Genomic DNA, 143,692 nt, shown 5'->3' on the forward strand with positions numbered 1-143,692 from the left:
AAGTAAATGAGTTGGGCAAGAAGAAAAGGCCATCACTGCTAACTTTATGCTGGATTTGAACTGTATTTAAATATCACAGTATTAAAAATAATGAATACTGATCTACCAAAATTAAAATGTAACTATTAAGTTGAGACACATGAAATTCTTGTTTGGGGGGCTGGGGTTGTAGCTCAGTGGTAGGGTGCTTGCCTAGCACATGTGTGTGAGGCACTGGGTTCAGCACAACATAAAAATATATGAATAAAATAAAGGAACTGTGCCCATCCACAACTGAAAATATATTTAAAAGAAAACAAAAAGAAATTCTTGTTTTTGTATATTAGGGAATGGAAGAGTGTGTGTGTGTGTGTGTGTGTGTGTGTGTGTGTGTGTGTGTCAAAAAAGAAGTGCATGGGGGTTTGGGATTGTGGCTCAGTGGTACAGCGCTTGCTTAGCATGTGTGAGGCACTGGGTTCAATCCTCAGCACCACATAAAAAATAAATAAAATAAATGTACTGGGTCAATCTACAACTAAAAATTTTTTTTTTAAATAAAAAAAGAGCATGCTAAGAAAATTCTTAAAACTAAAAATTCAAGAAGCAGCCAGGGACATAGCTCAGTGAGAGCTTTTGCCTAGCATGTGTTAGGCCTTGGGTTCAATTCACAGTACAACAATCAATATTTTTTAAAAAAAATCAGGAAACAGTAAAATAAGTATTGTTACTTTTAAATACATGGAAATAAATATCAATATACTAGGCTAAAGAGGTAAATAAAAAGGAGTGGTTTATGGGAAAAGGAAAAAATTCTGTTTTTTCTAAAAAAAGATAGTAAATCTGCTCAATTATTTGACTCTTTTATACTACTATATATATTATGTAAGACCTATAGTAAACACTAGATGATATATACATTAAATTAGAAAAGAAGAAGAAGAGGAAGAAGAATGGAGGAGGAGAAAAGACAAGGTTCAGGGCAGAGAGTCAGATATATACCACAGGTATTTTAATGTCTCAGGAGGGTACTTTCTGGATATAAGAAAACTTTCTCTGTCATATTATTGTTAGAGACAGGCGTTCTCCAACAGTGCTCTTCCACAAATGAGATAACAACAAAACCTGAGTGAGTTTCATTGTTCAACATTTTCTCTTTTAAGTTAGATATGGAGAATAAGACCTCAGTTCTCTTAACTTGTTCTTTGGTTAACATAATATAAACATCCTTTTCTGAATAATGTTTACTTTTTCAAACTGGTAACAACATTAATAATTCCAGAGGCTTTTAAAACTTTATTTTATAGAGATTCATTTTTAATGATTAAATTTTTTTTAAAAGGTAAGAAATATAAGATACAAACGAATAGAGTGAAACATAAAAATGTTTCTGTAAAACAAAACCACATATAGTCTAACCTAAGAAACTTGGAACAGGAAGGATAGGAAGGATGGATGTGTATATATGATAGCAATAAGAAAAGAATGTACTAAGATTAAAACTATACAGTTCTAAAAATTGGTTATTTCAGATACTTCACCCTAAAACTCAAAAGACTTGTTTTTGGTAGTGCTGGGGATTGAACCCAGACTTCTCTAGCATTAGCCCTCCCTACCCCACACCCAATCCAACTCTGAATCTTGAAAAGAATATAACCTTGAATCCTTCTGCATATCATTTATGAAATGATACCACTCTCACTATACTTATTTATAATTGTAGAAATAATATCTATTAAAGATTCTCCTACACACTAAGAATTTACAGGCAAATCTCAAATATCAAGATAATGACATGACAGACAATCTTTCTTATGTTCTCATCAGTCTTTGGAAGAAATGATAGGCCAACAGGTTTATAATCCAAATGCAGAACTATTAATTGACATGAACAGCATTTATTTTGTCAGTATCTTTCCAAAACAAGCCAAATGCCCTGAGCGTGAATAAAACATGTAGTAAAAATCTGACAATGAATTCTTTTCCAACTTTTTAAAAGGGATGAGTCACTCCAGACCTTTAATATAATTTTATTTTCTTTAAACAGTATTTAGCATGCCAAGACTTTCTAAACCACTACAAAGGCAAAATCCCTGACTATAAGGTATATGCATGCTTTCCTTTATTAAGTGCTACTGTGAACCAATTAAGTAAGTATTATTCCTGACCTTGCAGTATGAAAGAAATAAGAAGATGTAATAAACAATGGGGAGAGGAGAGGAGAAAACCCTTCTTAGTGGGATTAAGTCAGAAATTTGGAACAGGAAGGATAGGAAGGATGTATGTATTTCTCTAGGAAATAAGAGAGGCTCTTTCAGAAGAGGGATTATAATCTGAGTAGTCTTTGTAGCTCTCTCTACATCCTAGCAAAGAAACTAGCAATACCCAGACTATGCCTAAAGACTGAACTATGCCAATCTTAGCACCCAAAGAAGCAAGAAAGTCCAAATAATCTTTGGATTTAGCTATTCTGGATGCTGCACACAATAAAGGTCACAACCTCCCCTCTGAGGACAGCAGCTCCTCACCTGTTGTTGTACTGGTACCTGCTGTACCACTTGCGTAGGCACTGCTGCTTGACTAGCCACAGATGTCTGTAAAGTCACTGTCAAACCTGTGTCTGACCCAGTCTCTGATGTCTGCATGATGGTCTCTGAAATACATGAAAATAGAAGTAAAATTTAAAATGTTCACCTTGCATGCTGAGCTTCATTTCATTTGTTCTTAATATCCTATTGGGAGACTTAGAACTCTCAAAATACCTCCCAACCCAATATACTGCCATGACAACTCATGCATGTTTATAGTTTTTCTGACCACTTTTTAACTAAATGCAGAAAATTACTAATCCACATTTTCATTGAAAAAAATCCTCACTACCTCTTAACCTGAGATAATAAACACTGAACATCATTGAAAGCTACCATGCTAGACTTTGTTATAAATTATTTCAATCTCTTTTTTATTTATATATGACAGCAGAATGCATTACAATTCTTATTACACATATAGAGCACAATTTTTCATATTTCTGGTTGTATACAAAGTATATTCACACCATACATCATGTAGTTTGTATAATAATTTCCATCACATTCTACCATCATTTCTAAACCCATGCCCTCTCCCTTCCCCTCCAACCCCTTTGCCCTATCTAGAATTCATCTATTCCTCCCATGCTCCCTCTCCCTATCCCACTATGTATCAACCACCTTATATCAAAGAAAACATTCGGCATTTGGTTTTTTGGGGATTGGCTAACTTCACTTAGCATTATCTTCTCTACATTTACCTTCAAATGCCATGATTTTATTCTCTTTTATTGCTGAGTAATATTCTGTTTTTTATATATATAACAGAATATTACTCAGCAATAAAAGAGAATATATATATATATATATAACAGATATATATATGCACCACATTTTTAATCCATTCATCTATTGAAGGGCATCTAGGTTGGTTCCACAGATTCAAAATTATTTCAAAATTCTCTTAACTCTCAGAACACAAGACCTAACTGGTTATAAAATATGTCACAAACTATACTTTCTAAACACTTTCCTAGGTTATGTATGTAGAATAAGTAATTTCCAAAGTCCTTTCCAACTTAAAAACTTACAATTTGGTAATCTAAAAAAAGTTTACATCCAAAATCAACTGATATACACAAAACTAGCCAAAGGATCAAGTTCACTAATTTTCTCAGGCTTCCTAGCCTTGACACGTCACCCTTTTCACTACTTACACATTCAATAAAATAAACACAAATTTCCTTACTACTGAGCAGGGACCAAAATTCTAATTTTCTTTCCTGTGGTGGGAGGGACAGTATTTAATTGGTAGCCTAAGAATATTGTATCATAACTTAAATCTATAAAAAGTAGAGTGAGCATTAATTTTCCCTAAAAAAATGTTTTTAAAAAATCTGAGTATTTAGTTCTCTCAAGGAGAAAATTAACCCCTCTTTTGTCATAGCGTGACCTCTTCCAATTCTTTTTCCCCAAACCTTCTATCATCTCATTAAATTTTATAAATAAACCTCTGAGGACATCAAATATACTTTGCTTATTTTATAAAAGAAGAAACTAACACAGAGATTGTTATGCAATTATAATAGACTTCCCCACTGAGACACAATGATTTATAACCTACCAATAGGCAAGCTTGTATAACTCTGTTTACATTAATTGATTGAACATTTTACTTTCTGCTTCTTTTATCATGCATAATATACATGCCAGATTAAATAGTTTAATAGTTTGACCTAATCAATTACTTATCAAACAAGACTATATAACTAGGCTAGGTTTAAAGTAGGTCGTATCCATCTCATTTTTATTGGGGTTTTTCATCCTGAAATAATTTGATCTTTTGAAAAGCAAAGTCTATAAAGCATGATTCCACTACACTCAACAGTACTGTTTTTTAACACTTAAGAATGTAACAGGTTTTACTTAGCATAGAAAATAAAGACCTGTAATTTAATTTTCAAGTGCAACAGAGGATTTCCTTCCTTTCTCCTTAGCAATAAAAGACAAAGATGCTAGTTCCAATTCCTATCAAATTAACCAAAATCAGACTCACTTAATAATAAAAATAAATCACACCTAAAATGTGTCCATATTCAAGAAAAAATTATTTATAAGAGCATTAAAAACCTGGCTCAACATAAGATTACAGGAATGTTATTTCACAATTGAAAATAACTGTTTTAAAAATACAGATCAAGGAGTTTAACATTAGTGTGCTTTTACACAAGGTTAGATCCAAAACAACTAAAAATAAAAATCCTGCAACAAAAAATAATTTTTAAACTACTGAGTCAGCATCAGGATTCTTCAATAAATGTTAGAAAACAATAATAGCATACATATTGATCACTGCAATTAATGTCTCCATTAATTAAAATTAGACAACTAAAATGAGCAGTGTTTTTTGGGGAAATAATATTGTTGACATTTACTTTTTTTTTTCATTATTTAGAGAATACTTTATTAGTTTCTGTAATCAAACCCACGTAGATAAGACCTTACATATTTAATACAGTGTGTAAGTTACCCCTGTACAAATGGAAAAAAATTAAGTTTAACATTTCTAGACCAATATGGCTGTTAATTTCTGTACAATGCCAACTCAACACGGTAAACTGGGATACTTTTCCAAAGTTGACAGCACAGCTAAACTTTCCAAAAATTCAAATTATCTATATGTGTGTGTGTGTGTGTGTGTGTGTGTATATATATATATATTTATATTTATATAAAAAGACCAATAATAGCAGTATGTTCTGCATCAGCAGCAGCAACAGCGTTTCCAGGTTCTGCAGTCATATGAACAGAATCATAGACACACCCAGCACACTCCATTTAAAAAAGGGGGGAAAGTAAAAAAAACAAAAACAAAACAAAACCCGAGAAAACAGCAAAGTTCTGTTACTGTTGTGATACCTGGCACCATTTTTTTTTATTAGCTTCTCAATCATCAGCTGAAAAGAAAACATTCTAGTGTAACATCATTAAAAACAGCTCTGATAAAGCAAGGTCACTACCACGTATCATAAAGCAGGTACGAGAGGTTTAACATTCGCAGCGTGACATTTACTTTCCTGGACATAAAATTAGTATCAATGTATACATTTCTGAATATTCTGGGGTAAATCATCAAAAAAAAAATTAAGATTATTCCAACTCTTAAAAAATGATGGATATTAAACAACTTTCAAAGAACATAAAATGTAAAATAATGGAACATATTTGAAAATATATATATGTATGTATACAGATTTAGATATGAATAGATATAGATCTGGATATACTAAGCAGTTAAATAACCACATTATAAATTTAACCTTCTGAAATTTTGACAAAACTTTATTGAGATGATTATTTTACAAAACACAATGACTTGGCTTCCCTTCCCACCACACGCTACCAGTAAAATGAAACTGGGGAAGCTATAAACTGTATTCAAATACCAAGCCTACATTATTTAAAACACTCTGTGAAACATTTATTAACTGTTAAAACACAGGCCTTTGTCAAATCAATAAACTAAGTAAATGAGGGATGTAAAAAGAAAATTCATGATTTTCTATATTAAAAAAGTCCTGCCTCTTAATATTTAAGCTTGATGTCATAATCCTCATGACTGTATACAATAAATCTTTTGTACCAAATTCATCTGCAGAAAAATGATGGAATGATAATAGTGCAGAGTGTTCTGTAGTCATCTTTCTGTGATAACTGATGACAGTGATTATTGTTAAAGATGATTAAGCAGCACACTGGAAACATATACAGGTTGCCTGGGTAACTTTTTTCACTTTCAAACAAAGGTTTTCTCTTACCTAATTCTTCCCATGACTCAGAATAGATTATGAAAAACTAAGAAAAATCAAATTAAATTACTGTACCAGTTTTTATCTTAAAGAGTTAATTGCTTAAACATTAAAATAATCCATTAACACTGACGCCAAATGGTTAAAATGATGTAAAAATTATTTTATTTGTTTTCATTTCTGATTATCAAGAGCAGTTGTCATCAGGATGAGGTGCCATTCCAGCTTTTCCTCTCACTCACATTCACGAATAGGCAAATCAGTCTTAACCTAGATAACACCATGCTAAAAAATGTCAATGTCCAAAAAAGAAAAAGAAATCCAAACAATCATGTATGACAGGCAGTTGATTTTCCATTAGTAGTAGGGTGCTTATATAGCACAGATCTTAATAGCTTTTTTCATGGCAAGACACTCTTTATTTTCTTAGGAAAATATCAAAATTATGTGTCCCACAAGGGTAATGCTTTTCAAGACTAGAATCTGCCCTAAGGTTCTGACATTTTAGGTGGCTCCCTGCCACCAAGGACTGAGGGTTCAATTCCTTAGCACACCATAACCTCTTCCTGGTTTGAGAAAGTCATATAAGCATTATGAAATTGATATGGAGGCAGGGAATATTTGAATTTCAGGTAGCTAGAAGCAAGTTAGATCAAAATAATGAATGAAGAATTGAAAAAAAATTAGAAGATGGTTGATTATCAGATTTGAAAACACTGGATCAATTTATCAGGGGGCGGGAAATAGAGCACATCCAACAGTCTTTGTTATGTTTAATCTTCACTACTTCAGAAAAAAACAAGCGTTATAAACTTATTTCCAAGATCACTTGAAGTTTCAATTTTATTTAGATTTTTTTATGTTTATTTTTGTTTCACAGTGTTGACTAACAAATTATTAGTTTTAATGAGAGTGAGCCACTGTGATTGAAGACACTACAGGCTGATTGAAACAAAAATTTGCTACTGAAACTTATAAAACTACATAAGTATGAAAGAACGTTAAGTTTTACATGTGAGTTAGAGTAAAGCAAAAGCTTTCTGTAGATAAGATAGATTTAAGGATGTAAGTGACCCAAGAGTGTAAATGTCTTGGTACAAGCAAAAATTCCAGGCAGTGTATGTCAGATTTTCAAGGCAGTGGAATTGGTGGGGTGTAAGTCAAGGGATCCAAACAGTAAAAAGGGACTCATGTAAAACATCTTGGTTACACATGAAACAAACAGGAATGCTCCCTGAGATAATGAAGGCATGATATGAGGAAAGAGTCGAGTGGGAAATGGAACAACAGACCTGAGCAGAGGGATCTGCTGGCTGGTGGGCAGGTGGAGGAGGGGCACAACCTCCTCAAGTCTTCTCTCCCACCCTCAGAATCCTTTCCCTTTGTGACTCTTCAATGGTGTGTGATGCAAGCCTGGAGATATAGAGAAGCCCAGGCACCCTCAGAACTCATTTGCCTTAGGCAACCGAGCAATTCAGAGGATGAAGAATGTTTTCTCTTTGCTGAATAGCCATACTGAACCATGGTTGATCTTGGTTCAATTCTTTGGGATATTGATCCCAAAAGTACCATTTTGGGTGGGTTGGTGTTGCTTTTTCTATACCTGTCCTTTCAGGTATTGAAACGATTTTCACCAACACTCGAGAAAAATAAAGCCATCCAGAAGAAGGTAAGGAAGCAGAGTGAACTCCCAAGGGAGTTTCTTGATTTTGTCAAATGTGAAATGTTTTGTGAAATGTCAAATGTGATATGTTATTTCCATTCTCACATTACTAAATGTTTGCTTGGCTCAAAGAAGATGTGACTTGGGAAGTCTGAGGACAAGATAGAACTTCACTCTTTAGGGAAAGAAGTCAGAGGTTCAGGAAGGACTAAGGTTTCCATCTGAAGCTCACAAACTATCTTTTGGGGTGTGATGGAGGGTTCCAGATTGGTTTGGATAGAGAGTGTGGCTTCTCTGAAGGGGACGGGTTTCTTCTGACTAGATTCTGAGTCTCATTCCCATGTCAGATGTGCTTCACCCAGCCTTCATATTGGGCTGATCAGAACAGCAGTGCTGACCTCAGAGTACAGTCTGTAGCCTGAGCTCTGCCCCAGGACACAGGGTTCCCTGGGGGAGCCCAGACGTGACTGTTGGCCTCAGATTCTATGCCCTCCTTCCGCAGAGGGTTTAAGACCATCAAATGTGGAATCTCACAGACAAAAATGTCCTTTGAAATTATCAAAGAAGTAAAAAATTGAAAATATTTCATTGCCCTTCAAGATTAATAAAAGGAAGGAATACAATTTCTACTAATTAAAAATGAAGAGTTGTCCAATTCTTGCCTAATGAATGTCTAAGCTTGTTAACAAAAGGAGTAAAAGAAATGAGCCCCAGCCCCTCATTCTTTTCTTTTTGTTTTCAGCGTCAGGGAACAAAGAGAAGGAGAAATGGAGTATCTAAAGGTAAGGTTCTGCCTGTTCAACCTGAGCTCTATAAGGGTGAACTTTCCTATCTCCCTACAGCTCCATGATCTTGGAGGATGTCAGTTTCTAGGTGCAGTCTCTCTCAGGAAACAGGGTCTCAGAGGAGAGGCTCAGGAGAAGGCAGTGAGACCTGAGAGATTCCTCAGAGTCCCTGCCCTGCCCACCCTTCCTTGGGTGTGAATGAAGTAGTGATGGACCTGGGCCTTGGACATTTACTGCCAAGTAGGGGCCCTGTGAGATGTCCAAAGACCCCTGATTGTCTTGGAGTCAGAATTTCTGTCTGGTGACATGGTGTAAACTACTTTAATTCTTGGCTGATTAGATTCATCCTGAGTTAGCTACTGATCCTTGTGCTTCAGGTGGTGGTTTTGAGCAGCATGTAGGATGGTACAGGTGAAAGTACTTTCTAAATGGAACCACATATACCTGTGAACCTTCTTACTATTATCCCTGACACTTATGACCTTATCTGCAGATTTTTAGGGCTTTCTGACTTTAATATCCTGTTTCCTGTAAAAACTCCTGAATGATAACCTGTGTTTTTACCTTTACTATATATAACCAACTGTCCTGGTTTTCCAGGTCGGAGAACTTGCCGGAGAGAAGTAGAGGAGTGGAGGAAGCTGCTTTCTAGTGTGAAAAGGTGATTAGTCATTTCCCTTTACTGATTCCTTTCCTAGCATGCTTTATTCAGTCCCCCAGGCATTCTTCGAAACATGCCCTAATCACAGGAGGGATAGCCATAGCCATGGGTACGTGAATAAAGAACTTGGGAGGGGAGGGTATTGTGAGGTCATAGATGTGTGGAATGTAGAGCAGGTAGCGGGCTCCCCACCACCCATAGAACTGCAGATCTTGCTTCCCTTGTACTGGTTCTGGTTACAGCTTTGGCTTTCTTTCTCTTACAGTCCCATGAGCCAGAATAATGATTTCCTCCACTTTCTGCAACTGTTATGTAAATGCCCGCTCTGTGGGGTGTATAACAGAACAGGAGCTAAGGTCAGTCAACTGATCTGTAAGGCGTTCTTGGAAAATGCTCTTAATTCTGTGTCCCGTGTGTCTTCCGTGACGTCTGTGAGAGAGTCATCAGTTTTTCGGTCCGCTGTTGTCTCTGCAATCCCTCTGGGAGCTTCAGTTTCAACTCCTTTAACTGAGCCAACTCTATTTCCTTCCTCTATTCGTTCACCTGACCAAATTACCCCTTTAATGGACCTACCTGGACCCTCATTACTGGGTGACTCTCTGCCACCAGAGCCTTCTCCCTTGAGTTCAAAATTGCCAGTGGATCATATCCCACCTCAACCATCTGTTCCAACTCCTCCCCCACCTGTTCCAACCCTTCCCCCACCAACTGACAGTCAAGAAGCAAAACCTGTTCTCCAACCAGAAGCCCCTTTGTCTCTGGTGGATAGCCCTGATGGGTTGTCTACTAATGTCCCAACAACCACATGCACTGACAGTGCAAGCCTTCCAGTGTCAGAGTTCTCTGGAAACCAGTCTCATGCTGAAAACTTGTCTCCATCTAAATTGGAGCACTCTGATGATGACAAAAACCTCCTCGACCTCCATCCTCCTGAGGCCTCTTTTGAGAGTGATACTACAGCCATCCTTGTAGAGCACGGAAACCTCTCATTTCTATGCCCTGATGTCTTGGCCCTTCTGGAGAGACATATAAAAAAGAAGGGTGATTTCCTGATGCAGAACAAAAAGAAAAAGGAAAAAAAATCTTTTCCAAAAGAACTTAAGCCAGACGACCAATTGAATTCTTCAGGGAAAAGGTTAGAGTCAGTTGCTGAGCAACAGGACTCACCTGTCTCCCTTCCTTTACAGAGCAGTGAAGGCAAATCAGAGGGATTGCAGGTAGACCACCAGTCCTCAGATCCTAAGACCTTTGAGGATAACTTACCTAAAAAATGTACCCAATTCTTCTATGGTCTCCCATCTTTGCATAGTGAGTCCTTGAAATCTATAGTTCCCGTCTCAGGTGACTGTTCAACCTATGTCTGCTTCAATTCAATGCCCACTTTCTTTGAAGCCCCTGAATCTCTAGTTCTACCCCCTCCCCCAACTCTGTCCTTGCCTGAGATCCAATCTCAACCCTTGACCCAAGCACTGTGCCAATCTCCTGTCCCACCTGAGGACCAGCTTCAGTGCCAATCTCCTGTCCCACCCCAGGACCAGCTTCAATTCTCGGTCCCTACCTTGTCACCACCCATTTCATCTCAGGTTAGTGATGGTGGAGTGAGGATTCATAGATTCCAGGATGAGGTACACTCTCTCATGCCATCCAAAATTCATGATAATGATCTGGACTCTGACTTTAAGACAAACCTAAAAAACGAATTGAATAGTCTTTTTGGAAAAAAATCAAAGATCTCAGAGGAGAGCTCAGTTCAGAAACAACTGACAGAAGCCCTAGAAATACATTTGAGCAAGAAATTTGAGGAAATCCATGTGTGTCAGATGCCTGGCACCGTGAATAGATCATTGCATTCTATGGAGCCAGTATTGATTAGTCCTGAGAAATCCCTTAGCCAAACGAAACACAGAGATTTGGTACCACTGGTGTGTAAGGACAAGGGCCTCAATACCTCCCAGGATATATCCTTCCTTGGTTCCAACAAACAAAAGATCTTGGAAGACCATATTAAACTGTTCCATAAGAGGATGATGTGTGGGCTTCCTCAAAAGGTCCAGGAATCCATAGACATCTTCAAAATGAAAGGAACCCCATCCTGGTCCTCAGTTAGCTCCAACATTTCCTCCTCATCCAGTCTTACTTCTGGCAAGTATTCCAAAATTGGGGTCTCCAAGCCCCTTAAAGAAAGCATTAGTACTTTTCACGTAAACAAGGTGGGAACAATAATTTCAGGCCCTACTCTAGATCATCCTCTTTCTGCCACTTCACCTGTGAGCAAGGAAAATAAGAGGGCCCTAACACATTCACCCTCTCACACCAAGCCTGAGCTTACAGAGAATGTCAAGGCAATTGAGGGTGACAGACGGGCTTCGTTGCCCTTCCCACACAGTGACAAAGATAAAGACAGTCAGAAACAGACTGTAATAGCCAATAAATGCAGCCCAAAGTTGCCCACAAAGCAGGCTGGGGCCAGACCCAAATCATGGAATAAGGGAGTGAGTCCCAGCAATAGTATAGAAAATATCCAGAGAAAAATGATTAAGAATTTAAAATATTTTCCCATGTCTAACAAGTCCAGGGAGATATTCAAGGCAAAGGAGCTCTGTGCTATTCGATCACAGTCTACGAACAGCCTGACGACCACAGAGTCAGAAAGCTCCTCAGTGACAGATATGAATATGAGTAAAGTTGAATCAACTCTAACCATTGAAGGGCCCCCAGAAGGAATATCAGTTCTCAAAGATTCCGAATCATTAGATCTTAAAAATCAGTTGCTTAATGAGTTGAAGATGAAAATTGAGAGCAGGGAGCGGGGCCTGGCTCCAGCCTTTTCTACTGAGTTGTCTCTGGCCTTAGATAAGTTGACTTCCAAGACCCTGGCTTCCAAGACCTTAGCTTCCAAAACCTTGACTTGCAAGACCTTGACTTCCAAGACCTTGACTTCCTTCACTCATTTTCATAGTGCCTCTAGTGGGGACATGGCAGCTCCCCAGGTGCTACAAGCCCAATGTGACAACAGAGGGATCAACATAGAGCAGGGGCAAGAACACTGGATCCCTACACATGTCTTATGCAAGTGTCAGGACAAGAATGTACCATTAGCATCAAAAAGGGTGTGCCCTCTGGTACCCCAAACAGGCAAGTTTTGTGGAGGGGATGCAGGGTTGGTGACACGCCAACCTAGAGGGAAGCTCCCCCACCCTCAAGACAGAACACTAAAGGAGGCACTTGGGAGCAAGTCCTCCTCAGCCCCATCACTGAAGGGACAGCCTTCTAAAAGCCAGTTCAAACACTTTTTTCAAAGGCTTTATCTTGGTATAAAAGGCAAAGGGCAAGAAGGTTCTCTGGAAAAGGGCAGCTCTTCATCATCTGTGCAAGGCAGAAACCCAGCTAAGAAGAGAGCTGCCTTTACTGGGAATACTGAAGCTCAGAAAATCATGACAGACATTGGGATCCTAGAGGAGAAACTAGCAGGTCGGCATGGAGTAGAGGCCACTGCCCCGCAAAAGCCTCTTTCCACCCCCATGAGGCCTGGGAAAATTCAGCACAAGACTGGATTGCCGATTCAGGCAGAACCCATCCAGAAACATGACTTCAATGTCAATACTCCCTGTGCTAAGGTGCCAAGTGCCAAATCTTGCAGCCAAGAAGTTGGCTTTGCTGGTCAGTGGTATCGTATAGGGAATAATAAATGGGTCATGGACAGGGGCAGACAGCCCCAGAAAAGTGTACAGTACAGGACAAGATAATATGTCAGAAGCATCACCCATCCATGCCGCACAAGGAACCCTTGCCCCATCTGAATACTACATGCAAATATAGAGTTGGTCAGGTGGCTCCAGCTGCTGCTCCTTTTGCTAAAGGCACTGTGTTGGGAGAGTTGTCCCTATTGTTCAAACAGAAAATGCTTCTCCAGAATTTTCAGAAAGAAAATTTTCTTCCCCCCAAATAATTTATCCCTTTTTGAGAATACTGATTTTCCCCAATAAATTTTCTAACAATATGGTGTCTTTTCTTGTGTTGGGGGTTTGGGTTTTTGGCAACCTACTCCTTGTGTTTAGGGAAGGGGAGAAAGTAGTTCAGCTTTTATTGATTGCCTCTCTGGACTTCTAAAAAGGGGACCAAATCTCCTGGACCTCTCATTAAGGAAGGGATATCATGTTTTCAAAAAACACCTTTCCTCTTCCTGCTGAAACCTGAGGAGGTGGCACTGCTTCCTACCCCTTAGCTTAACCTTAATGGCATTATATATGGCATCCCACACCTTCCCCCTGCAGTGAGGAAAATAGGTCTTCTATATCTAAAGAGAGAGTCAAGGGGCTAGGTGTTTTGGCACAGCGGTAAAGCGCTCACCTCTAGGCGCTGGGTTTGATCCTCAGCACCACATAAAAATAAAGGTGTTGTGTCCAATTACAATGAGGACAGGGAGAGAGAGAAGGACAGGAACAATTTTGAGAATGGTTAATAGAGTGGCTTAGTCATTTTTTACAAACATGTCAGTTATCAGGAGTTCATACAGGAGGGTGAAACTTGCTTGAGAATGTTTAGGGGGTACTGCTGCAGTGGATTCTGGGTGATTGGGGTAGGGTTTAGGAGCAGGGTAGGTGCTGCTTAAGAAGTTTTTATAAGGCATTATCTTATAAATAACCATACTTTGAATTTGCCATTGTGGTTCCTTAAATGGTTCCTTACTGGAAAATCACTTAAGAGTTTCCCCTTGCTGGTTACTTTTTCATGCTGCCTGGACTTGGTATTTTTGCAAAGCAAAAGGTTAGCCAGTTGTTGTTGATAGGAATTTTAACCAGGCAGTTACCTTACTCTCAGGTAAGAATAAAGATGCTTTAAAGAAAGAGGAGGCTGGGGTTGTGGTTCAGTGGCAGAGTGCTTGCCTCGCATGTGTGAAGCACTGGATTTAATTCTCAGCACCATCAACTAAAAAATTTTTAAAAAGAGAGAAAGTAACACCAAAACAAAACAAAAAAATGAGGGGAAAAATGACCTTTCTGGTGGAAGAAAGGATTATGCTTCATCACCTCCACATTGTGAACAACTACTCTTTCCCAGTGTGATCCTGCCAGCACTTCCCTGAGGCTCATCAGGTGATACAGTGGTTACTGATGTCATACTGGCAGAAGTGTACATGAGGTTGTGTGGCTGTTGTCAAACATGGCATACCTCTTTTCAGGTGGGACTAAGGGGGTAACCTTGGTGTCAACATGCAAGATCTTGCCCTTAGTGTGTACAGTTCACTTTCCAGGATGCAGACGTCATTTTTTACTTTCATGGGCTTCTTAGAGACATGGTCGATCTCCCTCCATCACCTGCAGCTCACAGTCCAGAGTTGAGTCCTGGACCATGCACCAGAGTCACAGATATTTGAGGGTTTATCACAGACCTGCATAAAATGCTCCTTTTAACCAAGATTCAGCACACATTTATTGTTAAAATAGGGGTCTGTTGGGAAGGCAACTGCACTTGCACAGATTGGGACTCAAAAATGGGTTGAGTTTCCCAGAGGCTTTTTTTTTTTAATTAGTGCATTTTAATTATACAAAATAATGGGTTTCATTGTCTCAGAGTACTCTTGAATTGTTTTTTTTTTTCCCCAGAGACATTTATGAATACTGGATGTAAAAATAGAAATGAAAAAGATATATGTACCAAAGCCCCTGCATTCTACCATACTTCTTTTACTCCAGAGTTATGCCATTGATTTGCAGTATCTAAAGCTTAGTGTTTCAGACAGTAGACTCTGCAGAGGCTCTGGGAAGAAAAAAAAGTGGCAGGGGTTCCATGGGCAAAGGACTTGCAGGGGTAAGGAATCAGTCACCAACATCCATCTGGAAAGACCTACCAATAATTTACCTCTTAGTTCCTTTTAACCCATATTAGGGTCCTTCTATTCCAGTTCACTTACAGCCATGTCCAGGAACACCTCTGCCACTGGAGTAATATAGCCTGACTTTCTTCCCTCTGATCTCACCCTCTATCCTTCCATTATAGGCCCTCAATTTGTCAGCTTTCCAACTCCCAGTCTTTATTTTTTGCACTTACTCATTTATCTACTAATTTATTTCTTCCCTCTTCAAGGTAGGCCTCAAGATCTCTCAGGCAACCTGCATTTAGCACTGCTCCAAATGGGCCTAATTCAACCCCATTTAATCCTTACTCTCTGGCCAAACCCTTTCTCTCTACCTTTTCCAGGAATGTCTTCCTATAAGTGACTGATTGCTGTTGGATTTAAATCTTATAAATCTACTAGAACCACCCTAAATTCATGATACACACTAGCACTAAATAGAGATAATTCACTCATTCATTCCCCCAAGTTATTATTCTATGCTTAGTTTCAGTTAACAATCCTTATGGAGCTTAGGTCACTGATTCCTTATCCACTCTTCTATACTACTCACATTTTTTTCAAACCTTCTGCACTTTCTTCAAAATGAGGCCATCTCCACTTAGCAGATGTATTGGACTCATAAACCACAAAGGAACTGAAGCCATTCATATGGGATCTTGGCATGAAAAACACTTCACTATCAATTCCTCTTTTCCTCCTTTTTTCCTGTTATATAGAATGTTTTCCTTCCAAGGTCCCAACCTCAAAGGAATTACACTCCCAGAATGTCTTTACTGAGAGCTCAAATCTAGTTTTGACAGATTGTCCCAACCTTGTCAACCATTCTTTTTGGTCTTTCCCTCTCCTTATGAGGCAGTCAACATTTTCTCTTTTAAAAAGATTATTACAAAAATGTTTAAACATATAGGGATGGATTAAACAATAAAACTCCCCATGCACCCTATACTCAACTTTCATAATTATCATTTGACATGTGCGGTGTCCCCCATCTTTTATATTAAGATTAAAAGTCCATCTCTCAGGTGATATGCTATGTAGGCTGTGTCAATCATATTCCCATGATATTTATCATACAAGAAACACATGCAGAACACAGGTATATAGCATTGGCGATTAAAAACAGTGAGCATAATTTGACAATCTGTTCTGCTCTGCCTTTTAACACTGAGGAGTCATTCAATTCCTTCCCCAACTTCATTCAAGAAGTAACCTTACAAAATTCAGTGCACAGAATGTGGACAGAAGATGGCCGCTGCGTACAGGGGTTGCTGAAGTGCTGAGTGTGGTGCTCAAAGCAGCGGCTTTAATAGAGATTTCGCACAGTCTGTTAAAGCTCCTTTCACCGTTAATCTGTAGTGGACCACTTTGCCAAGGAGCAGGAAGAACAAAGAAATCGAAAAAGAGACGCTTGGCTGCTCAGAGCCGCGGGCGCTTTGCTCCCATCTGCTTCCTCTTTCCCTTCGCTCCGGGCAGAGAAGCTGAATGTGTAATCAGCAGTGGATTGTAAGTACCCGAGGCAAAGAAAGCTCAGTGCGCCCTGCCTTTTTTTTTTTTTTTTGAATATTTTTTATACAGGGAGAGTTTGTGGATTGGGATTGTTGGCGGGGCTGTGGTTTCTGTGCCGAAAATCCACTCCGCGGGAGCCGCCATTTGCTTTCTGCTTGCTGTCTTGATGGCTCTGTATACACTGTCCAGCAGCCGCACCTTGAGGTTGGAGCTGGGCTGCGTGCCGAGCCCTGTCCTCCGAAGGCTGGACTGCAGCCTCGAGCATCTCAGTGGCCTGTTCGCCGCTGCACCTTCGGGCGGAGCCTGCTCTGGGGTCGTTCTGCACCTCCCTGCCAGGGGACCCGTGCTCCGGAGGAGGGGGACGGAGAGCCGCGGCGGCAGCCGCTTGGGCCCCTGGGGCCTGGCACCGGGCTGAAGAGCTGCGGAGGCCAGGGCGGCTCTGCTACGGTCGCAGACAAGCGTGACGCTCGTCAGCGCGGCCCAGAGACGGAGGCCACGGCGGCAGGGTTTCATTTCTAGAAATCTGGACTGGAAACAGAAGCAGCAGTTTGTATAATCCCAAGAACTTGCTTATACCAGGAAGCTATAAGGGCAACATGAATATTACTGAGGAGATGTAACATGGTGGCAGGCGCAGAGAGATCAAGTCTCTGACATCTTCAACTGCGCGGGCATAGGGAGCCGTAAACTGTCTAAATGCTGTTTGCTCAGGATCACTAGGCAATGCTGAGCTGACGTGGATCTGGGGTGTACAGGCTGGGCCCCTCAGAACACACACACAGAGCCCGAATCGGAGGCAATTAAGCTCCGGTTCGCCTGCTTCGTGTGACTCAGCACTAACGATCCCGCTGAAATAATTGGCCGGCCCTTAGGAACTTACAGAGGTAAAAGCCAACCGAGCCTTCATAGGCAGTGGCCACAGGACTGAAAGGGGGTTTGGGAGAGACAGTCAGGACCCACCCGTTGCATTGGTCATCCGGCAAAGGGAACAAACGGTCACCATTTGCATGGGATATCACCATGGCAGAGAAATGGCGTCACGGGCGGAGGAGATAACTGCATTGAAACCAGCGCAACAGGTGTGTAATCCCCTACCATCTCTCTCCACACAGCGGGGAAACCTTAAGGGCCACTCCCAGCTCTCCTGTGAACGCAATAACCAGACCCAGGGAATCAGGAGTGGCGCGGGACTCGCGGCGCGGAACTCCCGGCTACCGCTCCCACCAGTGCTGACAACTGAGGTCTCTTGCACCAGCTACCGGGGGCGTGGCTACAGGAGGGCAAGCAAATTCGCTAGGGGATCTCAGCCCCAAGCACTATAAACTTAGGGTCTGAGGGAGGCAAACAGGGAGAGTGAGCCCAGGTGTTCATGAAAACAGGGCTCCCAGGAGCAGCAGACCTGGCGTGTAGCCAGTATTGTGGTGAGCGCCACAGGTGAGCATGGCCTGGCTTGAGGAAACACAAGACAAGGCCCTAGACACTCAGGATTGGAGACCCGCCCAGTCTAGGAGAAAGAGCTGCTGCACAGTGAATGGTTCCCACCTATTGAGAGCAGAAGCTTGGCCCAGTGGGCACAGCTCCACCTACTGGAAGAGAAGTTAATAGAACTCTAGGACTGCATTTATTATTATTATTATTAACATTTTTTTTTCTTTTTCTTTGTTTTTTTTCCTTCTTTTTCTTTCATTTTCAATTTTTATTTGTTGTTGTTCTTTAATTTTTTTTTCAATGTTTCTATTTTTTTAATTTTTTTTATTTTATTATTATTATTTTTTTAATTTTAATTTTCATTTTTTATTATCACTATTATTTTTGTTAAAATTTTTTTTCGTCTTTTCTTTCTTTCTTTATTATCTAATCTTTGTTATTCTTGTTTCTTTTGTCTTTTCATTTCTTTTCAATCTTCTTATTCCCCCTTCCTTGAATTCTACCTGCCTACTCTCATTCTCTTTAGTGACTTCTTCCCTTCCCTTCTAATATCTTTCCTCTCAAGCATCAAAAAAATCTATAAGAGTAAACAGTAACTCAGCAGTCAAACAGAACAAGAAGTAACATGAGCAGCATAAAAAAGCAAGGAAGAAAAGGAGTACAAACAATGCAGGACAGCCTAAATATTCAGGAGGACCTAGAGTCAGCAGAAAAATGGTCATATAAAGAACTCAAGGAATACCTTAGACAGATGGAATGGAACCTTAAAGAAGATACGAGACAGCAAATCCAAACAGTGAAAGAACACTTTGAAAATGAATTACATAGACAGATAAAAGAAGAAGTTAAGCATCTTTATCAGGAGATTGAGATTATAAAAAAAAAAAAAAACAATAATTCTAGAAATGAAGGAAATGATAAACCAAATTAAAAACTCAATTGAGAGTATCACCAACAGAGTGGAGCAAGTAGAAGCCAGAACGTCAGATAATGAAGACAAAATATATCATCTTGAAAAGAGCCTAGCCAACTCAGAAAGGCTGGTTAAAAACCACGAGAAAAACATCCAAGAGATATGGGATAACATAAAGAAACCAAACCTACGAGTCATCGGGATAGAAGAAGGTACAGAGATTCAAACCAAGGGAATGAGTAACCTGCTGAAAGAAATAATTACAGAAAACTTTCCAGAAATAAAAAAGGAAACGGATATACAAATTGTAGATGCATACAGGACACCGAGCACACAAAATCACAGTAGACCAACGCCAAGACACATTGTTATGAAGATATTCAATATACAGAACAAAGAGAAAATATTAAGAGCTACAAGAGAAAGGAGGCAGATTACATTCAGGGGTAAACCAATAAGGTTAACAACGGATTTTTCATCACAGACGCTGAAAGCGAGAAGATCCTGGAACAACGTATTTCAAACACTGAAAGACAATGGATGCCAACCAAGAATTCTGTATCCAGCAAAATTAAGCTTCAGGTACGACAACGAAATGAAAATCTTTCATGGTAAACAAAAGCTAAAAGAATTTGCAGCCAGAAAACCAGCATTGCAAAGCATCTTGAGCAAAACACTACACGAGGAAGAAATGAAAAACAATAACCAAAACCATCAGTGGGAAGTGCCTCTATAAAGACAGAGGGCAGGGGGAAAGCTAACCATGGAGAAACAAACTAAATTAAATTAAAAAAAAGAAGATAAATAATCAAACATGGCTGGAAGTACAAACCATATATCAATAGTAACTCTAAACGTTAATGGCTTAAACTCTCCAATAAAGCGACATAGGCTGGTAACTATTTCTTAAGTCATATTTCTTAAGTCATATGATTTGCCCAGACTGAGTCAGGAGGATACTCACAATTTGAACAGACCAATATCAATGGATGAAATAGAAGAAGAAATCAAAAGACTACCAACCAAGAAAATCCCAGGACCAGATGGGTATACAGCGGAGTTTTACAAAACCTTTAAAGAAGAATTAATACCAATACTTTTCAAGTTATTTCAGGAAATAGAAAAAGAGGGAGCTCTGCCAAATTCATTCTATGAGGCCAACATCACCCTGATTCCGAAACCAGACAAAGACACCTCAAAGAAAGAAAACTACAGACCAATATCTCTGATGAACCTAGATGCAAAAATCCTCAATAAAATTCTGGCGAATCGGATACAAAGGCACATCAAAAAAATTGTGCACCATGATCAAGTAGGATTCATCCCTGGGATGCAAGGATGGTTCAATATACAGAAATCAATAAATGTTATTCACCACATTAATAGACTTAAAGATAAGAACCATATGATCATCTTGATAGATGTGGAAAAAGCATTTGACAAAGTACAGCATCCCTTTATGTTCAAAACATTAGATAAAACTAGGGATAACAGGAACTTACCTCGACATTGTAAAAGCTATCTATGCTAAGCCTCAGGCTAGCATCATTCTGAATGGAGAAAAATTGAAGGCATTCCCTCTAAAATATGGAACAAGACAGGGATGCCCTCTATCACCACTTCTGTTCAACATAGTTCTCGAAACACTGGCCAGAGCAATTAGAGAGACGAAAGAAATTAAAGGCATAAAAATAGGAAAAGAAGAACTTAAATTATCACTATTTGCAGATGATATGATTCTATATCTAGCAGACCCAAAAGGCTCTACAAAGAAACTATTAGAGCTAATAAATGAATTCAGCAAAGTGGCAGGATATAAAATCAACACGCATAAATCAAAGGCATTTCTGTTTATCAGTGACAAAACTTCTGAAACGGAAATGAGGAAAAACACCCCATTCACAATATCTTCAAAAAAAATAAAATACTTGGGAATCAACCTAACAAAAGAGGTGAAAGACTTATACAATGAAAACTACAGAACCCTAAAGAGAGAAATAGAAGAAGATCTTAGAAGATGGAAAAATATACCCTGTTCATGGATAGGCAGAACTAACATCATCAAAATGGCGATATTACCAAAAGTTCTCTATAGGTTTAATGCAATGCCAATCAAAATCCCAACGGCATTTCTTGTAGAAATAGAGAAAGCAATCATGAAATTCATATGGAAAAATAAAAGACCCAGAATAGCAAAAACAATGCTAAGCAGGAAGTGTGAATCAGGCGGTATAGCAATACCAGACTTCAAACTATACTACAGAGCAATAGTAACAAAAACAGCATGGTACTGGTACCAAAACAGGCGGGTGGACCAGTGGTACAGAATAGAGGACACAGAGACTAATCCACAAAGCTACAACTATCTTATATTTGATAAAGGGGCTAAAAGCATGCAATGGAGGAAGAATAGCATCTTCAACAAATGGTGCTGGGAAAACTGGAAATCCATATGCAACAAAATGAAACTGAATCCCCTCCTCTCGCCATGCACAAAAGTTAACTCAAAGTGGATCAAGGAGCTTGACATCAAATCAGAGACACGCCGTCTGATAGAAGAAAAAGTTGGCTACGATCCACATTCGGTGGGGTCGGGCTCCAAATTCCTTAATAGGACACCCATAGCACAAAAGTTAATAACTAGAATCAAGAAATGGGACTTACTTAAACTGAAAAGTTTTTTCTCAGCAAGAGAAACAATAAGAGAGGTAAATAGGGAGCCTACATCATGGGAACAAATTTTTATTCCTCACACTTCAGATAGAGCCCTAATATCCAGAGTATACAAAGCACTCAAAAAATTAGACAATAAGATAACAAATAACCCAATCAACAAATGGGCCAAGGACCTGAATAGACACTTCTCAGAGGAGGACATACAATCAATCAACAAGTACATGAAAAAATGCTCACCATCTCTAGCTGTCAGAGAAATGCAAATCAAAACCACCCTAAGATACCATCTCACTCCAGTAAGATTGGCAGCCATTATGAAGTCAAACAACCAGTGCTGGCGAGGATGTGGGGAAAAGGGTACTCTTGTACATTGCTGGTGGGACTGCAAACTGGTGCGGCCAATTTGGAAAGCAGTATGGAGATTCCTGGGAAAGCTGGGAATGGAACCACCATTTGACCCAGCTAGTCCCCTTCTCGGACTATTCCCTGAAGACCTTAAAAGAGCGTACTACAGGGAGGCTGCCACATTGATGTTCATAGCAGCACAATTCACAATTGCTAGACTGTGGAACCAACCCAGATGCCCTTCAATAGATGAATGGATAAAACAAATGTGGCATTTATACACCATGGAGTATTACGCAGCACTGAAAAATGACAAAATCATGGAATTTCCAGGGAAATGGATGGCACTAGAGCAGATTATGCTTAGTGAAGCTAGCCAATCCCTAAAAAACAAATACCAAATGTCTTCTTTGATATAATGAGAGCAATTAAGAACAGAGCAGGGAGGAAGAGCAGGAAGAAAGGATTAACATTAAACAGATACTTGAGGTGGGAGGGAAAGGGAGAGAAAAGGGAAACTGCATGGTAATGGAGGGAGACACTCATTGTTATACAAAATTACATATAAGAGGTTGTGAGGGGAATGGGAAAATAAACAAGGAGAGAAATGAATTACAGTAGATGGGGTAGGGTGAGAAGATGGGAGGGGAGGGGAGGGGGGATAGTAGAGGATAGGAAAGGTAGCAGAATACAACAGTTACTAATAGGGCATTATGTAAAAATGTGGATGTGTAACCAATGTGATTCTGCAATCTGTATTTGCGGTAAAAATGGGAGTTCATAACCCACTTGAATCTAATGTATGAAATATGATATGTCAAGAGCTTTGGAATGTTTGGAGCAACCAATAAAAAAATAAGTAAAATAATAATAACAATAATAATAAAGAGTAGACAGAGACAAGGTGCAGAGTCAGGGAAGGTGGTAGAGTGGCTCTTTGTCCAAGTGGTCACGTTGATTTATAATAATAGGTCACATTAGGTCATTAGTACCAATAACCACATTATTGTTTAGAGTAGCAGTAAGGTTGCTTATTCTGCAGTTACATTTCATAGTTACAATGTGCAATGCTAAGAGCTTTGTGCAGTTCTCAAGAAGGTCCATTGTCTGAAGTTAAGGTTAGGCGGGCAGCTCCAAGGCACTGGAGCTTGGTGAAACACTGTATCAAGTAAGCAAGTTCCTGTGTTCCTAGGAGTTTTGTGCCTAAGATTAAGGCCCAAGCTGATAAGACTCTATAATGGAGGGCATTACCATAGCAACCAGGCATCCTATGCCTTTGCACAGAAACTTTCCCAGGCACCAAGCATGCCACAGCCATGAAGTCATCCAGGACCCCAGTCCCAAACACAGAACCCCTACAGGAACCAGTAAAAAGTATACACAGACTTATACAAGCTTAAGGAGTTTTTGTTTGTTTGTCTTGGGGGGGGAAAAAACAGGGAATGATAGAAAGAACCTAAATATTCACAAGGAATGGGAAGCGTGTCAATCACATTTTACCTTCATCTCCCAAATGCAGCAAAGAATGTGGAAATTTATGGCACACCCATACTACATTACATATAACCTACAAGAATATTCATGGATACATGTCTCATCAAATCAGGAACATCTTTTAATGTGTGTTTCACTTTTAATATGATAAAAGACTTGAGATGATAGAAGTTCAAACCAACAGGCAAACTTACTTAAGAAAAAAGAAGAAAACCAAAAACAGAGAAGAAGATTGGAAGGAAAGAGTTATCAAAAAATGTCCTGAATGGAACATGAGTTCATATATTCAAAAAGATTCTTCTCATGACCAGGCCCAACAAGATGAAACAGACTTCCTCAAAGTATTTCTTCATGTGGAATACAGAGAAAATGCTAGAAGCATGGGCAGAGACTTGGGACCGAAATCACTGGCACTACTGGAAGTGCTAGGACTTCTCAATAGCAGCTCAATCAATGAAACAGCTTTTGCTATTTTGAGGGAAAGCAATTTCCAGCCAAGATTTCCATGCCAAAGCAAAAAACATTCAAAAATAACGGTGAAATGCTGACATTTTCAGACTTGAGAAATTTCTTGCTTTCATTATATTTTCTGTCTGTTTTTTCTCTTTGAGATAAGGTTCTCCCTATGTTCTTCAAAATCCAGGGCTCAAGCAATCTTCTCACCTCAGCCTAATGAGGAGTGGGAAACTGCTGTCTGGTGGGTGGCTTCAAAAGTTCTTTGAAATGTCTCACCCTTCCACTGGGAAAGACAAGTGGAAGTGCTGAGATAAGCTGTGCATGGGGGCACACGTCGAAAATCTCAGCAGCTCAGGAGACTGAGGCAGAAGCATTGTGAGTTCAAAGCCAGCCTCAGCAACAGGGATGCGCTAAGTAACTCAGTGAGATCTTGTCTCTAAATAAAATACAAAATAGGGCTGGGATGTGGCTTAGTGGTCAAGTGCCCTAAATTCAATCCCTGGAAACAACAACAACAACAACAAATTAGTGCTGAGATAGTAAATCATACGAGGGATATCATATTGTAGGAATCTGGATCCAACTTGGGTTTCTTGCAGGATTAGAGCACTTTGAAGAAGTTTTACTAATAACTGTTGAAAACACAAGTCTTGAAACTAAAAGATGCCTCAATGTATGGCTCTCTGTAATCTACTTCCATGGAGGTATGTGGTTATACTTCAGAAAGTGGGTGAAGCTTGGGACGATGAAAACATTCCAGAGGATTTAAATTCTGAGATGCCTCTCTTCTCTTCTCCTGGGAAATAATACTTGAGGAGAAACTATTTAGATGGAAGATTAAGGTTTTTTTTTTTTCTCTCTCTCCAAGGAGATGCAGAACACAGTGTGAATGTATATATGAGTCAAATGAATCAAATTTCCATATACAGCACAGACATATGAATGAGATGACATGGGTCTGCCTCTCATCACTTCATCCCAGGAAAGGCAAGAGTTGTGACAAGGGGAACAGGTATGGCTACTGTCATTAGTAAGATGAATACATCCCTGTTCCCAGAAACCTCAAGCATGCTTTCAGGATAAAAGAAATAAGTGTAGATATCAAAAGCCTTACTGCCTGCATTGTGATGTCTCTGGATGTATTGAAATGCAAATGGCTGGAGTTAGGGCCTGAGAGCTTGGCAGTGGGTAGGTACATGGAGCTAAATGTAGGAACCACAGCAGGGAAAGAAAGTTTCCAAGAACAGAAATGTCAGATTTTGTAACAGCAAGTGCAATTCATATACTCAGAATCATATAAACACCAGATTTACACATCTCCCTGGTTTTTGTTTGTATGTTTATTTGATTTTGATGCTGGGGATTGAACCAAGGGTCACATAACCACTAAGTCACTTTCCCACCCTTTTTATGTTTTTTACTTTGAGACAGGGTCTTAATAAGTTTTGATGTTGGCCTTGAACTTGTGATCCTCCTCCTTCACACTTTCATCACTGAGATTATAGGCACACCTGGCTGCCCCAGATTATGAAAAGATATATTATTATTTTTCCTTTTTTCTATTTTCATTGTTTATACTTCATATAATTTTGTACTTGTAATTTGATCTCTGTCTTTCAGGGGGAAGGTCTTCACTTTGTATGAGTTTAACAATCCCCAAAGTACTCCTGCCATTAAAAGAACAATGAACACCTGATGAAAAGACTGATGAAAAGGATAGACTAATGAAAAGCAGAAAGCTTAAAATTGTCTGCTGCTCAAAGAGAAAAAGAGATAACCTGTGGCACAAAATGGACAGAATTGAAATACAGGAAGTCAGCAGTTGATCCTATTTAGATAAATATTTTATTTTGGGGGTGAGGTGTAACTCTGTGGTAGACACTTGTTTTATTGTGCACTGGGTTCTGCTAGCAGAGCTGCAAAAGAAGGAAAGCAAGAAAGAAACAGAAAAAGGGAGGGAAAGAAGAGAAAAGAAAAATACACAAACAAAAATATATACATATATACGAAAACAATATATATATATTATAAAAAATAAATTTTTCTGTGGTTGTCAAAATGAATCAAACAGTGATAGAGTGGGGTGAAAACTGTCTATTCGAGGTCTTAGAGAAAAAATTCACTGTTTAAATCAAACTCCTACTTTTCCAGCACTATTCAATATCCCATAAACAAATGAGGGGGAGGGTCACAGACTTCCTTATGCTTGATGTGTAATTTTAAGATGCTCAAACAGACAAGAAGCACATGAAAAATATGCTCAAGGTAATTGTACATTAGTTGATGGTACGAAGCCACACACTTTATATTGGTTAACCGTTAATCTCATAAATGTCATATGAACTTATAAAGGAAGAAAAACATTTTTAACAAAATAATACAGAGTGATTTAGGCATAAGAAGAAGTATTGACACACAACAGAACTTAAATAAACCTTGAAAGCATCATCTAAGTCTTTCTCTCTCCCTCTCCCTCTCTTCTTCTATCTCCTTTACCTCCAGTAAGTTAAAAAAAAAAAAAAAAGAATGATCGACAAAATATGTATGCTATTTTTATATTTATCATGAGTGAATGTGCAATTTTCTCTTTCAGTAAGCAACTTTTGGGATGTGTGTTCCTGGAAATCTTTCACATGTCAAGCATAAGGAAGAATCTTGAAGTGAGAGAAAGACAACAACTACAAGGCGGGCAGTGGATTCTAGTGCATTTCTACTAGAAGACATAAAGTTTCAGAGGTGGAATCCCAAAACTACAACTCTCCTTCCTCTAACTTCCTCTGGATCAGGATCGCAGAGCAGAATTTCTCTGGAAAGGAAGATTCCTTTGCATTCTTGGCATCTTGTGGTTGTAGGGCACATTTAGTGAAGCTCCATCTGTGTCCCCAAGACTCATTATTCCACTCTTGTTGTCCTTCCTTATTGGGGAATTCCATTTTTGGCAGAAAGGAAGTTTTCCTGTTTTACTCAATGAAGCCGAATCTAGTGGGCAGAGGTAGGAGAAGAATGCTGCCCTGAAGTCTGAGCTGGTGTTCCCCCAGACTTGCTCTTAGCATCACAATAAATAGTTCTGGAGTCTGCCTCAGAAGAGAGATCGTTCTTGACTATGCAGCCAGGGACTGGCTTTTCCTCCAGTTGGCTTATCTTGACACCTTTAAACTCAGTAAGGACAATAAAGAATGATGTGAGGGCTTCCATAGTTTGGAAATTTTGCGGGGTCTATTTTTTTCCTTCTTTCAAAATGGGCTTTCTCCTCAGAATCAGTAGTTAGCAAATACTAGCATTTTTTTTTTTTTTAATGTCAGATGAGATAAAACCCTTTTTTTTTTTTTTTTTTTTTTCCGGTACTGGGAATTGAACTCAAGTCTCTCAACCCAATGGAGCTGAAATTCTGTGAGAGTTTGGCGTTGTTTCTAGGCCACCACCCCAAGAGGTACTTAAAGCAAGTTAGAGCACTGAAGCATGGTCGACAAACTACCTGGGTGTGTATGTGAGTATGACTATATTTACTCCTTGGTCATAAGAAAATGGCTCAGAGCTACAGTGTTTGCTGTGTGGTAGGGGCTATTTGCTTGTTCTTTGCAGGCGGGCTGCGGCATTCATCTGGATTACAGTAAGCAGAAATGTGCACAGAACTTGTCTACCTGTATTCTTTCATAAAGTACTTTAACAAAAAAGATAGGATATCTTCTTTAGAAACCATGGGTCAAATGGCCCCCTACATGTCTTTCACTGTGGATGGAGATACACACACACACACACACACACACACCCCAGGGATTTGGAATTGTACCTTTAACCTCTGAGCCTCATCTCCAGATCTTTTATGTTTTATTTTGACACAGAGTCTTGTTAAGTTGTTGAGACTGGATTTGAACTTGCTATCCTCTTGCTTCAGCCTCTTGATTACAGGTGGATTACAGTATGTGCTTGCACTCCTGGCTTGCTCTTGACTTTGAACTCTGCTCTCTGATCCATAATTAACAACCATTCCTCCGAGCTTAATGCTCTTCAGGCACTATTACAGACCCCTGGGATATACCCCATATGAAATTGTTGCAAAAGTCAACAGTCACAAGAATCTTCCCTCTCTTGATGGAGTATATTGTTCACTGTTTAAAATCTGGAGGTGAGGATTAGGGGAAAACAGGTAGGAGAAAAGGAGGTGGGACAGCGCATTAGGAACCAGTTTTAAAGAAGGTGAAAAGCAAAATCCTATTCTAAGAGATCAGAAAGAGATAAGGGACTGAACCCCTAGAGATGTTAGATGGTTTATATGCCCAAAAGGTCTGTTGGGCTGCTGTGAAGGGGGAGATTTTTTACAAATTTATACAAGCACTCCTGAGAGATATACCTGCTACATTCCTTAACTTTTGCAGAACTGAAAGAACTCCAGTAAAAGAAGACCAGGCTGCCACACTTTGGAGGTCTCCTTTACTCTTGATGCTTCCTGGGCCCAGGGCACATGGGATGACCAAACCTGTAGAGTTAAGTAAAAGAAAAGTTAAATTATAATTCATTATGTTGCATAAGTACTTAAATGTATCTAACTGTAAGTTGTTTTAAAGAAGGTAAAGAAGGCTGCTTTTTGCCTTCTGTTTTTTTCTTATTGATTTGACAGTACAACCTGTAGAGGCCATCAAGAGGAGGAAGTGTTAGAAGAGGACTTCTACCCACCCAGAAATACATGTTTCAGAAAAAGCAAGGGTCTGACAAGAAAGAGGTATGTAGTGCCTGTCTTTGGTAGTGCCTATATTTGTCTGCGAGAAAGTGAAGACTGATTGAAGCCGTTAAGACTTGGCCTTCTGAGACAGAGAAGAAACCAGAGTAGAGAAGAAGAAACTTCATCAGAACAAGGTGCAGAAAATGGCCAGGCGCTGTGGTGCATACCTCCCAGAGGCTCTGGAGTCTGAGATAGAAGGATCGAGAGTTTAAAAACCAGCCTTGGCAACAGCAGGGCACCAAGCAACTCAGCGATACCCTGTCTACAAATAAAATACAAAATAGGGCTGGCTCAGTATAATAAAATTTATATTCATCAAATGGTACCATTAAAAATACAAAATGAAATGACAGATTGGGAGAAACAAATCACCTCACATTAGCAAAACCCTTTTTTTTTTTTTGGTACTGGGAATTGAACTCAACGCACTCGACCCTTGAGCCACATCCTCAGCCCTATTTTGTGTTTTATTTAGAGGTTGCCCCTGAGCCTGATTCCCTGATTTCTGATTTAAAAAAAAAAAAAAAAGATGCAAAAAGTGCCAGAGGTTTCTAACAGGCATAAATGTGAAATGTTCTGTATAGCCAGACAGTAGACAGCTCTGAGTGTCTCTATAGGAGTCATTTAGTAACTAACTTGAGGGGATATTTGGTCTTTTCCTGAATTCCTAGGAATCAAAATCTTCATTCCTTGTCCTGGTTTGTTTGTTTTTTGGGGGGTACAATCTAGAAATGTTTCTTGTCTAGATTTCTGGACATGTGACCTGTTTTTATCTATTTCTGCACAAATGTTACCTCTGCTAAAGTTCTATGGCTCTCTGACCTTTTAGGGGTAGGCAGGTTGTTGTTTCTTAAGCTGTCAGATGTGTGAGTAAGGTACCGTTTTTAAGGATACTTTCTAGGAATGTCCTATTCAGCCTTGTGGCCTACATGCACTGCCTTCCCTATGATAGTTATGGAAAGGTCTGGTTAATAATGGTGAATCTTTTCAAGGGGAAAAAAGTATTAAAGAAGTACTCTGTACAAGAGGGGTCCCATACCTGGTGTTTCAGGATGGCTGCTGGTCCCATCTTCTACCCAGGGCCTTTCATCATGATGAACAACACAGTGTGGATTGTTTAGGGCCTGGTAAGTTTACTGACTTTTTCAAATTTGACATGTGTAAGTTTTTTCGTCTTTTATCCTATTTTTTTCCCATCTACTCTCATTTTTCTTTCTTCCTGTTGCTCATTTCTTTTTTTAAATGCAAAACAGTATTTTTATTAAAAATCAGGAAAATATTGTAATAAAGTTTGTATTCATCAAATGGTACCATTAAAGATACAAAATGAAGTGACAGATTGGGGGAAACTAATTACCTCATATATAGCAAAACACTTTTTTTTTTTTTTTTTGGTACTGGAGATTGAACTCAGGGCATTCAACCTTGAGCCACATTCCCAGCCCTATTTTGTGTTTTATTTAGAGGCAGGGTTGCTTAGCGCCTTATCATTGCTGAGGCTGGCTTTGAACTCACCGTCATCCTGCCTCAGCCTCCCGAGCCACTAGGATGACAAATCCATGCCTGGCTCAAAACACTTTTTATAGAAAGGAACATATAGGGAGCCCCAATAAGAAAGAAGGCAAGAGAATGGAAATAATACTGAACAAAACATACATATTTCATCAACAAGTATAAAAATCACCATCTTTGGAAATAAGAGAAATTTTAAAAAATCACATCTCAGAGACAAAATAAAAAAATGTCAATGAAGATATGGAACAAATGTATTTTCAAGAGCTAAAGATGAGGTGTGAATCATTAACGATGTATGAAAACTGGCTATTAAAAATATATTATATTGGCCAGGGTTTTGGCTCAGAAATAGAGTGCTTGCCCACCATGGTGAGGCACTGGGTTTGATCCCTGGCACCACATAAAAAGCAAAACAAAACTGAAATAAAGGTATTATATCCATATACAACTTTAAAAATAAAATAAAAATGAAAGGTACACGCTAAAAAGAAAAAAACATTTTAAAATAAACACACACACGTATATAGATAGATAATTCCCCACCACAAGCACTGACTGTACACATGAACCATGATGATACAAAAGGATATAACTTTCTCAAAATCTAGTGTATTAGATGTTAGCATACTTTAGTTTTTTCTGTTTGTTTGTTTTGTTTTTTGGTACCAGGGATTGAACTCAGGGACCCTCGACCACTGAGCCCCACCCCAGCCCTGTTTTGTATTTTATTTAGAGAGAGAAGCTCAGTGAGTTGCTTAGCACCTTCCTGTTGCTGAGGCTGCCTTGAACTTGAGATCCTCCCACCTCAGCCTCCAGAGCTGCTGGGATTACAGGCAGGCATTACCATGCCTGGACCATAGTTGACTTTTGTTGATCTCCTGGGGATTGAATTCAGGGTCACTAAACCATTGAACCACATCCCCACTCCTTCCTTGTATTTTTAGAGACAGGGTCTCACTGAGTTGGTTAGGGCCTCACTAAATTGCTGAGGCTGGCTTTGAACTTGCCTCGGCCTCCTGAGCAACTGGAATTACAGGCTTGCAGCACCATATTTGGCTAGCATACTTAAAAAAATGTTCTTTTAGGTATATATGATAGTAGAGTGTATTTTGACATATTATACATACATGGAGTATAACTTATTAGGATCCCATTTTTGTGATTGTACATGTTATGGAGTTTCACTGGTTGTGTATTCATATATGAACATAGAAAAGTTATGACCAATTCATTTTATGTCTTTCCTATTCCTATCCCCTCTTTCCTTCCCTTATTTGTCTAACACAATGAACTTCTATTTTTTCTTCCTTCCCCCTTATTTTGTGTCAATATCTACATATCAAAGAAGACATTGGGTCCTTGGTTTTTAGAGATTGACTTAGCATGGTAGTCTCTAGTTCCATCCATTTATTGGCAAGTGACATAACTTTATTCTTCTTTATGGCTGAATAATGTTCCGTTATGTATCTATACCACATTTTCTTAGTCCATTCATCTGTTGAAGGGCATCTAGGTTGGTTCCATAGTTTAACTAGATTTTCCCAAAATCTAAAATATTTGGAAATCTTAAATGAGCTGCTATAAACATTGATGTGGTTGTGTCACTGTAGTATGCTGATTTTAAATCCTTTGGGTATAAACTGAGCAGTGGGATGACTGAGTCCATTAAAAGTTTCCATAGGAATCTATGTAGGCTTTGCACCAATTTTCATTCCCACCACAATGAACCTTTTCCCCCACATCCTTGCCAGCATTTATTTTCACTGGTATTCTTGGTAATTGCCATTTGGACTCAAGTAAGTTGGTATCTCAGTGTTTTAATTTGCATTTCCATAATTGCAAGAGATGTTGAACATTTTTTTTTCATGTATTTCTTGGCCATTTGTATTTCTTCTGTGAAGTGCCTCTTCAGTTCTTTTGACCATTTGCTAACTGGGTTGTTTGTTTTTGTGGTCTTAGTTTTTTGAGTTCTTTGTAGATCCTGGAGATAAATGCTGTATCTGAAGAGCAGATGGCTAAGATTTTCTCCTGTTCTGAAGGCTCTCTTTTTACTGTTTCTTTTGCTGTGAAGAAGCTTTTTAGTTTGACACTATCCCAATTATTAATTTTGGTTTTACTTCTTTCACTTTACAAGTCTTATTGGTGGGGGGTCAGTTCCTAAGCCAACATTATACAGAAGTGAGCCTACATTTTTTTCTGGTAAGCACAGGATCTCTGGTCTAATAAGCAGGTTCTTAATCCATTTTGAGTTTTGCACAGGGTGCAAGATGGGGGTTTAATTTCATTCTACTGCCTAAGGATTTCCAGTTTTCCCAGCTCCATTTATTAAAGAGGCTGTCTTTTTAAAAAATATATGTTTATGGCTCCTTTGTCTAGCATGAGATAACTGATATTTGTTAGTATGATTCTATACCTTCTATTCTGTTCTGTTGGCCTGTTTGGGGGCCAGTACCATGTTGGTTTGCTACTATAGCTCTGTAGTTCTGATATTCTGATGCCTCCTGCTTCACTTTTCCTGATGAGGATTGCTTTAGCTGTTCTGGGCCTCCATCCAAATGAATTTCATGACTGCTGTTTCTATTTCTATGAAGAAATAGAAATTGCAATTTCAATAGGAATTACATGAAATCTGTATAGTCCTTTTGGTAGTATGGACATTTTGACAATATCGATTCTGTATATCCAAGAGCCTAAGAGGTCTTTCTATCTTCTAAGGTCTTCTTCAATATTTTCCTTTAGTGTTCTCTGGTTTTCATGGTTTTGTTAGATTGATTTGCAAGGGTTTTTGTTTGTTTGTTTGTTTTTGTTGGTTTGTTTTTGAGGCTATTTTGAATGGGATAGTTTCCCTAATTTCTCTTTCAGCTAATACATCATTGATATATAGTACTCATTTTTAATTTTGTCTGCATCTGTATCTTCATTAGAGACACCAAACACGTTAGCCTCTTCTAGTAAAGGTAAGAGGTTGCCAGATGGTCTTCTGGGTTCTTGATGATGAGTAGTGAGTGATGTTGCCACTCTTTGGACTGCATCTGTCAGCCCCTTGTGCATATGAACCTCGGCTATAGTTTAGCTATGTAAAACTTTGTATGACACCTAGAGGTGTCCAAATAACCTTAAACTAGCATGTTAGAAAGATTTTCATATAGATTTCTCTCTCCTTCATGTACCCCAAGTTTTTCTGATCAGTGTATACCCAGCATTTGCCCTCACGTCAGAGATGCTAAGGAAAAAACATATTTTACCCAGTTTTCCACATCTAAGGTTGACTTTAGTCTGAGCCCGACATTTCTACCACTGAAATACTTCCCCAGCCCTATTTATTTAAGAAAATCTCAATCTCAATCTCTCTCTCTCTCTCTCTCTCTCTCTCTCTCTCTCTCCTGGAATTGCTTCACCACTGAACAACAAACTCAGCTGCATCCCCAAAATAATTTTTCAGTTTGAGTCAGGGTCACCCTCAGTTTCCCAGCTGTCCTTAAACTCACCATTCTTCTGTTTCAGGTTTCTGGGTCATTGCAATTACAGAGCTGCACTAAAACCTCCAGTAAATCATTTTTTTTAGACTTCTTTATCCTATAAGTCCTTCACTGTTTATATTTTAAAAGAACCCAGGCTAGTTGTCTTATTCAGTGCTCCCAGATTGGGATTATCTGTTCAATTGTCATTTTTTTTTTAACCATCAGTATTGTTCCTGCATTGCCTATGTACCTGGTATTCATTGTTGAACTGGAAAACTTAGGGCACCCATATCCTGGTTGTCAAAGCTAAGTCTCCCCATTAAGCAAAACATTGAAAGGAAGAAATATTAAAGCTCATGGGATTGTGGCTGTGACATCTAAACCTATTGGTTGACTTTAGTCTGAGCCCGACATTTCAGTGCATAGAATAGCTGAGAAAATCATCTTTTCAAGAAGAAAATTCCATAGAGAAAAGGAAGCAAGGATGAGGCAAAACTTAAGAGACTAAAATGTTTCTCTTTTTCTCATACTTGAAGCTCTTGATATTTTTAATTACTTAATTTATCCTCATACCTTTCACAAAAGAATCTCAAAAGTGCAAAGTCAATATTCCAGTACTAAAAAAACAACTGGCTGAAATGAGGGATATCTTTGCAATTCTTTTTTTTTTAATCACTAAAATAGAACAAAGTGCTAAAGGACTCGTACCAAAATTTTACCCTCTAAACTAAATTTTTAAAATGCGTAGCTTCATGTCCTTTAGCAAAAACATGTTGCTGTGCCTATTTGTGCATCAGTATATATTTTTTTCCTCCTTCCAACAACCTTGGAATACTGATGTTGTATTTTTACTTCCATGAGATATAAGTTAAATTATTGAGTTCTTCAATTTAATGTAAACATTGGTGGTTATACTGTTTTCTTTTTCTTTTATGGCAGGGATTGTCTTCCAGTCTATTTTCTCTGCCCAAACTCAATGTGGCCACTCCTGCTCTGTTGTATTTTATCTGCTTGATTATTCAATTCTCATTTCTTTGAGGAAGAATGGCAGAGCAAGGCTTAGAACTGACCATTTTCACATTTTTTTCACAGCTTACAGACAAAATATATCATCAGAACCATCTCATTCACAGAAGGCAAAAATAGCTCACATCCATGTCTATGTTCATGTTACAAGTCTAGCATGTTAGAAAATATTTTTGTATGGATTTCTCTCTCCTTCGTGTACCCCAAGTTTTTCTGACCAGTGTATACCCAGCACACAAAAAAAGAGTAAGAGAAAAAAAGAAAGAGGAAGCAGGGAAGAGAGAGGAAGGAAGGAAATAAAGTAATCAACATGCATAACTGTTCTGTCTATGCAGAAAAATCTGCATTCCCAGTTTAACCTTACTCTTCTTATTCTTGTAACTTTGGTTTTGTTTTTTTCTTGTTTTACTTATTGTGACATGAGCAGTGAACAGAACAAGCTGGAATGCTGGCCACCCACAACATAATCTCTGGTATAGAAAATAAATTAATTTTAAAAATCAACTAAAATAAACAAGGCTGTGTCCATGAAGAAGCAAAATATATTATCAAGTTAGACAGCAAAGAGTCCCATTAGATAATGCCATGCTTGAAGAACTGAATGGTGATGTTTGGGGTGTGGAACAGCAGAATCAAAAGTTGGCCAATGTTGTGCATCAAAGTTGTGTGTATGTTAGTTTACTTTGGGTTTTCATAACAAAGACCATGAAATGGATGTCTCAAAAGATAAAAATATGTTATATTTAGTTCTGTAGATCAAAAGTCCAAAATTGAGGTGTTGGCAGTGCCTCTTTCTGAATGTGTAGAGAAGGATCTGTTATAAGAGGCTTTCTTCTAGCCTTGGTATTTCCTTGGCTTGTGGCAATATAACTCCAGTCTTCACAAAGTGTTCTGTTTGTATGTCAGGAACATTTTCCTTTTTCCCAATCCCTCTCTCCTATCCTTCCTTCCTTTACTTATTCAATTACTTATCTAGAGCCTCATGCTTTCTAGGCAAGTACTCAACCAGTGAGCTGCATCTTCCACCCTTTTTATATTTTTTTTTAAATTTTGAGATGGGGTCTTCTAAATGACGGGCCAACATTTTCCTTGATTTTCAGTGGTCCTGCCTCAGCCTTCTGCATGGCTAGGATTAGAGGTGTCTACCCCCATGCACCCTCCTTTATTTTCAATCACTTTTTATTGTTTACTTTTTTACATTTTTTTAATTCTTAAATGAAATACTTGCTTCCATCTATTTTATTATCTTTATTTAATAAAGTATATAATGACACTTTAGCACTACTGTCTTGATCCACATTTTGTTGGAAGCCTGGAAATGTTTTTGTATCTTTGTGCAAATGTCAGCATAGTAAAAAGAGCAAATAATAGCATTTTAATATTAAGGAAGTGATTTGCACTTCATGTATACCTGAAAATGGGTTTGAGGCAATGCTTTGTTCCAACAGGCATTTGTAATACCTTCATTTCAATCTTCAATAGCTTCTGATGTCAAAGAAAAAAATCAACCAGGTATTACATATCTACTGTAAGTGTACAACACTCAAAGAATTAAGGTGTCTATGTAATGTAACTACATAAGTGTGTGTTCTGAATACTGTTATATAGATCTCATAATATATAGGAAAATATGAAGAGAGAGTCTAAAGGAATGGAAAGTTAATAAACAGAAAAAGGAAAGTAATAAATAGACTACACAGCAATAAGAAGAAAGCACTGCTATTCACTGAGTAACATGAAAGTACCGCTAGTGTTTTAGATGAAGGGAAACTAAATCCAAAGGAGACTCTCATTCATGTGATATTAGGAACATAAAAACTTAACTTGAAGCTCAGAGGACAGAATAGTATTAAATTGGGTTTAGGATGAGTAACTGAGAGTGGCCCCTTAGAATAACTATGAACATATTTTCAATCTTGATTTTTGAAGCGTGGTTTAAGTTCATGCATTAAAAAACTTCCAGTATGTACATGTAAGTTGCGTGCATTTCCAAGAATAAATTTTGCTGTCATTTAAAACAAAACTAGTCTTTAGTGAAGTCAGAAATAGAGTGGCCTCTTTCGGGATCAAGTGCATGGACAGTGACTTATGATTAATAATGAGCATACAGGAAGTTTCTGATTTTGTTATTTTTTCCTGTGTCCTTGGAGTCATGGTCACAAATTTGTCTTAACTGGATCTGTGTTTTAGAAGAAATAAAATTGGACAACTCTCACAGAATTGTTGAAAGACTTGAGATGTAGCCTTCTGACATACCTGGAATAATGCTGGGTTAAGGAGTAGGAGAAACTAGGTACAAAAACTGCTTATGCAGATAGCTTAGGAGCTGGGCCCAGGCAGTGGGTGTTTGGGCTCAAACATAGGCATTCTGTAGCTAATGCAGTGGCAGCTTGTCTAAGCAGATGCATCCTTCTAGCATCTGACTGAACAAAGTATCAGTATATCCAGCCACTAGGTGGCCACCTCCTTGAGCCAGCTCCAGCTGCTTCCCGAGCAGGCATGCCAGGAAAATCTGAACTTTGGCCCTTCTGCTCATTAAGGCCTATTACCATACATACTCACACATATCCTACAATTAGATGCTAAAGAAGCTGAGCAGAGTTCATTACTACCTTCCAATTCCAGAGAATTTCATCTGGATTCAATCCCTGCTTGTGGACATAAACTCCCTTAAACAATAGAAATCACTGCTCACCTCTTTGTGGGACAGCTCAGCTCTCAAATATACTCACACTCCCTTTGTGTTTGCTTTTGCATTAAACCTCTTCTGCTATTGAAGCCTCATTTGTCCTGAAATTCCTACAGTGATTGTCAAGAGCATGGAGGGTTTGTGCAGAAATCTGTGCTCCAAGAGATCTCCTTGGATCCATGACTGGCATCAGTGCCAAAACAGTAATATAAAACTAATCAGGGTTAGGGGTGTAGCTCAGTGGTAGAGCATTTCCTGACATGTGTGAGGCCCTAGATTCGATCCTCAGCATCACATTTAAATAAATAAAATAAAAGATCCATTGACAACTAAAGAATATATATTAAAAAAAGAGGAGGTTTTTTTTTTTTTTAATCAAATAAAAAATCTGTCAGTACTCTTAACTCTCACTGATGACACTCTCAAGATCTTAAAATTGAGGAACATTTTAGTCATTTCTGTGCCAAAAGTGCCTTTCCCTTATCACCGCACCTGTGAAGCACCAAGTATAAGTACAAATGACAGAGACCAAAGGAACAAATTATTCAAAAACCTGATGTGACTCACTTTCAGGACAGAAAATGGTGATGGGCTAAAAAGCAAGGGTCTGGAATTATAGGATTCATTTAGGATAGGACAGGGGAGAGCTTCTGGGGTTCATTGTATTGGGGTCAGCTGACCTATTAGAGTGAGTGGTCACCAGCTAGTCAGGTATGAGTTCCTTTTGTGTTCTCCCTATTTTCCCTTCTGGCTTCTCTCTGGCCTGAGGCCTGGGCTTTTAAATGACAAAAGCTTCAATTCTATCCCAGAGAAAACGGGTGGAAGAACAGCTAAAGATGGGAAAAGTCCCGGGTCCTATTTGCTATATCCTTAACCATGAATGCTTTATACAGTGCATTTCTGATGTTACACTCATACTTGGAAGTCTCATCTAATGGTCTAACTGCAAGGATTAACATAACATGTTTTGCTCCATATTTTAATGGAGAATTAACATCCAGGCTCTCATTGCTATTTAGGTAGTATAGTAGGGACACATGACATTGTAATTTGTCCAAAAATTCCAATGATCAGTACATATATGTGACATTTAACTTGATACTTCTCCTTAAGAATCTCCATTCATAAAGGGAGACTGACCATTTTAAAATTTTATACTTTTATGATCAATTATATTCTAGAATAATAGTTTGGCAAAGAAATAGAACAGTGTTAGATAAACAATTTACATGAATTTTTTAACAACTGTTATACTTTTCTTTTCTTTTTTGAATATTGGGTATTGAAGCCAGGATGCTTAATGAGTGAACTGTATCCCCATTCCTTTTCATTTTTGGTTTTGAGATAGAGTCTTGCTAAGTTTCTTACGGCCTCCCTAAAGCTGATGAAGCTGGCCTCAAATTTATACTCCTGCCTCAGACTCCCAAATTGCTGGGATAACAGGTGTAGATTACTATGCCTGGCCTACTGTAGTATTCTTTAGTCTTACTCAGGAGTTCTAAGGAATGAAGTGCTATTAAAACTACTTTTAGTTATCAGAACATCTTACCATTAAGCAGTTCTTGTGACAACACCAGGCTTTGTATTTTCTTGTACTTTGGTAATATGTAGAAAGTAGTTTTCTAGCTTATTCAATGTGCAATTATCTAATCATGTGGCAACGACTTTCTCAACATTAATATTTCTGCTGAATAAACCTCATAACTTCATGTCTTTAGTTCTGTTTATCTTTAGAATCCAGTACTAATCTCTTGATCTATTCTTTTTAACATATAAGCATATTTACATATATTTCAATGTCAAAGAAAAAACAAACTTCACTAAAAATTAGAAAGCTGGTTACTTACAAATTGTTCTTGCAATGAGTTACTAGTATTTGAAAGTTAAGAAAACAGCCACAAAAAAGTATATACATTCTTCGTTAATAATAGAAAAATAAGTGACATAATACTGAGGTTCACTTGGAATGTCTTTATTATAACAAGTGCCATTATTTATGAGATAGATGTTTTTAACACTGACCCATTTATTCACCTCAGCACACAAAAGAAAATGTGATATAAGTAATATTATTTTATGAAATGCTAACATGGTTGTTAATTTAAAGGTAAATTATCAAAATCACATTATTACATCAGGTCTTGTGTTGAAAATCATGTTGCATTTTTCTTAGTTGTATGAGGTGTATACGTATTGAGGTTTTTTTTCTTAGTTTTGCCTGTGAATGTTCACTTTTCTGCTTGTATTTAAACACTATCATGGATTGATTGCATTTGCATTTTGGTCAAGATTCACTTAGTTGTAATCAAGTAAGTATGTTTTGAAGTTTTCTGTTTCTACTCACGGTGTCTATCTTTCTGTTTTGTTATTCAGTTGCTGCTGTTGTCTATATCTTGCTGAAATTTCCTTATAAATTGCATCAAGCAAGTATATCAAGCCTAATTAGAAGCAATTATCTTTGTAATATGTTGAGTATGTCAGTCAGCAAACATGGCAGGTATCTGTTTTAGAGTATGTCTTGTACATACTTTGACAGATTTAAAATCATTGTTAAATGACTATAAATAGCATTTTTTTATTTTAGTAGTCACATTATTTATAGAAGTTCAAATTATTTATCTTTTGATCCTGTATCCTGTGAACTTGTAAGAACTCACTTTTTTATTTTGTGAGCTTCTTGAGATTCTTTAGAATTTTATGTGTAGGCAATCTTGTCATTTTTAATATAGAAACCATTTTATTTTCCTTTTCTGATCTCTATGCATTTCATATGTGCTTCTTAGCATAGTGCCCTGACTAGAATTTAGAATTATGGTCGTTGTTGGAGAACAGTGGTAACGTTGAAATTGTTGCCTTGTATTAAAATATTCAGTATCTTATATTTTAGCTTGTAAGTTTTTTTCTTTTTATAGCTATTTATTAAGTTAAGGAAGATCACTTCTTTTTTGTATTTTATTAAAGAGTTTGTAATCATTTTATAAACGAATGTTGCATGTTGTCAAACTTTTTCTGCACTGGCTGATTTTTTTTTTCTCTAACCCATTAACATGGCATATTATTTTGATTTTTAAACACTGAACCATTTGCATGGCTGAAATCTTATTGACCATGGTAAATATGTATCTTAATTCTATTTGTAATATTTTCTTTAGAGTTTTTGCATCTTCAGTAATGATGGATTTTGGACAGTAGTTATTTTTGTACTCTTTGTGAAGTTCCGCTGCACCTGTTTAGGATCACATCAGTCAGTATTACCTAAACTTTTCATTATAGTCTAAAATTTCAACATATAACAAAGATAAAATTTCTTAAGTACTTCCACTGAAACTTAATTTTTATGCTTTATACTTTTTCATTTCATGCTTCCTCTTAACTACTCATTTTAACCCTTCCACGAAGGCAGTTTTAAAATCTTTGCCAGATGAAATTTATATCTGGCATTTCTGTGAGGGCACTAATGATTTTTTTTTCATTCAGGTTGAAAGTTTTTATTTCTTGGAAAAATGAGTGACTTTCATTTGAAATTTAGATATTTGGGATATTATTACAAGACTCTGGGCCTTATTGTAACCTTCTTTTGCTAGTTTTGTCTGTTATTGCTCTGCAAAGGGAAAAGACTATGTTGCCAGGTGGAGAGCAAAATTCCAGGTTTGCTTCTTGTCTTCATAGACATCTGAAAGAGGAATCCTCATCATTGATGAAAGAGTAGGCAAGCTCCAACTCTTTATTAGGCCACACCTGCATAGGATTGGGGTACTTTATTACTGCCTGGTGCAACAGAATTTGCCACTTGGCCTTTGTTGGCTTGGGTAAGATGCATCCATATTTCTTTGTCTTTCAGGTATTCTGCTCAAGTAAAGTATTTTATAAAAGTGTGGTTTCAGTAAACTACCCATTTCCTGTTTCTAAAAATAGAGAAAATAGACTTTAGGGAGCATTTTTCTATGTTTGTTTACATTTTTTGTTTGTAGCTTCTTCAGAACTAAGTCTGAAGTACAAAAATCCCCTTCATCATTCAGCAGGATTTAATTTCTTTCTTTCATTGGTTTATCTCATCACTGCACCTTTCAGAGTCTTCTGTTTTATATTAACCTAAAGATTTTAGTTGTACATATGAGGGAAGCAGGAAAAAAATACATTTATACCAGAAATCTGCAGTATTCCTTTTTGGCCAGAATACCGGAATTATGTTTTGCTTTTAAAGAATGCCTAAGAAGGTTCAGTGTCCTTCTTCAGATTCTCAGAGACAGCAAAGATATTTTGGAGGGCTCCACTGCTTTGTGACCAATTATGTTAAAACTGTCATGTGATACACCCTTGGAGTATATAAAGAAATTGGGGAGATGGGGACAGATGTCCAAGGCAGGCTGACTTCTCTACTTTTTGTATTTGTTGATTCTCTATTTCCTTCTTTCCTCCCATTCTCCCTTTATTTTGTAGTTAACTCTATAATATTTTTCCCATATCCTAAGTTAATTTATGCTCTCATGATTCTTTTTTTTTCCTTTCTTGTCCTCAGGTTTATTAATTACCCAGCTTAATCTAACTTCTTTCTTTTATTTCTTTTTCTTTTTTAAATTTGGTTCTGGGCATTAAACCCAGGTTTTTATTTGTGCTAAATACATGCTCTCTCAAAAGTTATCCACCAGTCTCCTTCTCATTTATTTTTAAGACAGACTTTTTTGTGAAACATTTATTTGTGTATAATATTTAGTAGCATTTATACAATTGCACTTTGTAAGTAGGGAGTGCTCATAATGATAATAAATTGCATATGGGTTTAGGGAGACCATTGAAATTGTATCAGAATAAGAAATCAGGATTCCCTCTGTAGGTCATTGATTTCAAGCTTCCTCTGCTTACTTTCAATTGAAAATATTTTGAAATTACTGGTTGTGGGTTCCAGCCTGAAATCTCTGTTGTCTGTATCTCCTAGCCATCTGGAAGGCTGAATCACGGCCTATCCTGTGACACTGGGATGTGTGTAAGTGCATATTATATAGTATAGATTATCTGCTGTAAATGCTGCTTTTTTTGCTGTCATTCATTTTAGCACAACAATTGGGAAGCTCTGCTATATGTAAGGGAAGAAGGGGTAAGCAAACTGCAGGATCTCTTAGGGAAGTCTTGCCAGTCAAACCAGAAGATAGAAAATACATTTTAGAAGAGGCAGGAAAATAATCAGTATATTTTGGTTTGGGAAGAGGAAAGACTGATAATATTGCCAAAAGTTTTACTCCATGTATTATTTGCATAATATTCAGATGACTAGAAATTAAAATTAGACCATAGTAGTTAGTGCTTGAAGTAATAATCAGTGACACTAATTTCACTAATTTAAAAACCACTACATCTTTGGTGAACATACATTAAACTTTGTTGTGAAGAGTGAACACCAAAATATGGTAGCTTGAATATACTGTGAGATGATTGTTTTGGGGAAAACCATATATATATATATATATATATACCATATATATATATAGATGCCCTGCATCTAATAGGCCCAAATCTTCAAAATGTTGGCTTAGAAACTGACTTCTTAAGACTCCTAGATGCAAATCAAAACTATAAAATTTCAATGTACACTATTTAGAATGGTAAGCATTAAGAATACAAATTATAAAAATTGCTGGTGAGGATGTGGGGGAAAATGTACTTTCCTACATTGTTTTTGGGACTGTAAGTTGTTATGATCACTTTGGAAAGCAATAATTGATATTCCTCAAAATACTAGAATTTGAATTACCATATGGCCCAGTCTTCTTACTCATTGGTATTTATTCCAAAAACTAAAGGGTGTATACCATAGTCATATAGGCACATCAATATTTATAGTGGTACACTTCATAATCACCAAGTTATAGAACAGCTGCCCATTAACAGTTAAATGAATAAAGAAAATGTAATGTACATTATATAATATGTATATTCTTCATAGAATTAAAAAAAAAGCAATATGAAATTCATTTGGAAAAATAAAAGACCCAGAAGACAAAGCAATCATTAAAAGACAACATAGTCCTGGAAATATGCATATAAATAATATATTTGTATATAAATAATATATAAATATGTATATGCTATATACACATACTGTTATTTTACTAGCTAAAAATTATGTTACGTGCTGGTAAATGGATGGGACATGAAACAGCATGTTAAAGCTGGTCTCAGAAATTCAAAGAATGAAAGTATTCTCTGATATGAAAGGGGAAAAGGGTAATTTAATTTTAATTAAAAGCGGGGGGAAATCTCAAGAATTGAGGGAATGCAAGTAGAGAAGAGAAAGGGAACAGAGGACAGAGGAGTTATAAAGGAAGTATTGGGAAACAAAATGTTCCAAATTATGCTATGTCCATATGCAATTATATCACAATAAATCCTACATTTACATAAAATTGGAATAATAATAATATAAGGGAGATCAGTAAAGAACAGCAGCACATCTGGTGGAGGAAAGGGGAGATTACGGGAATAAGTACTAGGGAATATGATTGATCAGTTTATGTTATTTGTATGTACAAATATGGCATAATGGTTGGAATAAGAAAGAAAGACAGTAGAATAAAACAAACTTAGCTTTCCTATTTCCTATATTCATATATAAATACATGACCAGTATAACTCCACATCATGTACAACCAGAAGAATGAGATCCCAATTAGAATTAATCACACTTTGTGTATATATGTCATAATACACTCAACTGTCATATACATCTAAAAAGAACAGCAAAAACAGATGGAGCTAAAAAGAGATAACATAAAACTTCCATAAATTATAAAAGCATATACAAATATAAAATTATATAAAGGTTAAAGATCCCAAAGACATATTCAATTTCTCAAAGTAAAATATAGACAAATTCCAGGAAGCAAGGAAAGAAATAACACAGAGCATCTTCCAACCCAAGAACAGACTTTGCATGAGAATTCTTATAGGTAAAGAGAAAGGAACATGAGTTTTTAATAATACTGAAAAACATACAAATTAAGGATACTATTACCTAAAATAAGCCAATCCCTCAAAACCAAAGGTTGAATATTCTCTCTAATATGTGGATGCTAATACACAACAAGGGGTTGGGGAGGAAAGAATAGAAGGTTAGTAGATTAGACAAAGGAACATAAAGGAAAGGGAAGGGAATAGAAATAGAAAAGACAGTGGCATGAATATGACATACCTTTTACATGTACATATATAAATCCACTTTAATTAATCTCAACATTGTCTATATCCACAAGACTGGAACCGTAATCAGAATAAGATATATTCCATGCTTGTATAAAACAATGAGCCAGAAATAAATCATTCCTCTCTATAATTTTCTTGTACATTTAGTCACACCAACAGATCACAGCTAACCAGTGATCCTGGAAGAACATAGGACATTAGTGGGAGAAAAACAGAAACATTATAAGATTCAGAGATGTGAGAAAATAAATAGTAAGATAAATGAAATACACTAGCTACTGCCACTCCAGCTTCACAGCTCAGGGAAACAGATGAAAAGAAAATAAAAGGAAAATCTGTAAGCATGGATACTAGCAATTCTATTTTAAAGATTTATTACTGGCTGATTTGCAGCCTAATTCTAGTAATTTGAAATGTGTAGTAGCCTTTCTTCGGAAAAGAATTTCACATCATCTCCTGAAAACTCTTAAGGTGCTATATATAGCTAGCAGTCATTATTATAAGAAGGGAACTATTATCTGAATTTGGACTGCTCTGGGGGACAGAAGAGCTTTGTCTTCATATCTCTGGATTTTCAAAGATCTCACATGGTACTGTGAGATCATTGGTTTCTGTACTTCATCCATCTTATCCAACCAGATGACTCTGGCTCAAACTCACTGGGTGAACTGGAAATGGATGTAGCAAAATGGAGAGAAACAGTTTTTGCTTGCCCTCAAAAACTGAGATCAGGATATTACTCTATATGTCCAGGGGCATGTCAAGTCACAAGCTGGTACACACTAATGCTGGGACTGAAGGTAGATGCCCATAAGGCTTCTTCTGCTCTGGGGGACATTCATCCCTATGCCACACAAGGTGGGATAAAGAATTCCCTGTCTCCACTAGTGACCAGTCAGAGGAACATGCTGAGATGGCCTTGAGAAAAACCACTGTGCTCTTACCCTGTCTCAGGCCATGCAACCAAAGGAGATCCAGGCAGAATTTGCTTATCTCCAGCTGCTCCTTCTTACACCCACAGACACTTCAGCTGATAATGTACTGGAGGAGACATTCAACTATCCAGGTTCACACAGCAGGATGGGGTGAGGTCACAGTTCTGGGTAGACATAACCACAGTGGCAGTAGAGAGGAACACCACTATTCTCATGCCATCATCCAATTAGGGTCCCACTGTCAGTTGCTCTAGTATATTGATTATGCACTGAGGTCAGGCCTGGGTTTAAGTATCAGAAGAAAAAGAATTTTTGCCATTGCCTCTCTTAATGAAGTGACTGGGCTTGCAGTATTTGGTCAGAAGAAAATTATTTCAGGCCCTTTACCACAACCATGCAGCAGAGAATCTTATAAATTACTGAACAAAGATCATTAGTGCCTGAAACTCCCACCACCCAATAAGGGCCACCATTCTTAATGAAGGAGTAGTCATTCAATATGTACCCTACATACCCATCTATAGTGTTGCCTGAACTACTAAAGAGTCCCCAGTCTTGCATGGTCTATGGGGACATAGGTTCCAAAATTAATAATCATTGCCAAAAAGGCTACAGGGAAATTGTTCTGTGGTGCCCAGTTAGAAGTAAAGGCAATATTCCCAAACAAAGTGATATCACACAACACATCTTTCAGAAGAAAGTAATTTTGTAAGAAAAGTAGTAGAATGAAACTATGTTAATACAGAGAAAGTTTAGAAATTATACAAGTACACAAACTAAGCTACACACTTTTGAATGATTAATGTCTTATTAGGAATTCAGAAAGAAAAATGAATAATTTATTAAAACAAATGAAAATGAAACCAACATAGCGAAAACTGTGGGATGGAACAAAAGCAGTAAAATATTCATAGGCAGTAAGGATTATATCTGAAAAAAAGATTTCAAAATGAACTAATAATGCATTTCAAGAACTCTGAAAACAAAGAGCAACCCAAATTATTGAAAGGAATTGAAACAATAAAGACCAGAACAGGAAAAAAAAAGTGAGATTAAAATTAACCTCACAAATGATAACTGAAAACAAAATTTGTTCTTTGAGGAAAAAAAGAGAACACAACAGTAGTAAAATCTAAAGCAAAAAAGGAGGTATTTTCACAAAAATACAAAGAATAGGAAGGAATTGTAAGAGAAATAGACAAATTTCTGGAAATATATAAATAATAAAACTGAAAAAGGAGGCAGGGAAATTGTGTATACTAATAACAAGTAATGAACTGTATGAATAATAAAATTTCTCTAAAGAATCCCTCAAGTTTGGATGGCTTTGACATTGAATTTTACTAAGCTTTCAAGAGGAATTCAAGTTAATTATTTGAAAACTATTTCATGGATCTAAAAGACTAGAACCCTTCAAAACTCATTCTTTGAGGTCAACATTATCCAATTACCAAATCCATACAAAAACATAGGAGTTATATAAAGAAATAGACTAAGGAAGAAAAAGAGACCTATAGACCAATATACAAAATTAACCAAGATGCAAAAGTTTTCAAATACTAAAAAAATTAGATTCAACAGAACTTTACAAAGATCTTTCACTATATTAAGTCACTTAATTTGAAGGAAAGCAAGGACTGTTCAATGTAAGCAAATCAATAAATGTAATATCTCACAACAACAAAGTAAAGATAATAATCATATACTCACCTCTAGTGGCCAAAAAAATTATTTGATAAAAGACAATATCACAGGAATGATGATAGAATGAATCAGACATTATTACCCCATGTGCACATATGATTATGTGACCAGGTAATCTACATCAGGTACAATGAGAAGAATGAGAAATTACACTCCACTTATGTAGGATGTATTCAAGTACATTCTGCTGCCATGGATAACTAATTAGAAGAAATTTTAAAAAAGATAATATCACTTTATGATGAAAGCATGAATAAAATTAAGAATCATATCTCAACATAATAAAGACCATTCAACAAATTCACAGTCAACATGATATTTAATGAGGAAAAACTAAAGTAAATAGTTCTAAGATCAGGAAAGAACTTAAAGTGTCCACTACTGTTACTCAATTCAGTAATAAGAGTTTCAGCTAGAGCATTTAGGCAAGACAAGGAAAAAAAAAGACATACAATTAGAAAGGCAGAAAGTCAAAACATCCTACTGGGAAATAATAAAATCTAATATATAGAATAATCAAAAGACTACATCAAAAAGTTGAAACAACTACAAAACAACTGATAGAACTTAATTTAATAAGGTAGCAGGACATTAAATAATAGCTTTTCCAAACACCAGTAGTTTATTAGCTGAGAAAGAAATCACAAAGGCAATCCCATTTATAACACACACACACACACACACACACACACACACACACACACACACTAACCTTAACTAAAAAAGTGGCAGATGTCTACAGTCAAAATTACAACAATGAAAAAAACTAAAGAGACAAAAAAGTTTATACTTTTAAAAATTAATATTGTTAAAATGTCCATAGTTCCAAAATAATTTATAGATTCAATGTAATTTTCAACAAACTGCTTTTTCACCGAACTAGAAATATCAATTTTAAAATTCATGTGGAGGCACAAAGGATCCCCATTTAGCCAAAGAAATCTTAAGCAAAAGAGAGCAAAGCTTGAGGCATCACAATACCTGATTTAAAGACAAATTACAGAGTCAGATTTACCAAAATAAAATGATACTGGTATAAAAATAGGCACATAGACAATGGAACATAATAGAAAATCCAATGACAAATCCACACATCTAAAGTCAAGTGATTCTCAACAAAGATGTCAAAAACATATATTGAGAGAGGATAACCTCTTCAATAAATGGTGCAGTGAAAACTGAATATTCATATGCAGAAGATTAAAACTTGACTTCTGTATCTCACCCTATATAAAATTTAACTTAAATGGGCCAAAGGCCTCAGTAAGATCTGGAATTATGAAACTACTAGAGGAAAATAGAGGGCAACAATTCTAAGCCCCTGGTGCAGACAATGATTTTCTATATATATAAAACAAGTGAAACATGGGAAACAAAAGCAAAAACACACCATAGGAGTATGTCAAACTAAAAAGCTACATAGCAAAAGAAACAATCAACATAATGAAGAGATTATCTACCAAAAGGGAGAAGATATTTGCTAGGTATTCATCTGATAGAGAATTAGCATCCAGAATAAAGTACTCAAAAAAATAAAAAAAGCAATTCACTTAAAAATTGGGCAAACGATATGAACATATATTTTTCTGAGAATACAAATGACCAACACATTTATAAAAAAGAAATTCTCAGTGTTATTATTATCATAGAAATGTAAATCAAAAGTATAATGAAATACTGTTTCTCCCTGGTTAGAATAGCTATTACAAAAATAACAAAAGCTCAACAAGATATAAGACACACAAATGCTGATGAAGATACAGGGAAAATCTAACACTAACTTAAAAAATTTATTTGTTCTTTCTCTTATTCATTTTGGTTAAGAATATAAATTAGTATAGCCACTAATGACACTATGGAAATGACATAAAACTAAAAACTGATCTACTATATAGCCTAGTTATTCTACTCCTACCAGGAAAATCAAATCAGCTTGCTGAAGATACCTGCAGACTCATTTATTATAGCACTATTCAAAATAACTATGGAATGAATCAAGATGCTCATTAACAGATGAAAAGGCAATGTTATATGTTTACAATGGAAAATTCAGTAATATATAAAAATAAAATCATTATTTGCAATATATTGGGGGACATTAAATAAGCTAGATGCAGAAAACCAAATACTAATGTTATCTCTTGTATGTGGAAACTTGAAAAAATACTAATAATTAGTAGGCACTAGGATGTTACTGGGTTTTTAGAGGCACAGGTAAAGAAGTATGTTTCAATTTGATCAGACCATACCATACTCATATATTGAATTATCACACCAAGGCCCATTTATGTATATTTAATATATTAATATAAAATTTTTATAACTAGATTATGAGTGAAAGTCACTCATTGAAATACTTTGGAATGTTTCTTAATTTCAAATTTTTAGTTTCCACAAAGTGATTTTAATTGAGAATTAAAGATTTTATTTATATTATCTTTTAAAAAACCTTCATGGAAGGACTGTTATTATAAATTAAATAATTTTGAGTTTCTGCATACTAGCAATATTACTGCAAGTTAATGAGTATTCTTTATATTGTATATTACATTGGAACTCCAAATCATATTTAGCTAAAAGATTCTGGTTAGAGTCTTCTTAAGACCCCTTCTGGGAAGATGGCCGCTGAGTGCGGGGGTTGCTGAAGTGCTGAGCGTGGTGCTCAAAGCAGCGGCTTTAATAGAGATTTCGCACAGTCTGTTAAAGCTCCTTTCACCGTTAATCTGTAGTGGACCACTTTGCCAAGGAGCAGGAAGAACAAAGAAATCGAAAAAGAGATGCTTGGCTGCTCAGAGCCGCGGGTGCTTTGCTCCCATCTGCTTCCTCTTTCCCTTCGCTCCGGGCAGAGAAGCTGAATGTGTAATCAGCAGTGGATTGTAAGTACCCGAGGCAAAGAAAGCTCAGTGCGCCCCGCCTTTTTTTTTTTTTTTTTTTTGAATATTTTTTATACAGGGAGAGTTTGTGGATTGGGATTGTTGGCGGGGCTGTGGTTTCTGTGCCGAAAATCCACTCCGCGGGAGCCGCCATTTGCTTTCTGCTTGCTGTCTTGATGGCTCTGTATACACTGTCCAGCAGCCGCACCTTGAGGTTGGAGCTGGGCTGCGTGCCGAGCCCTGTCCTCCGAAGGCTGGACTGCAGCCTCGAGCATCTCAGTGGCCTGTTCGCCGCTGCACCTTCGGGCGGAGCCTGCTCTGGGGTCGTTCTGCACCTCCCTGCCAGGGGACCCGTGCTCCGGAGGAGGGGGACAGAGAGCCGCGGGGGCAGCCGCTTGGGCCCCTGGGGCCTGGCACCGGGCTGAAGAGCTGCGGAGGCCAGGGCGGCTCTGCTACGGTCGCAGACAAGCGCGGACGCTCGTCAGTGCGGCCCAGAGTTTCATTGCTAGAAATCTGGTCTGGAAACAGAAGCAGCAGTTTGTATAATCCCAAGAACTTGCTTATACCAGGAAGCTGTAAGGGCAACATGAATATTACTGAGGAGATGTAACATGGTGGCAGGCGCAGAGAGATCAAGTCTCTGACATCTTCAACTGCGCGGGCATAGGGAGCCGTAAACTGTCTAAATGCTGTTTGCTCAGGATCACTAGGCAATGCTGAGCTGACGTGGATCTGGGGTGTACAGGCTGGGCCCCTCAGAGCACACACACAGAGCCCGAATCGGAGGCAATTAAGCTCCGGTTCGCCTGCTTCGTGTGACTCAGCACTAACGATCCCGCTGAAATAATTGGCCGGCCCTTAGGAACTTACAGAGGTAAAAGCCAACCGAGCCTTCATAGGCAGTGGCCACAGGACTGAAACGGGGATTGGGAGAGACAGTCAGGACCCACCCGTTGCATTGGTCACCCGGCAAAGGGAATGAACGGTCACCATTTGCATGGGATATCACCATGGCAGAGAAATGGCGTCACGGGCGGAGGAGATAACTGCATTGAAACCAGCGCGACAGGTGTGTAATCCCCTACCATCTCTCTCCACACAGCGGGGAAACCTTAAGGGCCACTCCCAGCTCTCCTGTGAACGCAATAACCAGACCGAGGGAATCAGGAGTGGCGCGGGACTCGCGGCGCGGAACTCCCGGCTACCGCTCCCACCAGTGCTGACAACTGAGGTCTCTTGCACCAGCTACCGGGGGCGTGGCTACAGGAGGGCAAGCAAATTCTCTGGGGGATCTCAGCCCCAAGCTCTACAAACTTAGGGTCTGAGGGAGGCAAACAGGGAGAGTGAGCCCAGGTGTTCATGAAAACAGGGCTCCCAGGAGCAGCAGACCTGGCGTGTAGCCAGTATTGTGGTGAGCGCCACAGGTGAGCACGGCCTGGCTTGAGGAAACACAAGACAAGGCCCTAGACACTCAGGATTGGAGACCCGCCCAGTCTAGGAGAAAGAGCCGCAGCACAGTGAATGGTTCCCACCTATTGAGAGCAGAAGCTTGGCCCAGTGGGCACAGCTCCACCTACTGGAAGAGAAGTTAATAGAACTCTAGGACTGCATTTATTATTATTATTATTATTATCATTTTTTTCTTTTCTTTTCTTTTTCTTTTTTTTTTCTTTTTTTTCTTCTTTTCCTTTCATTTTCAATTTTTATTTGTTGTTGTTCTTTAATTTTTTTTTCAATGTTTCTATTTTTTTAATTTTTTTTTATTTTATTATTATTATTATTATTTTAATTTTAATTTTCATTTTTTATTATCACTATTATTTTTGTTAAAATTTTTTTTTCGTCTTTTCTTTCTTTCTTTATTATCTAATCTTTGTTATTCTTGTTTCTTTTGTCTTTTCATTTCTTTTCAATTTTCTTATTCCCCCTTCCTTGAATTCTACCTGCCTACTCTCACTCTCTTTAGTGACTTCTTCCCTTCCCTTCTAATATCTTTCCTCTCAAGCATCAAATAAATCTATAAGAGTAAACAGTAACTCAGCAGTCAAACAGAACAAGAAGTAACATGAGCAGCATAAAAAAGCAAGGAAGAAAAGGAGTACAAACAATGCAGGACAGCCTAAATATTCAGGAGGACCTAGAGTCAGCAGAAAAATGGTCATATAAAGAACTCAAGGAATACCTTAGACAGATGGAATGGAACCTTAAAGAAGATACGAGACAGCAAATCCAAACAGTGAAAGAACACTTTGAAAATGAATTACATAAACAGATAAAAGAAGAAGTTAAGCATCTTTATCAAGACATAGAGATTATAAAAAAAACCAAACAATAATTCTAGAAATGAAGGAAACGATAAACCAAATCAAAAACTCAATTGAGAGTATCACTAACAGAGTGGAGCAAGTAGAAGCCAGAACATCAGATAATGAAGACAAAATATATCATCTTGAAAAGAGCCTAGCCAACTCAGAAAGGCTGGTTAAAAACCACGAGAAAAACATCCAAGAGATATGGGATAACATAAAGAAACCAAACCTACGAGTCATCGGGATAGAAGAAGGTACAGAGATTCAAACCAAGGGAATGAGTAACCTGCTGAAAGAAATAATTACAGAAAACTTTCCAGAAATAAAAAAGGAAACGGATATACAAATTGTAGATGCATACAGGACACCGAGCACACAAAATCACAGTAGACCAACGCCAAGACACATTGTTATGAAGATATCCAATATACAGAACAAAGAGAAAATATTAAAAGCTACAAGAGAAAGGAGGCAGATTACATTCAGGGGTAAACCAATAAGGTTAACAACGGATTTTTCATCACAGACGCTGAAATCGAGAAGATCCTGGAACAATGTATTTCAAACACTGAAAGACAATGGATGCCAACCAAGAATTCTGTATCCAGCAAAATTAAGCTTCAGGTACGATAACGAAATAAAAATCTTTCATGATAAACAAAAGCTAAAAGAATTTGCAGCCAGAAAACCAGCATTGCAAAGCATCTTGAGCAAAACACTACACGAGGAAGAAATGAAAAACAATAACCAAAACCATCAGTGGGAAGTGCCTCTATAAAGACAGAGGGCGGGGGGAAAGCTAACCATGGAGAAACAAACTAAATTAAAAAAAAAAAAAAAGAAGATAAATAATCAAACATGGCTGGAAGTACAAACCATATATCAATAGTAACTCTAAACATTAATGGCTTAAACTCTCCAATAAAGCGACATAGGCTGGTAACATGGATTAAAAAAACAAATCCAACAATATGCTGCCTCCAGGAGACACATCTGATTGGAAAAGACATACACAGGCTGAAGGTGAAAGGTTGGGAAAAAATATACCATGCACACGGTCCTCGTAAGCAAGCAGGGGTGGCCATCCTCATATCGAATAAAATTGACTTCAAGACTAAATTAATCAAAAGGGATAAGGAAGGACATTATATACTGTTAAAAGGAACCATTCACCAACAAGACATAACAATTATCAATATTTATGCACCAAATAATGGTGCTGCGACATTCATAAAACAAATTCTCCTCAAGTTCAAGAATCAAATAGACCACAACACAATAATTATGGGTGACTGCAACACACCTCTCTCACAATTGGACAGATCCTCCAAACAAAAGCTGAATAAAGAAACTATAGAACTCAATATCACAATCAACAACCTAGACTTAACTGACATATATAGAATATATCAACCATCATCAAGTGGATATACTTTTTTCTCAGCAGCACATGGATCCTCCTCAAAAATAGACCATATATTATGCCATAGGGCAACCCTCAGTAAATATACAGGGGTGGAGATAATACCATGCATTTTATCTGATCATAATGGAATGAAACTGGAAATCAATGATAAAAGACGGAAGGAAAAATCCTACATCACATGGAAAATGAACAATATGTTACTGAATGATCAATGGGTTACAGAAGACATAAAGGAAGAAATCAAAAAATTCTTAGAGATAAATGAAAATACAGACACAACATATCGGAATCTATGGGACACAATGAAAGCAGTTTTAAGAGGGAAATTCATCGCTTGGAGGTCATTCCTCAAAAAAAGGAAAAACCAACAAATAAATGAGCTCACACTTCATCTCAAAGCCCTAGAAAAGGAAGAGCAAAACAACAGCAAATGTAGCAGAAGGCAAGAAATAATTAAAATCAGAGCGGAAATCAATGAAATTGAAACAAAAGAAACTATTGAAAAAATTAACAAAACTAAAAGTTGGTTCTTTGAAAAAATAAATAAGATCGACAGACCCTTAGCCATGCTAACGAAGAGAAGAAGAGAGAGAACTCAAATCACTAACATACGGGATGAAAAAGGCAACATCACAACAGACACTACAGAAATACAGAAGACAATTAGAAATTATTTTGAAAACCTATATTCCAATAAAATAGAAGATAGTGAAGACATTGATAAATTCCTTAAGTCATATGATTTGCCCAGACTGAGTCAGGAGGATACTCACAACTTAAACAGACCAATAACAATAGATGAAATAGAAGAAGCAATCAAAAGACTTCCAACCAAGAAAAGCCCAGGACCGGATGGGTATACAGTGGAGTTTTACAAAACCTTTAAGGAAGAATTAATACCAATACTTTTCAAGTTATTTCAGGAAATAGAAAAAGAGGGAGCTCTGCCAAATTCATTCTATGAGGCCAACATCACCCTGATTCCGAAACCAGACAAAGACACCTCAAAGAAAGAAAACTACAGACCAATATCTCTGATGAACCTAGATGCAAAAATCCTCAATAAAATTCTGGCGAATCGGATACAAAGGCACATCAAAAAAATTGTGCACCATGATCAAGTAGGATTCATCCCTGGGATGCAAGGATGGTTCAATATACGGAAATCAATAAATGTTATTCACCACATCAATAGACTTAAAAATAAGAACCATATGATCATCTCAATAGACGCAGAAAAAGTATTCGACAAAGTACAGCATCCCTTTATGTTCAAAACATTAGAAAAACTAGGGATAACCGGAACTTACCTCGACATTGTAAAAGCTATCTATGCTAAGCCTCAGGCTAGCATCATTCTCAATGGAGAAAAATTGAAGGCATTCCCCCTAAAATCTGGAACAAGACAGGGATGCCCTCTATCACCACTTCTATTCAATATAGTTCTCGAAACACTGGCCAGAGCAATTAGACAGACGAAAGAAATTAAAGGCATAAAAATAGGAAAGGAAGAACTTAAATTATCACTATTTGCAGATGACATGATTCTATACCTAGAAGACCCAAAAGGGTCTACAAAAAAACTACTAGAACTAATAAATGAATTCAGCAAAGTGGCAGGATATAAAATCAACACGAATAAATCAAAGGCATTTCTGTATATCAGCGACAAAACTTCTGAAACGGAAATGAGGAAAAACACTCCATTCACAATATCCTCAAAAAAAATAAAATACTTGGGAATCAACCTAACAAAAGAGGTGAAAGATTTATATAATGAAAACTACAAAACCCTAAAAAGAGAAGTAGAAGAAGATCTTAGAAGATGGAAAAATATACCCTGTTCATGGATAGGCAGAACTAACATCATCAAAATGGCGATATTACCAAAAGTTCTCTATAGGTTTAATGCAATGCCAATCAAAATCCCAACGGCATTTCTTGTAGAAATGGATAAAGCAATCATGAAATTCATATGGAAAAATAAAAGACCCAGAATAGCAAAAGCAATTCTAAGCAGGAAGTGCGAATCAGGCGGTATAGCGATACCAGACTTCAAACTATACTACAGAGCAATAGTAACAAAAACAGCATGGTACTGGTACCAAAACAGGCGGGTGGACCAGTGGTACAGAATAGAGGACACAGAGACTAATCCACAAAGCTACAACTATCTTATATTTGATAAAGGAGCTTAAAGCATGCAATGGAGGGAGGATAGCATCTTCAACAAATGGTGCTGGGAAAACTGGAAATCCATATGCAACAAAATGAAACTGAATCCCCTCCTCTCGCCATGCACAAAAGTTAACTCAAAGTGGATCAAGGAGCTAGATATCAAATCAGAGACTCTGCGTCTGATAGAAGAAAAAGTTGGCTCCGATCTACATATTGTAGGGTCGGGCTCCAAATTCCTTAATAGGACACCCATAGCACAAAAGTTGATAACAAAAATCAACAAATGGGACTTACTTAAACTGAAAAGTTTTCTCTCAGCAAGAGAAACAATAAAAGAGGTAAATAGGGAGCCTACATCATGGGAACAAATTTTTACTCCTCACACTTCAGATAGAGCCCTAATATCCAGAGTATACAAAGAACTCAAAAAATTAAACAATAAGAAAACAAATAACCCAATCAACAAATGGGCCAAAGACCTGAACAGACACTTCTCAGAGGAGGACATACAATCAATCAACAAGTACATGAAAAAATGCTCACCATCTCTAGCAGTCAGAGAAATGCAAATCAAAAGCACCCTAAGATACCATCTCACTCCAGTAAGATTGGCAGCCATTATGAAGTCAAACAACAACAAGTGCTGGAGAGGATGTGGGGAAAAGGGTACTCTTGTACATTGCTGGTGGGACTGCAAACTGGTGCGGCCAATCTGGAAAACAGTATGGAGACTCCTGGGAAAGCTGGGAGTGGAACCACCATTTGACCCAGCTATTGCCCTTCTTGGACTTTTCCCAGAAGACCTTAAAAGAGCGTACTACAGGGATACTGCTACATCGATGTTCATAGCAGCACAATTCACAATTGCTAGACTGTGGAACCAACCCAGATGCCCTTCAATAGATGAATGGATAAAAAAAAATGTGGCATTTATACACCATGGAGTATTACGCAGCACTAAAAAAGGACAAAATCATAGAATTTGCAGGGAAATGGATGGCACTAGAGCAGATTATGCTTAGTGAAGCTAGCCAATCCCTAAAAAACAAATACCAAATGTCTTCTTTGATATAATGAGAGCAACTAAGAACAGAGCAGGGAGGAAGAGCAGGAGGAAAAGATTAACATTAAACAGATACATGAGGTGGGATGGAAAGGGAGAGAAAAGGGAAATTGCATGGTAATGGAGGGAGACCCTCATTGTTATACAAAATTACATATAAGAGGTTGTGAGGGGAATGGGAAAATAAACAAGGAGAGAAATGAATTACAGTAGATGGGGTAGAGAGAGAAGATGGGAGGGGAGGGGAGGGGGGATAGTAGAGGACAGGAAAGGCAGCAGAATACAACAGTTACTAATAGGGCATTATGTAAAAATGTGGATGTGTAACCGATGTGATTCTGCAATCTGTATTTGGGGTAAAATTGGGAGTTCATAACCAACTGGAATCTAATGTATGAAATATGATATGTCAAGAGCTTTGGAATGTTTTGAACAACCAATAAAAAAAATTTAAAAAAAAAAAAAAAAAAAAAAAAGACCCCTTCTGCTCTTGGGCATAGGAATAGAGCAGTAAATGAAAATTGTTATTCCTTGCAACACGTAATTTCCTTTTAAAATGTTATCAATCTATTTCTACTTATTAAGCACAGGTAATTAGTGGACTATTGCTTTATATATGCCTTGTTAAGAGCTTGGATGTGGGAAAAGAAAATCATTACTTGTTCTAAGTTTTCAGTAGCTCAGAGACCAAAGAAGGTAAAAAACAATGCAAAAATCAATGCATGAGACTGAAATTCAGGAGCATTCTGCCTTTCAAGCTTGAGTTTTGTCAGCTAGATAATAATAAATGAAGCTTTGAATGAGATTACATAAAAGTTAATGAAAATGATGTACTTTATAAAGTACATACAAAATTCAGGATGTAATGGGAATATCCAAGACCAAGATACAGACATAAGCCTTATTTTATGCTTGTGTGGCTGGCTATTTGTGTCAGGGAAATTTTTAAACAACAAAAAAAAATTTTTTGAGAAGTCACATAACAAATCAGTTCCCTTGACTGGCTGAACAAATGGCTTGTGGAACTAGGGAAAAAATCATAATTTTTTTTTTTTTAAGTGATAACTGAAATTCTTGGGTGTTTTGGTTTTCTGAAAGTTTTCTGTGGCAAAATGCTATTTTTTAAGGGGAATTATTTTATTCAATGCTCAATTATGTACAATGAGTACTAGTAAAATAAAACCTAGGCCCATTTAATGATTAGGTTATTTTTGTTTGTTTTTTGTTGCTTAGCTTTTTGAGTTCTTTATATACCCTAGTGATTAGGGCTCTATCTCATGTGTGAGGGGGTAAAGATTTACTCCCAAGATGTAGACTCTCTGTTCATCTCACAGACTGTTTCTTTTGCTGAGAAAGATGTTTGATTCCATCCCATTTATTGATTCTTAATTTTAATTCTTGCGCCCCAGAGTCTTATTAAGGAAGTTGGGACCTAATCCCACATGATGGAGATTAGGGCTTACTTTTTCTTCTATTAGATGCAGGGTCTCTCTTTACTTCAAGTCCTCAATCCACTTTGAGTTGAGTTTTGTGCATGGTGAGAGATAGGGGTTTAATTTCATTTTGTTGCACATGGATTTCCAGTTTTCCCAGCACCATTTGTTGAAAAGGCTATCTTTTCTCCAATGCATGTTTTTGGCACCTTTGTCTAATATAACTGTAACTTTGTGGGTTAGTCTCTTGTGTCCTCTATTCTGTACCATTGTTCTACAAGTCTGTTTTGATTTCAAAACCATACCGTTTTGGTTACTATTGCTCTGTAGTATAGTTTAAGGTCTGGTATAGTGATGCCATCTGCTTCAGTCTTCCTGCTAAGGATTGCTTTAGCTCTTCTGGGTCTCTTAGTTTTCCAGATGAATTTCATGTTTTGTTTTTTTTTCTATTTCTATGAGGAATGCCTTTGGAAACAACCCAATCAGTAAATGGACCAAGGACCTGAAGAGACACTTCTCAGAAGATGATGTACAATCAAATCAACAAATACCTGAAAAATATTAATCATCACTAGCAATTAGAGAAATGCAAATCAAAACCACTCTAAGAATTCATCTCACTCCAGGCAGAATGGCAGCTATCATGAAGATAAACAACAATAAGTGTTGGCAAGGATGCAGGAAAAAAAGTATACTCATACGCTGCCAGTGGGACTGCAAATTGGTGCAGCCAATAAGGAAAGCAGTATGGAAATTTCTAGGAAAATTGGGAATAGAACTACCATTTGACCCACCTGTCCCTCTCTTGGGTCTATACTCAAAAGACTTAAAAAACATCATACTACAGGGACTCAGCCACATCAAAGTTTATAGCAGCACAATTCACAATAGCTAGACGCCCTTCAATAGACGCATGGAATAAAAAAAAATGTGGCATATATACTCAATGAAATATTATTCAGTAATAAAAGAGAATAGAATCATGGCATTTGCAGGTAAATGGATGGAGAAGATACTGCTAAGTGAAGTTAGCCAATCCCAAAAAAACAAATGCTGAATGTTTTTTGTTTTTTTTTTGATACAAAAGAAGGCTGATTCATAGTGGGATAGGGAGCGGGAGCATGGGAGGAACAGATGAACTCTAGATAGGGCAGAGGGGTTGAAGGGGAAGGGATGGGGCAATTAATGAGGGTGGAATGTTAGGATCATTATTATCCAAAGCTTAGTTATGAAGATATAAATTGGTGTGAATATACTAGGTTTACTACCAGAGATATGAAAAATTGTGCTCTACATGTGTAATAAGAATTGTATTGCATTCTGCTATCACATATAAATAAAAAATAAAAACCTATTTGTTATAAAAATTAATAAAGATGTCACTGAAATCCAATTTACAGTTCATTATATATAATTATGTATGTTTAATACATTTTCAATGAAACAAACTATGCTAGAATGTAGAAGTGTTAGCTCTTTACTTCAAGGATAAAATCTCTTTTTGTTGCCAAGCAGGTTAAAACATAAAACCCACAATGGGCTCTTCCACTAATTCTATACCTAATAACCCAATTGCGTAAAGCAGCAATATAAATAAATAAAACATAAATAAATAAATCATAAAATTACATTTATTTATATTGTTTCCACATTCTAATCCTCCAGTATTAAATTTTGAACTGGGCAAAATACATAGAGAAAAAGACTTTTTTTAATTGTGAAATTAGAAGCAAAAAAATTTATATCAGACAGCATTTTACACATCAAAAAATGCTTTAAAAGGTTATTTTGATAACTTGTAGTAATTCTGAATAGATGTCTTCCCACAGAAATGCCTTTATTTACTCCCCTAGATTCCCTTCAGAGTGACACACCAAAGAACAGTCCATTGGTGAGATTTAATTGTCTAATTCAAGTAGTTTGCATCTGGTTTCTTTACCATTATTCCAAAGGTGATGGGGGAAGAAAACATTCTACTAAGGCCTAAATAGTTTTCATGAACTATAGCACATGTCTTTAATGACTAGTAAGCAAAAGTATCCATATTAAAACTGTAAACTTGTATAGAAGAACATGTAGCAGCTGTACATTCTCAGTCATTTTTCAAAACATCTTTAAGCAACTTTGAGAACTCCATCTTTACTTATTATCATGTTAAGTTTGAAATTTTTGTTAAATAAATATACAAATTGTTCATGTTCTACTATAGAAATAAAAGACCGCATATAAAAGAAATGATAAGGGCTGGGGTTGTGGTTCAGTGGTAGAGCACTCGCCTAGTGCACAGGAGGCCCTGAATTGATCCTGAGCACCAAATAAAACATAGACAAATAAAGGTATTATGTCCAACTTACAACTAAAAAATAAATATTTTTTAAAAAGAAATGATAAAAGATGTGATAGTCATATCCATACTAGACATAACTGTAAAAGGACAACACTCGATGCAGAAAATGTGCACTCATGTAATTTTTTCAACATTTCTGAAGCAATACCAAGAACAAACCTTTTTTTGTAACACATATACATATGTATGTGTGTACACACACACACACACACACACACACACACACTATGTAGTTACCTAAGTACTAGTCTCCTAATAATTCAATTCAAATTTCACTTATCACTGTTATAAGTTCAACAACTTTGTACATTATAACTGGTGACCAATCACCTTCTTCAGTCTGTCAAAATGCATGAACATCAGTCAGCTCATAAATTGGGATCAAGTATAGTTGTATACCTCCTGTCTACCAGTGATCAACATGGGCTCATTTCTTTCACAAAAGCAGCCCTGGACATAAAGCTGCAGAAAAGAAACAAACAAAATGGTAACACATGGATGTTAAGTAGTTATATTTTTGTACTTATTCAAAGAATTTAGCAGTAAACCTATCGAAATCAATGAGGAAAATGCTATGACAAAGGAATGGAGATATCACAGAGAATGTGACACCAAGAAAATGAATCATGTTACAAAGATTCTTGAACATAAAAAGTTCAACTTATAAAATGGTAGATGGTCCAAATTCAGAAGTATGTTTGATAATTTGCCAATGCATAGAAACTATGCTGAACTCTACATATGAGTTATATGGCAAGAATGTAAGGTACAGTTTGAACCATAATTATCTCTGACCAAAATTAACATAGGAGCTTTAGGCAGACACTTCATATTCAAACCTAACTTTCTATCTCCAGTCCCCAAAAGCTCATGTCCATTTCACAATGCAGAATGTATTTTGGCCCTACTCCAAGAGTTCCAATCTCTGCAGTTCACTATTGTCCCAGATTACAAAGTCTTTTTCTGAGACTACAGGCAAACTCCTGGCTGTGAATCTCTCTGAATACCAAAAGCAAGCTACATTTATCTAATAGACAGGGAATAGAGCAAACATTCCCTTTTCAAATATAAATGATACAGACATAGAAGAAGGGATGGGAAAAAAAGACCAAAATGTAGCCAGGCAAACAAGTCTTGTTAGTTCCACCCATGGCATTTGAAGCAAATAAGTTGTTTTCTCCAAAGGGTTTGAGCAGTCCCACCACTTTGTTCTTGCCAGTGGCAGCATACATGGGCTCTTTTGCAGCCAGCAGTTTTTCTCAGCACAGTTCACTTTACTGACATCAATTCCTGGGGTCTCTATTCCAGACGTGGCTTCACCTTTACAGCTTCAAACATTACCCTGTAGGGGCTCCAACACTACTACACTTTGTATGGTCTCCCACTGAAACCTCAATGGAAATATCTAACCCTAAATTCCATAATTCTGCATAATTGGCACCATGAGGATGATGCCAAATTCTGCCCCAAGCTCCCACAGCATCTGAGTTTTCTGGAAAAGGGGTTTCTGCAGCTTCTAAGTGCCTGGAGAGCTGAGCCTGGTCAAACAACTTCTTAGGCTCCCCTGTGGAAACAAGGAACTCTATTAATCTCTTCTGAAAGGAATTTTCTTTTTTTGTATACTAGAGCCTACAATGGGTGTTGTCCTGAGAATTTCTGATATTTTCTGGAGGCATCTTTCCTATTGCCTTTATGCAAAGTCTCTTCAAGCACAACTTTCTTGGTTTCACTTTTAATCTTCATCACTGCTATCTACTTCTGAGTAAAGCTCACTAAAAGCTACTGGCAATATATCCATACTGCCTTAATGCTGTAATGCCTTGAAACTTTCTCTTGAATTAGTTCATCACTTTTAAAATTCAGCCTCACAAAAAATAAGTTGAACATGAGCAAAATATAGAAAAGTTCTTTGCCAGAACACATGTAGCCTCTAGTCTGATTCCCAATAGTTCTCATATCCCTCTGACAACTCGAGCAGTGGGCATTCCTATTGGCATTTTTGTCTTCTGACCTTCCATCAGAATTGCTCATTAAGCTTTTCTTATGGTATCCTGTGTTTTATTCAGCCTGCATTTTTTCCAGACTCCTCCCACAAATTATAACCAAAGCCTTCTCAACCAAAGTTGGAACAGTCATAGCATCAATACAATTTCTCGATACCAGTTTCTGTGTTGGGCAGTTTTTCATTGCTATGATCAAAATACCTTACAAGAACAACTTGGAGGAGGTGAAGTTTATTTTGGCTCAGAGTTTCAGAGACCCAGTTCATGGTGGGCAGATCCATTTCTCTAGATCCAAAATCATCAGATGAGCATTGTGGAGAAGTACTGTTTACCTTATGGAGGCTGAGAAGCAGAGAGAAGTGGTAAGAGAGTTCAGGAAAGATGAATCCTTCCAGTGCAAGCCTCCAGTGACCCATCTCCTGCCATGCCCCATCTACATTTCCACACAACCATTCCACTCACATTAGAATGGACTGATCAGGTTATAGCTCTCTTAATTTAATCATCTCTCTGAATACATTGTTACATTAAAAGATTTTGCAGAACATCCCATTTCCAAACTAACAATTGACAAATATTTTACAAAATAAAATATTTAGTTCTCAATGTTTAATGCTTTAAATTACTATGCTAATATGTATGGTTTTCCTTTTTTCTTTTCTTATACATTAATTACATATTATTAAATTTTTCTTTTTTTAATAGAATGTTAAACAATTACAGAATGATTAAAATTTGTTTTTCTATTATTGAGTACTGCTTTACCTTGCAGTAACTGCTTCATTGTATACCAAATATATTACCCTTTATTGGTTTATACTGCATGGAAACAAGGCATGTTTTATCAAATTAGCATGAAAATGAGGTTAACTATCCTGACAAGTTAGTTTACCCATGTCATCATGTTAGCAGATAGCAAATGGGGATTTGGATATAGACAGTCTAATTTTAAGTCTAAAACTCATTTCATGAATTGAATAGGGATGTAAATATGGGTGGGTAGCTAACAGAAAGTGCACAGAAAATTCAATATGCTCTCTACAAATGCCTCAGTGAATTCAAACTTGGTATTCTTAAGGACTTATCAAATTTATACAGAACTTAAGTTAGATTTTATTTGTATGTTTTGGATAAAAAGAAAAGCAAACATAAACTAAGTAATGATTTAAGTAGATCTAAAACACAAAGCAGTGAGTTTTGAGATCTGAAATAGTATAATTTAAGCTTACTCTAATTGAAGAAGGAAAAATTTGTCTTATACATCAAGCAATGTTAAATATTGTCAAAATGTTAACACAAAATAAATATATGTGTTAACAATAAACCTAGGTAGGTGGTATACTCAAAACATGTTCACTGACATTTGAATGATAACATATATTTGAATATATCCTTGAGATCCTTGGGATTAAATTAAACCATCGGTCACAGATGTCTAAAGGAAAAAATATATATTTATAGCCACTATTCCAAATAAATGTCAAGAAAGTTATTGGTCATTTCTTAATAAAATACAAAATTTATAACCTCTTTTTAAGGCTTCAGAACTTAAGAAGCTGCAAATTTAAATGTGAACAGTCGAATAATTAAAAGCTGGCAACCCTTTTTACATATTTATTGTCTTATTTAGCCAGCTGAATACTACAACAGGTGTATACTCTATAGAATAAATACTGCATGAAGAATGTAACCATACTGAATTCATTACATATTCTCTTAGCAGTAAAGTTAATCAATGTCAGTGTAGGTGCTATTTTTTTTTTTTTTTGGCTTTTAAATATATTTATTTACTTTCTAGACTAATATTATTATATTGCAGAAATCAAAGATGTAACAAGAACCTACTTTCCTATTTAATCCATTAATCTGAAACATACTCAAATAAAATATAAAATTAATACTTTAATAATATTATCAAAGTAATTCCTCCAAGTAATGCTGCATATGAGCAATAACATATCTAATGTTTAATGTGAACTACAGGCTTTCCAGGACGAAGTACCTTCTGGATGTAAAAGCAAGAAAAAAAAAGAAACAAATTATCATAAAACACAGATTGCAACCCTCATTGTCCTTTTGAAGAAAAAAAATCTTTAGAAAAATTATATTTGTTAGAAGTCAGTTGGAGAAAAAATGTCTGAGCAGTTTTATATTTTATCATGCACTGTTTTACACAAGTAGAATTCTAAATTTTAGAGAACAAGGACGTGTATCGAAAGAAGACATTTAGCAATATACTTTTATGTAGTAGGATAAATATGTCACAGAATTTTCATTACTCATGAACAGCATCAGGAGGTAAACATTTTAAAATTGCTTAATAGTATTAAAATCCAGCTTTTGGTCTCAAGATATATCTACTTATATTCGTGTTATGAAATTTGATAGGTAAGAACCATTAAATACCATGGGGCACTTTTCTATCTTATCCTTAGGTTCTAGCCTAAAATTTTATACTTAAATTTTCCACACTTAAGCATTTATGGCAACATAAAATGAAGCCATATGTAAGTTTATTGTCTGTCATAGCTGTTACATTTGTGTCATAAAACCCATGTGAGCCTGTTGATCCTTTATATTAATTTTCACTACTGAAAAATTTTAAAGAAGAAAAAATGTAATAAAGGTAACACCAATTGTTGAATCTCTGAAAGTAGTATAAGATTTAACTGTGGCTAAAGAAGATAAACTACCTCAAGTTTGATTTCATTTTACTATATTGGTAATTTAAAAGAAAGATTATGATATAATCTGACACTAACAGTGTCAGTGCATATGACAAATTACATTAGTAACATCAAGAAAGGCCAACAAACACACATTCAATATAAGTCTTTATTATATTTTTAATGCCATGGTTCTTCCATACAGAAAACAGAAACCATCTTTTCAATAAGTTGTAGTTCTTTTCCCCATAATCTAAGGTTAGCGTAAGAAAGACTTAGTTTATATAATGTTATAAAATTAGTTTTCCATTTGCACAATGCAATTTAATTACCCATTAAGTCTCAAAATGTGGGCTACAATGTATGACTTTGGGGAAAAAAAAAAAAAGAAAGTAAGTCATCATTTTTATATAACTTATTTGCAAAGTAAAAAACTATTATGTAACAGCAAAAGTTTCCTTGTTTGGAAAATTTGCTAGGAAAATATTAGAACAATGTATTTTCATTCACTTTTCATTTTCTATTTTTGTATGATCTTAAAAAAGTAAAAATTAAATAAACACTGTCAAGTTATATCAATATTTCTAACATGAAGAAAAATGGTTACCACCGGGTGTTCCATTTGAAACTGCTAATCTTTTGAACTCAAAATTGTTCCCATGTTTTAAATTGCAATTTGGAAAAGCTTACTTTGGATGGTGGCAACATAAATAAAAAAAGAAATATAGAAGACATTAAGATATAAAAATACATTTTGATAAATAAGAAAAATAGCCCTATTTTTTCTGATTTCAAATGCAGATTTCTTTTTTCCTTAAAAATGTGATAAAAATCTCAAGAGAATATCTGGTTAACTAAACCATACAGAAAAAAATGCTGTAAACATCAGTTGGAATTAGGGCTTACTATAATCTACTATATACATATGGCAAATAATTAAAAACATTCATTTACTAGAAATAAAGTAGTCATAAATGGGAAGGCATTTCTTCCTTACTTTGGTTTTAACAAGGCAAAGTTGTTTGAGCCTTTACTTCTAAATTCAGTTACATCTAAAAAATGAAGTGTTATTAACATATTATTTAAGATTACTCTAGTTTTAACAAAATATAATATTTTTTAAAAAAAAATGAAAATAAATGGATCTGCTTTAATAAATTCTACTCATTCTAAATGAAATTTTATTCTTCTTAGCAGGTGACAGCTGAGATTTCAACAGTGGAACAATCCTCAGAATCACTTTCAAATTAGATCTATAAGTAAAAACAACATAAGATCCATGAAATAATTCCTATAGCATTCTACTATTTTTAAGACCATTTTAAGGTTATCTAGACAACCACTATGGCACATATTCTGTATACCAGGTTTTTCCTTAGTCCTATCTGTTGCCAGTATACTTTTTGTCTTTTTTACATTGTTAAATGCCACACAAAATATCTTTAATAAAGTCTGACATTTCTTTATTCTTTTATTTTGAAAGTTGGCATAGAAATGGAAAAGCACAATTCTTTTCAAAATGGAAGTATGGTCTTAACCAAATTCTCCCCTCCCCCTTTTAAGAACTATTTTAATTACAGAAGTTAACACTACAACAGATGTAAATCTTTCTAGAGAAATGACTCTACAAGTAGTAAGATTCCCAGGCTAAAAAAAAGAAAGAAATTTACAAATTTCAAAACATTAAGTTCCTTTAATAATCATTACCTTTACTATCTGTTTCCCTATCAGCAGTTCCAAAGGAAGGCCCTTATTACAAACTCATAAAAATACTTTTTGTTTGTTGTTTGCAATTTGGGGATTAAACCTGGCATCTATATAATGAGCTATACTCCTAGCCTGTTTGTTTTAATATAAGACTATGGCTGAATTGGCCAGGATGGCTTGGAACTTGCAATCCCTACTTCAAGTCTCTTGGCTTATAAGGCTTTTTTTTCATGAAGAAATATTAACCCTGCTTGGACCCTAAGTTTATCATCTGTGTTTTCACGCTTAACTTCCCAAAGACTAGACAATTTAACTACCTTATTTCTGCCTACTATTTAATAAACTCATGGCCAAATCTCCAAACATACCTGAATTAGAAAGTTCCTTAATTTTCTAAAAAGTTGCTAAATCTCACTGGCAGTCAAATTATTCAAGTCTGCCCTAAATCAAAAGTATAGGTTTTTGCCATATTAAATATATACTAATATTGTTTTAGTTATAAGAATCCTTTGGCATAGAGTCCCCAAAGAAAGATATATAAGGAAAATGTTACAATAACTGTTTCTCATCCTTCCTCCCCCACCCTGCCCCCCCTATTTTTGGGTACACTTAAAGATTCACACATTAGTGTTTGCTTAAAAATACACAATGTAAATATAAAAATGTTTATACAGATACATACTCTCATTTTAATTCATGGTACAAGTAATCTAACTGCTTTGGAAATGCATCAAAACAAAGTGGGGATGTTGGATGGATAGAAGAATGAGTGTGGTTAAGTATAGAGAAATGTCAACTATAGAATCTGGGTGGCGAGTTTATAGATGTTATAAATGGGGATGAATGTCAGGACTACTTAAGCTCAACTTTTTCCAAAGATTGGCCTTTGCAATTTTTAAAATGTCTGGTAATTATGTTGTACAAACTTTCAAAACAATTACTCCAGGTACTTTAAAATTTCACCTTAATGCCCAAATTCATTACTTCTCATAGTTATTTGTATACACAGATAGTTTCTGAACTACATTTACATTATAGGAATACTTTTAAAAAGAGCCTGACTGAAGTGTAAGCCATATTACTAAATCACTATTCCATTTATTTAAAAAAAAAATACCTTCCCTCACACACACGCTAAAAAAATGAGGACAAATTTTACTTAGATATAATAAAAACAGTAAGGTATGTGACTCACTGCTTTATTACTAGGAAAAACAATGCTCTTCCCCCAAATAATCACACTCTAACTTCAAATGAAGCATTTTACTAACAGTGCTGACAAATTAAATAATAAAATTCCACTATATGTCCCGGCAATAGGCTTTTATTTTAACAAGACTTTTAAAGTCTGTTGTAATTTCAGTGCTGCATTAAGTCTTTTAACAAATTAGTATTTTATTTATGAAATGCCATGTTTTCAAAACTGCTGCAATTCATAATAATTATTTCTTTTCATAACTTTCAACATGTTATGATTTTGGAATACTTCTGCCCAAATTAATACTAATTTTAAAGAAAGAAATATTCTAAAGGATTGATAAAGCTTTCCAAAGAAAATACAATTTAACTACCTTATTTCTGCCTTTTATTTAATAAACTCATGGCCAAGTCCCCAAACACACCCGAATTTAAGTATTCAATATTCTTAGCTAAATGGAAATATTTAGAAAAAACAAGGTAATTAATTTACACAATTCATAAATAAAATGAAGAAATCTATAAGGATCATCCACTTACATCATCAATATCTTCATCATCATCTCCAATATCATCAAACTGAATTTCATCATCATCTCCAGGACCAAAAGTATCTGTTTCATTAATTTTAGCTAAAGATAACCAATGAACTCATTATATAATCAAAACAATATTTAAGCAAGCTACCTACTAAAGAAAAGGCCTGATATAAATACTGAACTACAGGAAAAGACTTAAAATTATAAAAAGGGAAGGTTTAAAATATACTCCAATTCAACTGATATTTCTTTACTAAAAATTATTAAACTTCTAGCAGCTGTACTATAAACAGCAAATTAACAATAAAATTCCCCAGATGTTCACTCATTACAAAATAATTACAACAAACAGAACATGGGCTACATTTTTCTTTTGTTCAAAACAGTTTTTAGAAAAGTAGGCAGACTCCAATTACTCTAACTCAATAGGTAAACACTTCCAATGTATGTTTCAAATGGTTTGATGTAATTGTACCACTGCAGTGTTTCTAAGTCTTTTGGGTATACAGCAGCTCCAACTCACAATAGCTAAGCTATGGAAACAGCCTAGATATTCTTCAGCAGATGAATAAATAAAGAAAATGTGGTATATGTACACAATGGAATAAGCCATAAATCATTAAGAAATAATGGCATTTGCTAGTAAGTGGATGGAACTGGAGATTATCATGCTAAGTAAAATAAGCCAATTTCCAAAAAAACCAAAGGCTAAATGTTCTCTCTGGTTTATGGATACTAACCCAAACAGGGGAGGGTGGAAAGGTAAATAATAAAAATCCATTGAATTAGACGAAGGGAAACAAAGGGAAGGGAGTGGGAAAGGGAATACGAAAGACAGTAGAATTAATCAAAGATAACTTTCCCAGCCTTGTATTTGAATATATAACAAGGGTAACTCCACATTATGTACAATCACAAAAGTGGGATCCTAAGTAGAATAAGTTACATTCTCTGTACATATAATTTGCCAAAATACATTCTGTTGTCTTATATAATTAAAAAGAATTAAAACAACAACAACAACAAATGATTTGAGCACAGGCTAACACCATCCTCATGGCATCTTTAAAGTCCTCCTTGGATCAGAACAACTGTTTCAACATCTTTAAAAAGGATTTACCAAATCACAGAGACTTGGGCTAATCATGCTTATTTCTAAGAAGTAAAGCAAAAAAGAAGCTGCTAATCAGATTCCTAGATAATTCAGCACTCCTTAAAAAGCTAATAATTAATCAGGATCTCCATGCTTCTGTAAAAACCTTAGTATTTTTATGATAAAACTGCAGTGGAATAAAAAGGCATGTAGCTACCAAGTAAAGCATGTAGGCATATAAATTAGTGCATTTTCTCTTTACTAGTAATATGTTATGGGTCACTTCAGTCTTTTCAAGTTATTTTTTTTCCTGTGAAAATATTTTGTTTCTTTCAAAAAGGAAATAAATACTTTTGTTCTAAATACCCTAAGTAACAATTCTAATAATAAAATATTTGTTTTCTAAAACTTAAAAGCTACTGTTATAATTGCTGCCTTCATTTGTACAAAAACTGCCAGTCTCTTGAAAATTGTTAAAACAAAGCAAAACAGAAAGAATAGGAAAAGGTTAGAAATATGGAATGAAGTTATGATATTACATACAACTATATTGGTGAATTTCACCTTACAAATATCTAGAACACACCAACTCAAAAACAAATAATAGAAGAAAGATCAGTAAAGTAGAGGAAGAGTAATAGGAATGGAGAAGGAAAGAAGACGCATTGGGAACTGAAGTGAATGAAGCAAATTATATTCCACATAATGCACTAATTAAAAACAAAAATAAAAGCCTCCATAATCCAATAAAAAGAAAGAAAGATCTGTATAACAGGAAAACATGAGGAGGGAGAAGAAGAGGGAAAGAATAAGTACTAGGACCTGATTTGGAGCAAATTATAGCCAATCCTTTTATCATTTTGTCAAGATGAACCCCAATATTATGTAAATGTAGTACACACTAAACAAAAAACATAAAAATCTAACAAATGTATTCCTTGACAGCTATACATCCAAAGGTTGGAAAATTCTTTATCAAAAGAACAAGAGATGTATATAGACATAATCTGGTATGAACATATTTTATATGCAAACAAAAATATGAAAAATTGTGCTTTACACGTGTAATAAGAATTGTACATTCCACTGTCATGTATTAAAAAAACAAAATTAATTTTAAAAAAACCATGAGAGACTTCTTACTTTTCCTAAAATATTGATAAAGTACAGACAGGCATACTTACTAATTTTGTTAGGTTTACATACACATACACACAATAATGTGTAAAACAAACAAATCTACCAAAATTCTTTTACCTAAACACCAATAAATGACTGAGAATACAACAATATAGACATTACCATGCTTCGGAAGTTCTCCATATGCCTTCAGACTTCTAGCTTTATCTGCATTGTACTTTAAAATTACATCAGCTTTATTATCCTTAGAATTAAACAAGTCACTTTTAAAACTGGTTACAGCAAAATATCATCAGTTGTTTTCAAATTATACATAAATTACTTTCAAATAACATATTGAGAAAAAATTCATTAAGAATTTTGTTAAAAATTCTCTGCTTTTCTTCTACACACTACACTCATACCCCCTCTTCCTGCGTTCCCCCCCCCAAAAAAAAAATTGGGGGGTTAAACTAAAGAAAAAAGGTTCCATACATTCCAAAACATACATACCAATTTCATGCTCATAAAAGCAGAACAGGCAAACTCAGTATTTTTAAATAATCTTCTGATTAGAAGTAAAAAAAGGAAAAAAATTGCAACATACATATTTTAGGTCAAATATAGCAATCAAAACTGCAAATAATATGACCAAAGAAAAGAATACCAGCATAAAACTGCCTCCAAGTTTAAAGTTTTTTTCCTCCTCACTTTCTTCTTCACCATTTTAAAACATAACTATTTTCTCCCTATACTCTGATTCATATCTTAATAACTAAAGTGCACTGGACCTTTCTCGTGTCCTGTTCATTCCTAGGTTATGAAAAAGTTTATGATTAAGTTAATTGTCAATCGGGAGCAGCAGCACATGCCTGTAATTCGAGCAGCTCAGGAGGCAGTGAGGCAGGAAGACTGTGAGTTCAAAGCCACCCTCAGCAATTTAGGGCGACCCTGTATCTAAATAAAATACAATAAAGGTTTGGGATGTAGCTCAGTGGCTAAGTGCTTCTGAGTTCAATCCCTGGTGCAAAAAAAAAAAAAAAAAAAAAACAACCAATTAATTGTCAGGCAAATACAAAGCAGAAAATCAGAGACTGGCTGTGACAGAATCCAAAAGCCTCTGAAAAATATTCTTTTAGATTTACAGGTCTGTGATGACTTGGTGGTCACCACTACACAAGTAAGTGCTCACAACTTACATTCCAGAATAGGCCATTTTTCCATATTAATAAACTATTCTAGGCATCCACCTGCTTGAGGAGGAGATAACATTCCTACAAAAGTTCAACATAACCATTTTCTCCATAGTACCAGACAAAGCAGTGACAGATGTTAACTTCCCATCTTTTAATATTACCCACATGTTGCTAATAAAACCTTTTTTGAATTCTCTGGTCACTCTGCCTCTCAAACTACTGGCTCTCTCCAGTGGTAGTGGAAATGTTTTTTAGAATGTACTCCTATCATAATTAATTTAATTACTTTCCTAAAGAACAACAATAATCCTGGGGGATAGTCCCAAAAATTGTATTCTTAACAGCTCCCCTGAGTAAGTGTCTGTAATGCAAACCCCAGAAAATCAGTTTTAAAATGTTCACATGTACCCATTTTGAGAATATGATCAGTTAGACTGGTAGATGGCAGTAAGTGTATGTTGCTGATTTACAAATTATCTAAAAAGATCCAAAGAAAGGCCACTAAAATGATCACAGAGATTCACCGGCAATACAGGAAAAACCAGAATTTTTTAAACTGTAAGATATATACATACACATACATATATATATATATATATATATATATATATATATATATATATATATAAATACATAATTTCCGGAGTACTTGAAATGTACATCTTTGAATAATGAAGGAAAAAAGAAAAAGAAAACACAAAAGAGGCCCACTGTTGAGAGCCACAGGTGAAGGGGCCCCAGCAAACTTCCAGCTGCCAGCAAACTTCCAGCTGCCGGCTGATGATTGGCTCACAGCGGCCCCAGCAACATCTAGCTGATTGGCTCCTCTGCGGTGATGCTCATTAGGCTGTTTCCCTGCCCTTTCAGACCACGGAGCTGCTCATTGGGGGACTTTTTTGGCTCCGCCCACATGACCCAGCCAATGGGCCTCAAGAGCAGGAGGATTGTGGGAGGTGGGGAGAAGCTTGTGGGGAGAGAGAGGCTTGTGGAAAGCCGGTGGTGGCAGTTGAGGCTCTGAGGGTTTTTCCTGAGAGGCTGTTTTCTTTGGCGTGTGTGGTTCTAAAAATAAAGTTAGTTTCTTTTGACAAGTGGCTCCTGATTGTGCCCAGCCAGACTGCGGTATTTGGTGGCTCGCACAGGGAGCGACTGAGGGTAAGTGAAACTGCTCACCCCTGAGGGCAGGGCGAGAGGATGGGTAGCCATTTTAAGATTCCTCTTTTGTTTTGCTTCACTTTTGTTTTAAGTTGCCTGTCCCTGGAGATGAGTGAGACAGAAGAAAAACCGCTCACATCTGAGGAAAAACTATTTACGTCTGAGGAACAGATAGGGAGAAAGGATGGATGCACATGTCAGGAGGATAGAAAGGCTATAATGACTTTTTGTTGTTCCCTTTTTATTTCATTCTGACTCGGTTTTGTTTGGCGTCATCTTGTTGGGTTGTATTATAGTAGAAATACGGGATCAGAAATTAGCAAAAAACAAACTGAAAGAGTGTTAAGTAAATTGTTAGAGGAAGGAGGCATCCCAGTAAAATCAAGAACAGTCAGGGCATACGTTGATACAATACAAAAATGTAGCCCATGGCTTTTTAAGGAGGAGTTGTTAAACATATCACAATGGAACCATCATGGTGAAGATTTAAAAAGAACAGAAAAGAAAAGCCCAGGGACGCTGCCAGTTGGCACATTGCCATTGTGGACGTTGGTATCTTGTTTGCTTAGTCCAAAGCCTTCAGTTCAGACAATGGTAGAGGAAGGAGAAGACATAATGATTCAAGTAAAAGAGAAGGTCTCTCAAGTTAGACAGAGGAAAAGATTCAAGTAAAAGAGAAGGTCTCTCAAGCTAGTCAGACAGAGAAAGAAAGTGTAAAGCAGAAAAAGCCATCAGGGGGAAAGTTACAACAGGAGACTGCTACTAACACCTTTCTATCACCAGAGGGTGTAAGTGTCCAACCAAGAGCACCACCTCTACAGGAGACTGCTACTAACGCCGTTCTATCACCAGAGAACGTAAGTGTCCAACTAACAAGGCCACCTCCATATGCTGGGAGGCCCCCAGCCCCCGCAGTTGATAGTTGGGATCCTGAGACAAGATCTCAAGTATTAACATGCCCTGTATTTGAGGCAGGAGGGCAGCGATTTTACCAAGTTTTAAATTTCAAAACAGTGAAGCAGCTAAAAGAGGCTGTAACAACCTATGGTCCTCAAGCACCCTTCACTGTAAGCATGGTCGAATCCACTAATAACTTGAACACAACACCAGCAGATTGGGCTAATATGTGTAAAGCTGTGCTAAATGGAGGACAATACCTGTTATGGAAGGTTGCCAATGAGGAATTTTGCAAGGAGACGGCTAGGCGAAATGCAGCAGCTGGTTATCCTCAGAGAAATCTAGATATGTTGTTAGGAAAGGGACCTTATGAGGATCAGCAGCAACAAATTGCATATGATCCTGGTGTATATGCACAAATTGCTGTAGATGCAATTAAGGCATGGAAGACTTTACAAGGACATGGAGGTTTACAAGGTCAATTATCTAAGATAATACAAGGAGCTAATGAACCTTATGCTGAATTTGTAGATAGGCTTATTCAAACAGCTACCAGAGTTTTTGGGAATACAGAACAAGCAATGCCATTACTAAAACAACTGGCTTATAAGCAAGAGAATCATTGGTGCAGAAAAGTCATTAGACCATGGAAACATGAAGATTTAAACACATATATTAAATTATGTAGAGACATTAATGAACAAGAGCAAGTCGTGGCAGCTGCAGTAAAACAGGCTTTAGATGCCAGAGACATTAATGAACAAGGGCAAATTGTGGCAGCTGCAGTAAAACAGGCTTTAGATGCCAGGCCAAGAACATGCTACAATTGTGAACAAACAGGACATTTTAAAAGGAATTGCCCCATTGGAGGAGGGTTTAACAAAACTAGGTATCAAAGGAGTAGACTACCAGGTATTTGCCCACGATGCCGTAGAGGGAGACATTGGGCTAATGAATGTCGTTCTCAAACCACCATAGAGGGTACTCCATTATCAAAAAACGAACAAGGACCAGGTGTTTATCCACGATATCGTGGAGAAAGGCATCAGGCTCCATTGCCAAAAAATGGACAGGGGGGCCCAATGCTCCGGGGCCCAAAACCACAAATATACGGAGTACTGGAGGAACCCAGCAACCCCATCAGGGTAGTGCCCAGGACACAATGTCCATCAGATTCCTCATCAGACAAACCAGACGGAGCGCAGGGTTGGACATCTGTGCCTCCGCCAGAGCAGTACTAACTCCAGAGATGGGAGTTCAAATCATTCCCACAGGGGTGAAAGGACCTCTTCCCAAAGGAACAGTAGGCTTATTATTGGGACGCAGCTCTTCTACTCTAAAAGGACTTATGATAAGTCCTGGGGTAATTGATCCCGATTATGAAGGTGAAATAAAAATTATAGCCAGTTCTCCAAAGGGTATATCAGTAATTTCACCAGGAGATAGAATAGCACAGTTACTCACAATACCCAGCCTACATGATAAATTTTCCAAACTGTAGAAAGAGGTTCCAGGGGATTAGGCTCCACAGGTGTAGATTGGGCTATGCTTTCTTTAAATTTAGATTCTCGCCCCATCCTAAAACTAAATATTCAAGGACATGAATTTAATGGGCTACTGGATACAGGTGCAGACCTTAGCATCATCTCTCGTCAAGAATAGCCAAAACATTGGCCATTACAACAAGCCACTCAAACGCTTCGAGGCCTAGGAGTGGCGACTAATCCCCATAGAAGTGCGATGGTAATAGATTGGAAGGATCCTGAAGGATGTGAAGGAACTATACAGCCATATGTATTGGATCATCTTCCTATAAATTTATGGGGACGAGATGTCCTAGATCAATTAGGTCTGACATTAACAAATAACATCAACCAAAGTGCACCCACTATTATGACTAGACAAGGTTTTAGGAAAGGAAAAGATTAGAAAAACAAGAACAAGTATAGCGGCACCAATACAAATAGATCAAGAGATAGATAGACATGGGTTGGATTTTCAGAAAGGGCCACTGAGACAATAAAAATTACTTGGAAATCAGAAAGACCAGTATGGGTTCCTCAGTGGCCCCTGACTAAAGAAAAGATACAAGCAGCCCATGACCTGGTCAAACAACAATTAGCAGAAGGACATATACAACCTTCTGTATCTCCCCATAATACTCCCATTTTTGTCATCAAAAAGAAATCTGGTAAATGGAGATTATTGCAAGATTTAAGAGCCATTAATAATGAGATGGTTATTATGGGACCTGCTCAATCAGGGATTCCTCAGTTGTCTGCTTTGCCAAAAACCTGGTATGTTTTAGTTATAGATATTAAAGATTGTTTTTTTTCAATTCCAATTCATCCTGAGGATAGTCCACGTTTTGCATTTACTATCCCTGCACTGAATCATGAAGGTCCTGATCAGAGATATGAATGGAAAGTACTCCCTCAAGGGATGGCTAACAGCCCAACTATGTGTCAAATTTATGTTAACAAAGTAATCCAGCCACTTAGAAATCAAAATCCTGAACTACAAATATTTCACTCTATGGATGATGTATTATTAGTACACAAAGATAAAAACACATTGCTAGAATGTTATGCCACACTTACAAACTTATTAAAAAATTATAATCTAGAGATAGCAATAGATAAAGTACAATTAAATTTTCCAATTAATTATTTAGGAGTTCTATTATCCTCAACCATGGTCCGTCCACCAAAAATTCAAATAAGAGTAGATCAACTCAAATCACTTAATGACTTTCAAAAGTTATTAGGAGACATAAATTGGATAAGGCCTTATTTAGGTATACCAACAGGAGAGTTGGGACCTTTATTTGATATCCTAAAAGGTCCATCAGATCCAAATTCACCCCGAATGTTAACGCCTGAAGCAAGAAAGGCATTAAAAATCATTGAAACATATATGGAAAATATGCATTTGGATAGAATTGATATAAGTTTGTCTTTATTATTTATTGTACTACCAACAAAAAATATTCCTACAGGAGTATTTTGGCAAGAAGGTCCATTATTATGGATACATTTATCTTATTCTCCTAACACTATTCTTACTAGGTATCCTGAGGCTGTAGGACAATTAATACTCAAAGGTATAAAAGCAGCAAAGGGAGTGTTTGGAATTTCTCCCTATAAAATTATTACTCCATATACTATGAATCAAATTGATGAGTTAGCTAATGAGTTAAATACTTGGGCAATAATCATGTGCAAATCTAATGTTTCATTTGATAACCACTTACCATCTAATCCTTTATTGTCTTTTTGGTCATTGCATCCTGTAATTTTTCCAAAAATGACAAGAAAAACACCTATCATGAATGCTCCAAATATATTCACTGATGGGTCAAATAATGGTACAGCAGCAGTAGTTACCCCTGATCAAACTTTTACATTTTTAGTACCCAAACAATCAGCTCAAAAGGTAGAGCTTAATGCAGTTTTACAAGCTTTTGTGATGTTTAAAGATTCTGTATTTAATTTATTTTCCGATAGTCAGTATGTAGTTAATGCTATAGTATCCCTTGAAGATGCTGGTAGGATTTCCCCTTCCTCTACTGTTTTCTCTTTGCTTTCCACTATACAAAGTCTAATCTGGGACAGAAAAGATCCATTCTTTATAGGACATATCAGGGCACATACAGGATTGCCTGGAGCCCTTAGTTTGGGCAATGATTTAGCAGATAAAACTACACATGACATACATATTTTCTCCACACTAGAAGAAGCTATAAATTTTCATAAAAAGTTCCATGTCAATGCTAATACTTTACAAAAGCATTTTAAAATAACTAAGGAACAAGCTAGACAAATAATAAAACAATGTCAAAATTGTGTGACCTTTTTACCACAAGTTAATCTTGGAGTCAATCCTAGAGGATTGATACCTAACCATATTTGGCAGATGGATGTCACACACTTGCCAGAATTTGGAAAATTAAAATATTTGCATGTTACAGTTGATACTTCTTCTGGATTTTTGATGGGCTCCCTTCATGCCGGAGAAAAAACTAAAGATGTTATAGCTCATTGCTTACAAAATTTTGTCACTGTGGGTGTTCCAAAACAGTTAAAAACAGATAATGCTCCTGGTTATACTTCTACCTCTTTTAAACAATTTTGCTCAACATTTGGCATTACTCATATAACAGGAATCCCATAGAATCCACAGGGACAAGGCATAGTTGAAAGAGCTCATCAAACTATTAAAATGTACTTATTAAGCAAAAAGAAGGAATTGGTAAGGGGTATATATTCCCCAAAGATAAATAACCCTTTTTACTCTAAACTTTTTAAATTTGGATTCATCAGGACTTAGTGCTGCGGAAAGGCATATGTGTCCAAAAAATGTGCATAAGCCCAAGGTACTTTGGAAGGATATTCTAACAGGACAATGGAAAGGTCCTGACCCAGTAATTGTCTGGAGTCGGGGGTCTGTTTGTGTGTCTCCACAGGGAGAACAGCAGTGGATTTGGATTCCAGAGAGATTAACCAAGGTCCTGACCCAGTGATTATCTGGAGTCGGGGGTCTGTTTATGTGTTTCCACAGGGAGAACAGCAGCTGATTTGGATTCCAGAAAGATTAACTAAAGCCATTTCTAAAGATCAAAAAGAAGATGATTTGGCTCAAATCCATAACAACTGATATCCAAAACTCCAGTTTGGCTATTCTTACATCTGCAACAGAACCAGGATGCTTTTTTCAATATCTATTTTATTATTGCCCTTTGCCATATCATGAAGTTCTATTTTGTTTTTTGAGCTCATACAGACCTAGGTTAATGTTTTGCTGATCAGTTCTATTTTTTGACTATAGAGTTTTTAAACATTGCAATGGAGATTTCACCTGTAAAAAATTATAAGGCCTTTACTATAATGTTATGTGTGTATGTATTATATTATGTGTGCACACTTGTGTTTTATGTTATATGTTTGAATGTATGTATGTCCAAATATCATATATGATGAGCGCTCATGATAAAATGGATCCAAATATTTTTTTTCACGTGATTTATATGGTTTAATTTAAATTGGGTAAACAACTGTTGAGGATTGTTTTAATATGTAAACAAAAAAGAAGGTTAACAGATCTGTTTGTTTACTTTCACCTTTCCTTTTCATTATATTTAATAATTCTCTTAAAGATAATGTAAATTGTTAAGAAAATTGTTTTCTTTTAGTGCCTTCTGTAATGTTACATAATTTTTTCTTTAGCCATTATTTCCAGAATTCCTATCTTCATCCCAGTGCTGGTGAAGTCAAAGATAAAACCAATCTACAGCTTCTACAATAGCCATCACTGAACTGCTTGCAGAACTTGCCTGGACACATTGTGAGCTCACCTGTATGCATTGTGAACTATCTGTTGGTTCGGCGACTTGTGGTAGTGTTGGGGTATTTTTGCTGATGATGTCATTGGTGGTACAATTTTTCCAAAAGGAGCCGTCAATTGGCTTGGTGTATCTTCCTCCCTTCTGCTCATCATGATCGTCCAGCTAAAATTTGGGGGCCAACAGAGGTGAGGCAAAGAACCTCACCCCCCCGCTGGTACAAAGACCTCTCCACAGGTGTGGCTGTATACTGCACCGGTAGTCAGTGACGGGTAAGATCCAATTGCAATGGTACCAACCTAAGGACCATATGTACTATTGGACAACCTAAGGCAGGCACGGTCCCTAAGCCACATGCTTGTTGTTTAAACAGAGAGGGGGAGATGTTGAGAGCCACAGCCGAAGGGGCCCCAGCAAACTTCCAGCTGCCAGCAAACTTCCAGCTGCCGACTAATGATTGGCTCACAGCGGCCCCAGCAACATCTAGCTGATTGGCTCCTCTGCGGTGATGCTCATTGGGCTGTTTCCCTGCCCTTTCAGACCACGGAGCTGCTCATTGGGGGACTTTTTTGGCTCCGCCCACGTGACCCAGCCAATGGGCCTCAAGAGCAGGAGGATTGTGGGAGGTGGGGAGAAGCTTGTGGGGGAGAGAGAGGCTTGTGGAAAGCCGGTGGTGGCAGTTGAGGCTCTGAGGGTTTTTCCTGAGAGGCTGTTTTCTTTGGCATGTGTGGTTCTAAAAATAAAGTTAGTTTCTTTTGACAAGTGGCTCCTGATTGTGCCCAGCCAGACTGCGGCAGCCCACAACAAAAAAAGCAGCAATCGGTACAAACTCCTTCTAAGAAAGCCCTGAAGTTGTACTTGACAAACTGTTATAAACATGTTTGAAGAAATATGTTTAAGAATAAAATAAATCATGTTTAAAAATATTTAAGGAAATTAAAAGACTAATGTCCTACAAATGATACTTCGAAAAATGCATAAATTATTTAAAACAATAGTAATTCAGGAGATGAGAAAGAAGTTGAATGACTTCAGAATGCCACTTTCAAACAAACTAAAACAGACAAACAAGAGAGAATAAAATACTATAAGTCAACTAGACCTAAGAGACATTTACGGAAAACCCCTCCTAATAATATGAAAAGAATATTTCTCAAAGGCTCATGTGTTGAAGGTTTGGTCTCCAATGTAGGAATGTTCAAGGTGAGACTTTTGGCAAATGATTGGATCATTAGGGCTCTACCTTCTTCAATAAATATTTTCTCCATAGTACTAGGCAAGGCAGTGACAGATGTTAACTTCCCATCCTTTATCATTACCCACATGTATTGATGGATACATGATTGATGGATTCATAATTGAAAGGACTACTGGGAGGTGTTAAAAACTATAGGAGGTGGGGCCTAGTTGAAGAGACTATATCCTTTGAAGTAAGCCTTTTGCCTGTATCTTATCCTGGACTCTTCATTTTTTTTTTCTCTGCCTCTTTCTCTCTCCCCTCAGACTGCCATAAGCTGAGCAGCTATCACCCACCAAGCCCTTCTGTCATGGGGTTTCTGCCTCATCACATAAACAAAAAGCTGACTTGCTCTTCCAGACTTGGATTGCAAGAACTATAGATTTCAAAATAAAATGATGAAACTGTGTGTGTTCGCGCACACCTATAGTCCCAGAGCCTGAAGCAGAAGGATCAACTGAAAACAGAAATTCAAAGCCAGACTGGACAACACTGTGAGACTCCTTCCACTCAATTAAAAAAAAAAAAAAGTAAAAAGTAAACACATGGGCTGGGGATGTGGCTCAAGCGGTAGCGCGCTTGCCTGGCATGTGTGCGGCCCGGGTTCAATCCTCAGCACCACATACAAACAAAGATACTGTGTCCGCTGATAACTAAAAAATAAATATTAAAAAAAAAAGTAAACACATTAATTAAAAAAGAACACTATCATACTTACACAGTATCATACTTATTTTAGAAAATTTAATTGAAGAATATTCTAGAAATATTTTAGAAAGAAAATGGACAATTGAGCTTCATGAAAAACATCATACCTACCTATCTTCTTATTTCTCTAGGGAGCAGATAAAATGACAGCCTGTGTTACTACTATTTCACAGACTGGCCCTTGGGAATCATCATCTGTAAAAACTAGAGTATGTAGCAGAAAGCCATCAAATGAATTAGGATATAATGATCCATCCATAGTACTGTTCTACACAAAGATACTATTTACAACATATTATATTTAAAATAATAATAGAAATTAAAAACTGTGTTGAATCACTTTTCTTATACATGTACCATCAACTTTGGGAATTATTTTGAATTAGAAAAATACTATAGTCTCTTAATAAGTGTAAAAATATTGTAGTCCCTTAAGTGTTGATGACAGAATGGTGTCAAAGTATGTACTGAAACTGGCTAAAAGTAGAAACATTGTTATCTAGGAAATATTAATGATTTATTAAATAACAAGGGCACAGAACAAATTTGTTTTGTTTTTATATTTTTCGTACTAGGGATTGAACCCAGGAGAGATTAACCACTGAGCTACATCCGCAACTCTTTTATTTTTTATTTTGAGAGAGAGTCTCTCTAAGTTACTCAGGGCCTTGCTAAGTTGTGGAGGGTGGTTTGAACTTGTGATCCTCTAGCCTCAGCCTACATGTTCACTGGGATTATAGGTGTGGTGCGTCACCCAGCACAGAGTACAAATTTGAATATAATTTTTACCTGATAATCTCGAAGGCCAACCAATATGATGTCTGAGGAATTTATCCAAACCTGTAAAGATAATTACTGACATTTTAAAAATATAAATAATTTAAAAAGAAACAACTTAAATGAATCATCCCACAAAAAAATATTTTATTCACCCACTTTGTAAACTATCAAAAATTAGGGGACCAAAGATTAATGATAGAGCACACTGCCCTAGCAAGCACAAGGATCTGGATTCCATCCCAAGTATTATTTTTAAAAAAATGCAAAGATAAAACTATAGTACAATACTCTACATGTAGCCTACTAAAATAAGAAATTTTATTTCAATTACTTAAGAGCTTAAAACTTCAAAGAAAAGATCATGCATTAAGGAAAGTAACTAAACAATCAAAAACTATCTTAAAATATTTAGTTATCCAAAATACGAAAGAATTACTATCTACATAAATGTAGCCGTTCAGAAATCAATCTACATAAAAATGACCTCCTCTTGTCTGAATGTGTGTCTCTTACATGCACATATTAAAATCAGGAGATGGGAGTCTGGGGGAGTTGTTGTTTAGGTCAGGAGAGCAGAATTCTCATGAATAGTATTAATGCTTTTATTAAATAGGTCCTAGAATGCTTCATGGTTCCATATCAAGGCTCAGAAAGTACTATCAATCAGAAAGCAGGCCATCTTTTAAAATCACCAGATTTTAAACCACCTCTAGACAAAAATAGTCTTCAGAACTGGAATAAATTACTATTCATAAGTCACCCAAGCTGTAGTATTTTGTTACAGGAGCCTCAAAAGAATAAGCCTTAAAAGTGCCGATAATTTGTTAAAGAATGAATAACAGACCCAAAAATATTTTTTTATAAACAGATTACTGAAATCCCCTAATACAAAATAACAACATCTAATAGTATGAGAAGCATAAAGGCTAATTAGCCAGAAAACATGTTTCATGGCCTTAAAAGATGAATTTTTAATGACTTCTACTTATAACATGGGGCAATAAATAAATAATTAATCAAATAATTTTAAAACTGTCTTAATGGGCTATGATAAGGAATCTGTTATCTAACATATTCCATATTCAAATTTCCCTAGCATCACTTATGATTATTTCCCCTAATACAAAATCTATTAAGGAATATGATCCATTAATTATCCATTTCTATAGTCTCTTTTAATCTCCATGTTATTTTTCATGGAGTCTAGACCATTTGTTTTATGAATTAGATTTGTCAGATTATTTTCTCCCTTATTATTATATCTACTGTGATATATTATATCTACTGTAGATATCCAGCAGAAATATAATATTAAGTGAAGCAAATGATAAAGATCAAAGATATTCTTATTTAAATGTCATATAAATCACAGCTCTGTTCTATAAATATCTTTTCAAAACTGAATTTGCTTTCATATTAAAATGTTTTTATAATCAACTGAATCTTGAAGTAAATAAATCTACATATTTACCTTTTTTCTCAACTTTCCTCTAATATGGCATAACCTCTTAATACCATCAAAACACATTGCTTCTAATCGTCCATTTCCCAACATTTTGATTACCTGAGCATACACTGAGGAGGAAAAAAAAGATGATATATCATTCAACATTCATTTCAATTTAGTAGTGTATTAGGTAAACTTTAGAATGGACAATAAAACTTTATTTGTACTGCTACATTTGAATCAAACTTTATCTTTTTTTAATGAATATAGTTTGAACAGTAAAATGTCTATCCTGAAAGCCCTTTTGTAAGGTGACACAAATTCTAATTTTATCCCAAGAAATAAAAAAATATATATATATATTTAATTGACAATTTCTAAACCTATCCTAGCCATGCTTTTATGTGATAATTCCTTTTAGAGTAATAAAGAACAAATCAAGTAGTTTGCGCCCAAACACAATTGTCTATTCCATGAAGAGTCATCTCTATATTACAAATGTTTTAGTTATATATTTATTTTGAATAAATCAATTACCTATTGCTTTTATTACTGCATGTTGTTCTTCTAAATACAAGGTGGCTCATTTCAAAATAGATACTGTCCCATATGGACACAGTCATATTTTTATTCTCCTTTCCCTCAAACTTAGGGAGGAATTAACAGTTTAATTATTAGGAGAAATGAAGAAAAGCAAAATGGAGGCACAAGGACTACTACTCAGGATTATGATTAAGAAGACTTTGGCTTAAAAAAAATTAAAACAGAATCAATGCATGGAAGGAAGACTACTCTAGATAGGGAATAGGGGTGGGAGGGAAAGGGAGGGAGAAGGGGAATAGCAAGGATGGTGGAAGGAGACCCTCATAATTATACAAAATACATATATGAAGATGTGAATTGGTGTCAATATACCTTATATACAAACAGAGATATGATAAATGGTGGTAAATGGTGTATTATATGATAAATGGTGGTATAATGGTATATTAAGAATTGTACGCAAAAAAAAAATAACAATAATAAGAGAGCTCAAGTGTAATGACATAATTTGGCATGAACATACTTTATATATAGAGTTACAAAAAATTGTGCTGTGAATGGATGATCATGACTGTAATGCATTCCACTATTGTCATGTATGTAAGAAATAATAAAATAAATAAATAAATAAAAGGAGCATAAGTTAAAAAGTCTTACCTTGACCATCCTCTTTAAAAACCAACTCTCTTTTCTCAGATTCATTTTCATTTTTACCTCTGCATCTATTTTTACCTCCTTTACCTAAATAAAGGTAAGTAAAAAAATTTAACCATAATTATCTGCATAATGTCTGTTAGCTAAATTCTAAAACCAAGCGCTTTTAAAATGTATTTTTAAAAATCAAGAAAAATTAAATGCATATCTCTTTAGCACTGCCATATTAACAGAACAATAAATAAATATTTTAAAAAGCTAACCTAATTTTATCAATCAGATTTATAATTTGATTGATATAATTTGATATTCATTTATATCCAATACCAAATATTCCTACCATCAATGCCTTACCTTTCTTGAACATGTTGTTTAGATAATTATTTTCTAAAATAAAAGTATATATATTAAAGTACATAGAAAAAGATATAGCCCAGGGAAAAATATTAATACTGTGTATACTTCCAAAATAAACAACCATCGTTTCCTTCTTTTTCTCTCAAATAATGAGCCATATGCCCCAGACCTTTCTTTCTTTCTTTCTTTGTTTATTTATTTATTTATTTGAGTCAAAATCTTGCTGAATTGTTCAGAGCCTGAATAAGTTGCTGAGGCTGGCTTTGCAACTATGATCCTCCTGTCTCAGCCTCAAGAGATGCAACATCATGCCTGGCTCCATTCTTTATTATAGTATATTTAACTCCACTCAATAATTTGTCCTGCATATCTTTTCATGTCAATAAGTATAGATGTGGATCCAACATTTTAAACCTTAAAATACATTTTTTCCTTATTCTGGCATCCTTTACTGTTTCCCTTTTATTAAATTATGCTGCATTAAAGTCCAGTCTACAACTTACAGCAGATGGATGTAGAGAAGCAGTAATTGAGGATAAAAAGTTTTGTATCTACTTTCTTAGGTTTTTCATAACCTATACTAGTTTAAGACTCACCAGCAAAGAAAGAGAAAATCAAGCTCTCCATCACCCTATATTTTCACCAGAACCTTACCATGCTAAAGATTTATAATCAAATTTCACTATTTTTTTCTCTGAATTTTAAATATTAATAAGGTCAAACACATAAGTATATATTTTATATTTTATTTCTTTATTAGATTTTCAATTAAGTAGTCACAGAATTGGGATACTTCTCCAAAATATTTTATTCCCATTCCAAAATCTACAATAGCAGTCATTTCCAAAAAATGGGAGAAAGGTTGAGAGTAGCAATAATAAAAGACCAATGGTTGGAATTTAAAAAAAAAAAAAAAATCCCAAAATAGAATGTGTGAATTATCACTACAAAGACATCTAATTCTCAAATGCACCAACTCACTCTTGCAACAGTTCCCCCAATGCTCTGTGCTGCTACAAAACATAGGTAAACTTCTACAATTTCTGTTCTCAATCAATTCAGTATCTGAGGTATTGACAGGACACACCAAAACTAACTTACTAGAAATGAAAAAAAATTTCTATATATAGCATCAATCATGCCAGAACTTCAAATATTACTATAAGCTACATTAGGGAATGGATTGTTGAGTTATATACCAAACATTTTTTTTATATGAATAAACATGAATATATCTTTTAGAAGAATGGCAATTTAAAAACCTACTTGGACATAGTTTGGCATGAACATACTTTATATAAAAACTCCAATGCATCTTAGCCTATATGAGTAAGCCAAAGGATACCCATTTTCTTGATGTGGGGAATGGTTTGTAAAATTTCTAGAGGAAACTGTGGAGTAAGAATGGGCTGAAATCAAAATCCATTCAACATACAGCCCAATATAGTTAGACAGCTCTCATCAAGCCAATACTGCAAAACTTCAAAATTTTCCTTTTAAAAAGGAAATTGTTACTGGGAATGCTACTACTTAGCTATTTTTATTTAGTTTATTATTTAATTCTATTCTTTTTACTCTTTCCCCCTCTATTCTATTTTCTCAGCTTTGCCATCAGGCCTAGCTAAATTGTCAAGTGTGAGAATAATAAATTTCATTTCTACATCAGTGAGTAACATCTTCTAAAATCCAGGATCTTAAAAAATACCAATCTATCAAGAAAACTAGAAGATTACAGATTTATTTACATGTGCAGGAATGAAAGCGTGGTACTTATCTGCAGAATAAGAGGAAGAAATTTAGAAAGGGTTCACAGACTTTTGAACCTATCCTGTAATTCTTATATTCAGTGGTATGGTTCTCCAGGAGTTCATTATATTATTTATATGTGTGTGTGTGTGTGTATATATATATATATATATATATATATATATATATATATATATATATATCTTTTAATGTTTCTAAAATATTATATAATGTTATAAATTTACTAAAGTATACTATTTACCCTGGATTTTTTTCCAAGTTAAAGTGCAATTTAAATTCTCTTCAGATAATATTAAAACTGTGCATAAAACAATTAAAGCTCAGTTTATTCTACCATAAAATATTTGTTTTATAAACTTAATCCAAAACTTATATATCTCTTCCTTAATTCAGATATGTTCTTTTGTTAAAAAGTCCTAACCCACAAGAATGAAAGGACAACCATTTTTTTTCCCTAAAGTTTAAGTGAGGCATGTGGATAGAGAATTAATAAATATTCATTGAACCGTTACTAATTGTTAAGTGAGCTATTTTTTCCTTCAGAATTTATAGCCTAGTTTGGGCTTCAACTTTTCATCACTAGAAATAAAAAGTGAGAACCAAATACCTTCTGACGATATTTGGTAACTAGGGATTATATTTGTTATAATCTGGGAGGTAATTAGAGATTATATAGGTTAACGAAAAAATACTTTTGTAGTAGGAAAAAGATGTACTTCTTTCCATACCCCAAATAATCGGCAGTAAAAGTACTGCTACAAAAATGATCAATCAGTTGGTTTCAGAGAAGTGAAGATGTAATGCCTGAAGGAGTTACTTCTTCCCTCATTCCAATTGGCAATAAAACTATGCTACGAAATGGTTTTGCGGAAAATAAGGTGAAACGCCTGTGGGTCAGTGCACTGTAAACAAAAGAGACAGAATCGCTACCAAGTGTCATAGAGTAAGTACAGGTAATAGCTACAAAAAGAAATACAGTAAAATGCCTGTTGCCCCCTGTGAAGTAAAAAGGAGAAGTTGTCCAGGTCCCCACAAAACAAACAAGCAAACAAACAAACAAAAACACTTTTCTGGTGAGCTGTCATTCCTATTTAAAACCACCATTATCATGAAACCAGTTTCTCTGTTTGTATCTAGAGTTTTCTTAAAGAAATCAAGGGCATTAAAAACCTTAACTCCATAAAAGGAATTTCAGTAACGAATTTCTGTAATGTGCGTTCTTTCATCTCTACATAGGTTAGGCCCCCTATTTTGGAAATTCCCAGTAAACTTATTCTCACCTCTAGTTCGTGCACATTTAAGCAATAAATAAAGAAATAATGTGAATGGTCCCTATTCGTGTTTATTCTCAATATAGACATGTTCGGGGATGGGGGGTAAGGAAAAGTTGGAAGGTGGTCAAACTCTGTAAAGGGCTGGGCTAAAATGAATCACTAAAGCAAACCTTAAAATGTTTAAGGGTTCCACCGTCCCTTTCGACAAGTTACTGAAGCGCCGGGGTCTAGAGCCAAGCACCCGCAAAAGGCCACATTTTCCCGCCTGGGAGTCCTAGAAAAATGGCGTCCGCTCCATATCAAGGCGACCAAACTGAGAAACAGGAGTAACTTCCTCCGCCCTTTGGAGAGCTGAGATGCAGGCATTTCCGTGAGTGAAAAGTAAGAACTGACCCTGCCTACACTACGGGCATCAGACCCGAAATTATGGGGGAAAAGTACCAAGCCTAAATAGAGCCGCGGTTTGGTAATCTCATCTCATTACCTTTATTCTTAGGCATGGCAGTAACAGCAACAACTTTTACCGATGGTCGCTGCCAACTCCTTTCCCCTTGAGAAAGCTGGAAGTATCTATCAGTCGCAAGTTGAGTAAACAAATGTGTACCTACCGGAGCTCGCCCATAAATCACAACAGTACACTATGAGGAAACAGCAAATGGCGACGGAGCTACCTAGACTCCGGTGGCCTGTAGGGTCCTCTTTTACCCCTCCTCCACTTCGCGTTACTGCATGGGCGTGGTCAACTGACTGACACCTCTGAACAAACACAAAAGGTACTGGAGTACAACTTGAGGGAGGATGAATGAAATGTGTACCTGCCTTGCAAGCAGTAATAACGGGAGTCCGGGTGGAATAGGCAGGATCTGGGTATCTGCTGCTGCACAAAAACAGATGTCAGTGAAATGTGCAACTGAAACTTAATAAATCAGTGTACAATGGAGAATTTATTTACCCATGAAAAGAATGAAATCGTCTTATCCCTATGAAACTGGAAATCATTATGTTAAATGAAATAATAAGCCTAGCATAGAAAGACAAATATTGCTTGATTTCCCTCACATGTATAATGTTCATCTCATAGAAGCACAGACCAGACTGGTGATTTTTCAGAGGCTGAAGACAATAGTAAGGGAATGTAGTGAGAGCAAATGACTGGGAAGGGGGTGTTAGATAATGAATCCTTTTTCATAACAGCAAAATATACTGTGCTTTTGCCCAGAAACAAACTACACAGAACAGCGTATCAAGGCCATAGTTCCAGCTTATTAGTAGAGAACCAACTAGCTTAGCATGTGTGAGCACTGGATTCATTTCTCATTACTGCATATAAATCACTATGCAGGAAGGAGAAAGATGATGGTAAAAAGGTCGGAGAACAAGGAAGCCCAAGACATCTAAAAAGGGCAGAACACCTTCCTTCTTGGGGTACCAGGATATGAGTTACAGCCCCCTTCTCCCTGGAGGGAGAAGTTTATGTTACCCATTTTTCAATAAACCCTGCTTTATATACTTGCTTCAGTGAGCTTCTCTAATGATCAAACTTCAACATGTACAGAAGCAGGACTTCTCATTGATAACCAGTGGATCACCTCTGTAAATATATTTGGGTCAAGAACATGCTTATCATTGTGTTAGGGGAAAGACACATGAAGATGACAGGGACAGAAAGTTAAGAGAATAATTCTAAAATGGCCCCACATGCTTTCTTTGTCAAAAAGCAATTTACCTTTAGCCCTACCTGGCCTAAGTGGATAGGATATGTCATTTTTTTTTTTGACAAGCCCCCTGTTATCTGTGCAAGAAGTGCATGATCAAGATAATATTAATAGAAGGAAACCAGAAATCTTTTGGGACACAGATCATAAGATTTAGTGACATAAGGATTTTTCCTCATAACCATAGAATCTATAAAAATATATGGTTAAAAATCCAATTAGAATCAAACAATTTGGGCCTAGGTAACCTACACTGGGGTCTTGGAAGTCTAATGTCACCCAGCTGTCAGTCAGAAGTCAAGAGGTGGACTTCAGGAAGCCATCCTGGAAACTTCTCTGGAGCCCCAATAAAACTGGAAGGCATAGACACACACTGTTCCTATCCTCTCTCAGTACACCCATTTTCTCCTGTGAGAGTATCTCTTTCCCTTTCCTATCTCTTCAGTAAACTCATTCTGGTTATTCTGAGTGCCATATCTGAAATATTTTCTGACATGATCAGAAATAACAGGGTTTGAAGGGGGTTCTTCACTCTGCCTCAGTTTCTCAGAAGGTGCCAGCTCTCTAACAATTACTTGAATATAGCACAAATTTGATAAATAGTAGATGCTAAACTCACATAAAAAGGAAAAAGAGAAGGAAGAGATACTCTTAAACTCAACAGTAATAGATCTTATAATTGAGCAGAAATATCACAATTTTTACTGGCGGTTTAGATTATTTCAATGTAAAAGCTTCACCCCCCCCCCTTCACAATCTACTTTTGGAGAATTACAATTAAGAACATAATTTTCTCTGAACTCTAAAATCTTCTCCATGAAGATACTAGACAAAGACATTACTTTTACTCTCAAATATGCAATATATCAGAATGTGATTGATTTACAATCAAGTAAAGAGACTATATACTCAAAATGAAATCTCACTCTTTTTTAGCAAGTGATTTGGCAGAGAAGTCCTTAAAATTCTGGTTATAAAAGAAAAACTTTGTACATATTTGTCCAATTTTTGTAGACCTGGCATTTACACAAAAGACCATTAAGTATTTGAAAAATGTTTTGTAGATCCATCAAAGATTTCATTTTATTTTATCTTTTGAAACTGAATATCATAAAGAAGTAAAAGTTTGTAGGTTTTAAAGGGTTTGTTGTTATTTATTTGTGTTGAGAGCCACAGCTAAAGGGGCCCCAGTAAACTTCCAGCTGCCAGCTGATGATTGGCTCACAGCGGCCCCAGCAACTTCTAGCTGATTGGCTCCTCTTTGGTGATGCTCATTGGGCTGTTTCCCTGCCCTTTCAGACCACGGAGCTGCTCATTGGGGGGCTTTTTTGGCTCTGCCCACGCGACCCAGCCAATCGGCCTCAAGAGCAGGAGGATTGTGAGAGGTGGAGAGGCTTGGGGTGTGGGGAGAGGCTTGTGGGAAGCTGGTGGTGGCAGTTGGGCTCTGAAGGTTTTCCTGAGGAGCTGTTTTGTTTGGCGTATGTGGTTCTAAAAATAAAGTTCATTTCTTTTGACAAGTGGCTCCTGAATTGTGCCCAGCCAGACTGCGGCATTTGGTGGGCCACACGGGGAACGACTGAGGGTAAGTGAGAAGGTAAACTGCTCACCTCTGAGGGCAGGGCGAGAGGATGGGTAGCCATTTTAAGATTCTTCTTTTGTTATTTTGCTTCAATTTTGTTTTAAGTTGCCTGTCCCTGGAGATGTGTAAGATGGAAGAAAAACCGCTCACATCTGAGGAACAAATAGGGAGAAAGGACGGATGGACATGTCAGGAGGCTATTATAATGATTTTGTGTTGTTCCAATTTTGTTTCACTCTGTTTCAGTTTTGTTAGGCATTATCTTGTTGGGTTGTATTATAGTAGAAATATGGGATCAGAAATTAGTAAAAAAACAAACTGAAAGAGTGTTAAGTAAATTGTTAGAGGAAGGAGGCATCCCAGTAAAATCAATAGCAGTCAGGGCATACGTTGATACAATACAAAAATGTAGCCCATGGCTTTTTAAGGAGGAGTTGTTAAATATATCACAATGGAACCATCATGGTGAAGATTTAAAAAGAATAGAAAAGAAAGGCCAGGGACTCTGCCAGTTGGCACATTGCCATTGTGGACGTTGGTATCTTGTTTGCTTAGTCCAAAGCCTTCAGTTCAGACAAAGGTAGAGGAAGGAGAAGACATATTGATTCAAGTAAAAGAGAAGGTCTCTCAAGTTAGTCAGACAGAGAAAGAAAATGTAAAGCAGAAAAAGCCATCAGGGGGAAAGGTACAACAGGAGACTGCTACTAACACCTTTCTATCACCAGAGGGTGTAAGTGTCCAACCAACAGCGCCACCTCTACAGGAGACTGCTACTAACGCCGTTCTATCACCAGAGGGCGTAAGTGTCCAACCAACAGCACCACCTCTACAGGAGACTGCTACTAACACCTTTCTATCACCAGAGGATGTAAATGTCCAACTAACAAGGCCACCTCCATATGCTGGGAGGCCCCCAGCCCCCGCAGTTGATAGTTGGGATCCTGAGACAAGATCTCAAGTATTAACATGCCCTGTATTTGAGGCAGGAGGGCAGCGATTTTACCAAGTTTTAAATTTCAAAACAGTGAAGCAGCTAAAAGAGGCTGTAACAACCTATGGTCCTCAAGCACCCTTCACTGTAAGCTTGGTCAAATCCATTAACAACTTGAACATGACGCCAGCAGACTGGGCTAATATGTGTAAAGCTGTGCTAAATGGAGGACAATACCTGTTATGGAAGGTTGCCAATGAGGAATTTTGCAAGGAGACGGCTAGGCGAAATGCAGCAGCTGGTTATCCTCAGAGAAATCTAGATATGTTGTTAGGAAAGGGACCTTATGAGGATCAGCAGCAACAAATTGCATATGATCCTGGTGTATATGCACAAATTGCTGTAGATGCAATTAAGGCATGGAAGACTTTACAAGGACATGGAGGTTTACAAGGTCAGTTATCTAAGGTAATACAAGGAGCTAATGAATCTTACGCTGAATTTGTAGATAGGCTTATTCAAACAGCTACCAGAGTTTTTGGGAATACAGAACAAGCAATGCCATTAATAAAACAACTGGCTTATGAGCAAGGGAATTGTTGGTACAGAAAAGTCATTAGACCATGGAAACATGAAGATTTAAACACATATATTAAATTATGTAGAGACATTAATGAACAAGAGCAAGTCGTGCCAGCTGCAGTAAAATAGGCTTTAGATGCCAGAGACATTAATGAACAAGGGCAAATTGTGGCAGCTGAAGTAAAACAGGCTTTAGATGCCAGGCCAAGAACATGCTACAATTGTGAACAAACAGGACATTTTAAAAGGAATTGCCCCATTGGAGGAGGGTTTAACAAAACTAGGTATCAAAGGTATCAAAGGTATCAAACGTGGCGAGATCCTGCCGAGAAAGGTGCGGCTGCCCCAGAGTCACTCCAACGTCGCCACCCGTCATCTCGCCCGGAGAAGAAGGAAACTGCTCTGTTGCCGCCTGAGAGTACGCAGGCCCCTTTGAGTGGGGCGGGGAAGTAGATGTGGGAAAGGCCTAGGCTTGGACAAACGCAAGACAAGTTCAGCCTCCGTGGCCTCGCTACCTACTCTTTGTCCAGCTTGTATTTACAGATAACCTACAAGGATGTCTTTTTTTTTTTTTTTTTTTTTTTTAAAACGATGCAAAGATTCAGGATCTAGTTGTACAGACTACAGACTTTTTAGATATTTGTTAAGGCAACACTAAGGGCAGCCCCATAAAAGGCCCCTTGAGAGGCGAGTAATGCAACGGGACATGCGCAGTGGCAAGGGAAAAAAAGCTGTTTCCGTTTCCTATTGAGTGGGTGGAAAGAATCTCCCAGAATCTGGAAATCTTTGCCAGGGTGTGAGAATGGAGAGGAGTGCTTCAAATATATTTGCTTATTTGAGCAATTTGTATAGTTTAATGACACAAGACAGGCGTGGGGACGCTATGTGCTGAGCTAGCCGCGCTCACGCGCCCCTTAATTCCTGACCTGAGTTGGGGAAGGCGGCCTCTTGGGGAGGTTAGCGACAGGATTAAGTTCCTGGTTTATTTCCAGGGAGCCCAAAAGCGGAGGACTGCGGCCTTAATGATCCATGGAGCTACTTACTACACAATGCCTTCAATGGACAGAAGTTAGTTAGAAGATTTCTGTAAAAACTCAAACTTAAGAAATGACCTCTTAGCCTTAATATAAGCCAATAAATCTGTGTTTTCTTATTTGTGCGTGATTTTTAAAGTTTTAAACTCTTCCCACATCAAGTTTAAAGAGGCAAAATTATGTTTGAAGAATATGGCTATATAGTTGCAGGTTGTTTATTTTTAAAGGATATTGGTATTCTGCACATTTTCTATTGAGTTGTAAAAAGCAAATGACAAATCTGGGACTAGCCTACGCACGTATTAGTTTTTTTAATACTTAAAATTCACTTAAGTAGATTTCCATTTTACAGTTGAACTGAATTTTAGAGAGATTAATTTGTCAAACTTACCGGTATTTGTAACTGCTACTGCTTTGCTTAACGCCTTGGTGTGATATCACAATGGGCAAAAGGTGAAACTTATGCAGTGAAGGAGGAGAAATAAGAAATGTCCTCATCTCTGCCCTTTTCAGTGCTTTATTCACTCAAGTCACTCAATTTCACTTTATAGATCTTAGTCAAGAAAACAAAAATCCTTAATGATAGGCCCTGCAATAGACATAATTCACAGAAAAAAAATTCTAGGTTAATTAATTTACAGCAAATAATTCTAGATTAATTAATTCTAAGCACTGCAAATACAATCATGGCAGGCTAATAACAGACATTCCCTCTGTGCCAAGTTCAAATGTCAGATCAAAAGTCTCAAGTCTTAGGCTTTAAGTCCAGCAGATGCACACTCATTCAGACCAAGATGATAAGGTCAGGAACCAAGGCAGGCTTCTCCAGGTATGGAGCTGATGGCTAGCTGAGGAGGCAATCCTAGGGAAAAGTCAGGGCTCTTACCAGTATCAAGATGTATAGAGTTTGAGAAAGGTGAGGATGATGGAGAGGATCAGCATGGAAGACAACTGATGGGATGTGAGTCCAGGACCTCATCAGGCTCTCCAGCTTGTGTGCCTCAGTATTGGCTGGCTGAATATCTGTTCATTTGCTCATTATTTATATGAAAATTTGGGGCTTTTGATCCCCTTTCAATCCTTATCAGCTCCCACCAGATTTCTCAGTGACATTGTTTATCCTGGGGTTAAATCATATGGTCTGGTGGTCCCCACCCTGATCTTTTGGCCTTATCCTCTTTTTAGGTAAGAACAGCCTACCAGAGACTTCAATCTGAGCTTATCAGAGTGGGGGGAAGTGACTTGTTTGTGTCTGAGGGCCATACTGGAGGGCTCTATTAAGTGTGCCTAGTTAGACTGCAGGTTTCAAACTGGAGTTTTTAAAATGGAGTTGCTGAGGCTCAGACCTAAGGCCACCCTTACATATGCCTAACCCTCTCATGTGAGAAATAGAAAGTCAGATCAACCATTTCCAAAATATAGTAAGGGGACTTTAAATATAACCCAGGAGAAATTTCCCACCAGAAGAGAACAAAGGGGTGCGGGGAAAATTGAAGTATATTTCTTTTAATAACCCAATAGTATATAATAAAACCTAGGTTACATTCAGAAGTTTATGCACTCCCTACATCTCAGCTAATGAAGAATCAGGGAAAGGATCTTGTTCTCTAGGAAATAAAACTGGTTGTACACACTCTGAGGGTTCCTAAACACAAATGACCAATCCTTGGAACACGGTCAGTAAAGTCACATTTTATACTGTTCAGTTGTGTCTCTTAGCACATTCTTTGTGCTTGGGCAGGTGAGCTTTTGTTTCTCACAGTCATGAAGTCAGTGCTGTTTGTTACTTCTATTAGTGAACTTTCTGAAATTCAGGTGTTATTTGAATCAGGCCTGAACCAAGATGTTCTTGTGTGAAACTCGTTCTGGAAGTTGTTGAAAATAGTTGTTTGTTTTTATTTTTTGATTTAATTTCTAGTCATAAATATGTGGTTATGGTAAGAATATGAGTGAAGATTAAAAAATGCTTGAGAGTCAGCCAAAACTGGTTAGAATCCTAAGTTTCTTTTATATCCTGTATCAATAAATGTCTCTGGAAAGATCACTGTTAGGAACATAGTTTTGAAGCCAGTAAATTGCCACAAAGCCTAGATCACTCATCTTTAACCACTTTGAAGACCTAAAAGTGTAGTTCTTGGAACAGAAATTACTCAAATCTTTTAAAATCCCTTTTTCACCATATAAATAGTATGTTTAAAACCCTGCATTACTTCAACTCCCCTCAATTCAAATGTTTAGCTCTTCAACACTGATCTTTTTTTTATTAGAGCATTATAGTTATACATAGTAATTGGGTTTAGTTTTATGAAATCATACATGAAAGAAATTTTATTTCAATATTCTTTGTGCTCCCTTCCCATCCTTTCTTTTCTACACCATTCTCTTTCATCAATTAATATTTTTTTCCTAATTTACTTTTAATTGCTACCTTCTACTTTTCACACATATGAATGTGAAATTCTCATGGTAAATTTAGATATGCATAAAATATGGTTTTGTTAAATTTATTTCATACTTCCATCCCCTTTTCAGCCTTTTCCATTTTTCTTATTCTCCTGTTTTTTTTTTTACTCCTGACTTTCCCCCATGTATTTAGGATAGTTGACCCGCTGACACAATTCCATTGTCATCTTTTCTTTAATTTGCTCTGGCTTTCACATTTTAAATAAAACATTTGACCCTTGATTTTCTGAGTCTGGCTTTTAAAAAAAAATTTAGCATGATGTTCTCTATTTCTGTTTATTTACTGGGATATGCCATAATTTCATTCTTTTTTTATTGCTGAGATATACTCCATTGTTTGTATATATTTTCTACATTCATTCATCTTTTGACAGACATTTGGACTGACTTTATGATTTAATTATTGTTAATTGTGTTTCTGTGAATGTTGAAGTGGTAAATTGCTGTAGCATGCTGATTTTAGTTCTATTGGATAGTACCAAGGGGTGATATAGCTGGGTCTTAAAGTAGTTCCATTCCTAGTTTTGAGAAATCTCCATGCTGCTTTCTGTGGTCATTGTAGTAACTTGTAATGCCATTAACATTACATGAGTGTACGTGTTCCTCCACATCCTCACCAATATTCATTAATATTTGTACTATTGATGGAATGAGATAAAATCATAGTGCAGTTTTGGTTATATTTCCTGATTGTTAAAAATGTTGAACACTATTTCATATATCTATCCAATATATCTTTTGACTCATGTATCCAAATTTTACTCAGATATTTCAAATTACATACACTCCAAACTGAATGCCTCACCTAACTTCTCAAACTCTTCCCCACATCATTGCATAGCAAACCCAGGGCCTTGTTTTTCCAGTCAATTGCTCTACCACTGTCATACATTTCCAGACCCTTGGTACAACTCCACTGCAGTTTTCTTATGCTTCATTCATACAACAGTAAAGATATTAGATAAATTAGGTAATTTCTTGTTCAATGTAGGCACTCATAATTATAAACTTTTCTTCTAGAATTACCTTCAGAATATCCCAGAAGTTATTAAATGTTGTGTTTGTTTTTCTGGTTTGATTCTAATGATTCTTCTTGAATTCACCATTTAATTCTTTAATCTCCAAGTTATATAGTTTCTATAGTTTTTCTTGATATTGATTTCTAATTTTATCTCATTATTATCTTATAAAAATACAAATAATTATATATGGCTACATATATAATTAGCACATGCACATATGAATATAAAAAAGAATTCTGTGCATGTAAAAATATTTGTCTTTTTTTCCATTTACAAATATGAGTTGAAATTTTCTGACTTTTCTGATTAATTTTGGCTTAAATTTATCTTTCTAAGATATATGAGTAGTTACATTGCTTGTGTTCAAGCTCCACTTGCATGGAATGTAATTTTCTATTCTTTCCTTCATATTGTGTCTCTCTTGCAAACAACATATTGCTGAGCATTGTTTTTATTTCTTTCTGCCAATTTATATGTTATAATTTCAATATAGAGATTATTAACATTTAGTCTTATAGATTAGAGTCTATTAATTTTTTTTTTGCTATTTTTATTTGTTTTAACAATTGATTCAGTCCTATTTCTCATTTGCTTAACTTTCCTTCTAATGATATCTATTTACTCATGAGTTCTACAGTTTTTTTTTCTTTTTTATTTTATTGTTACATTTTAAAAGCATTTTTGAGTGTGCCAGCTTGTTGTTCATGAATTCATTTTGTTTCTGCTCATTTTGGAAAGATTTTGTTTTTTATTTAATTCTGAAAGATAGCATTGATGGGAATAAAAATTTTGTCTGAAAGTCATGTTCAATATTACATACCCTCCTGCATTTTAAAAGTTGGTGCTCATAAATAAAATATAATATTACTTGATGAACTTTGAAATGGGACTGATATTTTTCTCTTGAGGTATTTAAAATTCTCTCTTTTTTTAAAGGCAATTATGTTTCATAGGGCAATTCTTTTTTGATCTTGTCAATGTGGGGTTCTGAGTGCCTCCTACATCTTCATATCCATCTTATTCTCAAAATGTGGGAAAATATCTATTGTTATTTCTCTGAATAGATAATGTAGGCCCTTAGCTGCATACCACAATCTTCTTTGATTCCAATGATTCTTACATTTTATCTTTGATGTTTCTTATATTTCTTCTGGACTCTGATTATGATTACTTATTTTCTTTGACAAGTACAACAAATTTGTGATCCAACATGTAGAGTCTGTCTTCTGCACAGTCTACTCTATTGAGAAAATTTTCAACAGATTTTTAAAAAAATATTTATGTTTTTAGGTGTAAATGGACACAACACATGCCTTTGTTTTTATGTGGTGCTGAGGATCAAACCCAAGTCCTGCCCGTGTTAGGTGATCACTCTACCGTGGAGCCACAATCCCAGCCCCAATCAACAGATTTTTTTTTATTTGATTTATTATGCCTTCATACCCAAAATCTGATTCCTTTTCTGTATCTGTATCTCTATATTAAACTTCTCATCTGTATCCTGTATTGACTTGCATTATCTTTATATCTTAATTGGTTCTTTTTAGTTATACATAACAGTGATGAATTGATGGACTATATTTTATTCTAATTAGGACTCTGTGGAAGGCCAACCTTATGTGTGACTGAGTTACACTCCCTAGCTGGGTGCTGAGGCGCTCAGTCACAGAAATGGGTGTGTCTTGCTACAGCCCCATGGGTGAAGCTATGCTCATCTGTTCCTTTGTAATATAACCCCTTGCCCTGTTTAGGATAGAATCTTCCATGGAAGTGCCTTGTGTGTGTCCCCTCCTCTTACTGTGCCCTTCCGTGCAGCCTACCCAGGTGTCAGTCAACCTGCTGACAGTGGACATCATGAAGATAGACTCAGCCCCCTGAAACCTGACCCCTTGCCTCATTTGAATAGCTTCTCCTCAATAAAAGGGGTCAGCGTGTGCTCTCTCTCTCTCTCTTTCTGCGGACCCTTAAGGTCAGGGGAGCCGTCACAGCAACCCCAAAGAAAAAGGTATTTGTGTCTCTTGTGTGGTTATTTCGTGCAGCCCAGTTAGCCCAGTTTAACTAGAGCGACCCCTGAGCCTTTTAGCTGCGAGAACAGAAACCCAGCAGGACTCCACTCTTGTGTATGGTGAGATTCACTGTGAAGTATTCATATATGAACATAGATTCATTTCACTCTTTCCTTTACCTATGCTCCCTCCCTTCCCTTCATTTGAATTTGTTTAATCCAATGAACTCTTCTTTTTTCCTGCTGTTCCTTGTTGTAAGTTAGCTCCCATGTATCAGAGAGAGCATTAGATATTTGTTTTTTTCAGATTGGCTTATTTGCATGATAATTTCCAGACCTGTCCATTTACTAGAAAATGTCATGTAGTCATTCTTATTTATGGCTGAGTAATGCACTGCCACCAAGCATGATTTAAAAAAATGCTCTCAGATTTTCAACATCATCATTTCTAGTCACTGAGGTAAGGGTGATATCCAGAAAATAATTTGAAATACATTGTCCATCTAAAGCAAAGCTTTAGTAATAGCTAGAGCCCCTGAAAGGAAAATCAGGTATACCTGCTTAAATCAGGTAAGAAAAAGACGATGAAGTCTGAAAATCAGGCTATCAGCCAGTCAGAATGGAAATGTTGCTACTATAGATGCTAAAATTCCAATTAACTTATCAACTTTGCTAAAGTCTCTGCCCAAAAGTACATGACATTCCCTTTATAAAAACATTGTTTTTGGAGAATTTTTAGAGTCATATAAAAGTAAGCTTTAAGCACTGATCCCATATATTTCCTAAGACTACCCATACAAACATTTCCACTATCTAAACCTTGTGCTTCAGAGGCACATTTATGAGAACTGATAAACATACACAGACAAACCAAAATTACCAAAGTCTAAGAGTTCATGCTTGATTCTGCATATTCTGAATATATTGAAAAAAAAAATTTGTAATGACATGTAGAGGCCATTTTAATTCACAGAATAAATTACCTTGTTCTTAAATCTTCTGCACTTATTTGCTACTCTCTTACCCTCCATTACTGGAAACTACTAATGTTTCTTTACTATGTATCATTCTTTACCTTTTCAGATGTCATGTAATCAAAATGATACAATAAACTGTCTTTTCAGAATGATTTCTTTCACATAATAATATGCGCTAATATTTCCTTTATATTATTGTTTGTCATTTACTTTTATTGCTGAATAATACTTCCCTATCTTATTGAACCCAGGTGTTATGTTTTGGATATTAAATATCTCCCCCAAAGTTCATATGTTGAATCAGAGGAAGTTTCTATCTGATAGTACTGTCAGGAGGTAGAAGAGACTTTAGAAAGTGAAACCGAGTTGAAGGAAGTAGGTCATGGGGGATGTACCCTGAAAAGATACGTTGAGATGTCTACCCTTTCTCTCTTTTTGTCAGCAATAAAGTGAGAGCTTTTTTGTGTGTGTGCCACATTCTCCCTTCCAGGTATGTGACCTCAACACAGGCCCCAAAGCAACTGTCATGAAAACTCAAAATACATCAGTCAAAATAAAATTTCTTTTTATGTTGTTAATCTCAGGCATTTTTTCAGTGTGATAGAAAGCTTATTAGTTTATGCATTCACATATGGAAGTTGCTACTATATTTTTTAAAATTAGCAATAAATCTATAAAGGCATTTCTGTACAAATTTTTGTGTCAAGATGCTTTTATTTCTTTTAAGTAAAGGCAAAAATAACTCAGTCATATAGTAGAAATATACTACTTTTTAAGAAAACACTAGAATGTTGACCACTTGCATCCCCAGGAACAATAATAAGAGATCCCATTGCTATGAATACTCATCAGCAATTAAAGTTTTAAGTGCATTGATTTTAACCATTCTAATACATGTATACATTTTAGTTTACAATTCTCCAGTGACGTATTTCACAATATATAGTATGTACTTACTTGCTCTGTAAATATCTCCTCAGGAAAGATGTTCCTTAACTTCTGGAATCTATAAGAATGTGTGTGTGTGTGTGTGTGTGTATTTATTTATTTATTTTAAACAGCCCTTTCTTGGATTTTCTTGAGAAATATCTTCTCCCGTTTATATTATATATTTATATTTTGATAAATATCTTATCTGTCTTCTTGTCCTCTTGAGTACAGCTGATTTTTATTTGAATAAGATCTAGCATCTTATTTTCATGAGTCATGTTCCTAATGTTTTGTCACAGTATACAAGACTATCCACATTGCCTGTCTTATTATATTCTAGGAGTTCTATTATTTCAAATTTTATATTTTGGACGTCTAATTTGGAGAAATGTGTAAGATCTGTGTCTAAATTACAACCCCCTTTTTGCATATAAATTTCCAATTATTTTAGAATCATTTAATTTTTTTCAGCATCTGCTCTATTATAAAAGATACTGATTATTTTTATGTGGGTCCATTTTGGAATTCTCTGTTCTGACCCATTATTCAGTTTATCTATATTTTTGTCAATTCTGCTCTATCTAGATTACTACAGTTTTATTATACATCTTTATGTTAGGCAGGACCATAAATTATCTCCCACTTTTTTTTCAATATTGTCCTGGCTATTTCTAAATCTTTTATCTCTCCATATAAACTTGAGAATAATTTTGCCAATATTCACAATTTAACCAGCTGGGATTCTTATTAGGATGCATTGAATACATAGAACAAGTTGAGGAGATCTTATATCTTAATGACACTGAGTTTTCATAATAGAGCACATGCAATATCACTAAGCTAATTTTAGTTTTTCTATTAGTGATTTTTAATTTTCTTTTATGGAACTTGTATGTATTTTGACTGATATCTAGATTTTTGATTTTGGAGTGTTAATATAAATGTTATTAAATAAAACCAAGAATCAATAAGTGGAATGGCTTCAATTAAAAAAAAAAACTATGCTCAGCAAAGAAATTAATTAGGAATGTGAAAAAAGATACTATATAATGGGAGGAAATCAGGTATTTTATCCCTCTTTTCTTATTTCTTTTGCATTAAAAAATAAATTTAAAAAAGATGCACCTTAAATCTCTGATGTGTTTTTCTTTTATTTTCTAGTTACTGTTTTTATTATTACTCACCAGTGATGCCTATATTTTTTGCCACAGTTTTTTATGTAACCGTAATAATTGAAAATCCAAAATAGAAAATAATCAGAAATATTAAATAATTTGATTTTATAGCAATTTGACTTCTGATATATATATATATATATATATATATATATATATATGTGTGTGTGTGTGTGTGTGTGTGTGTGTGTGTTTTTACCCCATTATTGTGATATTATTATTATTTTTTGTTGGTGTAGAACAATTTTATTTCTCAATATTAAAATTAGTCCATCCTTTAAGAAAGTTTACATATGTTCAGGGTTTTTTTAATAGAAGCTCATTACAATCACCATAATCCTTACTAACTGCATTTTTTTTTAACTTCTGGTGACTTTATAATTATTCCAAAATAAAGTGTTTTTTTATTTTATTTTTTTTTAATTTTTTTATTGTTGGTTGTTCAAAACATTACATAGTTCTTGATATATCATATTTCACACTTTGATTCAAGTGGGTTATGAACTCCCATTTTTACCCCATATACAGATTGCAGAATCACATCAGTTACACATCCACTGATTTACATATTGCCATACTAGTGTCTGTTGTGTTCTGCTGCCTTTCCCATCCTCTACTATCCCCCCTCCCCTCCCCTCCCCTCCCCTCTTCTCTCTCTACCCGCTCTACTGTCATTCATTTCTCCCCCTTGTATTATTTTTCCCTTTCCCCTCACTTCCTCTTGTATGTACTTTTGTATAACCCTGAGGGTCTCCTTCCATTTCCATGCAATTTCCCTTCTCTCTCCCTTTCCCTCCCACCTCTCATCCCTATTTAATGTTAATCTTCTTCTCCTGCTCTTCGTCCCTACTCTGTTCTTCACTTAGCATAATCTGCTCTAATGCCATCCATTTCCCTGCAAATTCTATGATTTTGTCATTTTTTAATGCAGAGTAATACTCCATTGTGTATAAATGCCACATTTTTTTTAATCCATTCGTCTATTGAAGGGCATCTAGGTTGGTTCCACAGTCTTGCTATTGTGAATTGTGCTGCTATGAACATCGATGTAGCAGTGTCCCTGTAGCATGCTCTTCTGATGTGTTTTTCTTCTGAGCTGTCCAGTAAAAAAATAACTTATTCAGCTGCAAAGTCTCTTGAAGAGATTGGCTTTATAACCCACAAAGAGTTTTGCAGGACATCACATCAGATATCAGGGTTCTCACAATTCTGGATCTTGAAACAATCCTCAATTACTGATTTTCTTTAAAAACTTCATTGTTTTCTAGTTAAAACAAAAGTATATTATCATTTTACAAACATAAAATCTCAATCCAAACGTTATTTCAGTTAATTTTGCTTTGCATTTTGTGCTGTAATAAGAAGCTTTTATCATTTCAACTTTTCTTAAGATATTATCAAGAAGCAAGCAATATGGAGATTCCTTGGACCCAGCTATTTCTCTTCTCAGACTATACTCAAAAGACCTAAAAACAGCATACTATAGGGACACAGCCACATCAATGTTTATAGCAGCACAATTCATAATAGCTAGACTGTGGAGCCAATGTAGATGCCCTTCAATGGATGAATGGATAAAAAAATGTGGCATTTGTACACAATGGAATATTACTCAGCACTAAAAAATAATGAGATCATGGCATTTTCAGGAAAATTGATGGCATTACAGGCAGATTATGCTAAGTGAAGTTAGCCAATCCCAAAAAAACAAATGCCAAATGTCTTCTCTGATATAAGGGAGATGACTCAAAATGGGGTAGGGAGGAAGAGCATGAAAAGAAAATTACCTCTAGATAGGGAAGAGAGGAGGAGGGAAAGGGAGAGAGAATGGAAATTGCATGGAAGAGGGAAGGAGACCCCCTTCATTATACAGAATACAGGATGATGATGTAAGGGGGGAAAAAAAAGAAGTGGGTCACAATAGATTGGGTAGAGAGAAGTGATGGGAGGGGAGGGGAGGGGAGAGAAAGTGGGGAATGGAAGGACAGCAGAATAAAATAGACATTATTATTGCTGTGGGTATATACATGACTGCATGACCAATATGATTCTGCAACCTGTACACTCAGAAAAATGAGAAATTATATCCCATCTGATTCAAATGTTTGATATGTCAAGATCATTATACTGTCATGTGTAACTAATTAAAACAAATAAAAAATGGAAAAAAGAAGCAAGAATCAATTTGGAAAAAAAAAGGCAATCTGAGTCATGGAATACACATATTGCTGTCATTTGCATCTTATTACTCTTGTAGCATTCTTTTATTTATACCATCAATTAGCATGCTCTTCATATTTAAACCGGATTATGATAAAATTAGTGGCTGTTTACAATGAAAAGTTGTTGTCTCACTTTGTTAAAAGTTGTAAAAATTAATGGAGAATAAAAGTTTGATTAAAAAACAAATTTAAATCGTCAGTGTCCAAAATAGGGAGGAATATTGGCACAGTGATTTGACTTAAAAGAAACTGGAGGAGCATGGGAATGTGAAAGAGGTAGCTGTGGTTGAAAGAATCAGGGAAAGACATAATGTTAACACACTAGAGATTTGTGGTAGGCTGTCCTCCTTGGAATTTTTCACTCTAACTTTATCCCCAATCCACCCTCTGATCTCCCCTTGAGTCTTTACTACCTTCTTTTTTAATATTTATTTTTTAGTTTTAGGTGGACACAACATCTTTATTTTACATTTGTGTGGTGCTGAGGATTGAACCCAGTGCCTCCTTTATGCTAGGCAAGTGCTCTACCACTGAGCCACAACCCTACCCCCTTTTACTACCTTCTTAATCTTTTTTGAGCTTTAATGTTTGCATTTTTCCACATTTTATATTGGTGCATTATAATTGTACATATTGATGAGATTTGTTATTACATATATGTACATGCATACACTGTAATAACATAATTTTGCCATTATCACTCCCCAGAACTTCTCTCCTCACTCCCAACCTCATCTATGCCCCTCCCCCCAAAAAGCCTTTATTCTTTTTCTCTACAGATTCTCCTTTAATTTTTAGAACAACCCCATTTTTTCTTCTTTTTCCTCTTTACCTTTCACATATGAAGAAAAACATACAACTCTTAACCTTGTGAGTTTGACTTAATTCACTTAATATGATGTTCTCTAATTTCATCCATTTTCCTAAAAATAATATAATTTCATTTTTCTTTATGCTGAATAAAACACTACTGTTGATATATACCACATTTTCTTTGTCAATTTAACAATTTATGGACATCTAGGCAGATTTCATAGTTTGGCTATTGTCAATTGTGCTGCTATGAACTTGGGTATGCATGTTTCACTTTAGTAAGATGAACTTAATTCTTCACGGTGTACACCAAGAAGTGGTATAATTAGGTCATATGGTGGTTCCATGCCTGAGTCCTTTGAGAAGCCTCTAAACTGATTTTCATAGTGCTTGAACTAATTTACAGTCCTATCAACATTTATTATTTCCAGGATCTATTATTTTTTATATTCTGGATATCTGCCCTTCTGCCTAATGTGAGATAATGTCTCAGTGTAGTTATTATTTTTATCTTTCTAATTGTTAATGATGTAGAATATTTAAAAAATATATTTGTTGGCCATTTGTATTTTTTAAGAAGTATCTGTCTAGTTCCTTTGCCCATTTATTGATTGAGTTATTTAACTTTGTTGGTATAAAGTTTTTGAGTCCTTTACATAGTATAGATATTAATCTCTGTCAGAAAAGTAGCTAGCAAAGATATTCTCCCATTGTATGTGTTCTCTCTTCACATACTTAATGGTTTCCTTTACTGTGCAGAAGCTTTTGATGCTGTCCTATTTATTATCTCTTGGCATATTTACTGAGCTTTAGAGATTCTATTGAAAAAGACATTGTGCCTAAAAGCTATCTGTTGACCCTACATTATCTTCTAGGAGTTTCATAGTTTCTGGTCTAATTCCATAGCTACATTTTTTTGATAAGAGATTAATATCCAGAATATATATAAAAAACTAGAAAAAAACTTTACACTAAAAAAGAAAAGAAACCAAATAAATAAATAGTGGAGGGTTTAATTTTTTATTTTTTAAAAAATATTCTTGATATTAACCCTCTGTGACATGAATAGCTAGCAAAGATTTTTTTCACATTCTTTCAGTTTTGTCTTCATTCTGTTAATTGGTTTCTTGGCTATGAAGAAGCTTTTAAATTTGAGCTAATCTCATTTGTTGATTATTGCTGCTACTTCATGAAATAGTGGAGGCACATTCAGGAAAAGCCTACACTAATACCTAGAAATATTTCTTATATATATTCCTCTCTGGTAGTTTCTGAGTTTTATTTATGTCTAATTTCAAATTCTATATTTCGATATGATTTTTTTAGCATTAATTGTTGAATAGATTGTCTTTCACATCAGATATGCCTGGTTCCCTGTAAAGAATCAAGTGGTTGTTTATATGTAAGACTGTTTCTAGGTCCAAAATGATATCTGTCTTTCTGTTTTTATGCCAATATTATGCTGTTTGTATTATAGTGGCACTATAGTATATTTTTAAATCAGCATATTTTAAATTAAGATCATTTTTATGGTCAGGATTGCTTTGTCTATTTGAGGTCTTTTGTGCTTACATATGAATATTAGAATTTTTTTCTAGTTACGTGAAGAATGTTACTAATATTTTAAGCAATGGATCTCTAGATCAGTATCAGTGAAATAGTCATTTTGAGTGTACTACTTCTCCCAATCTGTCAACATGAGATGCATTTCCATCTTCCAATGTCTCCTTCAATTTTTTTCTTCAGTGTTTTGTAATTTTTCACTGTAGAGGTTTTTCACCTCTTTGATAAGGTTTATGGTATTTTTTTTTCTGGCATTGTAAAATGTGAAATTGTAAACTTTTTTCTTTGTCAGTGAGTTCATTTTTGGTGTATAGGAAAGCTTACTGATATTTTATATTGATTTCATATTTTACTTCTTTGCTGAACTTATCAATAGTAACAGACTTTTGGTGGACTAGTAAGAGTTTACAAGTTAAAGCACTATATCACCTACAAATAGATAAAATTTTATTTCCCCTTTTTCTATTTTTTCCCTTTTCTTTTCTTTCTTTTTTTTTTTTTAACCTGATTACTATCAGGTTTCCAGTACTGTATTGAATTAGTGATGACAGGGGGCATTATCTCATTACTGATCTTATAGATAATGTTTTCAGTTTTTTTTTTTTTCTTTTCAGTATGTTATGGGACAGGCTGTATGGGAAATGACCAAATAGACTCTATTTTACCTGAGACTCCATATCATTTAAGGAATGCTTTCCCCAAGGGGAGCCCCACCTCTGTACTCATTAATAGTTACCTAGCATAACAAATGTTACATGGAACACAAAATAGCAATTCTTATTCGATGTAAAATTGTTCTCTTTGGGGTCAAATTTCTTGAGAAATGTACCTTGTCAGAAATTGTCTAGGCATTAGTAACCATTCTCTAACATGTACTGAAGTAGGATTATTTTGATCCCCTTCGCTTCTGCTTTATTGCTGCTATGCCAATCTGGAAAGCCCCATGGGAAATACCAATATACCCATTGCATTGTCTCGCTAGCTGCTGGATTCAACTTCTGTACCTGTTGCTTGCAGCTATGTTGACCTGGATATGGTTTTTGCCTTTAAATATCTTAAAATGTTGAGGCTTGAGATTATTCCTTGCAGAAACAGTTATGGGTCCTGTGGGGAACAGTCACCAGCCAGCTGGCTAAATAAAGACTTCTCCATTTGGACAAAACTCCTGAAAGTTAAGTGGTGTGTGTGTGTGTGTGTGTGTTTAAGGATTTATGATTTTTTTCTGTGTGGTTTTACTTAAGGCTGAATACAGAGAATACCAAAAAATCAGCACTTATTAGGAAACATTAATTTTAAAAAGTGTAATGTATTTACATATATTAACCTCTTGCAAATATTTAGATTTAAAAATGTAAATTCATTCTGAATATACTTTGAATTTGAGTTCTTTTTCTTTTTATAATTATACCAAGTATGTTTAATTTTCTTTGTATCTAACCTAAAAGCAAGACTCTTGTAAGCTGATCCTAAAACAGTAAATTAGGAATTTATAACAGTACTTTAAGGGAAGATAAAGCCATGTGAAAGCAAAAGGCTTCAATACCAGATAAAAGAGAAAATAAACAGAAACAAAAAAAAAAAAATCACAGAAGTACCAATTCTACTCTGTTACTTCTAATTCCAGCAACAATTCAACTAGCAATAGCTTAGATGCTGTTCTAGAAAATAAAATAAAATAATTCATTCTTTCACTACAATTTTCAGACTTCACTCATTGAACAATTATTTAGCAATCAGATTCATTTGTAATAACCTAAGAAATGATTTATACCTACAAAACATTAACAAAAGAGCCCTTGAAACACACTGCTGAAAGCTGCAATACAGTTTGGGGGCCAGATTTCAATGTACACAATGTTTCCAATCAAAAAGAGTTTACATTACTCTGTACTGTTTGAATCATGGCTGAGGCATACTCCATAACTGAGGCATACTTCAACCATTCCTATCATCAGAGATTTGTAGATGCAGATGAGACCATGACAAAATGTATGACAGTTCTCTAAATAGCACTGCACATTAAGTAATTATGATGCAACTGTGACAACACAGATTACAGAACTGTGATTTTTCACTGAAACAGCACTTCAGAATTAATATATACTAATATATATTAAAATTAATTTTCCCTGAAAATTATTCAGTAGAAAATGATTTCTGACTGCATTTTTGGTCAATAGGATACTTCTAAGATATACACAAGGGGAAATTAGAAAATGAGTAAAGTAAATTTAAACTAAATTTTTACAGGTACTAACAAGCAAAACAGCTTATTTTAAAAGTTTTGGCTTGTCTTAATTTTTAAATTTTGTTTTAATTAGTTAAACATGACAGTAGAATGCATTTATGCACTTTGAAATATGATACATAGATGGGATATAATTTTATACTTTTCTGAGTGTATTACAATCATATTGATCATGCAGTCACATATTTACATACAGAAATAATGTCTGTTTCATTCTACTATTTTTCCTATCCTCACATCCCCTCCTTTCCCTTGTCTTCACTTCCCTCTACCTAATCTATGGTAATGCTATTCTTCCCTAGTGCCCCCCTCCCCAACCTTATTATGAATTAGCATCTGCTTGTTAAAGAAAACATTTGGCTTTTGGTTTTTTGGAATTAGCTTATTAGGCTTAGCATGATATTCTCCAATCTCAACCATTTATAGCAAACACCACAATTTCATTATACTGTAAAGCTGAGTAATATTCCCCCCAATGGAAAAACTTTATATCTTCAATATTTGCAGTTCTTCCTCTACTATCAAGTTGTATTAACACATTTTTAAGGAACAGTTGTTTTTCACACGCCTCATGATAGACAATTCTCTTTGTATTTTTCTCTTCTTCCTTAATTTCTACCATTCCTCTTATAAATGTGTTAAAGGTGTATACAAATAGTGATAAACAAAGAGTAGTAATATCTGTTCTTATTATAATAAATAAACTATTTTACCCCACCTCAAATCTCTCCACAGCGAGCTGAGTAAATTAAAATTGTCCTGGTGCTAAAACTATTTTCTACTATTTTAAACATTGTTACAGATTCTCAATATATGACTAAACTTGTTCCTCATATTTTCATAGCTGTTTTATGCCCTCATTTGGATTCCAACTTACTACCTCTTTTTTTAAAACCCTTTAAACACTCTTACAGCATTGCACATCTTTTTATTTCTTGCTCATATACCCAGCCACACCAGAATTCCTAAACCTTTGACAGAGGATAATGCTATGCAGATGAAACTGTGAGATCCCTTTGTCCTTTGTTTTTCAGATACTGTAGAATTCCATTGATTTTTTTTCATCAAAATGCTTAATCATTAATAAAGATGTTTTCTATCTCTTCAGAAAAGTCCCATGCTATAGTTAACAACTGTTCTCAGTGTATACACTTTGGGCCATAAATGGGAGTCTGTAAATACACAAGGCTTACAGTCTAATACATTTTAACAAATCCATGTTACTTATTTCTCCTTTTCATCCATACTTCTTTTCTCATGTTTCTATTGGTACTCATTCTATGTTCATTTGGGCTAGTGCCCAAAGTTCTTATAAGCCATCAACTTACATTTCTTATTTACCACTTTGTTTTGCCATCATGGGCAAGCCTATTTCTTTGAAAAAAAAAAAAAAACAAACAGAAAAGCCCCTACATATACATCTCATACTTTTGCACAGTGTTGTAACCAATAAAAGATAATTTTAAATCATAAAATTCCTTATAATTCTACCAGAAAACTTTTGGGTAATTGAGCACATTGTACTCTTAAAACTTGCCTTAAAAAATGAGGGGTGGGATCAATTTTTATCATATTAATAATACTTTAAATATTGTTTTATTTATAGTCACACTCAACATGCAAAAGAAAAAGTTTTTACTCACAGTTGGTCATCTGCTTTGTGCTGAGAGCCACAGCCGAGTCTGCATTTTGCCACTAGTATTGGTTGAGAGGCAAGCCATTAAGATGATGCTGGATTGATTTGGTTGTATATTAGACCTTTACTATCCGCCTCGGCCTGCTACTTTGAAGTTCTCGTGGGGATTCCCGGAGAGTTCCCATTGGTTGGGGAAGTGCGGAAGGAGGGATTTCGGGAAGAGAGAATTCCAGTTTTTGGTTCCTGGAGGAGCCGTGTGGCATGTGGGAGAGTTCCCGGGGAGCGTGTGTGGAGTGCGCTGGTGGAGTTCAGAAATAAAGTTTGTTCCTGCTTCAGTGGCTCATGATTTGTGCCCATCCAGATTGCGGCATTTGGCGGCCCGTGCAAGGAACGCCTGAAGCTCGGAGGTAAGTGAAATTGCTCGCCCCTGAGGAAACATGAGAGAATGGGTGACCATTTCTAAAAACAATGTGTTCTTGTTTTGATTTGTTTTGTTTTTGTTTCGAGCTGCCTATCCCTAGAAATTTCTCAGGCAAACTGGAAAAAATGGTTGGCTCAAGGTTTGAAGTTGTTCGCCCCTGAGGAAGAGAGAGAAATAGACCACAAATGCTCACGTCAAAAATAGGAAAATTGATACAACGATTTTTTGTTCCATTTTTGTTTCATTCTGTTTCAGTTTTGTTTTGTGTTATCTTGTTGGGTTGTGTTATCTTTATAGTAGATTAGAAATTAGTAAAAAACAAACTGAAAGAGTGTTAAGTAAGTTGTTAGAGGTCCAGACTATGGTAGAAAACATGTTAGATCAAGCAAAAGAGAAGGTCTCTCGAGTTAGTCAGATAGAAGAAGAAAATTTAAAGGAAGAAAGCTTAGAGGAGAAACAGCTATTAGGGGGGAAGCTACAACAGGAGGCTGCTACTAACTCTGTTCTATCACCAGAGGGCGTAATTCAACCAACAGTTCCACCTATGCAGACAGCTGAGTGGCCCTCAACCCCCGTAGTTGATAGATGGGATCCTGAGACAGGACCTCAAAGATTAGCATGCCCTGTACTTGAGCAGGCAGGAGGGCAGTGAATTCACTGTGCTTTAGATTTCAAAACTGTGAAGCAGTTAAAGGAGGCTGTAACAACCTATGGTCCTCAAGCACCCTTCACTGTAAGCATGGTTGAATCCATTACCAACTTAGAAATGACGCCAGCAGACTGGGCTAGCATGTGTAAATCTGTGCTAAATGGAGGACAATATTTGTTATGGAAGGTTACCATGAGGAATTTTGCATGGAGATTGCTAGGCAAAATGCAGCAGCTGCTTGCCCTCAAAGAAATCTAGATATGTTGTTAGGAAAAGGACCTTATGAGGGTCAATGGCAACAAATTAAATATGATCCTGCTATATATTCACAAATTGCTGCAGATGCAGATAGGGCATGGAAGACTTTACAAGGACATGTAGATTTATAAGGTCAATTGTGTAAGATAATACAAGGAGTATTAACCTTACGCTGGATTTGTAGATAGGCTTATTCAAACAGCTACCAGAGTTTTTGGGAATATAGAACAAGCAATGCCATTAATAAAACAACTGGCTTATGAGCAAGCAAGTCATTGGTGCAGAGAGGTCATTAGACCATGGAAACATGGAGATTTAAAAACATATATTAAATTATGTAGAGACATTAATGAACAAGGGCAAGTCTTGGGAGCCGCAGTACAACAGGCTTTAGATGCCAGGCCAAAAACATGCTACAATTGTGAACAAACAGGACATTTTAAAAGGAATTGCCCCATAGGAGGAGAGTTTAACAAAGCTAGGTATCAAAGGAGTAGAATACCAGGTATATGCCCATGATGCCATAGAGGGAGACATTGGGCTAATGAATGCCATTCTCAAACCACCATAGAGGGTACTACATTATCAAAAAACGGATAAGAACCAGGTGTTTACCCACGATATCATGGAGAAAGGCATCGGGCTCCATTGCCAAAAAACAGACAGGGGGGCCCAATGCTCCGGGGTCTACAACCACAAATATACGGGGCACTGGAGGAACCCAGAAACACCATGGAGGAACCCAGCAACACCATCAGGGTAGTGCCCAGGACACATTATCCATCAGATCTCTCACCAGACAAACCAGAGGGAACGCAGGGTTGGACATCTGCACCTCTGCCAGAACAGTACTAACTCCACAGATGGGAGTTCAAATCAACCCCACAGGAGTAAAAGGACCTCTTCCCAAAGGAACAGTAGGCAGTTCTTCTACTCCAAAAGGACTTATGATAAGTCCTGGGGTAATTGATCCCGATTATAAAGGTGAAATAAAAATTACAGCCAGTTCTCCAAAGGGTATATCAGTAATTTCACCAGGAGATAGAATAGCACAGTTACTCACAATACCCAGCCTACATGATAAATTTTCCAGTCAAACTGTAGAAAGAGGTTCCAGGGGATTAGGCTCCACAGGTGTAGAATGGGCTATCCTCTCTTTAAATTTAGATTCTTGCCCCATGCTAAAACTAAATATTCAAGGACATGAATTTAATGGGCTACTGATACAGGTGCAGACCTTAGCATCATCTCTCATCAAGAATGGCCAAAACACTGGCCATTTCAACAAGCCACTCAAACACTTCAAGGCCTAGGAGTGGTGATTAATCCCCATAGAAGTGCGATGGTATTAGATTGGGAGGATCCTGAAGGATGTAAGGGAACTATACAGCCATATTTATTGGATCATCTTCCTATAAATTTATGGGGACGAGATGTCCTAGATCAATTAGGACTAACATTAACAAATAACATCAATTCATGTGTGCCCACTATTATGGCTAGACAAGGTTTTAGGAAAGGAAAAGGACTGGAAGAAAAAGGACAAAGTATAGTGGCACCAATACAAATAGATCAAGAGATAGATAGACATGGATTGGGTTTTCAGGAGGGTTCACTGAGACAATAAAAATTACTTGGAAATCATAAAGACCAGTATGGGTTTCTCAGTGGCCCCTGACTAAAGAAAAGATACAAGCAGCCCATGACCTGGTCAAACAACAATTAGTGGAAGGACATATACAACCTTCTGTATCTCCCCCATAATACTCCCATTTTTGTCATCAAAAAGAAATCTGGTAAATGGAGATTATTGCAAGATTGAAGAGCCATTAATAATGAGATGGTTATTATGGAACCTGCTCAATTTAGGATTCCTCAATTGTCTGATTTGCCAACAACCTGGTATGTTTTAGTTATAGATATTAAAGATTGTTTTTTTTTCAATTCCAATTCATCCTGAGGATAGTCCACGTTTTGCATTTACTATCCCTGCACTGAATCATGAAGGTCCTGATCAGAGATATGAATGGAAAGTACTCCCTCAAGGGATGGCTAACACCCCAATTATGTGTCAAATTTATGTTAACAAATTAATCCAGCCACTTAGAAATCAAAATCCTGAACTACAAATATTTCACTCTATGGATGATGTATTATTAGCACACAAAGATAAAAACACATTGCTAGACTGTTATGCCACACTTACAAACTTATTAAAAAAATATAATCTAGAGATAGCAATAGATAAAGTACAATTAAATTTTCCAATTAATTATTTAGGAGTTCTATTATCCTCAAACATGGTCTGTCCACCAAAAATTCAAATACGCGTAGATCAACTCAAATCACTTAACAACTTTCAAAAGTTATTAGGAGACATAAATTGGATAAGGCCTTATCTAGGTATACCAACAGGAGAGTTGGGACCTTTATTTGATATCCTAAAAGGTCCATCAGATCCAAATTCACCCCGAAAGTTAACGCCTGAAGCAAGAAAGGCATCAAAAATCATTGAAACATGTATGGAAAATATGCATTTGGATAGAATTGATATAAGTTTGTCTTTATTATTTATTGTACTACCAACAAAAAATATTCCTACAGGAGTATTTTGGCAAGAAGGTCCATTATTATGGATACATTTATCTTATTCTCCTAACACTATCCTTACTAGGTATCCTGAGGCTGTAGGACAATTAATACTCAAAGGAATAAAAGCAGCAAAGGGAGTGTTTGGAATTTCTCCCAATAAAATTATTACTCCATATATTATGGATCAAATTGATGAGTTAGCTAATGAGTTAAATACTTGGGCAATAATCATGTGAAAATCTAATGTTTCATTTGATAACCACTTACCATCTAATCCTTTATTGTCTTTTTGGTTTTCGCATCCTGTAGTTTTTCCAAAAATGACAAGAAAAACACCTATCATGAATGCTCCAAATATATTCACTGATGGGTCAAATAATGGTACAGCAGCAGTAGTTACCCCTGATCAAACTTTTACATTTTTAGTGCCCAAACAATCAGCTCAAAAGGTAGAGCTTAATGCAGTTTTACAAGCTTTTGTGATGTTTAAAGATTCTGTATTTAATTTATTTTCCGATAGTCAGTATATAGTTAATGCTATAGTATCCCTTGAAGATGCTGGTAGGATTTCCCCTTCCTCTACTGTTTTCTCTTTGCTTTCCACTATACAAAGTCTAATCTGGGACAGAAAAGATCCATTCTTTATAGGACATATCAGGGCACATACAGGATTGCCTGGAGCCCTTAGTTTGGGCAATGATTTAGCAGATAAAACTACACATGACATACATATTTTCTCCACACTAGAAGAAGCTATAAATTTTCATAAAAAGTTCCATGTCAATGCTAATACTTTACAAAAGCATTTTAAAATAACTAAGGAACAAGCTAGACAAATAATAAAACAATGTCAAAATTGTGTGACCTTTTTACCACAAGTTAATCTTGGAGTCAATCCTAGAGGATTGATACCTAACCATATTTGGCAGATGGATGTCACACACTTGCCAGAATTTGGAAAATTAAAATATTTGCATGTTACAGTTGATACTTCTTCTGGATTTTTGATGGGCTCCCTTCATGCCGGAGAAAAAACTAAAGATGTTATAGCTTATTGCTTACAAAATTTTGCCACTGTGGGTGTTCCAAAACAGTTAAAAACAAATAATTCCCCTGGTTATACTTCTACCTCTTTTAAACAATTTTGCTCAACATTTGGCATTACTCATATAACAGGAATCCCATAGAATCCACAGGGACAAGGCATAGTTGAAAGAGCTCATCAAACTATTAAAATGTACTTATTAAAGCAAAAAGAAGGAATTGGGAAGGGGTACATATATTCCCCAAAGATAAACTTAAAATAACCCTTTTTACTCTAAACTTTTTAAATTTGGATTCATCAGGACTTAGTGCTGCGGAAAGGCATATGTGTCCAAAAAATGTGCATAAGCCCAAGGTACTTTGGAAGGATATTCTAACAGGACAATGGAAAGGTCCTGACCCAGTGATTGTCTGGCATTGGGGGTCTGTTTGTGTGTTTCCACAGAGAGAACAGCAGCTGATTTGGATTCCAGAGAGATTAACTAAAGCAATTTCTACAGACCAAAAAGAAGATGATTTGACTCAAGTCCATAACAGCAGATATCCAAAACTCCAGTTTGGCTATTCTTACATCTGCGACAGAACCAGGATGCTTTTTTCAATATCTATTTTATTATTGCCCTTTCCCACATTCTATTTTGTTTTTTGAGCTCATACAGACCTAGGTTAATGTTTTGCTGATCAGTTCTATTTTTTGACTATAGAGTTTTTAAACATTGCAATGGAGATTTCACCTGTAAAAAGTTATATGGCCTTTACTATTATGTTATGTGTTGTATGTATTATATTATGTGTGCACACTTGTGTTTTGTGTTAAATGTTTGAATGTACGTATGTCCATATACCGTATATGATGAGCACTCATGAAAAAATGGATCCAAATATATTGTTTTTTATTCACGTGATTTAAATGGTTTAATTTAAATTGGGTAAACAACTGTTGAGGATTGTTTTAATATGTAAACAAAAAAGGAGGTTAACAGATCTGTTTGTTTACTTTCACCTTTCCTTTTCATTATATTTAATAATTCTCTTAAGGACAATGTAAATTATTAAGAAAATTGTTTTCTTTTAATGCCTTCTGGAATGTTACATAATTTTTTCTTTAGCCATTATTGCCAGAATTCCTATCTTCATCCCAGTGCTGGTGAAGACAAAGATAAAACCAATCTACAGCTTCTGCAATAGCCATCACTGAACTGCTTGCAGAACTTGCCTGGACTATGTATCACTTGTATGCATTGTGAACTCTCCTGTATGCATTGTGAACTATCTGTTGGTGCAACGACTTGTGGTAGTGTTGGGGTATTTTTGCTGATGATGTCATCAGTGGTACAATTTTTCCAAAAGGAGCCATCAATTGGCTTGGTATATCTTCCTCCCTTCTGCTGGTCATGGTTGTTCAGCTAAAATTTGGGGGCCAACAGAGGTGAGGCAAAGAACCTCACCCCCCCTCCCCCCACTGGTACAAAGACCTCTCCACAGGTGTGGCTGTATACTGGACCGGTAGTCAGTGACAGGTAAGATCCAATTGCAATGGTACCAACCTAAGGACCATATGTACTATTGGACAACCTAAGGCAGGCACAGTCCCTAAGCCACATGCTTGTTGTTTAAACAGAGAGGGGGAGATGTTGAGAGCCACATCCGAAGGGGCCCCAGCAAACTTTCAGACTGCCAGCTGATGATTGGCTCACAGCGGCCCCAGCAACTTCTAGCTGATTGGCTCCTCTTTGGTGATGCTCATTGGGCTATTTCCCTGCCCTTTCAGACCACGGAGCTGCTCATTGGGGGACTTTTTTGGCTCTGCCCACGCGACCCAGCCAATTGGCCTCAAGAGCAGGAGGATTGTGGGAAGTGGAGAGGCTTGGGGTGTGGGGAGAGGCTTGTGGGAAGCTGGTGGTGGCAGTTGGGCTCTGAATGTTTTCCTGAGGAGCTTTTTTGTTTGGCATGTGTGGTTCTAAAAATAAAGTTCGTTTCTTTTGACAAGTGGCTCCTGAATTGTGCCCAGCCAGGCTGTGGCAATTTGTTTTGAATAGACCTACTATTCTGTTTATGTGCATAATTTTTCTATATTTCCTAGTAGATGTAAGGTATTTCCAAAGCCATATTCCTCAATGTAGCTCACTTCTTACTTTTCTTCTCACATTTTCAGCATGTCTATTATTGTCTATTATAGTCAAAACTGGTTTTATTTAGCCTCAGGAAGAAGTAATATTTTCATTTTTAAAATTTCATTGTTTTAGGGCACAATACCTGTGTAATGGCTTCCCTATCCTGAGATTGTTGATGCTAGGTCTATCCATGGAAAGTCCTACTATCAGTCATTCAGAGAATCTCAGACTATTTTTAAAAAGACAAAAATTTCTTGTAAATGTGTTATTCTGCTCATCCAGAATCTGGCATCCATATTGGTAACACAATCCTTCTGCTATGAGGGCAAAGGAAGCAGTAAAGGAGAAAAATTAAAATGCCACCAAAATTTTCCTACCATAATTTTTCTAGTTAAGTAGTGGCTGTAACCCTTCAGTATCTTCTAAAGTACAGATTTTTACAATTTTGACTAGGTTTTCAGGGTGTTTTTTTTTGCCTTTGATCCTCTGTAATACTATTTTGAAGATATCTATCTTAAAAACTTTTTAAAGATGGAAAATTATAGCTTGTTATGCACTGACAACAATATTCTAGCAAGATGTACTGACTGATCACTTAGGAAAGATAAACCAATAATTTTGGTGACATCTTTCATAAAATGATTTGGAATTGGATGTAGTATCACAAAAAAGTGTTGCCCCAGAACAGATTTTTTATTTTATATTTTTTGTAACAAATGGGAGAATATAATGTATGATCAAGATGTTAGGATTGTAGAAATATTGTAGGAATGTGTGGATTTTCTTTTTCAAGGCTTTCTAGTTTAATGAAAAAGGTCACCAGTATAAAAGAAGAAATTTTAGCAATTTGAAGGAAGAAGCCAAAATGCAAATTTTTTAAAGAATTTTGTAGGACTACAATGAAGGAGAGTGTCAAAAAAAAAGCGCTTATAATAATGGGAAATTCTAAATTCAGGGGGAAAAAAGATAGTGGTACAGAACTTTCATTCTTCTTTTCACAAGGTAAATCACAATCTATATTTTCACCCATAGTATATAAGGAATTTTTAATATCCATGCTAACACTTAATATGTCTATTCTTTCTTCTATTTTATTTTAAATTGATAAATAACAATTGCATATATTTTGGGGGTGTAATGTGATATTTCACTATATGTTTATGTTTATCACTTGGAATGATTTAATTAGGCTAATTAGTAAATCCATCACTTTACTTGCCTATCATGTTTCTCATTGCAATTTTCAAATGAAATTTCTTATTATAGACACCATTCTCTTTACAGGCAACAAAAGCCAAGTGAAAGTATGGGATTTCATCAAATTAAATCTCCACAGCAAAGGATGCAATAGAGTTATGTGTGCTAAATATAAAAGAGTTAAGTCAATGTAATAAAAATATACATATATAAAAAAATAGAATGAATAATAATAATAATAATGAAGATAGAAAACAGAATAATCAACTAAATCCAAGGTGATTCTTAAAAAGATCAAAAAAAAATAAGGCCAACATTTTTTAATAAAGAATCAGAGAAAACACAAATTAAAAAAGCAGATATGAACATTTGGAAAATTATCACCAAACTTCCAGAAATAGAAGAATTAGAACATTAAGTGTGTGCTATCAAATTATATAACTTGGATAAAATGGACAATATTTGTAGAAACAAATAACCAAAAATGACTTAAAAAGAGTGCTGCTGGAGAATTATGGTCATCTTCCTACAGTGATACATGCATATCTATGTTTAAAACACCACAGTTTATAATAGTTAAACTATAGAACCAGCTTAGGTATCCATTAGTCATGAATGGATAAAAAAAATGTGGTGTATATACATAATAGAGTTTTTGTTCAGTCTTAAAAGAAAAATGAAATCATGTTATTGGCCGAAAAATGGGTGGAACTAGAGACTATCAGATTAAGCAAAATAAGTCAAAATCCTTGTATTAGGTAAATGCCTTCAGTATGACCACAAAAGCAAAAGCAACAAAAGCAAAAAGTAGATAAACTGGGCTTTAACAAATTAAAATGTGTTTATGCATGAAGGGACACTGTCCAGAGAATGAATAAACCAGCTCCATAATGAGAGAAGGTGTTTGCAAGTTATATATCTGATGAGTCTAGAATCCAGTATATATATAAAGGAAACTAACAACTCAACAACAAAAAGACCAACAACCCAATTTAAAAATGGGCAAAGAATTTAAATAGTTCTCAAAAAAAGACATAATATGGCCAATAAGTACATGAAAAAATGTTCAAAATCATTAGTCATATGGAAGTGAAAATAAAAATAAATATGAGATTTCACCTTACCCCCCACTAGAATATATTTATTTTTTAAATAAAGGAAAGAAACAAGTTTGGTAGGGACATATAGAAATTGGAACCCTCATCCAGTGCTGTAAAATGGTGCAGCTGACATGAAAAGCTATTTGGCAGTTCCTTAGGAAGTTTAAGAGAAATACCACACAATCCTACAATTTTGTTCTAAGGTATATATCCAAGAAAATTGAAAACATGTTTCCACAAAAGAGTGTTCAGGAATGTTTATAAATGTTCTAAGCAGCATTGCTTAGCTGAAAGTGAAAACTGCCCAGATGTCCATCAATCCAGGAAAGGATGAATAAAATGTGGTGTAGCTACACAATGGGATTCTATTTGATTATGAAAAGGTTACGCTACATGCTTCAAAATGAATAAACCTTGAAAGTGTTACACTTAGTAAGAGAAGCCACACACAGAAGACTATCTGTAATAGACTTCCACCTACACAGAATGTGCAGAGTTGGCAATTCCAAAGAAAAAATGAAGATTAGTATTAGTCAGGGGCGGAGGGGACAGAGAGTGACTGTGAACAAGTTCAGAGTTAATTTGAGAGGTGATGAAATGTTCTAGAACTAGATATTGATAGTGGCTACATAGTGTGGATAATAAAAAACACCGAATAATACATTTTAAAATAGTTTAGAATGCCAGACTTAGTCATATGAATTTTATTTCAATTAAAAACAAAGCCCAAATCATAAAGTCAAGTGTTGTATGTTTTTTTTCTCTCATATATGCAAGCTACAGAGAAGAAAATTGGGAAAGTATCTCATGAAAAATCAAAGGGAAATCAGAAGAAAGGGACCAAAGGGTAGGATGTGGAGAGGGATAGGGAAATGCTGAGGATTGAGAGTAGCCAAATGATTTTGTTATATTGTGTATTATGTACATGCACAAATATGTAACATAGATCCCATCAGTATGTACAACTATAAATCAGTCCAAAAAAGTGGAAGAAAATGAACAAATATATGAATAGAATTTAAAAACTTCCCTACTATATGAAGCAGAGGACCAGATAACTACATGGTTGAATTCTACCTTAAAAATAACTTAAAAATAACTGATACCTATTATCCTAAACCTTTTCAAACAATACAAAAAGATGAAGCATTTCAAATTTATTTCTAAAAGTCAGCATCACTCTGTTACCAAACACATTAGTAGAAAAGAAAACTATAGATCAATATTCCTATAAAGATATGTGGAAAAGCCCTTGAAAATACTTATAATACTTTCCAATGTCATAAAATATTTCCATACATTTTCTTTTGGTAGTTTTATAGTTTCATATTGCACATTTAAATACCAAATCATTTTCATAATGATTTTTGTATGCAGCAAGAGATAGGGATCTAGTCCATTTACAATAATCATGATAAGAAACCAAACAAGGTATTCATCAATGGATTAATGAATAAAGAAAATGTAAAATTTGTGTACAACAGAATACAGCTCAGGCTTAACAAGGACAAAATTCATCATTTGCATCAGAATGGGTGCATCTGGAGATCATAATATTGCATGAAATAAAACACACAAATGCGGGTGTTAGAGGATCTCACTCCTATGTAGAATCTAGAAACTAGTGAGCCATATAGTTATCACAGGCTGGAGAGGGGAGAAAATAAGGAAAAAGGAGAAATCACGTGGAATGTGAGCTAATTTTCCATTACATCATGAGTGATTATAATTAAAATCTGGTGTCACATGATTCAAAATAGCTAAAAGAGATGATTTTAAGTGTTTCATCACAAATAAATACTAATTGATTCAGATAATGAATATTCTATGCATCCAGAGTTGATAATGTATATTGTATAAATGTACCAAAACATCACTTTGTACTCTGTAAGAATGTAGTTTTTTATTTATCAATAATAAAAATACTATGAATGAATCCGCTAGCATATTATAGAATCATACACACAATAATCAGTGACATTATTTTACATGGTTCAACTGAGAAATGTCAACATAACACACCACATTATCAGAATGAAGGGAAATGACATGAATTACCCTGGTTGATTTAGGAAAAATGTTTACATAACCAAATAAATTCTTTGCTAAAAACACTCAAAAAACTAGGAAGACAGTTTTTACAAAACTCACATGTTAAACTATTTTACATTGCACAATGAAGGAACAGTTTTACCTTCACATTGTTTTAGAACCATTATTGCTATCTACCTTTAAACTTTTTCATCATTTCATTCTAAAATGCCCTCTTTCCTCATCCTCTGTGAAAAATATGTATATATTTGAAAAAACCCTCTTCTAACACTAACAAAGTCTTACACAGAAATATTTGTAAGAGTATCATTCACAATAGCTAAAAGATAGGAAAAAAAAACCTGTGCATAAATCGATGATTTGATTTCTTTAGAAGTATGGTATGCTCACAAGGAAATATTACTCAGGTAAAAAAATGAATTTCTGCTATATATACAACATGAATGAAAATATTGAAATGCTGTACATGCTGTAACTTTAAAATGCTTTTAAGTAAAAGGAATCCTCCACAAAAGGTCACATTTTGTGATTGCATTTTTATGAAATACGAACAATAGGCAAATTCATGCATATAAGAAACAGAGGATGAGGACATAGAAAAGAGTGGAGGTCTCATTGGGAGAAGACAAGTATTTAGGGAGTCTGTCTTCTGATATTCTTGAGTACCAACACAAAAGAAAGATGCACACTCAGTTACCATTACTCCTCATTTACCATTTCATATGGTTCCTGTTGCATTAATTCCTGCCTACTACTTTCCCATTGAATACCTGGACGTTTTCTAGTGTCTAATAAAGACAAATGCTTTGGATAACCACTACTAAAGAAGCCAAAAACCATTCAAATAACAAACCAATATCAACAGTGCCTGAGGAAACACAAAATACCCAACAAGGCAACCACTTTCATTTTAAGAGTAATAAAGTAGGATCTGGACACACCAGGCTGAACTGCTAATGTCCCCAGTCTTATGTGGTACACAGAGAATGAATCTCTCCAAATCTGATATGGTTCATGCTGTGTCCAAAAACACTAATTACAGACCACCAAAGAAGCTACAGGGAGATTGATTGTATTAATACCCTGCTGGGCTAGATGAGCTAAACCCTGGATGTAGCAAATAAAAGATGGAGAGGAAAAAAGCCAAGATGAAGTGAAGTGCCAGGCTGACCTGTTCCTTCTATACAGAGGAATGAACAATGGTATAGTGTTCACACACACACACACACACAAAAAAAAAAAAAACTAGAGATAAGATGAAAAAAGATGTGTGTTCTCAGGAACATGAACCAGAGATATGATTAAAGTAACCATGAGTGCTGAATGCTAGAGTTTATTACTTTATCAAGCAGTTCTCTATGCCAACAGGCAGGAACTCTAGATAAATTTAAAAGGGAATGACCATAACATTTTTGCAAATAACTGAGGGAAGCAATCTGTGCTTCCTTTTCTTTCCCAAGGCACTTTTAGTTAACCCTGGACAGAGCACACTGTCTTTAGGACACTCTGATTCCAAACATCAGCAGTTTTCCGTTTCTCTTGCCTAGTGTCCTGAGTGAACTTTAAACATCCCCAGGGCCTCCACACATCTCTATTTCTTTTACTTTTCAAAGCTGTTGAGTGAACCACATCTGGTTGTATCTCCAAATGTCTTGGGCAGTGTTTATTCTGACTTTATGAACTGAACAGAGAAGAGAAAGGACACAAATTAGGATTATGGCAAAGAATATCATTTTGCAGTTGATGCTTGTAAGCTATCTTTGGGGATCCAAGAAGCCTGAATATTATTGTAAATTCTAGACAATCAAGTTGGTGGAGATATGTTGTTGAGAGGCCAGAATAGTTATCTGGATTTGATTTTGGAGGTGGACAATGAACCATAGTGATATTAGTTTTAAGGAAGTTTTGTAGGTATACCCCCCATTCATTTTTTGTAATTGTTTCAATTAGTTCTACATAACAGTAGAGTACATTTTGCCACATCCTACACATCTCATTTTTCTGGTTGTAAAATGTAGAATCATACCAGTTGTGTAGTCGTATATAATAGGTCATAATGTCTGATTCATTCTACTATCCTTCTTATCCCCATATACCCTCCCCTCCTGTTATTCTCCTCTGCCTAATCAATAGTATCTCTATTCTTCCCTAACCATCCCCCAACTTCTACTGTGAATTAGCATCCACATATCAGAGAGACCATTTGGCCTTTGGTTCTTTGGGATTGTCTTATTTTGCTTAATATCATTCTCCACCTCCATCTCTTTATTGGCAAATGTCATTATTTCATTCTTCCTTAAGGCTAAGGAAGAATTCATTGTGTATATATATTTTTGGGTTTTTTATTGCATTGTGTGTGTATATATATATATATATATATATTTTAATCCTGCTGTATTTTCTTTAATTAAGTACAAAGACCTCTACTCTGTAGGCATATCACCTAGAGACCATTTATTTCACCCACTGCTCTGTTTGGCAGCCAGTCTCTTGTTTCTCACTTCAGCAATAATGAGTCAAATTCCTTTTCCTCAGGGAAGAGGAATCCATGGTTTATTGCCTTTGCCAATAACAAAAATATTGGAGAGCCAGGTGACAAATCTGTTGCGACTGGCATCTTTCACATGAACCATGTCAAAAGAGCCAGGATGTCTCTCTCTGTTGGTAATCACACCAATTCTTCCCAAGGTAGCACCTCCGGTCACCATACACAAGTTACCAGTGTCAAACTTGATGAAATCAATAAACTTGAGAGTCTTCAAATCAATCTAAATGGTATCCACCTTCATTAGGAGATCAGGGTATTGAATGGTTCCAGCATCATGCGTCACTTGTACTTGGCTTCCTCAGGTGTAATGCGATGAACAGCAAAATGACCCTTGGTGTCATTAGATCAGAACGAAATTCTCTCCATTCATCAATGCTGAAGACATCCATAAAACTGGTGGGGTAGGTTTTATTGGTTTGGATTTTGTCATCAATCTTGATGAAGTGCTGCATGCAAATCTTTTTTACTTCATCTCCGGTCAGAGGATACTTAAGTCTGTTCCTTAGAAAAATGATGAAAGGAAGACATTCTCTCAGCTTGTGGGGACCAGTGGATGGATGAGGAGCAAACACACCAGTCAATTTATTCATCATCCAGTGCTTTGGAGCCGCTACTTGCTTCTTGGAACCAGGAGCCATGGCTGATCTAGGCATGGAAAGACTATACTACATTTTCTTTATGCATTCATCAGTTTAAGGGCATCTAGGTTGGTTCCATAGCTTAGCTATTGTGAATTGAGATGCTATAAGCATTGATGTGGCTGCATGAGTCTAGTATGCTGATTTTAAGTCATTTGGGTAAAAACTAGCAGTGAGATAGCTGAGTCAAATGGAGATTCCATACCAAGTTTTCTGAGGAATCTCCATAATGTTTTTGCTAATGGTTGTACCAATTTGCAGCCCTACCAACAATGTAATTTATGAGTGTACTTTTTCCACCACGTTATCATCAACATTTATTATTGCTTGTATTCTTGGTAATTGCCATTCTGACTGGAGTGAGATGGAATCTTAGAGTGGTTTTGATTTGCATTTGTCTAATTGCTAGAGATATTGAACATCTTTTCAGTTCCTTAGCCCATTTATTAATTGGGTTATTTGTTGTTGGGTTTTTTTGTGTGTGTTAAGTTTTTGTAGAGGTGCAAGTGCTAAAAATTTTCTCCCATTTTGTAGGCTCTCTCTTCACATTACTGATTGTTTGCTTTAGCGTGGAGAAACATATTAAGTTGATTCCATCCTTTAATTAATTCTTGATTTTACTTCTTGTGCTCTAGGAGTCTTGTTAAGGAAGTCATTTCCTGAGCTGAGATGGTGAAGATTTGGGCCTACCTTTTCTTCTATTAGTGCAGGGTCTCTATTCTAGTAACTAAATCTTTGATCCACTTTGAGTTGAATTTTGTGCAGTGTAATACATAGGGGTTTAGTTTCATTTTGCTACAATGGATTTCCAGTTATTTTAGCACCATGTGTTGAAGAACTACCTTATTCATAACAGCCAAAACAAATTTGGGAATCAATCTACAATGATTGTTGAAAAAGACCTCTACAACGAAAACCACAGAACTCTAAAAAAAGAAATAGGAAAACTTAGAAAATGTGGATGCTTTTTAATGTTTTTGCAGATGTGAACTGATTTGTTCCATAGGCAGGGGTTACACATACATGTTTGCACCATCAATTCCAAGTAAGTATACCTTGGAAGACTATAGCATCTACTAGGTTTCCCCAAAACTTCATTGTGGACTCCACTAGTGGCAGTCATGAGAAAAGATTTTTTTTTTAGTCTACATCATGTTACTCTACAGTATAAAGGCTTAGGTAAGATTTTGGACAACTGTATTTACATTGAAAGCATTCTGAATTTACCAAGTGATGTACATAGCCAAAATAGCAGCAAAAGCAAGGACCAGTATGGAGACACTATGGCCACTATGAACATGCAACAAAGTCTTTGGGTCAAAACAATTATTGCAGGGATTATTTTAACGATGTTAGTGCTTGGTAATCTTCCCAGGTTTGTGAGATTGATAGGCAGAAAGGCATGAGTCTTTCTCTGAAGAACTAAGAGGGATTCAGACATGACATTGGATGTTTCGGTACAGGCAGCTTGGATATATTTGTCACCTATATTAAGTAGGTTTTCATCATGGCCAACCTGGAGACAGCCTGACAGAAACACATTTGAATGAATAGTGCAACTTTTACCAAGTCGGTAGGGTTTGGCAAAAAGATGGGGTAGATGTATTTGCGGACCTAGCATAGGAACCTCTTCACATTCTAAGTGGAAAAACAGGGAGGCACAATCTCCAGATGGTAACCTGGATAGGCCCTCCCAAGAGAGCTGATTGAGGCTGAGAGTATTTCTCTGCCTACTTTATGGAGTCATGGCTATAAACAATTGTATCAGAGAAATTGGAGGTTTGGATCAAAGCAAGTGTTATACCAATTATAGAGATATTCCCTGGGCTCCCAATCAATAAGGAGGTGTCCAGAAATAATAGTAGTAATAATAAACTCCAATATGTTGTCTTTAAAATTAATGAATGTTGTATCTTAACTACTTTATAGATATTAATGATTTTTCAAAAAATTGCTGGCTACCTAGAAAAATATTTAGTTAAGTGATTTTAAAGGTATTTTTACTTTTATCTTTTTAACTTATTTAATCATGACTTTAAAGAGATTTGGATCCTTTTTATTTTTACTTTATGAGTGTTCAGTTATCTGTAGGTTAATTTTGGCTTCATAGACACAAAGCACATAACATAAAATGCATAAATGCGTACCCATGAATATAAAAGTAAATTGGAAACAAAGATTTTTATAACCCTTCGTCAGATATTAGATTCTCATGGTAGGAAGAAAGAGTTGCAGATGTCCTAATTACACCCTGTAGAAATTAAAACAATCTGTCTCAGACTTTGTAATATAAGTCAACAAAAGACAGGCCTATACTTTTGGGGTCTTTAGGAGTAGATTCTGACAGTCAATGTGGGCATTGAAATCAAAGGTTCAGGTAGCCATTTGTCCTTTATGGGGGCAGATTTATTGCCATCATTTTATTTATTTACTTATTTTTAATAATCTTTATATATTGTTATGGTATTTTCTTCAGGTGCTGAGTCCTGGATGAAAGATGCAGAGACAAAGTTGTTCTGAAGCAGAGGGTCAAGGAACTTTATCTAAAATAAAGTCTGACTCCTTTTACTATTAAGAGAAATAAACAATGGTGGTGTTCATAAAAAAAAAACTAGAGATAAGATGAAAAAGGGTATGTGTTCTTAGGAACACAGAACTAGAGATATGATAAAAAAATGACCATGAGTGATGAGTTGCTTGATTTTATTATGTTAGCAAGCAATTCTCTCTGCCAACAGGTGGGAACTCTAGATGCCCATTTTTCATTATGCACAAATCAAGTGGATCAAAAAACTAGGAATTAAACCAGAGCTTTGCAACTGCTAAGAAAAAAAATGGTCCCAACACTCATAAATATTGTTGCAGGAACCAACTTCTTCAATAAGACTTATAAAACACAAGAAATAAAATGCAGAATTAATAACTGGTAGAGTAGCAAATTACTGTACATCAAAGGTCACTCAAATGTGAAGAGGAAGTAGAACAGAAGAAACTTTTTGCCAACTAATCAATATCAAGAACATGTAAAACAACTCAAAAACTTAACCTCCCCAACAAAAAACATAAACAGATATTTCTTAAAAGAAGAAACATGGTTGGCCAAGAAATGATGAAAAAAATGTTCAACACCCCTAGCAAAGAAATGCAAATAAAAATACACAGACATTTTTCTTACTCTAGCTAGAATGGCAATCATTAATAATACAAATAATAAAAATTGATGTAAATATCGAGAAAGAGGCACACTCATATGTTAGATGGGACTAAAAACTAGTACAATCATTTTGAAAATCAGTATGGACATTCCTCAAAAGATTAAGAATGGAATGACAATATCCCACTCCTTGATAAAATCAGCATACTATATTGATGATGCCCCATTAATGTTGATAGCAGCTCAATTTATATATATTGACAATCTGTACAACCAGTCCAGGTGGCTATCAAAAGATGAATAAATAAAGATAATGCAATATATATTCAGTATGTAATTTTACTCAGCCATAAGAAATAATAAAATTATGGCATTTGGTGGTAAATAGATAGAACATAATGTTAAGTGGAATAAGACAGACTCAGAAAGTCAAGCGCCAAATATTTCTCTGATATGAAGAAGCTGGAACAAAATAAGTGGAGAAAAGAAAGGATCACAGGAAAATAGAAGACAGATCAATACGTAGAGGGAAAAACTATGGGACAATGGAGTAACTATGTTGTAAAATTGACCTATTATGCTATGTAGATATATGAAAATACTGTAGTGAACTTCATATTTTATGTATACCTTTAGAGCACCATTTTAAATCAATCAATCAATCAATCTAAAGTCCAGTAGAATACAGGAAGGATATCAGGGTAAGGGAAATGGGGAGAGAAAAAGAAGTACACACACACACACACACACACACACATACACACAAAATACATACTGATGTTTATTCAGCTATAAAAAAATAAAATCATGTCACTTTCAGGAAAGTGGGTAGAAGACAAAGACATCGTGTCATATGAATAAACCATATATTCAAAGACATGTTTCACATGATCTACATTTTGAAAGTGAGGAAGAAATGACCTATCACAATCTAAAAAGTAAATAAACAGAGGGAGACTAGTAAAATAGTGCATCATAGACATTAAGAAAGCACAGTAAAGGGGACCTGGGAAAAGCAATGGCATAAATATATATATATATATATATATATATATATATATATATATATATATATACACATATATATATCACAATACTGGAATTAATTCTGACATATATATGTAAAATTACAAGTCATTAACAAAAACATAAAAGAAATTATTGCATTTTCTTGTCACTAAAGTATTACTCATAATAGCCAAGAAGTGGGACCCTACTTGTTATTAGTGGATGAATGTAAAAAAAAAAAAAAAACCATAATGTATAAACACAGAATGTAAGACTCTTGTGTTATAAAAATAAAATTTTATAATTTGTGAAAATATAAATAAACCTGGAGTACATTATCGTAGTTAAAATAGCCAAGCATACCTACAAAAATATTGCATGGTGTCTTTTATATGAGGTATCTAAAAAAGATGAATTCAGAGACCTAGCGAATAGAATGGTATTACCAGAAACTGAAGGGAGATGACAAAAGTGAAAAGATGTTTTTTTATAGGTTAAAAATTTTTAACTATGCAGAATAAATACATTGTAGAGATCTAATGTACAATAAGTGACCGTTTATTTAAAGTATTGCTTACAATATATTTATTAAAAAGTTTTTAAAAATTACTTTATGCTATTAAATTTTAATATTTTTAAAAAATAGACAACATATGCAAATGCCACCAGTATGATAGCAGTCAATATACCTCAGAAAAAAATCATCTATTATCACAGTTTTCAATTTCTTTCATTCCCAGTATCATTTATTGTCATATTTTAAGAATATCTTAAATATACAATAATCTGCATATTTAAGCATGTAAAATATAAATATTGTTCTATTAATAAGATCATAGTAAATCTATACTCTTGTGTACTACTTTTTATTCAAAATTTTGAAAATAAGCAAATAAGTAATTACATAACTAACTTCACCATGATACTTCATTTTATTAATATACTAGATAAATCTCAAATCATCCTCATTTGTGCTCATTTGAGTTGTTTTTTTAATCTTTCTAATAAAGTCAACATTTAAAAAGTTTCAGAGCATTCCTAAGATATGCTGAGTATTATTCACACAATATTTCCCCATAAGACATGACTAATTTTTTAATTCACAGACAAAATGCTTATTTGATATGCTTTTTCTTCAACTTAAACATTAACTTCTTTTTGTTTTGCTAGTTTAGTTGTCTATTTATTTAGATGGACAGATAATATGAATATTTTATTGTGTGTACCATATTTCAAGTATGCATAAAATGTTAAAATCAATTATTTCACATGTAAATTGCATCATAGTTGATTTTTCACTTTTTACATTTTCCAAGGACACTATGCAACACTATTACCTGCAGTAACTTTTTTGTGTATTATATTTTTTGAAATGTATTCCTCCAAATAACATTGATTATTTATATTTTAAAAGATAAATGGTCTCCTCACCTCCCAAGCTATTCTATTTTCCGGTACAACTATTCTAGTCTATACATTTATAAGTTTACTTTTTTAGACTCCATATGTGATTAAGTTCTTGTAGAATTTATATTTTTTGCCTCATTTATCTCATTAACATAAGGTTTTTAAGATTATAAATATTAAGACAAAGTCAGAACTTCATTCCTTTTATCTGGATAGTACTTCTCATTATCTTTACCTACTTACTCATTTATTTACACTTACATTTATTGTCTTCTGGAGCATCATAAATGGTGCTATTATAAAAATGAGAGCAATTATCATGTAAATATCAAGATTTATTTCTTTGGATATATTCTTAGTATAATTATTTCTGGATTGTATAGTAATTTTGAGAAATTTTAAACTGTTTTCATTATAACTACAGTGATACATTCCCACTGACTGATTTGCATTTTTAATAGAAAATCAGAGATATATGAGATTTAAACTGCACTCTCTTACACATGCATTCAATATGCTCTTCACCAGTTCTATACACATTCTTTTCAATGACACAAAAACATTTTTCCTGGTATATCACATGCTGTTATATTGTTCACAGCCAACTTGTGCTAAGTGAGAGGTACAGACAGCAAGGGACCAAAGAAAATGTGTTATGTAAACACATTGGAATATTACTTAGCATTAAACAAGAATAAAACTATGGCATTTGCCAGTAAATAGGTGGAACTGGAGACTGTCATGTTAAGTGAAATAAGCCAATTCCAAGAAACCAAAGGTGAAAGGTTGTCTCTGATATATAGATGCTAACCCACAATAAAGGCAGTGGGTGGAGAATAGAATTTCATTGGATTAGATAAAGAGGAATGAAGGGAAATGATGGGAATAATAAAGATAGGAGAATGAATTGGAAATTACATTCTTATATATGAATACATGACCAGTGTTAACTTCTCACATATACAGCCACAGAGTGTGAAGTTATACTCCATGTATGTATGATATGTCAAAATACACTTTATATCATGTATATCTAAGACCAAATAAAAAACTTAAAAAAATCTGGAATAGCAAGAATTATGACTTTCCAAAAAAATGTTTAAAAGGAAGTCCCAGGGACACATTGTGAGCAGATAGCACCTCCATTCTTCATAATTCTTCACCACGTACTATGAATATCACTCAAGATGTTACCATTTAAATTACTATTTCTAACCCCATAATTTCTTGCCCAGTGGAAGCTGGTAGGATTGTGGCACTTAATATTCTTCACAGTGCCCTTAATTGCACATGAGTTACTACTGGGATAGGGATTTTGTAAGTAAGCTACAGAAAGAGAAATATCACTTTCTTAGCTTGATCTGTCCAGCAAACAAGAAACTTAGTATTCATATATAAAATTAGTTTTCCATAGATAATACTAACTTAGCCTAGTCCTAGAAAGTCACTTTTTTGTATGGAAAATATTTATATGGACATTATGGCCCAGAGTAATTTTCTTTTTTCTCAGAAAAAATGGGGAGAATCAATATAAGGCCATTTTTTGGTTCCAAAAAATGGGGAGAATCAGTATAAGGCCAGAAACTTACTGTTCTCCAAGCAGGACACATGGGTCAAAAACAAGGCTCACAAATTTTAAAAATAAATACATAAATAAAATGATAATTATTTTCTTTGAGCACAGTAGCATAGAAAGAACATTTAATAACAGATATAAAAAAAAGTCTTAAAAATATGTGACAATAAAACAACCCCATGTTCCTGGCAGGGGAGTCAGTGGAGAAATGAGAAATAACATTTTAAAATTTGTTAGACAAATAAAAATAGCAATACAAAATTTACTGGAAACTATTGATGTAGCAGAAACAATTATAATGTGAGTTTTAATAGTAATTAATGCCTCTGAGTGTACTGTGATATGCCTGTAATTCCAGCAGCTCATGATACTGAGACAGGAGGATCAAGAGTTCAAATCCAGCTTCAGCAAAGGCAAAGCCCTAAGCAACTCATCTAAATAACATACAAAATAGAGCTGGGGATGTGGTTTAGTTGCTTGCTGGCTGAATGCCCCTAAGTTCAATCCCTGGTAAGAAAGAGAGAAAGAGAAAGAGAAAGAGAGAGAGAGAGAGAGAGAGAGAGAGAGAGAGAGAGAGAGAGAGGGGGAAAGAAGGAAGAAAGGAAAGAAGGAAGGAAGGAAGGAAGGAAGGGAGGGAGGGAGGGAGGGAGGGAGGAAGGAAGGAAGGAAGGAAGGGAGGAAGGAAGGAAAGAAAGAAGGAAGGAAGAAAGAAAGAGAAAGGCCTACATACTGTGAGGATGTGGGGGGGAAAGGTTCACTCATACAGCTGGTGGGACTGCAAGTTGATGCAACCCTCTGAAAGCAGGTTAGAGATTCCTCAGAAAACTTGAAATGTAACCACTAGTTGACCCAGTTATACCACTCATAATATATTATAGTTATATGGAACTATGGAACAAACCTACATACCCTTCAACAGATGAATGGAAAAAAGAAAATGTGGTGTGGTGTACAAACACACACACACACACACACACACACTGGAATATCACTTAGCCTTAAAGAATGCAATTATGGCATTTTCTAATAAATGGATGGGTCAGGAGAATATCACACTAAATGAAATAAGCCAATCCCAAAACACTATTTTTCCTGCCATGTGGATACTAATGCACAATAAGGATGGGGGTTAGAGAAGAATAAGAGGTACTTTGGATTAGGCAGAGGGCATAGAAATTATACTAGAACGAATTGGACATTATTACCCTATGTGCACATAGGACTACATAACCAGTGTGATTCTACATCATGTACAATCAAAAGGCTGATTGGCTGGGTCATGTGGGTGGAGCCAAAAGAGTCCCCCAATGAGCAGCTCCGTGGTCTGAAAGGGCAGGGAAATAGCCCAATGAGCATCACCAAAGAGGAGCCAATCAGCTAGAAGTTGCTGGGGCCGCTGTGAGCCAATCATCAGCTGGCAGTCTGAAAGTTTGCTGGGGCCCCTTCGGATGTGGCTCTCAACATCTCCCCCTCTCTGTTTAAACAACAAGCATGTGGCTTAGGGACTGTGCCTGCCTTAGGTTGTCCAATAGTACATATGGTCCTTAGGTTGGTACCATTGCAATTGGATCTTACCTGTCACTGACTACCGGTCCAGTATACAGCCACACCTGTGGAGAGGTCTTTGTACCAGTGGGGGGAGGGGGGGGTGAGGTTCTTTGCCTCACCTCTGTTGGCCCCCAAATTTTAGCTGAACAACCATGACCAGCAGAAGGGAGGAAGATATACCAAGCCAATTGATGGCTCCTTTTGGAAAAATTGTACCACTGATGACATCATCAGCAAAAATACCCCAACACTACCACAAGTCGTTGCACCAACAGATAGTTCACAATGCATACAGGAGAGTTCACAATGCATACAAGTGATACATAGTCCAGGCAAGTTCTGCAAGCAGTTCAGTGATGGCTATTGCAGAAGCTGTAGATTGGTTTTATCTTTGTCTTCACCAGCACTGGGATGAAGATAGGAATTCTGGCAATAATGGCTAAAGAAAAAATTATGTAACATTCCAGAAGGCATTAAAAGAAAACAATTTTCTTAATAATTTACATTGTCCTTAAGAGAATTATTAAATATAATGAAAAGGAAAGGTGAAAGTAAACAAACAGATCTGTTAACCTCCTTTTTTGTTTACATATTAAAACAATCCTCAACAGTTGTTTACCCAATTTAAATTAAACCATTTAAATCACGTGAATAAAAAACAATATATTTGGATCCATTTTTTCATGAGTGCTCATCATATACGGTATATGGACATACGTACATTCAAACATTTAACACAAAACACAAGTGTGCACACATAATATAATACATACAACACATAACATAATAGTAAAGGCCATATAACTTTTTACAGGTGAAATCTCCATTGCAATGTTTAAAAACTCTATAGTCAAAAAATAGAACTGATCAGCAAAACATTAACCTAGGTCTGTATGAGCTCAAAAAACAAAATAGAATGTGGGAAAGGGCAATAATAAAATAGATATTGAAAAAAGCATCCTGGTTCTGTCGCAGATGTAAGAATAGCCAAACTGGAGTTTTGGATATCAGCTGTTATGGACTTGAGTCAAATCATCTTCTTTTTGGTCTGTAGAAATTGCTTTAGTTAATCTCTCTGGAATCCAAATCAGCTGCTGTTCTCTCTGTGGAAACACACAAACAGACCCCCAATGCCAGACAATCACTGGGTCAGGACCTTTCCATTGTCCTGTTAGAATATCCTTCCAAAGTACCTTGGGCTTATGCACATTTTTTGGACACATATGCCTTTCCGCAGCACTAAGTCCTGATGAATCCAAATTTAAAAAGTTTAGAGTAAAAAGGGTTATTTTAAGTTTATCTTTGGGGAATATATGTACCCCTTCCCAATTCCTTCTTTTTGCTTTAATAAGTACATTTTAATAGTTTGATGAGCTCTTTCAACTATGCCTTGTCCCTGTGGATTCTATGGGATTCCTGTTATATGAGTAATGCCAAATGTTGAGCAAAATTGTTTAAAAGAGGTAGAAGTATAACCAGGGGAATTATTTGTTTTTAACTGTTTTGGAACACCCACAGTGGCAAAATTTTGTAAGCAATGAGCTATAACATCTTTAGTTTTTTCTCCGGCATGAAGGGAGCCCATCAAAAATCCAGAAGAAGTATCAACTGTAACATGCAAATATTTTAATTTTCCAAATTCTGGCAAGTGTGTGACATCCATCTGCCAAATATGGTTAGGTATCAATCCTCTAGGATTGACTCCAAGATTAACTTGTGGTAAAAAGGTCACACAATTTTGACATTGTTTTATTATTTGTCTAGCTTGTTCCTTAGTTATTTTAAAATGCTTTTGTAAAGTATTAGCATTGACATGGAACTTTTTATGAAAATTTATAGCTTCTTCTAGTGTGGAGAAAATATGTATGTCATGTGTAGTTTTATCTGCTAAATCATTGCCCAAACTAAGGGCTCCAGGCAATCCTGTATGTGCCCTGATATGTCCTATAAAGAATGGATCTTTTCTGTCCCAGATTAGACTTTGTATAGTGGAAAGCAAAGAGAAAACAGTAGAGGAAGGGGAAATCCTACCAGCATCTTCAAGGGATACTATAGCATTAACTACATACTGACTATTGGAAAATAAATTAAATACAGAATCTTTAAACATCACAAAAGCTTGTAAAACTGCATTAAGCTCTACCTTTTGAGCTGATTGTTTGGGCACTAAAAATGTAAAAGTTTGATCAGGGGTAACTACTGCTGCTGTACCATTATTTGACCCATCAGTGAATATATTTGGAGCATTCATGATAGGTGTTTTTCTTGTCATTTTTGGAAAAACTACAGGATGCGAAAACCAAAAAGACAATAAAGGATTAGATGGTAAGTGGTTATCAAATGAAACATTAGATTTTCACATGATTATTGCCCAAGTATTTAACTCATTAGCTAACTCATCAATTTGATCCATAATATATGGAGTAATAATTTTATTGGGAGAAATTCCAAACACTCCCTTTGCTGCTTTTATTCCTTTGAGTATTAATTGTCCTACAGCCTCAGGATACCTAGTAAGGATAGTGTTAGGAGAATAAGATAAATGTATCCATAATAATGGACCTTCTTGCCAAAATACTCCTGTAGGAATATTTTTTGTTGGTAGTACAATAAATAATAAAGACAAACTTATATCAATTCTATCCAAATGCATATTTTCCATACATGTTTCAATGATTTTTGATGCCTTTCTTGCTTCAGGCGTTAACTTTCGGGGTGAATTTGGATCTGATGGACCTTTTAGGATATCAAATAAAGGTCCCAACTCTCCTGTTGGTATACCTAGATAAGGCCTTATCCAATTTATGTCTCCTAATAACTTTTGAAAGTTGTTAAGTGATTTGAGTTGATCTACGCGTATTTGAATTTTTGGTGGACAGACCATGTTTGAGGATAATAGAACTCCTAAATAATTAATTGGAAAATTTAATTGTACTTTATCTATTGCTATCTCTAGATTATATTTTTTTAATAAGTTTGTAAGTGTGGCATAACAGTCTAGCAATGTGTTTTTATCTTTGTGTGCTAATAATACATCATCCATAGAGTGAAATATTTGTAGTTCAGGATTTTGATTTCTAAGTGGCTGGATTAATTTGTTAACATAAATTTGACACATAATTGGGGTGTTAGCCATCCCTTGAGGGAGTACTTTCCATTCATATCTCTGATCAGGACCTTCATGATTCAGTGCAGGGATAGTAAATGCAAAACGTGGACTATCCTCAGGATGAATTGGAATTGAAAAAAAAACAATCTTTAATATCTATAACTAAAACATACCAGGTTGTTGGCAAATCAGACAATTGAGGAATCCTAAATTGAGCAGGTTCCATAATAACCATCTCATTATTAATGGCTCTTCAATCTTGCAATAATCTCCATTTACCAGATTTCTTTTTGATGACAAAAATGGGAGTATTATGGGGGAGATACAGAAGGTTGTATATGTCCTTCCACTAATTGTTGTTTGACCAGGTCATGGGCTGCTTGTATCTTTTCTTTAGTCAGGGGCCACTGAGAAACCCATACTGGTCTTTATGATTTCCAAGTAATTTTTATTGTCTCAGTGAACCCTCCTGAAAACCCAATCCATGTCTATCTATCTCTTGATCTATTTGTATTGGTGCCACTATACTTTGTCCTTTTTCTTCCAGTCCTTTTCCTTTCCTAAAACCTTGTCTAGCCATAATAGTGGGCACACGTGAATTGATGTTATTTGTTAATGTTAGTCCTAATTGATCTAGGACATCTCGTCCCCATAAATTTATAGGAAGATGATCCAATAAATATGGCTGTATAGTTCCCTTACATCCTTCAGGATCCTCCCAATCTAATACCATCGCACTTCTATGGGGATTAATCACCACTCCTAGGCCTTGAAGTGTTTGAGTGGCTTGTTGAAATGGCCAGTGTTTTGGCCATTCTTGATGAGAGATGATGCTAAGGTCTGCACCTGTATCAGTAGCCCATTAAATTCATGTCCTTGAATATTTAGTTTTAGCATGGGGCAAGAATCTAAATTTAAAGAGAGGATAGCCCATTCTACACCTGTGGAGCCTAATCCCCTGGAACCTCTTTCTACAGTTTGACTGGAAAATTTATCATGTAGGCTGGGTATTGTGAGTAACTGTGCTATTCTATCTCCTGGTGAAATTACTGATATACCCTTTGGAGAACTGGCTGTAATTTTTATTTCACCTTTATAATCGGGATCAATTACCCCAGGACTTATCATAAGTCCTTTTGGAGTAGAAGAACTGCCTACTGTTCCTTTGGGAAGAGGTCCTTTTACTCCTGTGGGGTTGATTTGAACTCCCATCTGTGGAGTTAGTACTGTTCTGGCAGAGGTGCAGATGTCCAACCCTGCGTTCCCTCTGGTTTGTCTGGTGAGAGATCTGATGGATAATGTGTCCTGGGCACTACCCTGATGGTGTTGCTGGGTTCCTCCATGGTGTTTCTGGGTTCCTCCAGTGCCCCGTATATTTGTGGTTGTAGACCCCGGAGCATTGGGCCCCCCTGTCTGTTTTTTGGCAATGGAGCCCGATGCCTTTCTCCATGATATCGTGGGTAAACACCTGGTTCTTATCCGTTTTTTGATAATGTAGTACCCTCTATGGTGGTTTGAGAATGGCATTCATTAGCCCAATGTCTCCCTCTATGGCATCATGGGCATATACCTGGTATTCTACTCCTTTGATACCTAGCTTTGTTAAACTCTCCTCCTATGGGGCAATTCCTTTTAAAATGTCCTGTTTGTTCACAATTGTAGCATGTTTTTGGCCTGGCATCTAAAGCCTGTTGTACTGCGGCTCCCAAGACTTGCCCTTGTTCATTAATGTCTCTACATAATTTAATATATGTTTTTAAATCTCCATGTTTCCATGGTCTAATGACCTCTCTGCACCAATGACTTGCTTGCTCATAAGCCAGTTGTTTTATTAATGGCATTGCTTGTTCTATATTCCCAAAAACTCTGGTAGCTGTTTGAATAAGCCTATCTACAAATCCAGCGTAAGGTTAATACTCCTTGTATTATCTTACACAATTGACCTTATAAATCTACATGTCCTTGTAAAGTCTTCCATGCCCTATCTGCATCTGCAGCAATTTGTGAATATATAGCAGGATCATATTTAATTTGTTGCCATTGACCCTCATAAGGTCCTTTTCCTAACAACATATCTAGATTTCTTTGAGGGCAAGCAGCTGCTGCATTTTGCCTAGCAATCTCCATGCAAAATTCCTCATGGTAACCTTCCATAACAAATATTGTCCTCCATTTAGCACAGATTTACACATGCTAGCCCAGTCTGCTGGCGTCATTTCTAAGTTGGTAATGGATTCAACCATGCTTACAGTGAAGGGTGCTTGAGGACCATAGGTTGTTACAGCCTCCTTTAACTGCTTCACAGTTTTGAAATCTAAAGCACAGTGAATTCACTGCCCTCCTGCCTGCTCAAGTACAGGGCATGCTAATCTTTGAGGTCCTGTCTCAGGATCCCATCTATCAACTACGGGGGTTGAGGGCCACTCAGCTGTCTGCATAGGTGGAACTGTTGGTTGAATTACGCCCTCTGGTGATAGAACAGAGTTAGTAGCAGCCTCCTGTTGTAGCTTCCCCCCTAATAGCTGTTTCTCCTCTAAGCTTTCTTCCTTTAAATTTTCTTCTTCTATCTGACTAACTCGAGAGACCTTCTCTTTTGCTTGATCTAACATGTTTTCTACCATAGTCTGGACCTCTAACAACTTACTTAACACTCTTTCAGTTTGTTTTTTACTAATTTCTAATCTACTATAAAGATAACACAACCCAACAAGATAACACAAAACAAAACTGAAACAGAATGAAACAAAAATGGAACAAAAAATCGTTGTATCAATTTTCCTATTTTTGACGTGAGCATTTGTGGTCTATTTCTCTCTCTTCCTCAGGGGCGAACAACTTCAAACCTTGAGCCAACCATTTTTTCCAGTTTGCCTGAGAAATTTCTAGGGATAGGCAGCTCGAAACAAAAACAAAACAAATCAAAACAAGAACACATTGTTTTTAGAAATGGTCACCCATTCTCTCATGTTTCCTCAGGGGCGAGCAATTTCACTTACCTCCGAGCTTCAGGCGTTCCTTGCACGGGCCGCCAAATGCCGCAATCTGGATGGGCACAAATCATGAGCCACTGAAGCAGGAACAAACTTTATTTCTGAACTCCACCAGCGCACTCCACACACGCTCCCCGGGAACTCTCCCACATGCCACACGGCTCCTCCAGGAACCAAAAACTGGAATTCTCTCTTCCCGAAATCCCTCCTTCCGCACTTCCCCAACCAATGGGAACTCTCCGGGAATCCCCACGAGAACTTCAAAGTAGCAGGCCGAGGCGGATAGTAAAGGTCTAATATACAACCAAATCAATCCAGCATCATCTTAATGGCTTGCCTCTCAACCAATACTAGTGGCAAAATGCAGACTCGGCTGTGGCTCTCAGCACAAAGCAGATGACCAACTGTGAGTAAAAACTTTTTCTTTTGCATGTTGAGTGTGACTATAAATAAAACAATATTTAAAGTATTATTAATATGATAAAAATTGATCCCACCCCTCATTTTTTAAGGCAAGTTTTAAGAGTACAATGTGCTCAATTACCCAAAAGTTTTCTGGTAGAATTATAAGGAATTTTATGATTTAAAATTATCTTTTATTGGTTACAACACTGTGCAAAAGTATGAGATGTATATGTAGGGGCTTTTCTGTTTGTTTTTTTTTTTTTTTTCAAAGAAATAGGCTTGCCCATGATGGCAAAACAAAGTGGTAAATAAGAAATGTAAGTTGATGGCTTATAAGAACTTTGGGCACTAGCCCAAATGAACATAGAATGAGTACCAATAGAAACATGAGAAAAGAAGTATGGATGAAAAGGAGAAATAAGTAACATGGATTTGTTAAAATGTATTAGACTGTAAGCCTTGTGTATTTACAGACTCCCATTTATGGCCCAAAGTGTATACACTGAGAACAGTTGTTAACTATAGCATGGGACTTTTCTGAAGAGATAGAAAACATCTTTATTAATGATTAAGCATTTTGATGAAAAAAAATCAATGGAATTCTACAGTATCTGAAAAACAAAGGACAAAGGGATCTCACAGTTTCATCTGCATAGCATTATCCTCTGTCAAAGGTTTAGGAATTCTGGTGTGGCTGGGTATATGAGCAAGAAATAAAAAGATGTGCAATGCTGTAAGAGTGTTTAAAGGGTTTTAAAAAAAGAGGTAGTAAGTTGGAATCCAAATGAGGGCATAAAACAGCTATGAAAATATGAGGAACAAGTTTAGTCATATATTGAGAATCTGTAACAATGTTTAAAATAGTAGAAAATAGTTTTAGCACCAGGACAATTTTAATTTACTCAGCTCGCTGTGGAGAGATTTGAGGTGGGGTAAAATAGTTTATTTATTATAATAAGAACAGATATTACTACTCTTTGTTTATCACTATTTGTATACACCTTTAACACATTTATAAGAGGAATGGTAGAAATTAAGGAAGAAGAGAAAAATACAAAGAGAATTGTCTATCATGAGGCGTGTGAAAAACAACTGTTCCTTAAAAATGTGTTAATACAACTTGATAGTAGAGGAAGAACTGCAAATATTGAAGATATAAAGTTTTTCCATTGGGGGGAATATTACTCAGCTTTACAGTATAATGAAATTGTGGTGTTTGCTATAAATGGTTGAGATTGGAGAATATCATGCTAAGCCTAATAAGCTAATTCCAAAAAACCAAAAGCCAAATGTTTTCTTTAACAAGCAGATGCTAATTCATAATAAGGTTGGGGAGGGGGGCACTAGGGAAGAATAGCATTACCATAGATTAGGTAGAGGGAAGTGAAGACAAGGGAAAGGAGGGGATGTGAGGATAGGAAAAATAGTAGAATGAAACAGACATTATTTCTGTATGTAAATATGTGACTGCATGATCAATATGATTGTAATACACTCAGAAAAGTATAAAATTATATCCCATCTATGTATCATATTTCAAAGTGCATAAATGCATTCTACTGTCATGTTTAACTAATTAAAACAAAATTTAAAAATTAAGACAAGCCAAAACTTTTAAAATAAGCTGTTTTGCTTGTTAGTACCTGTAAAAATTTAGTTTAAATTTACTTTACTCATTTTCTAATTTCCCCTTGTGTATATCTTAGAAGTATCCTATTGACCAAAAATGCAGTCAGAAATCATTTTCTACTGAATAATTTTCAGGGAAAATTAATTTTAATATATATTAGTATATATTAATTCTGAAGTGCTGTTTCAGTGAAAAATCACAGTTCTGTAATCTGTGTTGTCACAGTTGCATCATAATTACTTAATGTGCAGTGCTATTTAGAGAACTGTCATACATTTTGTCATGGTCTCATCTGCATCTACAAATCTCTGATGATAGGAATGGTTGAAGTATGCCTCAGTTATGGAGTATGCCTCAGCCATGATTCAAACAGTACAGAGTAATGTAAACTCTTTTTGATTGGAAACATTGTGTACATTGAAATCTGGCCCCCAAACTGTATTGCAGCTTTCAGCAGTGTGTTTCAAGGGCTCTTTTGTTAATGTTTTGTAGGTATAAATCATTTCTTAGGTTATTACAAATGAATCTGATTGCTAAATAATTGTTCAATGAGTGAAGTCTGAAAATTGTAGTGAAAGAATGAATTATTTTATTTTATTTTCTAGAACAGCATCTAAGCTATTGCTAGTTGAATTGTTGCTGGAATTAGAAGTAACAGAGTAGAATTGGTACTTCTGTGATTTTTTTTTTTTTGTTTCTGT

The 143,692-nt window shown here is 36.0% G+C and overlaps 3 protein-coding genes and 1 pseudogene across 8 annotated transcripts; 2 read left to right on the top strand and 2 right to left on the bottom strand.

The window, feature by feature from the left end:
* Nucleotides 1-722: 722 nt before the first annotated feature.
* LOC124106569 (eukaryotic translation initiation factor 1A, X-chromosomal) lies at nucleotides 723-89,268 on the bottom strand. Of its 5 annotated transcripts, none has more exons than XM_058585520.1 (7): nucleotides 89,141-89,268; nucleotides 85,262-85,345; nucleotides 84,086-84,189; nucleotides 82,624-82,674; nucleotides 71,487-71,568; nucleotides 69,093-69,184; nucleotides 65,804-66,901 (listed from the first exon to the last, which is right to left on the bottom strand). In XM_058585520.1, exons 1-7 carry the CDS (start codon nucleotides 89,154-89,156, stop codon nucleotides 66,896-66,898), a joined length of 435 nt encoding a protein of 144 aa, XP_058441503.1. In that variant the 5' UTR covers nucleotides 89,157-89,268; the 3' UTR covers nucleotides 65,804-66,895. The 5 variants fall into 5 exon arrangements, with proteins under 5 accessions (XP_046320194.1, XP_046320196.1, XP_058441503.1 ...); XM_058585519.1 differs by lacking the exon at nucleotides 71,487-71,568 and adding an exon at nucleotides 79,902-80,054; XM_046464238.2 differs by lacking the exons at nucleotides 65,804-66,901; nucleotides 69,093-69,184; nucleotides 71,487-71,568 and adding exons at nucleotides 723-2,629; nucleotides 28,455-28,580.
* LOC124106568 (indoleamine 2,3-dioxygenase 2) lies at nucleotides 8,722-9,395 on the top strand (the record flags this gene model as incomplete). Its single annotated transcript, XM_046464236.2, is given in 1 exon segment — nucleotides 8,722-9,395. A coding segment is annotated over 1 exon segment (108 nt), but the record flags the coding sequence as incomplete, so codon positions are not given.
* LOC124106570 (spermatogenesis-associated protein 31D1-like) lies at nucleotides 9,426-13,425 on the top strand. 2 transcript variants are annotated; one of them, XM_058585518.1, is made up of 2 exons: nucleotides 9,426-10,916; nucleotides 10,953-13,425. In XM_058585518.1, the coding sequence occupies exons 1-2, from the start codon at nucleotides 9,464-9,466 to the stop codon at nucleotides 13,169-13,171; spliced, it is 3,672 nt and encodes a 1,223-aa protein (XP_058441501.1). In that variant the 5' UTR covers nucleotides 9,426-9,463; the 3' UTR covers nucleotides 13,172-13,425. The 2 variants fall into 2 exon arrangements, with proteins under 2 accessions (XP_058441501.1, XP_058441500.1); XM_058585517.1 differs by having other exon boundaries at nucleotides 9,426-13,425.
* Nucleotides 89,269-125,437: 36,169 nt separating the features above from the next.
* LOC124106579 (small ribosomal subunit protein eS4, X isoform-like) lies at nucleotides 125,438-126,164 on the bottom strand (annotated as a pseudogene).
* Nucleotides 126,165-143,692: the final 17,528 nt, after the last annotated feature.

The sequence above is a fragment of the Marmota monax genome, unplaced genomic scaffold, assembly GCF_021218885.2.
Source record: "Marmota monax isolate L192 unplaced genomic scaffold, Marmota_monax_Labrador192_F-V1.1 WCK01_AAM20220418_F8-fsc00260, whole genome shotgun sequence".
Taxonomy (NCBI): domain Eukaryota; kingdom Metazoa; phylum Chordata; class Mammalia; order Rodentia; family Sciuridae; genus Marmota; species Marmota monax.

Excerpts from the sequence above, each read along its gene's own strand:
- LOC124106569 (XM_058585519.1), bottom strand. Across the intron at positions 82,675-84,085 it reads GAGGAAAGTTGAGAAAAAAG|GTTTGGATAAATTCCTCAGA; the intron begins GTAAATATGTAG and ends TTATCTTTACAG. Across the intron at positions 66,902-69,092 it reads ATGATGAAGATATTGATGAT|ATCTAATTTGAAAGTGATTC; the intron begins GTAAGTGGATGA and ends TTTTACTTATAG.
- LOC124106570 (XM_058585517.1), top strand. The coding sequence starts at position 9,464 with ATGCTTTATTCAGTCCCCCAGGCATTCTTCGAAACATGCCCTAATCAC.